Here is a 144,179-nt window from a genome sequence, read left to right as displayed (position 1 = left end):
ATTTAATAACAAAGAAACTTTCACGTTGTAATGTCTCTTTAAGATCATCTCTTCCAATTTGTAAAAATACACCACAACATTAATCAAAAATATTCTTGACCAAACATTTGTTTCTTTATGGTGTACAATGTGCACATATCTATTAACAGGCAGGGTATTATAATAATACACCTCAATATTGTTCTTGGAATAAGGCTAGAATTTCTGCTGTCATCTGAGTACAAGATTCGCTTTAGCCAAAGCTTTTCGTTGTGAAGGCAAAGTGTTCATATCTTCATTATACTGCCACATACAGTGTTACACAAAGTATAGTTTTCCTTTTAATAATTTATCAAAGAACATGCATGTGGCAGGAAGAAAAAGAGCTGAAAGGAATCAACCAACCTTACAGCTGGAATCCTAAATCCAAGGAGAAATTTCCTAGTGCTGAAGTCTTGTTGTACTCTTATTAATGTTCTTGTAGTTTGATGAAGTTTGTAGGTAACCTTTCCCACATTACCTTCTTGTCCATGATGTCCATATCTCCTAAGGTCAGACTTTTTATTAAATTTTCTGTGTGTTAAGACGGGGGGAGAGTAAAACTGGAAAATTAGATGCCTTATCTTCTGCATACCTCGTGTGAGTGGCATATTGAAATGTAGAACAAAATTACCTTTAATCTGCCCCAACAATGTGCTTCAGGTCTAACACCGAGGGCGGAATTTTCTGCTCCCACCAGCAGCAGGAATTGTGGTGGGCACGAAATTTGGCGTGATAGGAAAAGTCAATTTCCTGCCAGCAGGAAATTAGGTTGTAATTTTATTCTCTCAATTTTGATGGGAGGCAGCTCGAGTTTCCCACCGCTCTATGTTGGGACCACACTTGCATTCATTGGCATCTCATGAGTGCTCATTGAAAGGCCAACTCGACGGAATTACGCTCCCCCTCCAAATTAAGTGCCCGGCCAGTGGATTATTACAGTTCTCAACTGTACATAAGTAGCAAGCACCTGGTCAGCTTCACTTCATCAATGACTTTGAGGTACTTAGATGCTGCTTTCACCTAGCTTTCAGAGTGTTTCTGTGAGATTTCAGGCACATGTATGAGAAGAAGTGCCAAGGCTGGACAGGGGAGGCAGGTTTACAGGGGAAGGATGGGGAGAGTGTCTGGGGTAGGTGGAGGCATGTCCAGGGAAGGTGGGGGGGATGTCTGGGGAAAGAGGAGACTCTCTTAGAGGGTAGGATTAGTGGTGTCGATGGTGGGGTCCTGAGGGGAGAACTCAGGTTACTGGCGGTAGGAGAAAACAGTCACAGGCAGAGGGAGAAGTGGGATGAGTTAGGGTGGCAAGGTCAGAGTGAGAATCTGGTAGGTCAAGGTCTCATAGGGTGAATCATGGAGGGAGACAAGATAACAGGAGGGGGCAGAGCTGGCATCGGAACAGAGAATAACACTGGTCCAGATTCAGAGAAGGTTTTTTTTTATTACTTATTTGTTCATGGGAGGTGGGTGTTGCTGTCTAGGTCAGCGCTTATTGCCCATCCCTAATTGCCCTTGAGAAGGTGCTGGTGAGCCGCCTTCTCGAACCGCAGCAGCCCGTTTGGTGTAGGGACACCCAAAGTGCTGTTACGAAGAGAGATCCAGGACCTTGACCCAGCAACGGTGAAAGAACAGCGATATATTTCCAAGTCAGGATGGTATGTGACTTGGAGGGGAACTTGCAGGCGGTTGTGTTCCCATGTATCCGCTGCGCTTGTCCTTCTAAGCGGTAGAGGTCATAGATTTGGAAGGTGCTGTCAAAGGGACCTTGGTGAGTTGCTTGTACATGGTACACATTGTTGCCACTGTGCATCGATGGTGAATGTTTAAGGTGGTGGATGGGGTGCCGATGAAGTGAGTTACTTTATCCTAGAGAGTGTTGAGCTTCTTGAGTGTAGTGGAGCTTCACTCATCCAGGCTAATGGAGAGTATTCCATTATACTTCTGATTTGAGCCTTGTAGTTGGTGGACAGGCTTTGGGGAGTCAGGAGGTGAGTTACTCTCCGCAGAATTCCCTGCCTCTGGCCTGTTCTTGTAACCACAGTATTTATATGGCTGGTCAATGTTCAGTTACTGACCATTGGTAACCACCAGGATGTTGATAGTGAGGGATTCAGCAATGGTAATGCCTTTGAATATCAGGGGATGATGGTTGGATTCTCTCCTGTTTGGAGATGGTCATTGCCTGGCACTTGTGTAGCATGAATGTTATTTGCCATTTGTCAGCCCGAGCCTGGATATTGCCCAGGTCTTGCTGCATTTGGACATGGCCTGCTTCGGTATCTGAGGAGTTGCAAATGATGCTGAATATTGTGCAATCATCAGCGAATATCCCCACTTCTGACCTTATGATGAAAGGAAGATCATCGATGAAGCAACTGAAAATGGTTGGGCCGAGGACACTCCCCTGAGGAACTCCTGCAGTGATGTCCTGAGACTGAGATGATTGACAACCATCTACCTTTGTGCTAGGTATGACTTCAACCATTGGAGAGTCCCATTGACTCCAGTTTTGCCAGGGCTCCTTGATGCCACACTCAGTCAAATGCTGTCTTAATGTCCGGGGCAGCCACCTCACCTTACCACTTTTGTCCAAGGCCGTAATGAGGTCAGGAACAGAGCGGCCTTGGTATAACCAAACTGAACATCAGTCTTTTTTTAATTAATTCATGGAATGTGGGTGTTGCTGGCTCAGCCAGCATTTATTGCCCATCCCTAGAGGGGATTTAAGAGTCAACCACATTGCTGTGGGTCTGAAGTCACATGTAGGCCAGACCAGGTAAGGACAGCAGATTTCCTTTCCCTCATGGACATTAGTGAACCAAATGGGTTTTTATGACAATCGGCAATGGTTTCACAGTCATCATTAGACTTTTAATTCCAGATTTTTATTGGATTCAAATTCTACCATCTGCTGTGTTGGCATTTGAACCCAGGTCCCTGGGACTCCAGATTAATGATAATACCACTACGCCACGACCTCCACCTAAGGTTGGAGTTATTGCTGAGAGCCACTTGAGAGCACTGCTGACACTTTCCATTATACTGTTGATGACTGGGATCAGACAGATGGGGCAGTAATTGGCTGGGCTGGATTTGTACTGACTTTTGTGGACAGGACATACCTGGGCAGTTTTCCGCATAGCCAGGTAGATGCCAGTGTTGTAGCTGTACTAGAACAGGCTAAGGGCACAGTTAGTTCTGGAGCACAAATCTTCAGTACTATTGCCGGAATATTGTCAGGGCCTTTGCAGTATCCAATGCCTTCAGCCGTTTCTTGAAATCACATGGAGTGAATCAAATTGGCATCTGTGATGCCGGGGACCACAGGATGAGGCCGAGATGGATCATCCACCCAGCACTTCTGGCTGAGAATGATTGCAAATGCTTCAGCCCTTGTTTTTTGCACTGATGTGCTGAGGGATATTTTTGGAGCTTCCTCTTTCTGTTGGCTGTTTAATTTTCCACAATCATTCATGATTGGATGTGGCAGGACTACAGAGCTTAGATCTGATCCATTAGTCGTGGAATCGCTTAGCTCTGTCTGCCACATGCTACTTACTATGTTTGGCAGGCAAGTAGTCCAGTGTTTTAGCTTCATCGGGTTGGCACCTTATTTTTAGATATGCCTGGTGCTGCTCCTGGCATGTCCTGCTGCATTCTTCATCGAACAAGGGCTGATCCCCTAGCTTGATGGTAATGGTAGAATGGAGGATATGCCAAGCCACGAGGTTATAGTTTGTGGTTGAGTACAATTCTGCTGCTGCTGATGGCCCACAGCACCTTATGAATACCCAGTTTTGAGCTGCTATATCAGTTCAAAATTCAACCCATTTTGTGCATTGATGCAACACAGCTCTTCATTTCCACATGGACTATGTGGTGGTCGCTCCTACCACTACTGTCATGGACAGATGCATCTGCAAATGATAGATTGGTGAGGACGAGATCAAGTAGGCTTTTCCCTCTTGTTGCTTCCCCCATCACCTGTCGCAGACCCAGTCTAGCAGTTATGTCCTTTAGGACTCAGTCAGCTCGGTCAGTAGTTGTGCTACCAAGCCACTCTTGGAGATGGACATTGAAGTCTCCCACCCAGAGTACATTGCCACATTCAGTACTTCTTCAACCTGTTGTTAAATGTGGTGGAGCACTGATTCATCGGCTGAGTGGAGGAGGTATGTGGTAACCAGCAGGAGGTTCCTTGCCCATGTTGACCTGATGCTATGTCTTGGGATCCAGAGTCAATATAGACAACTCCCAGGTCAACTCCCTCCTGACTGTATACCACTTCTGCTGTGTCTATCCTGTCTGACCAGAGATAATGATGGTGGTGTCAGGGACAATGTCTGTAAGGCATGATTCATTGAGTATGACTATATCAGGTTATTGCTTGACTAGCCTGTGGGTCAGCTCCCCCAAATTTTGCACAAGCCCCCAGGTGTCAGTAAGGAAAACTTTGCAAGTCAACCCAGCTGGCTTGGCCATTTTCATTTCCAGTGCCTTGATCGATGCTGGGTCATTCATCCAGTTTCCTTCCTTTTAGGCTTCATAACTGTTTAATACAACTGAGTGGCTTGCTAGGACATTTAAGAGTCAAGGACGTTGCTGTGGGTCTGGAGTCACTTGTAGGCCAGGCCAGGTAAGGATGGCAGATTTCCCTCCATAAGGTACATTAGTGGACCAAATGGGTCTTTACAACAATCAATGACAGATTCATGGTCACCATTACTGAGGCTAACTTCCAGATTTTATTAATTCAATTTAAATTCCACCAACTGCAATGGTGGGATTTGAACCCATGTACTAATCCATGAACCCATGTACTAATCCAGTGACATTACTATTACACCACCATGTCCCCCCCCATGAAGTGGAGAAATGGAGTGAACAAATTGGAACAGTATCAGAGAAGGATGCAGGGGTAAGGCAGAGAGCAGGAGATACTTCAGTTTAAAAAGGGCAGGGAGTTCAGTTTGGGTATCTTGCTGGGAGTCAGGGTGGAGTGAAGCAGATCTGCAGGAGACAGTCGGGAGCTGAGGAGCGCGCTGTTTCAGCTCCTAGGAAGCTAAAGCCCAGGAAAAAGAAGAAAAGCAACTGTGCTGTCACAGGAAGGTAGTAAGTTGATTGGCTGGTAAGTGCTCAGACTAAGGGACAGTGTGTAAGAAACCATCTTAGGACAAGTGAGTTAAAGTAGATCCTTAAATAAAAATAATTAAAACTTTAAAATAATAAACCAAAATTTGAAAACTTTAAAATTAAAATCAAACAATAAAGGTGAAAAAAGCAATAAAAATAAAGTAATTTAAACAAACATCTAAAACACATACCTTGTAGTTAAGCATACAACCTTTAGTTGTCAGGGGTATTAGCATTCAATAAACACAGTAAATTGCAGCATACATAGGAAGAAAGTAATTAAAGTAAATTAACTAAATAACATAAGTTAGAATGGCGGGACTGGTGTTATGTTGCAGCTGTGAGATATGGGAGTTTTTGGACACCAAGATGATCCATGACAAACACATCTGCAGGAAGTGTAAGCAACTTGAGGAATTCCGGATCAGGATTATTGATTTGGAAGCTGAAATGCAGACACTGCGCAACATAAGGGAGGGAGAGAAATACCTGGATTGTTCCAGAAGACAATCACACCTCTTAGAAAAGGGTCATCTGTTTTGGTCAGCAGTGATGGACAGGAGGATGTGTCTGTGAGTGAGGCAGGTGATGGGACCAAGCAGACAGTAGGGGAGGAGCCTCATACTTTGCAATTGTCAAACAGGTTTGAGGTGCTCACAACCTGTATAGATGAAAGCGAAGTCTGCAAGGTGGATGAGCTGGCTGGCCATGGCACTGTGGTACAGGAAGCCGTTCAAGTGGGGGGCGCAAAAAGGAATGTAGTGGTACTAGGGGACAGTATAGTGAGGGGGATTGATACTGTTCTCTGCAGCAAAGAGCGAGAGTCCGGATGATTCTGTTGCCTGCCTGGTGCCAGGGTTCGGGACATCTGATCAGAGCTGGAGAGGAACTTGTTGTGGGAGTGGGAGGATCCAGTTGTCATGGTCCATGTAGGTACCAATGACATGGGTAGAACTAGGAAAGAGGTTCTGACAAAGTTTGCGTCCTTAATATTGAAGGGTACATGACATCCAAGAAGAATAGCAAGCTAGGTAAAGGTGGAGGGGGTGGCACTGTTAATTAAAAACGGCATTGGTGCAATAGTTAGAGATGACCTTGGTTCAGAAGATCAGGATGTAGAATCGGTTTGGATGGAGATGAGGAATAGTAGGGGGAAAAAGTCATTAGTGGGAGTGGTCTACAGGCCGCCTAACAATAGCCACAGTGTGGGACAAAGCATTCAAGAGAAAATATTGTGTACCCATGTTAAAGGGGCGGCAATACTCATGGGTGATTTTAATCTACACATAAACTGGAAAAATCAGATTGGTGGTAGTAGCCTGGATGAGGAGTTCTTAGAATGCTTTTAAGATAGTTTCTTAAAGCAGTTCTGGAACCAACCAGAGAGCAAGTTATATTCAATTTGGTGTTGTGGAAATAGGATTAATTAATGACCTCAGAGTAATGGCACCCCTAGGTAGCATTGACCACAATATGATTTAATTTTACATCCAGTTTGTAAGGGAGAAGAGTGGGTCTAAGACTAGTATCTTAAACTTACGTAAGGGCAACCATGTGGGGATGAAAGCTGAGCTAGCTGAAGTGAACTGGGAAACTAGGCTAGAGGACAGATCAATAGAGAAGCAGTGGCAGACATTTAAGGGGATATTTCAGAGTATTCAGAATAAGTACATTCCTACTATAAAGAAAAATTCTAAGGGAATGACCCATCATCCGTGGTTAACTAGAGATGTTAAGGAAAACACCAAACTTAAAGGAAAAGCATACAACTCTGCGAAGATGAGTGGCAGGACAGATAATTGGACAGAATATAAAGAACGACAGAGAATAACCAAAAGATTAATCAGGAGAAAGAAATTAGGGTATGAGAGGAAGCTAGCTAGAAATGTAAAAACGGATAGCAAAAGCTTCCACAGGTACCTAAAAAGGAAAAGAATAAGTAAAGTGAGTGTTGGTCCTCTAGAGAGTGAAAGTGGGGAGTTAATAGTAGGTAATAAGGAAATGTAGGAAGAAATGAAAAATATTTTGCTTCTGTGTTCACTATAGAGGATACAAAAGATATTCCAGTAATAGCTGCAAATCAGGAGGTGAAAGGGAGAGAGGAACTTGGTGAAATTGAAATCACTAGGGAAATGGAGCTTCAGACTGGCAAGTCTCCGGGTCCCGATGGACTACATCCTAGGGTCTTAAAAGAGATGGCTAATTTGATGCACTGGTGTTAATTTTCCAAAATTCGCTAGATTCTAGGAAGGTTCCATCAGATTGGAAAGTAGCAAATATAATCCCTATATTCAAGAAGGGAGGGAGGCAGAAAACAGGAAACTTCAGGCCAGTTAGTTTGATGTCTGTCATGGGGAAGTTATTAGAATCGATCATTAAGGAGCTTATAGCTGGGCACTTAGAAGAGCTCAAGGCAAAAGGCAAGAGTCAGCATGGTTTTGTGAAAGGAAAATCATGTTTAACCAATTTATTGGAGTTTTTTGAAGGAGTAATATGCGCATTGGATAAAGGGGAGCCTGTAGGCTTACTGTACTTGGATTTCCAGAAGGCATTTGATAAGGTGCCACATCAAAGATTATTACGGAAAATAGAATTGCACATATTAGCACAATAAGCATGATAACATATTAGCATGGATAGAAGATTGGCTGGCTGGCAGAAAGCAGGGTGTATACATAAATGGGTCTTTTTCTGATCAGCAGGATGTGACGGGTGGCGTCCCACAGGGGTCTGTACTGGGGCCTCAACTTTACACGATTTACATCAATGACTTAGATGAGGGGAGTGAAGACATGGTAGCTAAATTTGCAGATGACACAAATATGCGTAGGAAAATATGTTGTGAAGAGGACATGAGGAAGTTGCAGATGGATATAGATAGGTTGAGTGAGTGGGCAAAGATCTGGCAAATGGGGTTTAATGTGGGAAAAGGTGAAGTTATTCACTTTGGCAGGTAGAATAAAAAAGCAGAGTTTTACTTAGATGGAGAACAGCTGCATAATTCTGAGGTGCAGGGGGGTCTACGTGTTCTAGTATGAGTCACAAAAAGTTAGTATGCACGTACAGCAAGTAATTACGAAGGCTAATGGAATGCTATCCTTTATTACAAGAGGGATTGAACATAAAAGTAAGGATAAAAAACAAAAACAGAATTACCTGGAAAAACTCAGCAGGTCTGGCAGCATCGGCGGAGAAGAAAAGAGGTGACGTTTTGAGTCCTCATGACCCTTCAACAGAATGAGGTGAATCCAAGGAAGTAAGGATGTTAGGCTTCAGTTAAACAGGGCATTGGTGAGACCGCACCTCGAATACTGTGTGCAGTTTTGGTCTCCTTATTTAAGGAAGGATGTAAATACATTGGAGATGGTTCAAAAGAGGTTTACTAGATTGACACCTGGAATGAGTGTGTTGTCTTGTGAGGAAAGGTTGGACAGACTGGGCTTGTTTCCACTGGAGTTTAGAAGAGAGAGGGGTGATTTGATTGAAGTATACAAGAACCTGAACAGCCTTGACAAGGGGGATGTTGAAAGAATGTTTCCTCTTGTGGGTGAGTCCAGAACTAGGGGGCACTGTTTTAAAATTAGGGGTCACCCTCTTAGGACAGAAGTGAGGACAATTTTTTTCCCTCAGAGAGTTGTACGACTTTGGAATTCTCTGTCTCAGAAGATTGTGGAGGCGGGGTCATTGAATATTTTTAAGGCAGAGGTAGATATATTCTGGTGAGGCAAGGGAATCAAATTTGGGTTTGTGGAAATGTGGAAATCGAAACACAAGAAGTTCAGCCATGATCTTATTGAATGACAGAGCAGGATCGAGGGGCCAAATGGTCTACTCCTGTTCCTATTTCTTATGTTCTTAGAAGCCTCATTGATGCAGTTGTGAATGAGGACTTAATTATTTTTTTGAATCAACCTAAGAAAAATACCTCTTATGCGTTGTTCCATTTTAAGCCTGTTGGCCATCTTGTGAACTTTGTGAATTAAATTGCCACATCTGTGGACCCACCACTGCATTGAGATGACAGTTTTTCTAAACATTTCTGCTTGTATATAGAAGACATATTCATGACAATAAATCATTTTCTGCAAAGAAGCTATCGTATGTGGCCTTTTTGGAAGTGCATCTTTGTGACATTTTCAGATTTTGTTGCCATGTCTGTATTTCAGACACTCGATAACCACCATTAGTTGCTACCTCAAATAATTGATTTATAGAATATGTGCAATGAATGCAGCAGTGGGACCAGGCTAGCCTACAGAGCCAGCCTACGTTGAAAGTGGGAACCCTGGCAGGGTGACCAAAGTGCAGCCCAGTTTAAAATTATATATTGTTTTTCAATTAAGACATTTTTTAAATTGAAATACCGTATTAGCAATCCCACTACCAAAAATGGTAACTAAAAAGCACGAATCTTATAAGTTTTCTACAGCTGCAGGTTTGATTGCTAACGGAGGATTTTTTTTTTGTAGTTTTTGTTGGATTAGAGCTTTTCCCAATGTACTTTCAGGGAGAACCAACACTATCAAAGTGTTGGGATGAATATGGGTAATAAAAAAAACATATTGGTATCGCAGAATCACAGAACTTTAATGGCACAGAAGGAGGCCATTCGGCCCATCATGTCTGCACCGGCTCTCCAAATGAGCATTATTGCCCTGCACATTGTTTCTATTCAAATAATCATCTAATGCTCTCCCGACTGCTTTGTTTGAGCCTGCCTCCACCACACACCCAGGCAGTGCATTCCAGACCTGAACCACTCGTTTTGTGAAAAAGTTTTTTCTCGTCACATTTGCTTCTTTTCAAATCACTTCAAATCTGTGCCCTCTCATTCTTGATCCTTTTACAGCTTCTCCCTATCTACTCTGTCCAGCCTCCTCATGATTTTAAACATCTCTATCAAATCTCCTCTTAACCTTCTTCCCTCCAAGGAGAACAGTCCCAACCTCTCCAATCTATCTTCGTAACTGAAGTTTCTCATCTCTGAAATCATTCTGGTAAACCTCTTCTGCACTCTTTCCAATGTGTTCACATCCTTCCTATAATGTGGGTGCCCAGGACTGTGCACAATACTCCAGCTTAGGTCTAACAAGTGTCTTATATAAGTTCATCATAATCTCCTTGCTATTGTACTCTATACCCCTATTAATAAAGCCCAGGATTCTATATGCTTTATTTACTGCTCTCTCCATCTGTCCTGCCACCTTCAATGATCCATGCACATATATACACAGGTCTTTCTATGCCTGCATCCCCTTCAAAATTTCATCCCTTATTTTATATTCTCCATGTTCTTCCTACCAAAATGCATCACCTCACGCTTCTCTGCATTGAACTTCATCTGCCACCTATCTGCCCACTCCACCAACTTGTCTAGGTCCTTTTGAAATTCTACACTGCCCTCCTTGCAGTTTACAACACTCCCAAGCTTCGTGTCATCTGCAAACTTTGAAATTGTGCCATGCACACCAAGATCTCAATCATTAATATATATCAGAAAAAGCAAGAGTCCCAAAACCAGCCCCTGGGGAACTCCATTACAAACCTTCCTCCTGTCTGAAAAATATCCATTGACCATTACTCTCTGCTTCCTATTTTTCAGCCAATTTTGTATCCATGTTGCTACTGTCCCTTTTATTCCATGAGCAATAACTTTTCTCACAAGTTTGTTGTGTGACACTGTGTCAAATGCCTTTTGAAAGTCCTTGTAAACCACATCAACAGCATTACCCTCATTGACCTTTTCCGTTACCTCTTCGTAAAGCTCCAGCAAATTAATTAAACAGGAGTGAACATTTAGAAATCCATGCTGGCTCTTCTTTATCAACCCATATTAAAGAAAAAATACTGTGGATGCGGAAAATCTGAAATAAAAAAAGAAAGTGCTGGAAAATCTCAGCAAGTCTAGCAGTATCTGTGGAGAGAGAAACAAGAGTTAATGTTTTGAGTCAAATATGACTTTTCTTTGGAACTGAAGAAGTAATGCATATTGGAATTGAATGACAAATAACTGAAAGAAGGTCATTTGGAGTAAAGTACTTTTGAACTTTTCCCTCTATTTTTCTTAACTTTTTAGGGGAATATTGGACAGTGTTGATAACATTGTGGGCATCAACATAAAGAAACCATTGGTTTACCTGTAATATAAATGAGTATTCATGGTTCTCAGGAACAGAAGTCTCCACCTCCAGAGGGGGCTTGATTCCCTAGCTCTTAGAGGCAGTACATTGCCAATGGCATTTTCCATCTGAGTCAGTACCTTATTCTGCTCGTCAATGTTTCCTCTAAGCTGTGCAGCCATGCAGCAACCTGAAAGTCCCTGCACAGACCACGCACATGTTGGCCCCTTTAGGTTAACATGTGTTGCACAAAAAGAATCAAAGACTTAAATAAATCACCCACGCGTGCCAAGAAAAAGTTCAAGGGTATGTTACTGTCTACTAAGCCCGAATCCCAGCCATGCGAGTCAGCGATGTAATGTTTAAGTTTCCAGCCTTTATGGACTGCCCCTCGCATTGCAGCAGGTCCATGGCTAGAATGGTAACATCATGTATGTAGCTGTTCTGATGTTTCCAATATTCAACCTCCAGTAAGAGCAGTAAATTCAGATTGATGCATACTGAAGAACCATTTCCATTTGAAAGATGTGAGAAAAATATACTAGCATAATGATATGTAAGTAGCTTTTCTCCATGCTTACCTTAACAATATTGCATTGTGTGACTTCACATACACTGGTGTGGAATGCTTAAATTATGGTTGACTTTGGAACTCTCTGCTTCCAAATGTGGTGGAAGCGGGGTCATTGAATTTTTTACAGCAGAGGTAGATAGATTCTTGTTAGGCAAGGGAATCAAAGGTTATCAGGTGTAGTTGGGAATGTGGAATTTAAAACACAAATAGATCAGCCAAGATCTTATTGAATGGCGAACCAGGCTCGAGGGCCAAATGGCATACTTATGCTCCTACTTTGTATGTTTGTATATTGCAAATTCTGCTAAAACTAACATCAAGCCTATTGCCTTAAATCTGTTGGCATGTGCAGATCCTCATCTACATGTGACAGCACACACCATTTTATTATTTTTCAGATGCAGAATGGCTTAAATTAATTAGGTCTGGTCCGCCTCCTTATATTTAGTATGCTTGTGGTGTTTTAATTCCTGTGCAGCTATATATTAACTTTGTGTTAAACCTATGCCAGCATTTGCAGGGTGGCATTAATATCTTGTCACCTGCACTGATATATTTCAGTCTCTGGTAGGTGGATGATAAAATTGCTAAACCTAATTAGCAGCCACTAAAACTTTAGTCACTTCATACACAGATTCTATCTGACATTTTTTTTGGTCTATGTCTTTTTTTGTACTTAAACTAACACTTTTTTCCAGCATTGTCACTGTTGTGATGTGTAAAACCCAGCAGCAAGAAACAAATGACCAATTTATCTGGGTATTTTTAGGTGCTGTTGAGGATTAATATTTGCCAGGAAACTGGGAGAACTCCCTTGTTCTTCCTCAAATTAGGAAACATTTCTTTATTCAGTGAGTGGTTAGGATCTGGAATGCACTGCCTGAGAGTCTGTTGGAGGAGATTCAAATGTGGCTTTTGAAAGGGAATTAGATAATTATTTGAAGAAAAGAGATTTTCAGGACTACTGGAAAAGAACAGGGGAGTGCGTCTAGCTGAGTTGCTCTTACAGGGAGCCAGCACCAATATGAAGGGCCAAATGTGCTCTAACCATTCAATTTATAACTACTGTTATAGAGTTTTTACATCCCCCTAAGGGGCTAACAGAGGCCTCAGTTTAATGCCTCATCTGAAAGACAGTACCTCTGATGTAGCACTACCCTAGTACTGCACTAAAGTTTCAGCCTAGATTATGTGCTCAAGTATCTTGTAGGATTTGATGCATGCACTTCAAAGTCAGAGGTGAGAGCGCTACTAGTCAGACAAGACTGACATCTTATGTGACTGTGTTCGCCAATGCAGTACCAGAAATTAGAGCCTTGAGGTCTAAAATTCTAATGAACTTGCATTGCTGACTCATGCAATTTAGTGGAAGCCATCATCATTCAAAGCGTATGCTGTGATCCCACCCCTAATTTCATGTCATTAGCAAAGCATATCACAGCTGTAAGTGGCTTCCTCATTCTGCCTGCCAGAAGGTGGTGAGCCATTCTGGGCCCAAATGAAACTCATGTGATGTATCACCTGGCCTGAGTTTTGCTGAGGTCCTTTTAAGGTGTGAAGGAGGTATCTTACTGGGTAACTTGGGAACTGCCAATAACTCACTGGTATCCTGGGAACTCCCACAGAAGCAGTCCAAATGCAGCAAGACCTGGTTACAGCACAGAAGGAAACCATGTGGCCCTTCATACCTGTGCCAGCTCTCTGCAAGAGCAACTCAGCTAGGCCCACTCCTCCTGCTCTTTTCTAGGTACTCTCTACACAATTTTTGTGATGGAATACTCTCCACTTGCCTGGATGAGTGCAGCTCCAACAACACTCAAGAAGCTCGACACCATCCAGGACAAAGCAGACTGTTTGATTGACATCCCATCCATAACATTCACTCCCTCCACCACCGATGCACAGTGTATCACCTACAAGATGCACTGCAGGAACTCACCGAGGCTCCTTAGACAGCACCTTTCAAATCCATGACCACTACCATCTAGAAGCACAAGGGCAGCAGACACATGGGAACACCACCTGCAAGTTCCCCTCCAAGCCACTCACCATTCTGACTTGGAAATATATCACCATTCCTTAACTGTCGCTGGGTCAAAATCCTGGAACTCCCTCCCTAACTCCCATATACCTACACCACATGGACTGCAGCGGTTCAAGAAGGCAGCTCACCATCACCTTCTCAAGAACAATTAGGAATGGGTAATAAATGCTGGCCCAGCCAGCAATACCCACATCCCTTGAATGAATTTTAAAAACTGCCAGTTTAACATAGGAAGAGGACAGAGATCCAAATATTACATTCCCTCGCCCATTTGAAAATGGCAAAAGGAAAATCATGGGGTAAAATATCAACAGAAGCAGGTTCTGTCCAATTTTCATGTTATCCTTCATCTAATTCATCTAGTTCCACTCAGGGTCCAATGTGAGCTAGGACTCCTCATCTCTAACAATGAGATGATCAATCATTGCGGAATCAGGATTCCAAATTAGACAAGTTGGACTATCTCAGCATTTATTTGATATAGTACTGTCCCATGCATTATCCATTAGCAGTATGTGGATCATGAATAATCCAGATGTGTCTAATTGCATTTCTGATTTGTAAATAAAAATTGAGTAATAGTCATTGGGACAGGTGGTTTCAATAATTATTTGCATAGCATATGAGAGTGTATTTTAATTTTTTGCACGTTTATTGGTAAAATGGTAAGATGATATGCAAATTATGTGAGCATTTTTTGACTATGAGTGTTTTACTTTGCTGATGATTCAATGGTGATTAGAATTAAAAACAAAAAAACTGCGGATGCTGGAAATCCAAAACAAAAACAGAATTACCTGGAAAAACTCAGCAGGTCTGGCAGCATCGGCGGAGAAGAAAAGAGTTGACGTTTCGAGTCCCCACGACCCTTCGACAGAACTTGAGTTCGAGTCCAGGAAAGAGCTGAAATATAAGCTGGTTTAAGGTGTGTGTGTGGGGAGCAGAGAGATAGAGAGACAGAGAGGTGGAGGGGGGTGGTGTGGTTGTAGGGACAAACAAGCAGTGATAGAAGCAGATCATCAAAAGATGTCAACGACAATAGTACAATAGAACACATAGGTGTTAAAGTTAAAGTTGGTGATATTATCTAAACGAATGTGCTAATTAAGAATGGATGGTAGGGCACTCAAGGTATAGCTCTAGTGGGGTTGTTTTTAATAATGGAAATAGGTGGGAAAAGGAAAATCTTTATAATTTATTGGAAAAAAAAAGGAAGGGGGAAACAGAAAGGGGGTGGGGATGGGGGAGGGAGCTCACGACCTAAAGTTGTTGAATTCAATATTCAGTCCGGAAGGCTGTAAAGTCCCTAGTCGGAAGATGAGGTGTTGTTCCTCCAGTTTGCGTTGGGCTTCACTGGAACAATGCAGCAAGCCAAGGACAGACATGTGGGCAAGAGAGCAGGGTGGAGTGTTAAAATGGCAAGCGACAGGGAGGTTTGGGTCATTCTTGCGGACAGACCGCAGGTGTTCTGCAAAGCGGTCGCCCAGTTTACGTTTGGTCTCTCCAATGTAGACCACATTGGGAGCAACGAATGCAGTAGACTAAGTTGGGGGAAATGCAAGTGAAATGCTGCTTCACTTGAAAGGAGTGTTTGGGTCCTTGGACGGTGAGGAGAGAGGAAGTGAAGGGGCAGGTGTTGCATCTTTTGCGTGGGCATGGTGTTGTGCCATAGGAGGGGGTTGAGGAGTAGGGGGTGATGGAGGAGTGGACCAGGGTGTCCCGGAAGGAGCGATCCCTATGGAATGCCGATAAGGGGGGGTGAAGGGAAGATGTGTTTGGTGGTGGCATCATGCTGGAGTTGGCGGAAATGGCGGAGGATGATCCTTTGAATGCAGAGGCTGGTGGGGTGATAAGTGAGGACAAGGGGGACCCTATCATGTTTCTGGGAGGGAGGAGAAGGCGTGAGGGCGGATGCGCGGGAGATGGGCCGGACACGGTTGAGGGCCCTGTCAACGACCATGGGTGGAAAACCTCGGTTAAGGAAGAAGGAGGACATGTCAGAGGAACTGTTTTTGAATGTAGCATCATCGGAACAGATGCGACGGAGGCGAAGGAACTGAGAGAATGGGATGGAGTCCTTACAGGAAGCGGGGTGTGAGGAGCTGTAGTCGAGATAGCTGTGTGAGGCCCTTAGCTTCTTCCTCGAACAGAGGCCCGAACAATCCCCATCCACCACTACTCTCCTCCGTCTGGCTGAACTTGTTCTCACGCTGAACAATTTCTCCTTCAACTCCTCTCACTTCCTCCAAATAAAAGGTGTGGCTATGGGTACCCGCATGGGCCCCAGCTATGCCTGTCTCTTTATGGGGTATGTGGAACATTCCTTGTTGCAGTCCTACTCCAGCCCCCTTCCACAACTCTTTCTCCGGTACATCGATGATTACTTCGGTGCCACTTCATGCTCTCGTCAGGACTTGGAAAAATTTATTAATTTTGCTTCCAATCTCCACCCCTCCATCATTTTCACGTGGTCCATCTCTGACACTTCCCTTCCCTTCCTTGACCTCTCTGTCTCAATCTCTGGTGATAGACTGTCCACCAATATCCATTACAAACCCACCGACTCCCACAGCTATCTCGATTACAGCTCCTCACACCCCGCTTCCTGTAAGGACTCCATCCCATTCTCTCAGTTCCTTCGCCTCCGTCGCATCTGTTCCAATGATGCTACATTCAAAAACAGTTCCTCTGACATGTCCTCCTTCTTCCTTAACCAAGGTTTTCCACCCATGGTCGTTGACAGGGCCCTCAACCGTGTCCGGCCCATCTCCCGCGCATCCGCCCTCACGCCTTCTCCTCCCTCCCAGAAACATGATAGGGTCCCCCTTGTCCTCACTTATCACCCCACCAGCCTCCGCATTCAAAGGATCATCCTCCGCCATTTCCGCCAACTCCAGCATGATGCCACCACCAAACACATCTTCCCTTCACCCCCCTTATCGGCATTCCGTAGGGATCGCTCCTTCCGGGACACCCTGGTCCACTCCTCCATCACCCCCTACTCCTCAACCCCCTCCTATGGCACAACACCATGCCCACGCAAAAGATGCAACACCTGCCCCTTCACTTCCTCTCTCCTCACCGTCCAAGGACCCAAACACTCCTTTCAAGTGAAGCAGCATTTCACTTGCATTTCCCCCAACTTAGTCTACTGCATTCGTTGCTCCCAATGTGGTCTCCTCTACATTGGAGAGACCAAACGTAAACTGGGCGACCACTTTGCAGAACACCTGCGGTCTGTCCGCAAGAATGACCCAAACCTCCCTGTCGCTTGCCATTTTAACACTCCACCCTGCTCTCTTGCCCACATGTCTGTCCTTGGCTTGCTGCATTGTTCCAGTGAAGCCCAACGCAAACTGAGGAACAACACCTCATCTTCCGACTAGGGACTTTACAGCCTTCCGGACTGAATATTGAATTCAACAACTTTAGGTCGTGAGCTCCCTCCCCCATCCCCACCCCCTTTCTGTTTCCCCCTTCCTTTTTTTTTCCAATAAATTATAAAGATTTTCCTTTTCCCACCTATTTCCATTATTAAAAAAAACCCCACTAGAGCTATACCTTGAGTGCCCTACCATCCATTCTTAATTAGCACATTCGTTTAGATAATATCACCAACTTTAACTTTAACACCTATGTGTTCTATTGTACTATTGTCGTTGACATCTTTTGATGATCTGCTTCTATCACTGCTTGTTTGTCCCTACAACCACACCACCCCCCTCCACCTCTCTGTCTCTCTATCTCTCTGCCCCCCACACACACACCTTAAACCAGCTTATATTTCAGCTCTTTCCTGGACTCGAACTCAAGTTCTGTCGAAGGGTCGTGGGGACTCGAAACGTCAACTCTTTTCTTCTCCGCCGATGCTGCCAGACCTGCTGAGTTTTTCCAGGTAATTCTGTGATTAGAATTTGTTAAGTAAATATGAATGTTAAGTAAATGTGAAGTATCTTTACCTGTGTTGGGTTAGTGGGTACGAGGCATTTTCTACTAAAATCAGTGCATGTGCTATATCAGTGATTTCTATTAGACAAGCCTGTTATAGCACCTTAGAAACCTTTAACTAATGGGGACCATAGTTTTTTAATTACTTAATTTTAATTTTTGACAGCTATTTTAGGTCATTATTACAATCATGTTGATGTTTTTTGCAGCTTTGACAACTGCATATGCCATACTGGTCCAAAGCTTTGGATACTCTATGCAATTTTTTTGTTGTGATTCAGTATTTTGTGTGAAAAGACATTTGATAAACTATTTAAACAACACAAAAGTTTAATTTTGGAAAAAACATGACCACCATTGTGCTTTCATTTTATTTGCCATCTTCTGTCCTGTACCACCAATAACATACAAAGTCCCATTTATTATCATTAATCCAGTTTCTCATTGTGGTTCCCTACCCTCAACTTAAATTAAGTTATAGTATGCAATATGAAGGTTGACAGTTTGGTATAAATATATACACATAATTACTACAAAAACTGTCCAAGGGTGCAGAGGTACAATATCTACTGATGACAGGGTACATTTACATTGCATGTGATTTCTACTTTGCACAACTTTAAATGGACAGTGCAAATCCAGATTTAACTCTTGACTCCAGAGTCCCTGGAGGGGAAGTTTCACCCCATGTTGGTTTGACACCTCATTGAGGGTAAATCCAGTGTCATGTTTCACCAAATGCTCTGGACATTTTTAAAACCACCTAAACTCAGTTCAAATGTTTACAGGTTGAGTATTCTCACCTCCCTGCTCACCGAACAATTATATGTTTTAACTTCTGAGCTCTGACCACATTTGTATCAAGGCATTTGCACAATGTCCTCCTGGGAAAACATTAACATGCCCTCTACCTAAACAAAAGTCATTCAATCCATTGATTTTTATGAAGGCTATGGACCTGTAGAATTAACCTAAACTTTTTTTTCTTTCTCCACAGATGCTGCCTAACCTATTGAGTGTTAAAGGAATTTTCGGTTTTATGAAGATGTCACTGTCTCGTTGGAACCCAAACTGCAGCTATTGGTTTCACCCCTGTGCATATGCATCCTCAGATGAATAGCTACAATTTCTTTGTCAACCAGTGGTACACTGCTCATTAAAACCTGGTTGCAATGCAGACTGACAGGTCCACAAGGAGCTGTGCACATGCTGTTTACTTGCCTATGTGGAGCTCAATTCCCAGCTGTTAAAAGTTAATACCATTGGAAGTGGTAGTGGGAGATTCCACATTCTTAGTGCATTTATAAAGTGCCCGGAAGTTCCAATAGATGCTCTAATCATTTAGCAAATGTGGTTTTGTACTACACTAGAGCTCTAACCCATGCCTGGTCAAATTTACGACTGTCTCACCCAAGGGAGCTCTGCTCTAGGCAGTTCAAGGTTAATGCTGGTGTTACACTGAATCTGGGCAATCCCAACAACAACTTACATTCATATAGTGCCTTTAGCATATAACTAATCCAAAGGTGCTTCAGAGGAGAATTATTAAACAAAATTTGATATCTAACCACATACAGGAGATATCAGTGACCAAATGTTTGTTCAAGAGCATCTTAAATGAGGAGAAAGAGATAGAGAAACAGAGAGATTAAAGGCCAGAATTCCGCAGCATAGGGCCTAGAGTTTCTGGAGTTATAGGGCTTCTGGAGTTATGGTCACCAGTGTGGAGTGATTAATATTGGGGATGGGGAGGAGGGAGGATGCAGAATGCATGAGGGGCCAGATTTGGAGGACCCCAGAGGGTTGTGGGGGCTGGAGGAGTTTACAGAGATAGGCAGGGGCAAGGCTACAGAGGCTTTTGAAAACAAAGGTAAAAATGTTAAAATCAAGGCTTTGCTGGACTGGAAGCCAATGTAGGTCAGTGAGCACATGGGTGATGGATAAGCAAGACTTGATACCAGTTAAGATATAAGCAGCAGAGCTTTGGATGAGCTAAAGTTTACAGACAGCGGTACCAGCGAGGGAAGTCCTGCCCAAAGTAACAAGGGCATGGGTGAGGCTTTCAGCAGCAGATGAGCTAAGTCCCAAATGAGGCCAAAGGTGCAATACAAACACCACGTACAACGCATCTGTTCCAATAGCCTGAAAATAAGCCTTCTTCCCAAAGTGCTTTTAACCAATGAAGTGGGTAAAAGTACCACCGTTGTAATGTAGGAATCAGAACGCCTTGAACAATAACCCTAACTAAGGCTCCTTGTATTTGCAAATCTCAACTGCGCTTGTGAGCTTCCCATCCAATAATTGGCGATCTCTGAACCTGGTAGACTTTCCTTGGCGAAGCTCCTGCGCATGTTAATGTGAGGAAAGGCCTTTGTCCCATCTATATTTCATTCTTGACAAAACACGTCGAATAGGCCTATACATGACTGGGAAATAATGTAAAAGCGGATTATGCCCAGCAAATCCTCCCATTGCTGACCCACCTTTCTTCTCCGGTTCCCATTGAAGTTGTAATATTGTAACAACAGTGCGTGTGAATCGCTGGGCGGTGAGGATCAATGAGCGTGAAAGCTTCATTAGCAGCCGAAAGGATCAGTGGCAGCATAAATAATTGGAAGAAGTGTGGGGGGGGGGGCGGGGTATAGAGAAAATTGTTCATTTTGTTTCATGAATGCGTGAAAAAAAGAATTGACAATGCAGGGTTTGGCAAATCAAGAAAGTGCAGCGTCTGAGAGGGCCAGTGATTCTGCTCTCGGGACAGGAGGTCTATGGGACTCTCGCAGTGTGGACGTAAGACAAGATGAACCATGATGACAAGATTGACCTAACGCTGATTAAGATGCTGCCAAATAAGTTGACGGGCCTTCCCGTCCCGATTTAAATGGGGTGCGATGGAGCAGATTCACTGGCACGGTTAAGATAACACAAATCCGGCAGTATAGTGGAAATGCTGTCTTGTAATTTTTTTTCACATTTCAACATCTTGTTGTCATTTCCAATGTTTGGCCAGTTTGACGGCAATACAGGTAAGGGCGTTAATGGATATGAAGGAAAGGCAGATGGGTTAAGACACAGATCAGCCGTGATCTAGATGAATGGTGGAACAGGTTGGGGGAGCTCCGAGATTCTTGTCCCAATCTAATCATTGTGATAGATGTCAGAAGAAAGTTAAGTTAATTATTTTATTGGAGCCCTGAATCCCTAATCCAATCGCTTTCTATTTTTAGGCGTGATTGTAATATCACTGCCAGTGCTTTGTAATGTCATTGCCAGTGATTGTAATATCGCTGCCAGTGATTGTAACGTCAAATTATAATATCACTGCCAGCGATTGTAATATCAATGCCAGTGCTTTGTAATATCAGTGCCAGTGCTTTGTGATATCAGTGCCAGTGCTTTTAATGTCACTGCCAGTGATTATGATATCAGATTGTAATGGTGGCATGGTGGCATTATCATTATACCAGAGACCCAGCGTAATTCTCTGGGGACCTGGGTTTGTATCCCACCATGTGGGATGGTGGAAATTGAATGCAATCTCCTGATGATGACCACGAAACCATTGCTGATTGTTATAAAAACCCTCAGATTAAAGTACTGTGGATGCTAGAAATCTGAAACAAAAGCAGAAAATGTTGGAAAAACTCAGCAGGCCTAACAGCAATTGTGGGGAGGGAAAACAACAGAGCTGAAGAAGGGTCATATAGACTCGAAATGTTAACTGTTTTTTTTTCTCTCCACAGATGCTGTCAGACCTGTTGAGTTTTTCCAGCATTTTCTGTTTTTGCGTCATAAAAGCCCATCTGGCTCACTAATGCCCTTTAGGTGAGGAAATCTGCCATCCTTACCTGGTCTGGCCTACACGGGTCTCTAAACTCACAGCAATGTGGTTGACCCTTAAAAGACTTCTGAACAAGGGCAATCCCATGAACGGATAAAAAAATGTTACTGTCAGTGATTGTAATATCACTACCAGTGCTTTGGACTTTGCGTTTTTGCGTTAGTCCTGTTCAGTGCAAAAGCTTCGGCCCACATGCCTCTCTTTTCAGCTATGTTCAGGTTCTGGACTAAATACTTGGAAATTATTTTTTTTTTGTAAAGTGATGTGGGCAGAGTGGTGATTTGAACTGCCTAGAATCCGCTGCTGAATGAACTGATAACTTGCAGAAATCACACAGAATGATCTCACAAACATTGTCAGGTATGGCACTCACCCCTCGGCCCTTGTAGAAATAACTGCTGACACAGATCCCATTGATGTAGACTTGTTTTTTTTATTATTATTGTAGCCAAACTGTACAGAAGTGTCAAATAGTCCAGCTGTTAGCTAGTAAATGAAGATGAACCAGTTTAAAATGACCATATATGTAACAATAAAGGAAATGCATGATGAAGTCAGAATGGGACAGGTTGATACTGCGGATATATGCCATGTATAGCATGTGCTAGTTTGTGATTAAATTGCACCGGTTATTGAGAAATGGAATCCATATGATATGAAGCTGACAAAATACTCACCTTCCTTGCTAACCACCCACTCTTTAACACTAAATGTCTCAATGGCCCTGCCGCCCAATGACATTTACAGAACACTAAATACTTGACCTCTTTGGTTCCGTTATTTAATCCATTGATATGTATAATACATTTCGATATTCCCCCCAGAATTCTTCTTTCTATAAAAATAACATTTTCACTTATTTTTTTAAAAAATGGCAGTTTTTTTAAAACTAATCAACGCAACTTCTCAGTGCAAATAGAAAACGCGACAAAAAAAACTATAAAACAATCATTCGCCGTATACCGGAAGCGAAAGATTTATAGCTTCAAGTAATTGGAGAGATTTTAAAATCCGACAAATTTACCTGTTTACTGCCAATCGTTTACATTGCATAGCTCCCAACCGGCACTTAGTTAGTAAGAAACAAATGGAGTTGGGTAATTGGTGACGAGTGCACCGTTTAAGTACCACTACAGTTTTGATTTCTCAAGGCGTCCAGAGCAAGTGCTTAATGTGCGTTCGGTACTTTGTAAGTGCTATGCGACTCCAAGGTCTTAACGCAATATGACCATTAATGCTCATTTGTATTCATTCATCATTGAGTGATTTTAAACTGTGCTATCACTAAAGGACCGTCTTAATACAATTGTCCATTCGGCCCATTTTGAACTCATTTACTATCTGAAAACAGTTTATATATATAATATATTAATATATATATATTAATAGAGAGAGAGAGAAAAAAAACGATAGGTAAAGGGTTTAAAGATAGGTTAAAACACAGTGTGGGAAGGTGAAGAAAAAAACGGGATAAGGCAGGAGAGACGGGAAAGGGGCGTTAATAGTTGCATTCCACAGATGAAGTATAATTGCATTAAAATGAGTCGAATCGATATCTCGAAGTTGGTCGAAACGTGTGAAATCATCGCCAAGTTTCTATTCAAACCGCCCCGTCCCTATACGAGGCACAGTCGGGTTTCGAGTTTGTGAAGAACAGAGAGCCAGTGTTCGGAGCTGCCTGTATTGTGGGGACACATGAGCAGACATTGCTGGGGAGGGGAGGGGAGGGGAGAGGAGGGGAGTGCAGGGGTTGGTGGGGGGGGGGGGGGGGGTGGGTGCTGTTAGGGGTTGCAGTTCCTTCGCTGGAAAGTAAAGATCAGTATCTCAAGTTTCTCCACTGTTACTCATTTTCACTGATGTGCGTCCAGGGTTCAAATAGAAGTGTGTGTGTGTGTGTGTGTGTGTGTAATCGTACTGAATGAGAAGGCAGATTCCTTAAGGTCCGACCATTTACACGCAGCTTACTACCGTGTAAAACAAAAGTCTTTGCGGTATAAATAATTAAGTGTTCAATTTCTCATCGAAGCAGAGTGCTGGGAAGGAGCACTCCAACTTAAAGCTGACGCTCGCACCATTTAAATACATAGCGATGTGCTTTTGAGATTCGCAGTGTTTCAAAAGGGAGCCTCGACCGGGCTTTGCATTGAATCACATTGAGAGAGAGAGAGAGAGAGAGACAAAAATGAAATGGTATCATTGTGCTTGATGCTGGGGAGCCATTCGCACTATGTACAGGATTTTTCCCCCTTTCTCCGGAATGGTTGCAAGTAGATGCTGTTATAACCACACCCCCACACCCCCTCCCCACCCCCCCCCCACCCCCCACCATTGACAAAACTGGGTCGGTTCATTTAAGTCAACGACTTGGTCGACTGAGTGTCGTTAAAAGTGTGCAGCAAACCACCCGAAAGTGTCCTTTTTTTAAAAAAAAATAGAAAAAAAATAACACACCACATGGAAAGTCCCCTCACGCACAGCCGCACTCCTCCACAATCATATTGGGCACATCCCTCTTCACAATGTTGTACTCGTCGTCGAAGTACAGCATTGACATGGTGCTGAGTTTAGTGGGGATGCAGCAGGAGTTCATGGAGCCGGGGTTCATGCCCCTCATTCTGTACTGATTCACCACGGCCGTGTGAAAGGACGAGGCGGAACCTGGCGCCCCGGCCATGTAAGGCGGGCAGCTCCCCTCGCAGTAGTTGCCGTAGTAACCGGTCGGGGCGATGATCCAGTCGTTCCAGCCAATCAGTCGGAAATCGATGTAAAACTGCTGCCGGCAGCACAGGCTGGTCCTGCCGTCGCACTCCAGCCCCCGCTTGCGGATCCGGTGCTTGGGGTCCAGCGCCCGGGCTTGCACCACCAGGAAGGGCCGATGGGACTCGTCCGAGCTCTCCACCAGGATGGGGGCCACGGCCAAGCCCCCGCAGCCCTGGCACTCCACTTCCAGGTCGTGCCTCCTCTCCCCCCTCTCGAAGTGAGCCTGGATGGTCTCCGTCATGGGGATTGTGTGCCAGCTGCTCCGCTTCAACTCGACCCTCTTTTCCACCGATGCCCACTTGCTGGCGCTCCCGGCCTCTCGGTAATGGATTCTCACCGTCACTTTGCGCCGGCTGCCCTTCTCCGCCTTGGACGGCAGCAGTTTCAAATAGAGCCACAGATTGGCCTGCTGGACGAAGAGGTTTTGGTTCCCCTCATTCGAAATCAGAAAGTACAGGCGTGATTTGGATGAAGCCAGCTCATCTGCATCGAGAGAATAGAAAATGTTAATTCTTTGCAATGACTCGCAGGAAATTGGCCTCTGAATCAGGAACGCATTCACCACAACTCGCCAGCAACTTGCGAGAAACCTGTGCTGAGAGGCGATTACGCTGACAGCTGGTCACAGTTTAGGGGTTGGTGTTATGGGGTGGGGTGGGGGGGTAGGGGTAGAGGGGCTGATTATAACATTGTTTAGATGCTCCCGCTGTGTTGGAGAACTGAACACGCAGCTCTCAAAAACCACTTCCTGAAACCTAAACAGATACGACCTAACAAAAATAAAAGAATCATGAACAGACAGGCTTAATAAATTGCAAGTTATGTCGTATGGGTTATTACACACTATCGGAGATGGGAATCACTAGCCAGCCTGATATTGGGAACGCCATTCTCACAGTCCATGGTGGTGAAAGATGCCTCTCGGGCATTAGTAGAGTTCATGGGTTTTGTTTTTATGCAATGCAGAGCAGAGAAGCGTCATGTTAATAGCAGATCAGTTGTGGAATATTTTAGTAAGTTTCTGTCGCCCCCCCCCCCCCCCCCCGATTGAAACGTTAGAACAGGGGACAACTTTATTATTCCTCTACACTGGGACATTGGGACGCATTTCGAGATGTGCACTCATATAAATTCACAAACTCCCTCACAACTATAGGCCAGGAATATAGAAGGTTTCATTACACTGCAACAAGTGACTCATTCAAACACGCCATTACGGGTTTAACCCCTAATAATCTTGGCAAACATCTACATTGGCAAAAAAAAACTGAAACAGGCTAGTCGCCAGCTGCAAAGGAATCCAATGATATGCAATGGATGGGCTGAATAAAAAGTTATTTTTAATAAAGTAATCCTGTCCGAATTACTCACAAAATGTGACTAAATTAGAGCGTGCACTCTGTACACAGACTTAGCTGGAATGATAATTAAATATTTCGATCACTATTTTTCTGGGAAGACTGTGTATGTTCCTGCTTCACAGATGCATGAGGCGTTTTAGATTTAAATACCCAGGTGCACCATTGAGCAGAAGTGACAATCGCGAATGCAAACTCGATTTAGGCCCAGATGTATTTTGCTCACATTTCAAAGTGTTCTATATTTTGTGTTGCCCCCTACAATTAAAAAAAAACTAGAATTTTGCATAGCAGCTGCATGGACACCTTCATAATATAGGGAGGGGGCTAATGCGCGTGTCTTCAGCCCTACTTTAAGCTTTACAAGGCCGTAAATACCGTGTTTGCGCCGCTATGGTGAAGCTGACTGCAGCCTGCGATGTAGTATTTTTCAAAGCTCAACTCACTGCCCAGTAAATGGTTGGGGGCGGGGGGGGGGGGGGGTTCTCCCGTCTAACTTGCAAGGGAGTAATGAGGAAAATGTGCGCAGGTTCCACGCTATGAAACCGTGCAAAGACTTTCTTTTTCAATCTGACCATCACTCTCCCCAACGATTGCGCCAACCAGCGGGTATTATTTTACAAGTTATACCCAGTTACACATTGTTAACATGGCAGCGAAACATGATTTTAGGTTTAACCCCTAAAGATAGTTTCTCGCGAAATCAGACAAAAGTTTTCCTCTCGCATTTACAGGGAAAGGGCCATTTATTGTTCCTTCAGAGTGGACATTGCATCCTTAATATTCTATTCTATTAAGTACTGTCCCCGAATAGATCTAATGGTTTTTCTTCCACTGTGGTGAAATTATTACCCTGTGTGGCGTTATAAATAAAGAAGCGTCTTTCCAATTTGGCGCACTTTTACCTCAACCGCAAAAGTGCACAGCCAAAATCATGAAACCTTCTTGAGGCAACGTTGGGTTTTGTTTTCTGTACAAAATCTGCATTCCAGCTCTCCTGTGATGATACGCCGCTGTGAAATTGCTGCACTGTACAAAATGTGGTTGCATTTTGTACAGCAAGCATCTCAGTAGGGCTAAGAATCTGTTGAATCGTAGTTCACGTCGTCTTTGCTCATGCTTCGCGTGTACGGTTTGATTCCAAATTCCAGTACACAGCTGTAAGAGAGCACGGGGTGTGCCTGATGTATTTTGCCAGCTATTTTTGTTATAAATGCTTGTAGAACATGACATCAAACCACTTTTTCCTCATGTAATGGTTATAAATTAGGGCTTCACACACACACACGCTACCAATTAATTTGTCATTGGTCGGCAAATCCTGAGCCCCGTTTAATTATCTCGGACGTCCTTTTTGACCGTAACCCTTTCAGTGCTACCTCTTCAATGGACCTTTTTTTGTTGTTGTTGTTGAAAATGTACACACCTTACGGTTGTGCAGCCGCTCCAGTGACAATCTGTATGATGGCGGTCGAACGTGTCAAACGGTCAAACCAGTAAACGGCTGCAGTGAAAGGGGTCACATTAAACGTGACTGAATGCTCTTCAGTCATTGGAATAAAATCTAGAATATGGTCCCAAATCTACTGCTGTCACATGTCTGCAATTGGTACTGAGTATCGGCTCTAGTGGCGGTGAAGATATGTTACAGTTAACCTAGCTCCGTCAGTTTGACTGTGCAGGCTGAATAGGGATATTCTAACCACTGCGAACTGTATTATTCCCGTCTTTAGAATCAAAACTCGCAATCACCGTCTGTTCCGATTCTTCATTCAAACCCTAAGTTTGGGCAGACCGAATCCCAGTGACACTGTAAAAGTTACTGTCGGCATTATTAAAGCGGGAGGGCTCACACTTTCCTTTATCCCAATGATTTTTTTTTTAAGTTCACTCTTGGGTACTTTTCCATCCATGAAAAAAAAGAATAGCTTACCGACCTGTCTCAGCGAAACTGATGATCTCCGAGGTCTGTTCCTGCAGTTCCTTCTTGGAGTTTGAGGTGGCATGCCCGTCCAGGTTCGGGATCTCCAGCCGGCCATCCTCCCTCATCTTCCCGGAGTGCAACTTCCTCAGAGCCGTGACCATCGCCGCTTTGGGGACGGGGTGCGTTATGTTGGGCCTCTCCCGCAGCTGCAGCCGGTTCAGGATGTGCCTCTTGACGGCTTCCAGGAAGAGCGGGTCCGCCTTGCCGGGCTCGTCCTGCGGGCCGAGCCCGCACGTCGTGCAGGAGCTGGGGGTGAAGGGGGGCGAGGCTGCGGCTGCAGGAGCCGGAGTGGAGCCTGCGCTCACCAGGGTCACCAGCAAACAGGCTCCGCTCAGACAAAACAGGCTCATCTTCCCAACGAAGTAGCTCATTTGAACGGCGCCGCTGACCCACTCGCCCCCCTCAACTATATATATATATATATATATATATGCAAAAAAAAGAATCCCTATCAAATATGGCTTAAAAGTGGTTTGGTGTTCGTGCTGGGTTCGCCACCGTATTTTGGATGAGTCTCTATAAGCATTATATAATCAGAGAGTGAGAGACGGGGACCTGCTCTCCACTGTAGATCTTTCCAGGTCGCATCGGGTTTCCTTGCGATAAATAACTTTAAAAAAAAAACAAAACTAAGGGGCCGCTGGGATACAAAAAAAAATTAGCATCCACACTCAATGCACTAACTCTTTTATTGCACTTTTGAACGCAGCCAACGCCGTTTCAGGGTTGCTTGAAGTTAATCTGCACCGTTTAAGAGCCAAGGAAATGATTGCTCTGCAAGTCCAAACTTTAAAGTCATCTTAATGGCCCAGTATATATACATTTATGTAGACATGGGGAGGGGGGTTGGGGGGGGGCGGGAGATCCAGTTGGGGGGGGGGGAAAAACTGTGGTTCGCCAGGGTAGGAGCTCTCTTGACTTTAAAAGCAATAATCCAGCATTTGTCATTTGCGACAGATCATTGTGTTGATCGTCCACAGGCGCCCGTGTTAAAACAGTGACTTGATCCCCTAACTGCGCTAGAAAGCAGCATGAACGATCCGCTCTCCCAGACGGCCCTGCCAGCGATCACGACATTGTGTCATTCGCCGCAAACTTTTTATATGGTGGGGAGCACCACGTGGAAAGTTCCACCTATGAACTGGCTCGGTCCGGAGATAGGCGAGATTAACCGTGTACTCCTGAGGACAGCCACTTCCTGGAGGGATATTTACAATCACCGCTTTTTTTTTAGGAAAAAAAGGATTCGGGTTTTTTTTTAAAAGGAACTTACAGAATAAAGGAGCAATCACTTCAGCTCTGACAGTGACAGACTAAAGTTCAGATGATGCACGGAACATGGTTAGAAACTCCACCAGAAAGGGTTTCATTTTGTCTCCATGTGTGTGTGTGTATATACATTTTCTAACTTCATTTGAAGGCTGCAGATGATACTTCCAATTTGAACGCTGATAATCAAAATTGCGTTCGAGTTGAGGGAGGTTGGGCTATTTCAGGTCGTGTTGCTGGAAGGCGAAGTCAGATTTTCCCTAATGTTCCTGTCCTGTAATGATACCGGTTTTCCAACACATACGGTATTGCTCATATCCAGTCTTCATCACTCATTTAAAACGTCAATTAAACATTTGGCTGTAGTTCTGTATGTGTAGCAGAACCACATGTACATATGTCCAGTGTCCGGAACAGGCATTCCGCTAGTTGACATTTTCCATGATTTACTTGTTAAGTTGCAGTATTTTGTGTAGTGATCTTTCGGAAATAAAGTTAATCGTTCTGTGCTATACCGAAGAAGCCGTTTCTGTTGAAAAATCAGCGAGGTTATTTCGTCCAGATTTGAATTTGAGGAACCCCTGGGTTCTCAGTGTAGTTTCGAACAATCACACTGAGCAACATTGATATTGATCCGAGCCATTATCTCTTTAAACAGTTGGTGGCCAGAAAGGGTCAAGTGCGGTTATCCAAATGACAAGGGGTCTTTAGCCTCCGGCATGACCCCTTGCCTTGGATGGCCTGTACAGAGGCAATTGGGCACCTAACTAAATCCAAATAAGATGCACTTAATCGAGGCACTTTTCAGGGATGGGAAATACATTACTGTACAAGTGGGCCAACATTGAGATTATTACAACCAGGACGCCTTGGCCAGTACTGTATTTTCCCGTTCAGGTAAATTTGGGAGTGATTGACTGGGGCAGCTCTGAACGCCACTGTTCCAGCTCCTTCTGCTTCGCCTAATTAAGGCTGACAAAGAGAACGTGTGCTCAGGCTAAGGAACCCGTTCAATGTGTGCCAATAATGGACAGATTGTCCCCGATAATGAATATTGTGTAGCTAGGTCTGGATGGCACCCACTCAAAAATACAGCTTGCTCTCTTTCATCACTGCTATCGGCTTGTCTGTACTTTAAGAATAAAAACGCTTTCTTTTACCTATTTTAATCAAGCCCTTTCCGACTTCCCCACATCGTTTCTGAGGAAAGTGGGATTGAATGGGGGGGGGTGGTGGGGGTGCACTGCCAAACAACTAGGCCGGCTCTTTTTCTTGGCTTCGGGAACAGTGCTTATTGCTACACGATGGAAAGAGAAACACTCCATTCAAAGCCATGTCAAGTCAATAGAGCGCCACCCACCTTTAAAAGTGTGCGAGCGGCCAGTAAGAAACGCTAATCTGTCCTCCCGGTACATTGAGGCTGGTAAATGTACATACGCAGTAGAATTCAGTGCCTCCTCACCCTACATTGGTTTTGGGAAGGGATAAAACCGTAAATATTTCGGTTGGAAATAGTTGGTCTTATTGTATTGCTTTTTCTTGTAACTCTTTTGAATCAAACAATTAAACTATGGTAAAAACAAAAAAACTGCGGAGGCTGGAAATCCAAAACAGAAACAGAATTACCTGGAAAAACTCAGCAGGTCTGGCAGCATCGGCGGAGAAGAAAAGAGTTGACGTTTCGAGTCCTCATGACCCTTCGACAGAACTTGAGTTCGAGTCCAAGAAAGAGTTGAAATATAACTCTTTCTCCGGTACATCGATGATTACTTCGGTGCCGCTTCATGCTCTCGTCGGGACTTGGAAAAATTTATTAATTTTGCTTCCAATCTCCACCCCTCCATCATTTTCACGTGGTCCATCTCTGACATTTCCCTTCCCTTCCTTGACCTCTCTGTCTCAATCTCTGGTGATAGACTGTCCACCAATATCCATTACAAACCCACCGACTCCCACAGCTATCTCGACTACAGCTCCTCACACCAGGCTTCCTGTAAGGACTCCATCCCATTCTCTCAGTTCCTTTGCCTCCGTCGCATCTGTTCCGATGATGCTACATTCAAAAACAGTTCCTCTGACATGTCCTCCTTCTTCCTTAACCAAGGTTTTCCACCCACGGTCGTTGACAGGGCCCTCAACCGTGTCCGGCCCATCTCCCGCGCATCCGCCCTCACGCCTTCTCCTCCCTCCCAGAAACATGATAGGGTCCCCCTTGTCCTCACTTATCACCCCACCAGCCTCCGCATTCAAAGGATCATCCTCCGCCATTTCCGCCAACTCCAGCATGATGCCACCACCAAACACATTTTCCCTTCACCCCCCTTATCGGCATTCCATAGGGATCGCTCCCTCCGGGACACCCTGGTCCACTCCTCCATCACCCCCTACTCCTCAACCCCCTCCTATGGCGCCACCCCATGCCCACGCAAAAGATGCAACACCTGCCCCTTCACTTCCTCTCTCCTCACCGTCCAAGGACCCAAACACTCCTTTCAAGTGAAGCAGCATTTCACTTGCATTTCCCCCAACTTAGTCTATTGCATTCGTTGCTCCCAATGTGGTCTCCTCTACATTGGAGAGACCAAACGTAAACTGGGCGACCGCTTTGCAGAACACCTGCGGTCTGTCCGCAAGAATGACCCAAACCTCCCTGTCGCTTGCCATTTTAACACTCCACCCTGCTCTCTTGCCCACATGTCTGTCCTTGGCTTGCTGCATTGTTCCAGTGAAGCCCAACGTAAACTGAAGGAACAACACCTCATCTTCCGACTAGGGACTTTACAGCCTTCCGGACTGAATATTGAATTCAACAACTTTAGGTCGTGAGCTCCCTCCCCCATCCCCACCCCCTTTCTGTTTCCCCCTTCCTTTTTTTTCCAATAAATTATAAAGATTTTCCTTTTCCCACCTATTTCCATTATATATATAAAAAAAACCCACTAGAGCTATACCTTGAGTGCCCTACCATCCATTCTTAATTAGCACATTCGTTTAGATAATATCACCAACTTTAACTTTAACACCTATGTGTTCTATTGTACTATTGTTGTTGACATCTTTTGATGATCTGCTTCTATCACTGCTTGTTTGTCCCTACAACCACACCACCCCCCCCACCTCTCTCTCTCTCTATCTCTCCGCCCCCCACACACACACCTTAAACCAGCTTATATTTCTTTTTATAAAACAATTAAACTATGGCCATGGTAAACTATTGACAAGCATGGCTCAGCGACAGGTGTAAGATGGGATGAATTTGTGAACGGTATTACTCTTTAATCAGTTTCCTTAAGCTGCGACCTGCCGCTACTGTAGAAGTAACTGACAAAATTGATAATCACTTGGGCAAATGCATGTAATTAAGGAGACCCAGTATGGGTTTGTTAAGGGCAAATCGTGTTACCTAATTTTCTTGGGTTCCTTAGTGAGGTAAGAGAGACAGTTGTTGAGGGCAGTGTTGTTGATGTGGTGTACATGGACTTGCAAAAGATTTTTGACAAAGTGCTGCACAACTGGGCATGAACAAATTTAGAGCTCATAGAATGAAGGAGGCAGTAGCAACATGGATACGAAATTGGCTGAGTGAACTGTTTTTTGGATTGGAGGAAAGTTTTCCAGCGGCCAGGGGTTGGTATTAGGCCTCCAACTCTTACTCATATATATTGTATACATCAATGACCAAGACCTTGGTGTACAGGACACGATTGCAAAATTTGTGGATGGTACAAAACTTGCAAGTGTTGTGAACTGTGAGGAGGATAGTGCAGAACCTCAAAAGGACATAGACACGTTGGTGGGATGGGAAGACACGCAACAGATGAAATTTAATGCAGACAAATATGAAGGGGAAGTTGATTGGAAGAATGCAGAGAGACAATATGAAATAAAAAGGTACAATTCCACAGTGGGTGCAGGTGCAGAGGGACCTGGATGTGTGTGGGTTTAAATCATTGAAGCTGGCAGGACAGGTTAAGAGTATGGTTAATAAAGCATATGGCTTCCTGGGCTTTATTAATAGGGTCATAGAGTGCACAAGTAATAAAGTTATGTGAAATGTGACCTCAAATGGAGTATTGTATCCGGTTCTGGAACCACACTTTCGGAAGGATGTGGAGGCATTAGAGAGAGTGGAGAAAAGATTCACAAGAATGGTTCAAGGGGTGAGGAACTTCAGTCATGTGGATAGATTGGAGAATCAGGGGTTGTTTTCCCAAGGGAAGAGAAAGTTGAGAGGAGATTTAGTAGAAACACTCAAAATCATGAGGGGTCTGGACAAAGTAGATATTCCAATGCTGTGCTCCAGACTCCAACATCTGAGAATTGCTTATATTCCTTCACTGGCAGAGAGTGGACAGGACCGTTTTATTTTCTGTTAATGTTAAAAGGCTTCAAAAGTTTCCAGGTGTTCCAATAAACATTAAACTTTGCTGAGAACGGCTGCTGTTTGTGAAACCTTGTGACAGTGATGAATTTGGATAGAATTTGCATTCTAATTACACATCACAATTGTGTTGCTACAGAACCAATTGGTGGAAGGATTGAGACCTAGATTTAAGGTAATTGGCATAAAGAAGCAATGGTGACATGAGGAAAAACTTTTCACACAGTGAATGGTTAGAATTTGGAATGCATTGCCTGAGAGTGTGATGGAGGCAGGATCAATTGAGGCATCAAAAAGGAATTAAATTATCTGAAATGTGCAGGGCTATTGGAAAAAGGTAGGGGAGTGGCACTCTGTGAATTGCTTCTACATGGGACCAGCACAGACACATCAGGCCAAATGGCCTTCTTCTGTGCTGTAACTATTCTGTGATTAGTACCCTCACCAAATTACCTGATTCACATTGACACATTTGCCACCAGGATCATACAATTTACTTTGTTTGGTGATTAATTAAGACAATTTTTGTTCTCTGTTTTTCTGTGAAATAGGTAATATTAGAAAAGCTTTATTTGCAATCAGAGCTTGGCCTTCTACTTTAGTGCTGTCCAGTTATAGTCCTATTTAAATTTGAATTCAAACCCCAAGCCCAAGTATACCTAATTTTATGGACTAATGGCCATAGACAAAAATACATCATTGCATTGGTTTATGTTACAAAGTATATCACAGTATCTGATAATACACTTCTGTGAACCATTTTTACCACTATGTGATATGAATGGAATTGAACCAAATTATTTTGAATGGATGAAAAACTCGATTCATTTTTTTTTTGGTTCTGTAGCAACACAATTGTGATGTGTGATTAGAATGCAAATTCACCCCAATCCAAATTCATCACTGTCACGAGGTTTCACAAACAGCACCCATTCTCAGCAAAGTTTAATGTTTATTGGAACACCTGGAAACTTTTGAAGCCTTTTAACATTAACAGAAAATAAAACTGTCCTGTCCACTCTCTGCCAGTGAAGGAGTATAAGCAATTCTCAGATGTTGGAGTCTGGAGCACAGCATCATGCACGCTTACAAGCATGCACTTGTCGAGCTCCATTTACACTGACCAGGGAATGACATCGAGTTGGCAGAATATCTGAGTAGGGTCCCTGGCCACTCAATTGAACTCTGACTCTGACTCTTTGAGTGTGTCACTCATTGACAGGGTATGTGTCGTTCAATAGTGCCCTAATTCTTTCCTTTGGCATTGTTGTATTGTACTGACAAAGCCAAATCTGAACATACTATTCTGACCCTACAAGGTGTCCAGTGTGCTTGAATTCCTATACTGTCAGGAAACTATGATGCTTCCTTTTGGCAGCTTTTGTGGTGTGGAAAATGTGACAGCCAGCTTGTGCGTGGCAGGATCCCATGCCCAAATAATTTGTTTTTGTGATGTTGATTGAGGGACATTGGATATAACTCCCCTGCTCTCTTATAAGATGTGCTGCAGGATCTTTTGCATCTGCTGGGATGCAGACAGAGCCTTGGTTTGGCATCTCATCTGGGGGACAATACTTCTGGCAATGCAGCACTCCCTTAGTGCGCTGTCGTGACAGTCTTGATTTTGTGCTTAAAAGTCCTTGTATAGGAATTGAACCCATAAACTTTTGATGCCAAAAATTCACTCCCTAGACCTATCATAGAGTCATAGAATGATTACAATACAGAAGTAGGCCATTTGGCCCATTTTATCTGTGACAGGTCTTTGTGAAAGCAACACAGCTAATTCCACTTCCCTGTCTTTTCCCTGAAGCCCTGCAAATATTGTCTCTTCAGATAATTATCCAAGTCCTTTTTGAAAACCATGATTGAACCTGCTTCCACCATACTCTCAGGCAGCATGTTCCTGATCCTAAACACTTGCTGCATAAAAATAGTTTTTCCTCATGTTGTCTCTGATTCTTTTACAAATTAATTTAAATTAGTGCCCTCTGGTTCTTGCCCCTTCCACCAGTGGGAGCAGCTTTTCCCTACCTACTCTGTCAAAAGCCCTCATGATTTTGAACACTTTCATCAAACCTCCTTTCAATCTTCTCTTTCCTAAGGAGAACAGTCCAAGCTTCCCCAATCTATCCCTGGAAATATCCTTATAAATCCCTCCCGCATCCTCTTCAAAGCCTTCACATCCTTCCTAAAATCTGATGCCCAGAGTTGGACAAAATACTTCAGTTGAGGCCTCTGATAATCCAGCTGGAATCTTTGAAGTGGTAGCCGGCGAAAGTCCAAGGACGAATATTCGGTGAGGCTGTGTTTCAATCTCACCATCCACCAATCTCACTCAGCCTGTAGTGAATCATATGAGTGTGTTGGAGCACCGCAGTAAAGATTTTAGAATCAGGATTATTGCTGCAAATTCCTCTTTTCACATTCTTCTACCATTGAATAACCTTACAGTTAGGTACAATTATCTTAATAGTCGCTATTAAATCTAATCGAGAATTGAGGAGACTCTTCTTTACCTAGAGAGTGGTGAGAATGTGGAACATGCTATCACATGGAGTGATTGAAGTGAATTGAATGGATGCATTTAAGGGGAAACTAGATGAACACATGAAGCAGAAAGGCTGATAGGGTAAGATGAAATAGGGTGGGATGAGGTTCTTGTGGAGCATGAACACCAACATAGACCAGTTATGCTGGATAACCTGTTTCTGTGCTGCACATTCCAGTAAAACATATAACTTCAATGTCAAGATTCTATGTTAAGCAAAAAAATACTCATCTCTTCATCATCAGAGGTTAGATTTGTACTCTCTACCTTAACCATTCATATGAGAATGACCTGGCAAAAGGACATGTGCACATGGGGGCAACATTTTTTTTTCTATTGCTTGATGCTCTTTTTCAAAACCATCAACTCAGGTCAAGATATTGGGCCCGTAGGCAACCATTAACCTTCAGTTCCAAGTAAGCATCATTCACATGGCAAGCATTCTGTGTTGGAGGACATCACAGATGAGATTGATCCAATATCAATCTGATGCCCCCATACATGCACTTCCGGCAGGGCCATTATGTAGTATGCAGACTCAACAAATGGGACTCATTTTTCTGTTTGGCTAGGATTGGCTAACTTCACAGATTTTGAAACTGGCATTTGTACAGCTCAGTGATGGCGATTTTATACACGATCCATTGTGAAACTTGGCAGATAATTTCTTAAATTCTGTGAGTTAAGCAAAGCTTGGATTTTTATGAAGAAACCAGAAAAGTCCATTTGTATTGGGGCACATTGTACAACATTTAAATAGTAGGGGGTAATTCATCTCTCTTCCTGTGTGCTTCAAAATTGACAGGATATTAATTTAAATTTGTTCTTACACAAGGGTATTCATACATATAACCCAAATTAATATATGTTATCAAGGTTTCAACATTTTATTTATCGACAAGGTTCTCTTCCAAGTATTCTGAACCCTAGGCCACTCTGTTGTTGATGGATATACCTTGAAGTTTGCATTTGTCTCACCAGGAATTGATATTGCTACTATATTCTTTGTAAGGTGTCTAAATGTGTTGTATCATACTATGTAAAGCTAAGGTTGCCAGACTGCTAGAATTGGTTGGGAGGCCCCAGGAATTAAATACGAATCTTTAGAACACTGCTGCACATAACCCATGAGAAAATGCATAATGGAAATAAAATAAATGCTTTTTTTAACTTCCTTGAAACACATTTGTTCATTAGTTATAAAAATTTCTGAAGCTCTGAATAAGCATCATATGGACTCGAAACGTTAACTCTGTTTCTCTCTCCATGCTGTCGTACCTGCTGAGTTTTTCCAGCATTTTCTGGTTTTCTTTCAGATTTCCAGCATCCGCAGTATTTTGCTTTTATAATCCTTTTGGAGATGGGAATAAAGGCTGTTTGACTGACAGTCAAGAGTCATCCAACTGGGTAATGAAGAGTTTATCCCCTTTCCAATTGGTGTGGAATGAGCGTATGGTGTGAGGATGGGCATACCAAGCAACCAATCATGGGGAGGCCGGAAGTGGGAGATCATATGATGAAACCATCTGGAATACATCCAACCAGAATAGGTAACTTGATGTAAGGCAGATAAACATAATGAGCTGTCTTTTATGGAATTAACAGCATTTTTCCCTGTTAATATTCACCATGTGCTTCAACATATAGACAAGTAAAACCACTGTAGTCAATTGATCTGTACAATAGCCTTTCATAATATCTCATAATATTTGATTCAAGCCCATGACCTATAATTTGGTCCAAACTGAATTGAAGTGCTTTCATAAATTCTATCCATTTTACAGAAGAATACAAGTAGAAATGTGTTTTGAGGTAATAATATTTCAGACTTAACTATCATTGAATGTCACCAATGACATTTATGACACCAACCTGTCACATTATGTAAAGCCTCAACTGAAATCTTGATGATAGTCAATGTACTCCAAGCCTTTGGGATTATCTAAAAAAGAGCACAAATATCCTACAAAGATAAAATTACTAAACAACCTATGCCTGAGGTGGTCTTGCTCTGACAAGCAATGATAAGCAGTTTGCTCCATCTGTCTTAGTAGCTAAACTGAGATTATACAGCACCTTTACTGTCATTTTGCTATCATGCTGAAACTGTAGGGTATCTCCAGAGTTCAGGCCTATTCCGATTCCAGAGAAGCAGTTTGAGACTCCTTGGAGAATTGATTGCACCAGTTTGTCACCATACAAACTGAGACTCCAGTGTGAGGTCAAACTGGGTTTAAAATCTTTCAGACTTGTGTAACATTAGTTTAAATTGTTACCATTGTGGCTTCACTCTGCAAAGGTTTATGTTTTAACCTCTGGAAGAGCTCCATGTAGACTGCTAGCTGCAGTATAAATGCACCCTTGGAGATATAAATTATAACCTTTAGTCACTATTGATATGGAAAGTGTAACTCTGTTCCCTATGGAAAATAAAGTATTTCTACCATCGCAGTCACCTTTCTTTCCCGTAGTGTCTCACCTGCTCCTTAGTTATTGAGTCAGCATCAACAAGATGATTACTGAATTACTTCAAACTCGTAAACTCAGCACAATGTTTCAATTATTTCTGACTCCATACCAGTATGAAGCTTATTGAAATATCCATTATAACCATATTAATAATTAAGAATGAGAAAAAGACCATTCAGTTTATCCAGTTCATTTTGTCTTCATTGTCAACCCTGGCTCAATAAGTAGCACCTTCGCCTCTGAGCCATAAGAACATAAGAAATGAGAACATATGGCCCCTTGAGCTGTTCTGCCATTCGGTATGGTCACGGCTGCCTCAACTTCGCTTTTCCACCCACACTCCCCACATCCCTCAACTCCCCAAGAGACCAAAACTTTGTATAACTCAGCATTGAATATATTTGACGATGGAACAGCCACAATCCTCTGGGGTAGAGAATTCCAAAGATTTGCAATCCTTTGAGTGAAGAAACTTCTCCTCATCTCAGTCCTGAATGATCAACTCCTTATCCTAAGATGGTGCCTCCACATGTATATTCCTCAGCCAAGGGAAGCAATATTTCAGTTTCTAACTGGTCAAGTCCATTTAGCATTTCCTATGTTTCAATGAGATCACCTCTTATCCTTCTAAATTCCAGAGAACATTGGTAAAATTTAATCAGCCTCTCAGTATAGGATGAACCTGTCAGCCCAGGGATCAATCTAGCGACATTTTGCTGGACTGCCTCAGAATTAATATTCCCATGGTTACCCTCGATTTCCTTATATCATGAAGACAAATGCAAAATATCTGTTCAATTTCCCTGCCATTTCTGCATTCCCTAGGATAATTTCCCTGCTCTCTGGAACCAACTTACTTGAGTTAATACAAAAGCAAAATACTGTGGATGCTGGAAATATAAAATAAAAAAGAAAATACTTGAAATACTCAGCATTGTCAGGCAGCATCTATGGAGAGGAACAGCATTAGTATTTCAGATCGATGAAGGGTCATTATTAACTCTGTTTCTCTCCACAGGTGCTGCCTGACCTGCTGAGTGTTTCCAGCATTTCTTTTTTAATTTTATTTTAGCTTCTCTCCTCCTTTTTATATTTACTTGTAAAGACTCTTACAATCTGTTTTTATATTTCTGGCTAGTTTACTCTGATATTCTATTCCTTTTTTTCCATTTTTTATCAACTTTGTGGTCACCTTTCACAGGCTTCTAAAGCTCTTACCAACCCTCTTTGCAACGTCATAAGCCTCTTTTTTCAATTTAATACTATCCTTAACTTCTCCACATTCTTCCTACTAAAACAAATCGCTTCACAGTTCTCTGCATTAGCTTCATCTGCCGCTTGTCCACCCATTCCAGCAACCTGTCTATGTCCTTCTGATGTTCTACACTATCCTCTTCACAGTTTACAACTGGCGGAATTTTCCCAGAATTGCGCTAAGTGCGGTAGCAGGTGGGTAAAATGGAGTCCTACATGCCGACGAAAATAGTGGGTTGTCAGACTGTATCATCCCGAACCTACCTCATTAATTATTCGCTCCCACAAAACACGCCATTTCCATGGCGAGCGGGCTGTCATTCGCCCGCCTGCCATCACCCCGCTGTTGCATCACACCCATTGCCATCGTTAAAAGGCAGCCGCCAGCAAAGTGCCCATTGCCACCAGCTCATCACCACTGCCCAGGAGACATGGTCTGCAAAGGAAAAAAAGACTGCGCCACCCCCCCCCCCCCCCCCCGCCCCGTTTCAATGACGGGCCCCTTAAGCGACTGCTGGATGCCATGGTAGCCTGCCGGGATGTGCTCTACCCTGGCTCTGGCCACAGGACGGGCAGCAAAGTCACCAACTTGGCCTGGGAGGTGATGGCAGTGGTAGTCAGCACAAACACCCTGCAGAGGAGGACAGCTACCCAGTGCCGCAAAAGGATGAATGATCTCCTCTGTTCCGCCAGAGTAAGTCACTCTTCCCGTGACCTCCACAGCTCCAGCTTCACAGGCCAAGCAGGCCGGGGCCCACCAAGCCTCAGTCCTCCAGAGGATGCTCACCAAAGTCATCACAAACAGGGCATCGCAGTCAGCAGGCTGCCTCCACCTCTGCTGTGGATGTCCAGGGAGCACCGTGAAGCAGTGGCAGGGTTAGGAAAGTTAGGCAAAAGTAGTTGCACAGCTTGGGCATGGGTGTTGATCACTTGGACACACTGTTCACTATTGTCAATAAACTCCTAAGGGTGTCTCCCTGCCTGTGGCTCCTTGTTCTGATGAGCAGTGCTCTTGTCACTCAGAAGTGAAACCTTCCTGCACAAGATAAAAGGCAGGTGTCTCAGTCCAGGGCCTCTTCCCTGTGCTCTGTGCAGCCTTCAGATCACAGTGATGGCCCAGCCTCTCACTCTCTGGAAACATTAATGATGCCTGCACCTCGGCAGTGCTGGTCATTGCTGCCAGAATGGAGTGGGCAGGCGCCACAGAGTTCTTTCATTCTCTCTGTGTGCTCTCAGTACCTTTAAGATGGGGCTGGCCCCAATCACATCAGCATATGTGACCAATGATGCTGTGCACCAGCTCCTGAAGGGCTGAGGTGCTGAAGGTGGACACAGCATCAGATGCATCTAAAGTTTCATGGCTGCGTCTCTGAGTTGGCCCTGATCATGGAGGGCAAGCGAGCTGCTCTCGGCCAGACAGGAGTCAGATATTCTCTGAGGCTATGTGAAGGCCTATGGAGTGTCCTCACTGCATGTTGTCATCATCTTCCTGCAATCGAGCAACTATTAGGGTCTCCACTGCATCTCCATGACAGGAGCATTCTCACAGAGGGTATTGGCGCTGCCATAAGCCAGACTGGAGTCAAACATTCACAACTGCAATGTGAGGGTCTACAGGGACACCTCACTGCATGTTGTCATCATCCTGCACAAATCTGGCAGCTACGAGGGCCTCCTGAGCGTGCCTGCCTCATCTAGCCAGGATGAGAGCCTCATCCCCATCATCGTCACCACCGAGGACCCTCTCATCCTCATCCCTGTCAGCATGCTCCTCATCAGAGGAGATGTGTAGCTCCTCCACCTCCTCCTCAGCCAGCTCCTCTCTCCATTGCAGCACTAGGTTATAAAGAGCGCAGCAGATGATGGCGATGCATGACATCCTCTGCAGGCTATATTGCAGGGCTCCACCAGACCAGTCCAGGCACCGGAGCTGCAACTTCAGCATCCCAATGGTCTGCTCCACCAAGTTGTGAGCTGCTGCACGAGCCTCATTATCACATCATTCTACAGCAGCCTGAGGCCGCCGCATGGGTGTCATTAGCCACGGCCTCTGTGGGTAACCCTTGTTCCTGAGGAGCCATCACTGCAGCTTTTGTGGACCCTGGAAGACTGCAGGAATCTGCGAGCGACTCAGGGTGTAGGGTCGTGCACACTTCCTGGAAACCGTGCTCATACCTGCAGGATTCATTTCTGGTGGTGGCATACCAACTGCACATTCAGTGAGCGGAAGCCCTTGTGGTTGATGAAGTCCACCGAGTGTAGCGATGGAGACCTGAGTGCCACATGAGTGCAGCCAATAGTACCCTGCACCTGCGGGAATCCCGAGATCTGGGCGAATCCAATGGCCCTTACATCCTGGCTCTCCCGGTCCTGGGCAAAATGCACAAAGTTGTGTGCCATGGAGAAGATGGCATCCGTGACCTCATGGATGCATTTGTGGGTGGTGGATTGTGAAATCCCACAGAGATTACCTGTAGAGCCCTGAAAGTAGCCACTGGCATAGAAATTGAGCGCCGTGGTCACTTTCACAGCCACTGGCAGTGGATGCCCTCCATGTTCCTTTGGTGCCAAACCCTGGATTAATTGGCAGATGTGAGCAATAGGTCCCTCGGTATGCATAGTCGTCAGCGACACTGGTTCTCAGTCATCTGCAGGAATGACAGGGAGCGTCTATAGACCCTGGGTGTCACTAGGCACTGACCAGCCATGGCTCACTGTCCTCCTGGGCAGCTGAAGCCCCTGCTGCCCCTTGATGAGGCTCCTGCTCCTGCCTTTGCGCACTCTCTTCTCTGTCTTCTATGGTCTCTGTAGGCCATCAGGCATACAGCTAGGTCACCAGGGTCCATGATCCTGACGTGGTCCTCCTGCAGCATGAAAGAGAGAGAGACGTGGTTATCATGGCTGTAATTAGCACCTTTCCTGGCCCTGTGTGACTGCCCTTTAATGCTTCCCGGAGAGTGCTGGTCACCCCTCGGATGGCCAGAGATGAGTGCGCTGCATGGCTGCCCTGTCAACCTACGACATGGAGAACACTGATCCCGACCAGGATGCTGAGATTGCAAGGAGCTGTGAGCACCTCCAGCAGTGACTGCTACATGGCCAGTGTTGGCGAGGAGGTTGTACAACGTGTGCAGTCCAACTGCTCCGCAGTCCAATAAAGTGATGGCGGACAGGAAGACCGTGCCAGGGAGGGTGAGGCGGGCGGCAGAGTAAGATATGGAGCACTTGGTGGCCCTTTGGTGCCTCCGGGTTGCTTGCATGGGTGGGCAGGCTAGGAGCCCAACCCCAGTCATGTCACTGTGGCTGTGCTTGGGCTGTCTCAGTTGCAGAGGCATGGTCAGTTTATACAGCTGTCCCTAATGAGTGGCCACACCCTTCGCTTACCCTGCCCCCCCACCTCAATTGCCTGTGTGTGGGATGCAGGGCCAGGGCAGCACTTCACCTCACACCCCCCCTCCATCAACAACAGTTACCTCCGAGGCTGGCCAGTACTTGCCCCTGGACCCCCACCCCCATCTCAGCAGTCACCTTCAGGGCCAGGCATCAGTTAGGCCCTGCTTCCCCCAGCGCCCCTGAGGTTTTTAACAACAGGGGAGCTGTGGAAAACACTGCTGCTCACTCACCTCAGTTCCCCCAAAATGAAGGCCTGTCAAGTGCAGATCGCTTGCATGCTTTCCCGCCAACATGGACAGACAGTATGGTGGGGTTCCAAGAGCCAGGCAGGATGGACTTTTAATTATATGCTGATATATTACAATTAGCTCCCCGGTGACCAATGGCGAGAAATATGACCCGCCCTTGGCGGGCTGAGTGGACAATCGCAACCCGCCTTCACACCATATTTTCCACGTATGCCACCTATCATGCCCGCTGCCAGCGGGCTCGGAAAATTCCGCCCAATACTTCTAATTTTTGTATCGTCTGCAATTTTTGAAATTTTTCCCTTTACGTCTAGACCTGGGTCATTTATCGCTGAGTTTTTGCTTTTAATTGGATATATTTTTATTGAACAATTGATGGTTTCTTTACATGTTTCCCACTATTTATGTACGACCATACATTTTCATCTATTTACCCAATCAACTTTAGAAAATGCTCCCCTCATACTTTTGTAATTGACTCTTTTAAAGCCAAGGTTTTTTTTGGGTTCCGGTATATCCTTTTGAATTCAATTGTATTATGATCACTATTTCCCGGATGATATTTTGCTATGAGATTATTAATTAACCCTGCCTCATTACACAATACTAGATCAAAAATAGCTTCATCCCTGCTATGGTTCCAGGGAGCTGTCACAAAAACATTCTACAAACTCCAGACTACCTTTGGCAATTTGACTCTATGTTGATTCAAGTCCCAGAGTCTTGAACACAAAATGCAGGCTAAAACTTCAGTGCAATTGTGAGGGAGTGTTGCATAGTTGGAGGCGCTGTCTGTCAGATGACACATTAAATGGAGGCCTCCATCTACCCTCTCGGTTAGGTTCAAAAGATGTTCTGAGACTATTCAAGGGAAAGCAAGGAGCTCTTCTTGGTGTCTTGGCCAATAGATTTGATAAAGGTATTCAAAATCACGAGGTGTCTGGACAGAGTAGATAGGGGAAAAAATGCTCCCACTGGTGGAAGGATTGAGAAAAGGAGGGCACCGATTTAAGCTAATTGGCAAAATAAGTAACAGCAACATGAGGAAACACTTTTTTACACAGCAGGTGGTTAGGAACGGAGTGCACTGCCTGAGAGTGTAGGTAGAGGCAGGTTCAAGTGAGGCACTCAAGAGAGAATTTGATTGTTATTTGAAAAGAAAGAATGGGCAGGGCTACAGGGAGAAGGTGGGGGAGAGCCAATAGGTAGATTGCTCCTTCGGATGCAATACTATATTTGAGGCCGAACTATTGTTCTATACAAGTTTAATATAACTTCCTTGCTTTTATACTCTATGTCCCTATTAATAAAGCACACAAGGCTATATGCTTTATTAATCGTGTTCTCAATCTAACCTGCCACCTTCAAGGATTTATGCACAAATACAGTCAGGTCCCTTTGCTCCTGCACCCCTTTTCATCCTGTACCCTTTACTTTATATTGTCTCTCTTCCGACTAAAGCAAATCACTTCACACTTCTCTACATTAAACTTCATCTGCCATTTGTCCGCCATTTCACCAACCTGTCTGTGTCCTTCTGATGTTCTACGCTATCCTCTTCACAATTTACAATACTTCCAACTTTTGTATTGTCTGCAATTTTTGATATTTTCCCCTGTAAACCAAGATCTAGGTCATTAGTAAATATCAGAAAGTTCTAGGGTCCTAACACCGACCCCTGTGGAACTCCACTACAAGCCTTCCTCCAGACTGGAAACATTCATTCACCACTACTCCCTGTTTCCTGTCACTCAGCTTACTACTATCCAGGTTATCTACTATTCCTTTTATTCCATGAGCTCTAACTTTGCTCGCAAGTCTGTTGTGCAGCACTTTATTAATGTTTTTTTGGAATTCCATGTGCACTACATCAACAACTTTACCCTCATTAATATTCTCTATTACCTGATTGAAAAATCCAGCAAGTTAGAAACTTAGAAACTAGGAGCAGGAGTAGGCCATTCGGCCCTTCAAGCCTGCTCCATCATTCATTATGATCATGGCTGATCAACCAACTCAATAGCCTGCTCTCGCTGTCTCCCCATAAACTTTGATCCCTTTCACCTCAAAAGCTAGAAACTAGGAGCAAGAGTTAGTTAAATATGATTTTCCCTTAACAAATCCATGCTGACTTTCCTTAATGAACCCACATTTGCCCAGGTGACTATTAATCTTGTCCCGAATTATTGCTTCTAGACACTTCTCCACCACCAAGGTTGAACTGACTGGCCTGTAGTTGCTAAGCTTATCTTCACACCCTTTTTTGAACAAGGCCATAACATTTTCAATTCTCCAGTCTTCTGGCACCACCTCTGAGTCTAAGGAAGACTGGAAAATTATGGACAGTGCCTGCATAATTTCCATCATTACTTCCCTCAGTATCTATGATTACATCCTATCTGGTCCTGGTGCCTTATCAATTTCAAGTACAGACATCCTATTTGATACCTTCTCCTTATCAATTTTAAACCCTTCAAATGTCTGAATTACCTCCTCGTTCACCATGACCTGCACAGCATCCCCTTCTTTGGTAAAGACAGATGTAAAGTTTTTAATACCTGCATCTGTAAATCCCTTTTTGGCCACTAATCTGCCCCACTCCTCCTTTTACCACCCTTTTACTATTTATATGCCTGTAGAAGATGTTTGGAATCACTTTTATGTTAGCTGCCACTCTCTTCTCATACTCTCCCTTTGTTTCTCATAGTCGTTTTTTTAATTCCCCTCTGGACCCTCTGTAATCAGCCTGGTTTTGAGTTATATTATCCAACTGACATCTGTCATAAGCACACTTTTTCTGCCTCATTTTAAACTCTACCTCTTTCATCATCCATTGAAATGGATTCATTTACATTTTTGATGTATCAATACCCTAAGGCCTGAAATTTTCAGTCGGCGGGCAGGCTCGGCGGAGGCGGACAAGGGTGGTCGTGGAGCTGTCCACCGCCCCCGATCGGCTCCGCGCTGCCATTTTATGCGGGCTGGCCAATTAAGGCCCACCCACCGTAAGACGGGAGCCGTAGTTCTCAGCGCTACCTGTGTGGGCGGGGGGAGGAGGGAGAGTCGGGGTCAGCGGTCTTTCGCGCAAGCGCATGAAAGAGCGCTTCAATCTCCCTGAGGCATGGTGCTGCCTCAGGGAGATTGTATATTTCAGAAAAAAATTTTATTTAAGTGATAGAAGCTTTAGGGAGCTTCATTCCACTAGTAGATGAAGCTTCCTAAAAAAAAATCATGAAGGCCGCTTGGTCTTTTCGCCTGCCCGCCAATCTTAAGGTTGGACGGGCAGCTTAAGCAGTAACATTAATTAATTCGTTAATGCCCTTAATAGGCCTATTAGTTACCGGTGGGTACGCAGCCGACTCCGGTGCACGCCCGCCGAACGAAACATCGCGAGACAGCGTGATGATGTCGGGACGCACGCCCGACATCATCGCGTGTCATTTTACGTGTCGGACCCGCACCCCCGCACGCCAACTGAAAAGTTCAGGCCGAAGAATTTTCAAACTTTTGTTGTGCTGTTTCTTGTGTGCCAGCGTAACCTTTGCTTGTTTAAAATGAAAACTCATATATTTAAGGCGGGTTACAAAGTGGTAGATAATAATTTAATTAATACTTTTAGTCCAGCCTAATAAATGTATGGAAAAAATGAATAAAATCAGCCGTTTCCTTTAATTACACCCTTCATGTATCATTTAGAAGTGTAGCTTTGAAAAAAATATTAGTGTGGTTGAAATATATGTTGTTAGCTGATAATCTTGTGGTTGGACATGCACTTTAGAATCTTGTCTAAAACATTTTGAAATCTGTTTCAAGATCAAAGTGCAACACAGGTAATGTACATGAAAAGCATATTTTAAATCCTGTGTTGGTTTACTTTATGAAAGCTCAGAGGACACCGCTCCTTCTGTATTTTTCAAAGAAAGTCAACACTGTTACCATAGTACCACTTTAGCCCTAAATTCTCTAAACCACTAGAGGCCTGGACTTGTGTTGTCATTTAAATCATTTAATACTTAATAGCATAAAAGGGTAAGCTTGAGGAAACCTTATCCAGCCGAGCCAGCTCATTTCATCATGCAATTTCTTTTTTGCGGCCCAATTTAATCCAAGGGAATTGTTTGTTGTCCTCAACATATGTCTTCCATTTGATAGTGAAATGGTTACGGTACAAGATTTTGTATTATTATCCTTTAATGGGATGCAGGCATCACTGGCAAGGCCAGCATTGTTGCCTATCCCTAACTGCCCTTGAACTGAGTGGCTTGCTAAGCCATTTCAGTTAAGAGTCAACCACATTTCTGTGGGTCTGGAGTCATATGTAGACCAGACCAGGTAAGGTTAGTAGATTTCCTTCCCTTAAGGGACATTGAACCAGATTGAAGTTTTTAACAACAATCAGTGGTAGTTTCATGGTTATTGACTAGCTTTATGTTCCAGATTTATTAATTGAGTTTGAAGCTCACCATGTGATTTGAACCTATGTCCCCAGAGCATTAGTTTGGGCCTCCAAATTACTAATCCAGTGATATTACCACCACACCATCATCGCTCCATAGCAGATTAACAAATTATAGCAAGGCAAATTGAGAAATTTACAGCACAGAAACAAGCCATCTTGTCCATTGGGTTATGCTCCACGTGAGCATCCTCCCACCCTTCTTCACCTATCCCACAAAACATTTTAATCTCTTTCTCTCGCATGTGTACATCTAGTTTACCCTCAAATGTATCTATGCTATTCACCTCAACTGCACTTTATGGTAGCAAATTTCACCATTCTACCCACTCTCTAGGTGTAGAACCTAATTTTGTAAGCTGGCACCAGAAAAGTTACTATTAAAGCTGCTGTGAGACAGGTTCACTAATGTCTTTCAGGGAAATGGCCTGTTGTTGCTACCCAATCTGACCTACATGTGACTCCAGTCCTATAGCGTATGGCTAACTCTTAATGTCCTTGGGGAAACTAGGTGATGGGTGATAAATGCTGGCTCATCAATCTATGTCCCAAGCACAAAGAAAAATGCAAATCAATATCTTTCTCACAACTACCATAGAGTTTGTGACTGTGATATGCTATTAAATTATGTCCCCAGGCATTCTTCAATGTTCACATTAACAAACTTGGATTGTACTTCTTTCCAAAAGTTTCTTCATAATTCCAAAAACTAGAGTTAAGCACACATCTTGCATCTCTGTTCTGGCTATTGGAGTGTCAGAAATGCTGAAGTAAGCGATGGGAGGAGACCGATACTCAGATACCTCTGGCAGATAATAAGTAGAGATTATACATGGGATATTGCTCACAGTCTCATCTTGGCATTATCAATCGTCAGCGGCCTATAATTTGGTTAAGTATTGTAATGCTATATTAGCACTGAGAATGCTAAGTATAGTGAGCTCTTAGACATACAAGGGTAGATCTTAAATAAAAGCAGAAAATGATAGAAATACTCCTGCGGGTTGAACAGCATGTGAAGAGAGAAGCAGAGTTAACATTTCAGATTGAAGACTTTCCATCAGAACATTTCTAACAAAAGGTTGTTGACCTGAAATTTTAACCCTGTTTCTCCCTCCACAGATGCTGCCTGACCTGCTCAGTATTCCCAGCAGTTTCTGTGGGTTTTTTTTCAGATTTCCATCATTTTCTGTATTTTGCTTTTGAGTAAGGGTCAGTCTCGACTGTGTGATAGTGTAAAATGGGTAACAGTGAGTCAGACCATTTTTTTATTTGCACTGACTTCATTAAATAATAATAGTTAGGATCAAGAATAAATAAACATTAAAATATGGTGTAATTATATGTGGAAAGTATGCTGATGAAGGCTTAGATTAATAATGCATTGGCCTGAAAATCCACATAGCGCCAGTAAAGTTCTTTGGAATTCCCACAGAAAATGGCAGAGACCCGGTTACATCACATTTATGTCATGTCTGCAAGGGTTCCCACTATCCTGGCTTATGTGGGATCTGAAATATTTCTGGAGCCTAGTAACAAGTTGTGGTATACCCACTTAAAGATGGATGAAAGTGGGTCACAGCAGTGGCCAAGAAAGTGGCCAGGACAGCCATCACCACCCTCATTATACCACCCACCACCCCCACACCCCTGCAACTACCCCTCCCACCCCCACTCACCTTCCCCAATCTCTCTCAAATAAAATGTTTTTTAAAATAAAAAAAAGTAATCTCCTTACACAGGGAGGACGGGTGCTGGATTTTACAACTACATGGACCGGGCAGCCACTGAGAATGCACCCAGAGAGCTTGCATCCGCTTGTCCAGTGTACCCTCCTGGAATCTCCAGTGAGGATTTTAGGAGCTATTATTTTCATTCCCTTTTCATACCTCACGGACAACAATAAAAATAGGTATCACAGGAATAAAGGAGCAAGCCATTGAGCCTGTTCTGCCATTCAATGAGATCATGGCTGATCTATATCTTAACTCCATGTTCTTGCAGGGTTCTGTAACCCTCAACACCCTTTCCCAACAAAAATCTATCAATCTCAGTCTTGAAGTTTTCAACTGACTCCCAGCTCAACAGTTTTTCTTGGGAGTTGGGGAGGGGGCGGGGTGGGGGGTGTGTTGTGGGAGGTGGTGGTGGGGGTTTCATATTTCCATTACCACTTTTGTGAAGGACTTCTTGACATCATCCCTGAATGGCCTGGCTTTAACTTGAAGGTTATGCTCTTTGTTCTGGACTCCCCAACCAGAGGAAGCAGTTTCTCTCTATCTACCCTATCAAATCCTTTAATCATCTTAAACATCTCAATTAGATCACCCTTTAATCTTCTATGCACAAAGGGATACAAACCCAGTCTATGCAACCAGTTCTTACAATTTAACTCTTCTAGCCCTGATATAATTCAAGTGAATTTACATTGCACCCCCTCCAAGGAAAATAAATCCTTCTTGAGATGCGATGTCCACAAATAAATACTTACATCCGAGAGGGTCTAACCAGTGCTTTATATGTCCTAATACACTCCCCATTTCGCCCTGAAGGCAGAAATGGCCATCAATCTGAGGGAAATTGTAGACTTCTGCACAGAGTGAGTGCAAGCTTGGTGCAGTGACCATGTAACCCACCTAAAGCTGAGAGGTTCATGCCACTTTCTAGTTCAGGCATTCTTTTAATGCTGTGAGCATCACACTGCAGCTCACTGTTTGTGCGAGGACAGGATATCCTCTGGCTCCCACATTGAGCTGGCTGGCAGGTCAGGCTGGGGACACAGAGAGGAACTGCTCACTGAGGAGAGGAGCTGATCACAGAGCGGTTCAGGCACAGGTAATTACTGAGCTGCAGCTTTTATGTGGAGCCAGGAGGAGAACTGCTGCACACTCAATGGTAGAATTATTGTATCCGATAACATGAACTATTGCTGAAAAGACAGACCTGTTGCAGAAGTTTTCAAGACATCTCTTGCTGAGAAGTTGCCATTCTTGTGTTTGTCCTGATGATTGCAAGATGAAAATCTTCCGCAACATGTCTCTCTTTTCAGCAATATTAAAGTTCTGCACTACCAAGCAACTGGTTAACATATGAAATGCTAAAACATCTATTTACCAATTTTACTTTCAATAATTATATGAAATGACCATGATATCAAATGCTTAATGGTCCAACAGAGGGAATAATTAAAGAAAAAAGAAAAACCTTGTATTTATATAGCACCTTTTACAACCTCAGGACATCCCAAAGCACTTTACAGCTCATGAAGTACTTTTCAAAGTAGTGTAACGTAGGACATACCATAGCACATAACCAAAATACAATGCATATAACCTTTTTTCTGGAACACACCACTGAGATTTATAGTGAGGTTAACATTTCAGGATTAATCAGTAAGTGATGATGCCGCCAAGTGATGATGAAATGAAAAGGTGAGTACATGCTTTACAATTTACAAAACACTTACTTTAGTTCATTCATAAATAAACTGATTAAATTTTAACTGAAACTATCGCCTGAAATCAGCATTAAAAATAAATTTAGAAATAATGCCAATGGAGATGTGATGTGTTCAGTGGTAATGCATAGCAAGGGGAACAAGTGAAACCCCTCCCATGATTTATGGCATAGCAGAGGTGTTCCTGTTACTTTGCCACTGCAACTTGTCAAACTATAAGTAGACTGCAGCAGCATGTTCCTTATCCTCTGCAACTCAACCCTGAATACCAGGATGTGGGTGGTACAATGACAGCTTGGGCACATTCGCTTGCGTATATGTCACGCCACCTAGCCTGAGGTCAGGTTGGAGAAGATGAAACTCTAAAATCTTTTGCTCTTTCAAAATTTATTTTTATTCATTGGGTGTGGGCATCACTGGCTAGGCCAGCATGTATTGCCCATCCCTAATTGCCCTTGTTCATTTAAGAGTAAACCACATTGCTGTGGGTCTGGGTTCACATGTAGGCCAGACCAGGTAAGGGCAACAGATTTCCATTCCTAAAGGACATTAGTGAACCAGATGGATTTTTACAATAATCAGCAATGGTTCCATGGTCGCCATCATCAGACTTTGAACTCCAGATTTTTGTTGCATTCAAATTTCACCATCTGCATGGGATTCAAGCCTGGGTCCCCAGACCCTTATTCTGGGTTGCCTGGAGTGCTAGTCCAGTGACAATACCACCATGCTACTGCCTCCTCCTGCATAATTTTTACTAAAAGGTCAGAAGCAATGAGAATTAAGTTAAATTTAATTTGAATTCAGTAATCCAGATCCTTTAAAGGCTAAGAAAAACTTGCATATATGTACCACCTATTATATCTCCAGTGATAATGAATTATTTTCAAATGCAGTGACCTACACATATAGGTAGATAGAAGCCACTTTGCTTACAACAAGGTTCCTCAGCAACAATGGTTTAAATCGAATTAAGCTTTGTGGGTAGAGATTCGGAATAAAAAAGGGGCAGCAACATTGTTAGGTGTTTATTATAGACTCCCAGATAGTCAGCAGGAAATTGAGGAGCAAATGTGTGCACAATTTGTGGAGGTGTGTAAAAACAATAACAGTAGGGTAATTATATTAGGTGATTTCAACTTTCCCAACATTAATTGGGATAGACATAGTGTTAAGGGCTTGGATGGAATGGATTTCTTAAAATGTGTACAGGAGAACTTTTTAGGTCAATATGTAGAGGGTCCAACAAGGGATGGCGCAGTGCTGGACCTAATTCTGGGGATTGAAGCCGGACAGGTGGCTGAGGTGGTGGTGGGTGAGCATTTTAGTGATAACGACCACAACATAGTACAGTTTAAGTTTATTATGGCTAAAGAAATAGACAAGTTGCAAAAAATGTTTTGGATTGGGGGAGAGTGGATTTTAGTAAAATAAGGCAGGATCTGACCAAGGTAGACTGGGAACAGCTACTTGTGGGGAAATCTACAGAGGAGCAGTGGGGAGCGTTCAAAAAGGAAATGGGGAGGGTACAGGCTCAACATGTCCCCTCTAGGGTGATAGGAAAGAGTAACAAGCCCAGAGAAGCATGGATGACCAGGGATATTCAGGTTATGATGAGAAGGAAAAGAGCTTTTAGCAGGTACATGGGAAGCAAATCAGCGGAGGCATTATTGAAGTACAGAAAATGTAGGGTGGAGCTTAAGCAGACTCGATGGGCCGAAGGGCCTCTTCTGCACTGTGTGATTCTGTGATTCTGTGAAATTATTGGTTAATCAGTTTTGGTGGTGTGAGTTGCAGAAGGTATTTTGACCAATACACCAGGAGGACTCCCTGCTCTTCCTTAAATATTGGTATGGGTTCAAAACAGGCAGGTGGGCTCTCAGTCTACTATCTCACCTGAAGGATGACAGCTTCCAAAATGCAATGCTCAGTACTGCACTAAAATGTCAGTCTAGATTACATACACACATCCTGCAGTGGGTCTTGAACTCACAACTTTCTATCTCAGAGGTGAGACCATTGCTCTCCTTGCTGGGCTAGGCACTAAGTCATAATATTCTATTGTTAGCCTCTGGTTTCAAGACATTTTTTGTCATTTTGATTCCTCTCCACCAGAGATCTCTTCTTCCTTCTTCTTTTGTGTTCCAGTTTGAGTTTTTGCATGAAATTGTGGGTGAATTGTTATGTAGTGGTATAGCATAATGTAACCTCCCTTAAATATAAAACTAGGACATAATGATATACTTAGAAATAGGAGCAGAGTAGGCCAAACTGCCATTCAAGCCTGCTCCAGCATTCAATAAAATCATGGATAATCTTCTATTTCAACCCCACCTTCTTGCACTATCCCCATTGATTCCCTTAGTATCCTAAAATCTATTCATCTCTCTCTTGAATACACTCAATGTCTAAGCCTCCACAGCTCTCTGGGGCAGAGAATTACAAAGATTCACAACTGTTTAAATGGAGACATTTCTCCTCATCCCATAAACACTGGTCCCTTTATTCTGAGAGTGTGACCCCCTCGTTCTAGACTTCCCATCTGCCCAGCACCTATCTGGTAAGCTGCTTAAGAATTTTATATGTTTCAATGAGATCACTTTTCATTCTTTTAAACTTGAGAGAATATAGGCCTAGCATACTCAATCTCTCCTTATAAGACAAAGACTTTGTTCCAGGAATCAGCCTAGTAAATTTACATTGCACTACCTCTAAGGCAATTATAGCTTTCTTTAGGTAAGGAGACAAAAACTGTACACAGTACTCCAGGTGTGGTCTCACCAGGTCTTATATAATTGTAGTAAGGCTTCCTTACTCTTCAACTCTAATCCCTTTATAATAAAGACCAACATATAATTTGCTTTCCTAATTGCTTGCTGTAACTGCATGTTAACTTTCTATGATTTGCGTACAAGCACAGCCAGGTCCCTCTGAATGTCAACGTCACAATTCTCCACATTATATTCCATCTGCCATGTTCATGCCTAATCACTTAACCTGTCTAAATCCTTTTGTAACCTCTTTGCATCCTCCTCACAGCTTACTTTCCCATTTAACTTAGTATCATAAGTGAATTTGGCTGCATTACACTCAGTCCTCTCACCCAAGTCATTGATGTAGATTTCAAACCTCAGACCCAAGCACTTATTCTTGCAGTATCCCCCTAGTTACAGCCTGTCAACAATTTGTGCAATGTTCAGGCTACCAATAACCCCATATAAAAGATGTAAAAGATATAAATGCACCCCTTCAGGTTTCTGTATTCCACGACTACAGGTAAGAACATTAATCCCATTTCACCCTAAACCTTAGGCTCTTCAGGAAATGTTCAGACATAACCTGACTGTGGTTAAACTGTCTAAGATAAAACGTCACAAGTTTTCAAACTGATGTAGAACAAACCACAAAACAAGATTGATGAAAAGCATAGGCACCTTTGAGGGGAAGCTAGATAAATACACGAGGAATAATGGAATAGAAGACTCTGCAGGGTTAGATGAATTAGGGTGAGAAGGGGCTCATGTGGAGTATAAACAGCAAACGTATACCAGTCAAATGACTTAATCTGTATTGTACATTCCATGTAATTCTATCTTAAAAAAAGTTGACTGGATTCTCCACTGTCTGTGTATAAATTTGTCTGTGATGCTGTTTATAAATTCGACATTAAAGGGATAGTTTGAAAATGCAAATTAAAAATCTACATTTAATTTTCTAGTTGCCATTCAATTCTTAATCTATCTAAGTGAAGTTCCAATTGGTACGCAGCTTTGGTGGGAGAGGTGGGGTGATAACTAGCCACAGACCCCTAGGCTAGAAAGGGGAAAAATCCGACTGGGCTTTTACTGCTGCTCATTATCCAAGGCTCCTTGCTGGATGGTAGGTGAGTACAGAATCAGGCATGGCTGTGATTCCATCACTCGCACAACAGTTAAACCTCTTGCTAACACCCAGGCCTAGACAATCTGTCTGTACTCCGCCAGTTTGCTTGGGGGATGCATCCCTTCCTGTCCCCTACCATTAGTAGATGTGCTTTCAACTCCCGATGTCCCATCCTTTGGAATTCCTTCTCTAAACCCCTCCAGCTTTTCATCTCACTCAAGGCTCTCCTTAAAATAAACCTCTCTGACCACGCTTTTGATCATCGGTCCTTATGTCTGCTTTCTTGGCATTCTTTTCTACATTTCTGTGAAGTCCCTTTGCTGTTTTCCTACATTGAAGGCCATATATAAATACAAGTTATTGTTGAGCACCTAACTCCTTTATAAATTCTTTTGTTGTAATTTTAAGACTGTTTCTTTCAAATGCCTCTGTTATGTCCTACAGTAATGCCTTTCTTAAAATAAGGATCAAATTAATTTCAAATAAGTATGTTAAGCACATTCTCAGCCTATAAACATTCTATAATTTGACCAAAGCTGACTCTTAGTGGAAAAAAAGTGACCAGATGTTGTGCATGCACCATTGTGAAGTATGCTGAATGAAGTAGCCTCTTTAGGGTGCCAATGAGTGACATATCATTTTCCTGGAAGCCTGTCAGGTATTGCAGCATATATCAATCTTTTCATTCAAAGCCTCAATATTGAATTTTTGCAATGTCAACCTTGGGTTTGCAACCTCTGCCAGGAGAATCTTGAATGGGTCCCTTCAAAGGCTCTTCAGGCCAGAGGCACTGGTAAAACCCCAGTAATGCAGGATTGCACCTTTGTTTAAAGAAGAAGTGTTCAGTAAAAATGTAGGGTTCATCAAAAATTCTTCAAGATGTCGTTCTGCACTTAAGGCATCTGCAGCCCCAACAGGATTAAATAATATTTAACAACTCTGCCTAAATTAAGGACCTTTCCCAGGATCTGACACATATCTGTAAATATATTGGTCAGACACATGAGTCCACTGAAACACTTAGCACTAGGATTAATTCAGTTGTCGGATCTCTGGCTTCACAGGAGTTCCCCGGCATCATTATGCCTTAAATTGAGCTCTGCAGCAAAATTCTACTCAAAGGTTATTTGCACTGAACATTACCATGATACCTGCACTCGCCACTGTGTTCCATTACTTCATGGACCGCTACACACTAAGTGCCAAAATAATTGCTTGGTGTCAATTAATTTACCTAAGTCAGCAATAATGCCTGACAAGAAAATTCCTTGGTTCAGGATCAGAATTTTTTATTCATTATATAGGTGACCCAAACTTAGTTTGAGAAAAAAAATCCCCTTTGGATACACTACATCCTCGAGGTGGTTGAAATTTGTTGTCACTTGGAGACAATTCACACTTATTCCTCATTTCCAGGGCTCTAGACATCGATCATAACAAATCATGCTGTTGAATAGCTGTCGCCTCTCTTAAGAATGATAATTAAATTAAAAAGGGCTATCCTATTTAATTATTGTCTCCTAACCGCTACTGAAAAGGATGGAGTTTAAATTTTAATGTGCCTGCCAAGGGTTCCAACATAATCAGCTAAACCAGCAGTCAAACCCTTTATGATTAATTCTATGTGTTACTGTTCTGCCTATCTACAACTTTGAGATTATGAAGCCAGGTGTGTTGGGCTTATCTCTGGAGTTCTGCAGATGAGGATTGTAAATTAGGTTTATGTGGCTAAATACCACTACCATATATATGGGAGGTGGTCAAAGCTTCCAAGCCAACCAAGAGCTAGGAGACCAGGCCCACCACATATGTAGAGACATTCTGGAATTCTAGAGGTAACAGCTATGGGTAGCTGCTAATAAAACAAATTTTTAGATGGCAACATCCACTGTAAATGATTACATTCGATAAAACACTAGCTGGCATGAAGCATGGCACCTGTTTGCTTTGAAATTGGTTGAAACACTTTCCTTCACTCTAGAGGAGTTGGAAGACTTTTAGATTTCTGTGGATAGTGGTCAATTGCTTAAGAGGTGAATGTTTATTTCAAGGTAAAGTAAATTTCAGATGAATTAGTACATTCCTCCTTTTCATGCTTAATAAAGCCCATTTTTCAGAACCAATGATGTCACATCAGGTCCAGACCTTACTTGAGCAATCATATGGTAAAAGGCAACTGTACTGATTGACTGTAAATCACAGAATCACAGAATCACAATGCAGAAGAGGCCCTTCGGCCCATCGAGTCTGCACCGACACGTGAGAAACACCTGACCTGCCTAATCCCATTTACCAGCGCTTGGCCCATAGCCTTGAATGTTATGATGTGCCAAGTGCTCATCCAGGTACTTTATAAAGGATGTGAGGCAACCCGCCTCCACCACCCTCCCAAGCAGCGCATTCCAGACCGTCACCATCCTCTGGGTAAAAAAGTTTTTCCTCACATCCCCCCTAAACCTCCTACCAATCACCTTGAACTTATGTCCCCTTGTGACTGACCCTTCAACTAAGGGGAACAGCTGCTCCCTATCCACCTTGTCCATGCCCCTCATAATCTTGCATAATCTCGATCAGGTCACCCCTCAGTCTTCTCTGCTCCAACGAAAACAACCCAAGTCTATCCAACCTCTCTTCATAACTTAAATGTTTCATCCCAGGCAACATGCTGGTGAATCTCCTCTGCACCCCCTCCACTGCAATCACATCCCTCCTATAATGTGGCAACCAGAACTGCACACAGTACTCCAGCTGTGGCCTCACCAAGGTTCTACACAACTCCAACATGATCTCCCTACTTTTACAATCTATGCCTCGATTGATAAAGGCAAGTGGCCCATATTCCTTTTTTCACCGCCCCACTAACGTGTCCCTCTGCCTTCAGAGATCTAAAGGTCCCTTTGTTCCTCAGAACTTCCTAGTGCCATGCCGTTCATTGAATACTTCCTTGTCAAATTACTCCTTCCAAAGTGTATCACCTCACACTTTTCAGAGTTAAATTCCATCTGCCACTTAGTTGTCCATTTGACCATCTTCCTGTAGCCCAAGATACTCAACCTCACTGTTAACCACCCGGCCAATCTTTGTGTCATCCACAAACATACTAATCCTCCCCCCCACATAGTCATCTATGTCATTTATATAAATGACAAATAATAGGGGACCCTGCACAGATCTCTGCAGTACACCACTGACACTGACTTTCAGTCACTAAAGCATCCTTCTGTCATCACCCTCTGTCTCCTACAACTAAGCCAATTTTGAATCCACCTCATCAAATTACCCTGTGACCCATGTGCATTTGCCTGCTTTACAAATCTCCCATGTGGGACCTTGTCAAAGGCTTTGCCGAAATCTATATAAACTACATCAACTGGTCACCTCTTCAAAAAATTCAATCAAATTTGTTAGGCATGACCTCCCTCTGACAAAGCCGTGCTGACTATCCCTGATCAAACCTTGCCTCTCCAAGTGGAGATAGATTCTCTCCTTCAGAATTTTCTCCAGTAGTTTCCCTATCACTGACGTGAGAATCACTGGCCTGTAGTTCCCTGGCTTCTCTCTGCAACCCTTCTTAAATAGCGGAACCACATTAGCTGTTCTCCAGTCCTCTGGCATCTCCCCCGTGGCCAGAGAGGAATTAAAAATTAGGGTCAGATCTCCTGCGATCTCCTCTCCTGCCTCCCTCAGCAGTGTGGGACCTGAAGATTTGTCCACTTTTAAGCTGGCCAACCCCTCCAATACCTTGTTACTCTCTACATCAATTTGTTCAAGAACCTCGCAGTCTCTATCCCCGAGTTCGATGCCTTCATCCTCATTCTCTTGGATGAAGACGGATGTGAAGTATTCGTTCAAACAGTATTTATGTAAACATGAGTATAATTTGATGTGTTTATCCTATTTAATCAAAGATCAGGAGGAAGTTGCTGCTTTATTAATTTGTGGTATCACTTTAGGTATTTGGGTCCTGGAAGTGACGAAAATAAGTTGGTCCAATCTTTCAATAAGTTCTGAATCAGAAAGACATTCTGTAGAAGCCCAACATCCAGGAGTTTGCACTGCATTTTGTAGAGTAAAGTCTCAGGGACAGCTGCCTTGATGGTAGAATTAACAAAGGTACTGCATGGTGTTGTACTAAGATGACTGTTCTGCTTAGCTTGAGACCATAAAAACCAAAGGTACTTAAGTTTCCGAGTTTTCAATGTGATCCAGATCCCATTGTTTCAGATGTAAACATAATATAATAGCATTAAATTAATTCCCCATGGTGCCCTAAGGTTTTGGCCCATCATGATACTCATAATAAACACATGTTTGCATTATTACCCAGGAGCATAGAAAAGAGACTCTCCCCGTGTTTGCTTGTGAATTTATCTTTTCATGCTAAGCATTGATACATATTTTCAGTCTTATGAAGGGTAGAGAGAGATAATGTTGTGAGCTGCATTGGAATCAAATGGGCTTTAGGGTATTAGTGGCTCACATTTCTGGGTATAATATAACAGGATAAAACAGCATCAGATCAGATCAAATCAGAAAGAGATCCTATGCGTGTCAGAGATCACAAAACTGCTGCTGAGTTATTATAGGCCATCATGCAAAGAAGACAGCTGCTGTAATTAACATATTTTGTGTGGGTTTTTTTGCACACCATTTAAATTATTTTGATTTGTTTTAATTAAAAGGTAGCAGAAAGCGATACTACCCTCTTATGTGTCCTGCACTGTCAGCTTTTAATGATCTCCTTACCTTACAGAGTATTTATATATTGAAGGTTACATCCATCAGACAACATTGTAATCCACGTGAAAGTGAATAAGATAGATGTCAGTAACATCAAATAGGGGTTTTTGCAGGTCATATACTTTACCTCTGTGCACTTGCTTGTTGATCAAGGTATAACATTACCTTCTTGGATTGTCTTCAAAATTGACTTTGACTTGCTATCTAGCCCTTACTTTCAGATGTCACCCAAAATTCTGCTTTCACACTGCTTTCAAACTCCCTCCAGTTCCCCACACCTATCCCCCGCTGCCAACATCCACCCTCGCCCTCCCTCACCAACCCTTGTTCCTTCTTAGTGTTCATCCTTATTCCCTTGTGATGTGCCAAGAAATGGTTTTTCCACAGGAAGACTTTACACATTGGTCAGGTATAACCACTTCCTTGCCCCCTACAAACCTCTGGGGGTCTCTGAGATGGATGAAAAATTATTTTCTACCAACACCTCAGCATTTTAGAACTCAAAACTTTAAGCAAAGCTTATAGGGTGGCATAATGGTAATGTAACTGGACAAGTAACACAGAGACCCAGCCTAATGCTCTGGGTTCATGGGTTCAAATCCCACTATAGCAGGTGGTGGAATTTAATTCGATTAACAAATCTGGAATTGAAAACTAGATTCAGTGATGGTGGCCATGAAACTATGACTACCATTGATTATCATATTAAACCCCTCTTCCTCCAACCAGTTTGATTCACTAATGCCCTTTAGGGAAGGAAGTCTGCCATCCTCAGCTGGTCTGACCCTCAGTAATGTAGTTGACCCTTAACTGCCCTCTGAAATGGTGTGGCAAACTACTCAGCTTAAGGAAAATTAGGGATGGGCAACAAATGCTGGCCTGGTCAGTGACGCCCATATCTCATGAAAGAATTTTTAAAATACACTTGTGTCTTTGCATTTAAAAAAAATTCTCATCAATTTTTCCCTTTAAAGAAAGTTCATATTCTCTCCTCTTCCACTCCATTATCACTTCAACTTTATTTCTTTTGACTTTTACTCCAAGACAAATCTAGATTTTATTCAAGTTAAAATAATAAATGATTTGTCATCTCCAGATCATAACCCATTTCTGGTTACGAGCTGGGTAATTGATCCAAAAAAAAGACCTGATGCTACAATGAAAAGCAATTAATATATCAATTGATTTATTATATATTTCTCCTCCAGTTCAGGATATTTGATGTTACCATGACTATGCTTATCATCGCCTTGTAGCCTTCTTATTTACTCAATTCATTGTACATCAATCCTAATGCTCTCCCTCCTTTCAAACCATTAGAGTCAACAATTACTTTTGGAACAACTATTATACACTGGTTGTCACAAATCACTGTAGTTTTATGTTGGTTAAATACATTGTTTATACAGGTCCAGAATTTATTTCTGTCGCTTTCATCATAGAACAACAATTAGTGAAGAACAGCTACAAGCCAATAATCCCATTTGATTGTTCAGATGACAAGCATGACCATTTTGCTCATACCTGTAGAATAAAGGAAGAGAAAAGTATAGGCACAATTAAATGAAGGATAAATGGAGGTAAAGGCAATAGCACTTGGTGCCCTCTGATTTTAGTCTTTACTTGTTTGCTTTTGTATTATTTATTCTCATCTCCCTTAGCTGATTTTCTTTCTCTCCATTTGCTTCTTTCTGTCTTTAGTTTTTAATTGCCTTATCTTGATCTAAAAGGCTAGCCATTTCAAAAAATGGAGGCCTAATGAAGGGGCTTGCCATGTTAGAATTATCGATGGCTACTGAACAGAGCAGAATTTGGAAAAGCTTTTTACTTATTTAAAGATGGCTCTAAGAGTCTTCAAAAATTACCAAATAATATGTCATCTGCTGTGAATTTTCACAGAAATACTTTATTAGCTTTATTAAGATGTCAGTGCTAAATGTCAAAGGCATTTCCCATTTTCCTGTCCTATTTTTGTTCTCTGTTAAGGAGTAAATTCTACATTTTTCATAACTTTGAAGAAATGTATCATATCCCTTCAAGTCTTTTCTTCAATTTTATCAAGAGACTGTCATCCGCTAAGACTGGGAATCATCCTGGTAAGTTTTCTACAAATCCTTTTTACCCTATACATCTATATTTGGAAGTTGGGTGACAAAAAAACTGCATCTATGCTCTAGCATAGGTCCCACCATTGATCTGTACTATGTCAGTATAACTTTTCCTGACCTCCTGATGCACCACAGTACACCCAATTACCTTTTTAATAACTGCCTGACACCAACCAGATGCTTTCAGTGCATGATCACTCCCAAATTCTTTTTCTTCTATTTCAAAGGCGTCTATCATGCCAATGGAAATCCTTTCAAGTTGTACACGTTTGCTGTTATTTGATCCTGAATGCATTATCCTACATTTATCCATATTAAATTCTATCTGTCATATCTCACTCCCATCTAATTAATTGGACCAAGTCTCTCTGAAGATAGTCAGTCTCCTCTCAACTTGCCCACAAATCTCTATGTCATCAGTAAATTTAATACCACAGATGCCCTGGTCCAAGTACTTCACAAATTCTTTATAAAGCTTGGGGTCCCAGAATAGCTTCCCATTGAAATCCATGTTACTTTTCCTTAGGTAGGGTATTATCCGCTGTCATTGTCCTGCATTTTGTTGTGGTGCTAGTCCTCAATCTATCTAAATAGTGTGTCAGTTATGTCATGAGCCTTATGCCTCCTTACCAGCCCCATATGCGGAACTTCTACACAACAGCCAAGTGAACATTATGTACTGGATGATCATCATCCACCAGTTTAGTTACCATTCAGAGAATTCTAGTAAGTTCATAAGTTATGAACTGTTACCAGTAAAGCTTTGCTGAATCCTTTGTATGATATATAGATAAATATATATATAATGTATATATAATTATATATATAAAAAGCTGTGGAATGCTTCATGCTTTTCCCAATATGGATCACATAGAATTACAACACAAAAACAAATCATTTTGCTCAATCAGCCCATGTTGGTGTTTATTCTCTAGAAAGCAGTAGTCTAATCCCATGAGCTTCAAATCTCTTTATCACCCATTTCTTTCAATGTACTATCTAGTCTATTCATAAATGTTGACATGTACTCTGCAACAATCATTAACTCTGGTGTTGCATTCCACCAAGTTTCTGCAATAGAATTGTTTCTTCTGCTCGCTATCCTAAATCTTTTATGTTTAACTTTATAGCTATAGCCCCTTATTTTAGATCACTCAATGGTTGGAAACTGTCTGTTTCTAAGTACCTTGTCCCATGCCATCTTAATTTTAACCACCACCATAAACCATCCCATAATCTCCTTTGTTCTAATGAAGCCAGCCTCAGTTTTTCAAGCCTTTCAAGTGAATATAATTTCAATATTCAAAAAAAAAATGTGAACAACACAAATTACAGGACAGTTGGGTATGCCCTGTAATTAGTAGTTTTGTGCTTTACTAATCTTTAAAAAATATTGAACCTACACTTGCCTTTGTCCAGTCCTCACATACTTTTCCAGTATTGGAGTTCTGGAGAATATTAGCCACTGTACTTTTATTTTCCTCCTTGTATTCCCTGAAGCTTCTTGGGTGTATTCCATTTTGGCCAGAAATTTTGTGGACATTTAATCCTCACAGTTTCCACCTATAACATTCTTTACTAGCTTTTATGTGTGCTGTAAGTCACCTAACCCTGTTTACTATGACTAGAATTTGTCTGCAGTCCTTTGTGAAAACTGATGTGAAAAATCCATTTTTATCGCTGCCTTATCCTGCTCAGCTGCAATCATTTTATCCAAGTTACCCTATATTAAACCACCTGCTTCTTTGGCTTTCAGTCTACTTCTAATGTAGTTGTACACGCAGTCTGAAGTCAACTAACTCACATATGTCTACATTAGTGCCTTCGGCGTTAAAAAGACAGCTCATCTCTGTAAATATCGCCCCATAACTTAGAGCAGTATCCCAAAATCACTACCTTCATTCTGCTCTGCAATCTCTCCAAGGTGTCAATGTGCTTTGTTGAGGGGTTCTGATGAAGGGTTACAGACTGTTTTCTCTCCACAGACGCTGCCAGATCTGCTGAGTGTTTGCAGCATTTTCTGTTTTTATTTCAGATTTCCAGCATCTGCAGTAGTTTGCTTTTGCTTTGAAGATAGGTTGCCCAGAATTACATACCATATTCCAAAAGGGACCTCCACAGTGACTTATGAAAGGTTGGAATTACTTGTTTTGACTAATGTTCTGGTGTCTTGTTTATAATTACAGTACCTTTCAAAATGATAACTGGAATCTTTATCTATAGTCATACCCACATCTTTTTCCTTTCCCAACTTTGCTAATGATGCACTTTCATTATTTAATGTTTGATGTGTTCCATTCCAGTAGATATTAGGTGGGATTTTCCTCCACCCCTCTGACTCTGCCCTGAACCATTTCCCTGAGTCAGTCATTTAAGAAACATTACAGGTTTCTAGTGGGACTCTGGTAGCCAAGAGTAAGGCCTTCTGCTGCCAAGTACTTAAAGGAGCAGAAAAGCCCCAAAGAGGGTGGGAGTTCTCAGCAGAGATTGAGGCTTACACAGGTAAATATGTGGGAGTTAAGATTTGCCCTCTTTCTATTCAGCAACAACTTGTCTAATGCCTTTAACATAGTAAAGCGTCTCAAGGTGCTTCACAGGAGGCAAAATTTGAACACTGAGCCACTTCAGGATTCATTAAGATGGGGGGCCAGAACTTTGGTCAAAGCGATAGGTGTGAAGGAGCAACGTAAAGGAGGAGAGGTAGAGATGCAGCAAGGCTTAGGGAATGAATTCCAAAGCTGAAGACCTTGGCAACTGAAGGCACAGCTGTCAGTCATGGAGCCATGAAAATCACAATCATTACTGGTATTACACCATTAACTTCCACATAGTGCCAGTAACTCGGGCAGGTAAAAGGAAATTAACCCCAGGATTTCAGGGTTCTACCTCCCTTTAGGCTTTTGCAAGCAGTGGGCAGGGCAAGGACAGCCAGCGCAGTCTCAGAAGGGAAAGAAGGTTTAGGCAGGGAGGCAATAGTAGGCCTCACTACCAGATTTTGCCCCATTCCCCATCCTGCTCTATTTTGGCCAGAGAAGCATTCAGCCTATTATCTTACATTTAACTACATTAAAATCGATCTGCTCTTCATTAACTGGTTCAAATCATATTAAATGCGAATTCTCTCCCTTATATTTTTCACCTGGTTGATAGCTTGCTATCATCAGCAAATGTTATAGAATTACAATGCAAGGAACTACCCTACCCAATTAATTTACTAAAGGAATGAATGGAAGGGGAGCAAAACTCCTCCAGTCACAGTCCCCAGATAGCTTTCTCCATTTATTGCTCCAAGTTATCCGTTTCATACTGTTAGTCTAGTTTTCAATCTATGCAGCTAATTTGGGGGTTTTGATATAATGAGTCTTTAAAAGCCTGACACTAGGAATTTCATTCAGTGCTTTCTAAATATCTTTTTTTAAAATTCATTCGTTGGATGTGGGCTTCGTTGGCCGGGCCAACATTTATTACCCATCCCTAATTGCCCTTGAGAAGGTGGTAGTGAGCTGCCTTCTTGAACCGCTGCAGTCAACGTGGTGTAGGTATACCCACAGTGCTGTTAAGAAAGGAGTTCCAGGATTTTGACCCAGTGACAGTGAAGGAACGGCGATATATTTCCAAGGCAGAATGATGAGTGACTTGGACGGAACTTCCAGTTAGTGATGTTCCCATCTATCTGCTGCCCTTGTCCTTCTAGATGGTAGTGGTCATGGGCTTGGAAGGTGCTGTCGAAGGAGCCTTCGTAAATGCCAAGTAAATTCTATCCATTAGTTTTGTTACCTCACCAACAAAATAGTGAGATTTGAACTATTGCTTCTAAACTCTTGCTAATTACTCAAAACGCTTTAAGTTCTTTTGATGGACATTCATAGTTCCTCAGAAATACACCTCAGCATTTTACCCAATGTCCATGCCAAACCAATTGACAGATGATTTCCTGGTCCATTTTTTTCCTGGATATCATACTAACTCTTGCTCTGCTCTAGTCCTCAAGTTCAACTCCAGTGTTTATTCTCTGCAGTTAGTAAACTCACCCCTTCTCAGGCACTGATGGATAGAACACTGTAGTGGTCATGATACTGGACTAGTAATCTAAAGGCTGGCAGTACTAGAGCAGCCAAACATAAGTTTAAACCCCTCCATAGCGGTTTGACAATATGAACTGAGCATTTTAATTTCCATGTTTTTTAAAACTAGTATCAGTAAGCATTATCATTGGGTTGATTTTAAAATCCCAACTGGTCTGCCTTACCCTTTAGTGAGGGGAATTTTCTGTCTACTTGGTATGACCTATACATGACTCCATTTCCACACAAACATGGTTCACTTCGGACTAGCCTCTGACTTGGCTTAGTGAACCACTGAAGTTGTATCAAACCATTACAATACAATGGCTCAAGAAGGTGGCCCACCAACCCCCACCCTGGGGTGGCTAACGGTGTGAAATAAATTGCCATCGATGCCCAAATAGAGAAGAATGTAAAAAAAAAATAATGTGCTCTTCATTTTACACAATATAGTAAAATATTCTTAACTTCAGCCAGAGGAATTTGACTGACAAGAGGATATGATTTAAAAAAAACGACCGGTTCACTAAGTTGTTGGACTCAACATGTTCAAAGATAAAGTACCATCCAAGAGGGTTTAGCATGTCAATGACCTTTGCTTGTTGCATCCTTCGACACAACTCAAATTGTTGGGAGAAAGATTTTAGGGCTCCTGACATCTCTTCAGTGATTAATCCGGATGAGAATCCAAAGCCAAATAAAAAATTCTGCCTTACAGCAGTGAGAATTTACATTTAAGTGGAAGGTTACTGTGTCTGGCAGATGTGCATAAAAGGATTATTTTTATATCAATGCATCTTATTTCATTTTTTGTTACTGATTGGTTTCACATTAAGCCTATCAGTTATCAGAATACTCAGTTTGAGCTGTGTGAATGACTTTTATGTAGAAGTACAAAGTGAACAGCCTTAGGAACAACTGTCACATGAAACCTACATTATCAAGATGACAAAGACAATTTGTAACAATTTGCTTCTTCCCACATGGGTACAATTTATTCAAAGTAGTCGTTTTCATTTCCAGTCACATAATATACTCCTGGTGACACTGGGTGAGCAGAGATTCTCCACCTGTTCAATGAGTGCAAAATTCATTACTGAAATAAAAGTATACTGCTTGACAGGTACTTACACCCATTAGGATATTTAGTTTCATCTCACTGGCAATCAGCCACCACCATACAACAGGTGTGGATAACTGCAGTAACAGTAACTGTTATCTTTCTTCTGAAACATTAAAGGGGAGATTTTCCTGGCTTTTAAGAGCCTGAAGATTGGAGGAAGACTGAAGCAAGTGAGAATTTCAGAGTTTTCCCTCGGGAAAGGAAAAATTAGAAATTAAAAAGAAAGGTTGCAATAGGCACGGAATAAAAAGTGAAGGGATATACCAAGAGTACAATAGCATAGGTGCTATAAGGTGCCTATTTTTTTTATGTATTAGCACATCTCTATTTTAATTTTTTGTTACTGATAGGCTTAATGCAAAACCAGTTATCAAAATATACAAAAAATGTATCCTTAAATCCTAAAATAAAACATGATATAATCATAATATTCTATAATATCATTGTAGAATAAATGTATTATGTCCTCTTCACCACACAACCCTCACCAAGAGTTTTTGTACATTAAGTGGCATATTCGTGTTTCTAGACAAGGTTAGCACAACCAATCTAGTGCCTTGTGATATTTTAAGATTGCTTTTGAGCCCTTTTTGTCTAGCACAGAACTTACCCATTCATTCCCATCCCGATCTAGCTAACTGTGATTTTAAACTGCAGCCGATAACGGCATCTGCCTAAAATCAATAGGGCTGTTCTTCAAGTATGCTACGCAGAGTGAGATTGTCCCAAAAGTCAGCAAAGTCGATGTCGGGTGGGAAAGATCAGTGGGTGACCCGCTGACAGCAATGGCAGCTTTTCCCACCGTATTGTGCATCATGTTATTAAAAAAATTGAGAAGCACGTGTTTTACATCAGATCGCTGATGGGGTGGCCTCTGATTCGCCCACCCCGCTGTCACCTCAGGCCTTCAGTAAACTGGATGCCATATTCAAAGGCCGTGCCTGCACGGAGCTAGCACTTTTCAAGGGATAGGGTGCTGATGGGAACTGATGGCTGCCAAAGGGAGGAAACATGGTGCCCCCAAAATTAGTGATGCCTCCCTCAAGCGCCTACTGGATGGAGTGGAGGCCAACGTGATGTCCTCTACCCCTGGTCTGGGTGAAGAACCTCACCCAAGGTGATAAAGCCAGCATGGGAGGGAGTGGCAGCGGTGATCAGCTCCAAGTCCCTGCTAAAGAGGACAGCCACCCACTGCCGAAAGAGAATGTATGGTCTCCTCTGTTATGCTATGGTAAGTTACTCTTCTCATCACTCAACTCTCTCTCTCACACGCACACACATGCACACACACACACACAATCACAAACCCATCAAGGGACATCACCATTCACTCTCAAACACACCTTCCTCTGCTCTGTGGATCGTGTCCTCATCCCGTCGATGGCACCATTCAACACTCACACACACATGCCAGTCATCCTTCTCATTTGGCCTGGCAGGCACCCTGCTTACATTCTCTCCCTCTGTATTCATGCGGGACAAGCTGGCATACAACAAAAGGGAGGTTAGTGGAGGAATGGCCGACATCAAGGTCCTCACGGACTTTGCAAATAGAGTCATCCAGCTGGCTGGCGAGGATCTGGACTGTTCCTGTGCTGACGGTCAGGTCTGCAGATCTCAACCAATTGAGGATCCGGCAGTGCAACATCCATCAGACAACCGTGCTGAGAGTCAGTTCCCTTGTTCCGCAGTCCCTGCCATGCACTAAATATCTATCCTCACTTTCACAGGCAATTCTGGGAGGCAGCCAAAGGGGGACCATGAGCCAGGTCCTTGACTCCAGCCCCGAGGACACCACAGAAGAGGAATCCACAGACACTGATATTGAAGATCAGTCACAGCGCTCACCCACACCCTTCACTAGCACAGAGACACACACCTCGGTGGGACCTAGTTCTAAAGTAGGCTCAGGGTCACAGTCTGGTGAGCACATCCCACTCTGATCCACAGCAGGGACTTCCCAGGTCCCCGGCACTCGGAGTATTGCTGGAGGCCAGAAATTTGCTTAGTGCAAGTCAGATGACAAGCCCTTAGACTCTGTCATGTCTCAGTTGCTGGAGCTACAAAGGCAAGCTCGGGAACATCACAAAGGGATGTCCACTGCACTCCTCAGATTGTAAGGCATGATGGAGGGGTCTGTCCACCTTCAGTCTGAGGTGATAGCGCCGGCATACCAACACACCAAGATCAACACCGGTACAATGGCAGCTGCCATGGAGGCCTCAGTCTAGGACATTTGGTCCTGCACTGCTGCAGGAGCTGCACTCTATCGGAGGCACTTGCAGGCATCCATAAGTGTCAATGTGAGAGGGGAGGGGGGGCGGTGCGCACGGGACATCGAGCTCAATCCAGCTGCCCCTTCCTCTCAAGGAATCAGCTAGCAGCCATCAGGCACCCATAGGGAGGAGGATCAGCAGGTACACGCCCAAGGCCATCCACCCAGATATCTCTGGTCCATCTGAATCCCCTTTCCCTGTGACCCCAGCAACTCAAGGAGGGTGCCACTGCCACACAGCAGGATCCCGAAAGCAGGCAAGGGCCCTCCAGGTCTTGGCCCTCCAGAGGACGTCCGCCAAGGTCATCATAAAAAAAGTGGTAGTAGTCAGCAGGCCACCTCCACCTCTGCTGTGGATGTCGGGGGAACATCAAAACATAGCAGCAGGGTTAGAAAAGTCAAGAAGATGTAACTCTTTTGAGTCAACCAATTCAACTAAATCAACAAAATAAGGGATAAAGCAAACACAGCCCCTAAGTCAGGTCAGCTGTAAAACTAAGGACAAAGTTTAAAGGAAACTTACAAACATTAAACCAAAATGTGATTAAAGGGGTCAATAAAACACCCCAGTCCCCGCGGTGCCCACCGAGCACGGAAGGCCTCGAGTGTGCCGGCAGACACCGCGTGCTCCCTCTCCAGGGACATCCGGCCGCGAACATAGCCGTGGAAGAGGGACAAACAATCGGGCGGGACTCCCCCGTCGATCGCCCGCTGCCTGGACCTATTAATGGCCAACTTGGCCAGGCCCAGGAGCAGGTTCACGAGGAGGTCCTCCTCCTTCCCACCCCCTTCCACACCAGGTGTCCATAGATCAGGAGCGTGGGGCTGAAGTGCAAACGAAACAGTGATAAAAGGTTTTTTAAATAACTGAAAAGGGAGTGCAGCCTACCACACCCTATATAAGCATGGTCCACCGACTCCACAAGACCACAAAAAGGGTAGGTGTCCCGGGAGTCCGTGAACCTACACATCCTTCGGTTATAGGGGACTGCTGCGTGCAACACCCTCCACCCTAGGTCCCCGATGGAAAGCGGGAGGACACCTCCGTAGAGGGCCTCCCAATGGGGGCCTCCACCGCCGGGTGGCAACAAGGCACGCCAGGGCCTGTCCAAAGAAGATATAGTTGCACAGCATGGGCACAGGTGTTAATCACTTGTACTTAATATTGACCATTGTAAATACACTCCCAAGAATGTCTCCTTGTCCATGGCTGCTTGTTATGATGAGCAGTGTTCCTGTCGATCAGATGTGAAACCTTTCTCCTGCACAAATTGAAGGGTAGTGTCACAATCCAGGCACTCTTCCCTATGCAGCGTGTAACCTTTTAAGCACAGTGATTGTCCGGCTTCAAAGTCACTCTCCAGATTAGTGATGCGTACACCTCCACATAGCTTTGTTTGCTGCAAGAATCTCGTACCCAAGCAGCACTGGGCTCCATGATGTTCTCTGTATGCTCTTAGCAACAACGCCACCGCACCCCCACCCCCCCCCCCACCCACCAAAATCTCATCACCATTCCTGACAGGTGAAGGCGTGATGCTAAAGGGACCAGGTGATGAAGCCTGCGCATCAAGTGTGTGAAAGTCCTTGTGGCCGTTGTTTCTCAGCAGCATCTCCATGATATGACCCACTTCAGAGAGCACATGTTTGCTGCCCTCAGCCAGACAGGTGTCAGACATCTCCAGGTGCAACGTGAAGATCTTGGGAGTGTCCTCACTGCATCTCGCCATCATCCTCCTGGAATTATGTGGTAATGAGGGTCTCACAACTATCCCCCGCCTCATCAGGCCATGGCAATGGCCTCAATGCCTGCGCCCTCAACTTCCAGAACCTCATCACCCTCATCCCCCTTGACCTCATCATCGGAGGAGACATGCAGCTCTCACATTTCCTCATCATCCAGGTGTTCCCCTCTTTGCATCGCCATGTTGTGTAGCACACAGCAAGCCACTATGATAAAAACAAAAAAACTGCGGATGCTGGAAATCCAAAACAAAAACAAAAACATAATTACCTGGAAAAACTCAGCAGGTCTGGCAGCATCGGCGGCCACTATGATATGTGACACCCTCTGGAGAGTGTACTGGTGCGCTCCATCAGATCTGTCTGGGCACCGGCATCTCATTTTCAGGATGTCAATGGTGTACTCAACCAAAATCCAGGTTGTGGTGCGAGCCTCGTTCTAACCTCTCTCACCAGGAGTCTGAGACCTCCACATGGGCATCATCAGCCACATCCTTTGTGGATAGCCCTTCTCCCCCCACAAGAAGCCAATGCTGCATCCTGTGCGGTCCCCGGGAGATGTCAGGGATCTAAGACCTGCTGAGGACGTACTAGTCGTGGACGCTTCCTGGGTATCTTGCAAAAACCTGCATTATCCATATGTTATGGTTGCAGGCCAGTTGAACATTGAGAAAGTGGAAGCCTTTGTGGTTCACGTACTGGGCTGCTTGTTGCCAGGGAGATTTAGAAGACACGTGAGTGCAGTTGATGCCACCCTGCACCAGTGTGAATAAGGAAATCTCAGCAATTCCCAGCACTCTTACTTCCTGGTTTGTCTTATCTCTGCTGAAGTTGACAAAGTTGTGTGCCTTGGCAAAAATGCCACCCATGACCGTCTGGATACATTTGTGGGTGGAGGCTTGTGAGATCCTGCAAGGATCCCCAGCAGAACCCTGGAAGGATCCACTATCATAGAAATTGAATGCGGTAGTAAATTTAACTGCCACTGGCAGTGGATGTCCCAAGTCTCCCATGGTGCCAAATCCTGCATAAGGCGGCATATATGCGTGACCAGTTCCCTTGACATATACAGACATCGGCGACACTGGTTCTCACTCATCTTCAGGCAGCACGTGCCACATATAGATCCTGGGTCGAGCAATGCGCTTACAATTGATGGCTCTGTGGGGTTAATCTTGTGTGTGTGGAGCAGGCTGTGCCATCCCTCGGTCATCAGGGTTCTGCACCTCTCTTTGGTGAGCCAGGCACCTCTGTCGCATTCTCCTCCTCCTTCTCTCCTGCCTATAAGCAGTGAGGCAGACAGTGAGATCACCAGGCTCCATATTCCTCACTGCAGTATCAAAGAGACACACAAGAGTCAACAATTGTCTTCTAAGGACCACTCTTGGTCAAGTCGTTGCCTACAGCTGCCTCTCAAGGCTCCTTTATGCATGCCAGAGTCCAGGCCACCACATGAAAGCCCAGTGTTTATTGTGCATAGTGGCTGACCAAAAACCCACCCAGTACCACCCCATACTACATGACCGAGTAGCGACAGCTTCGGCCACTTGACTGCATCATGATCTCTCATTGCATACACAGGCATTGTCCTAACCTGCAGTCCAAGGCTTTGCAGTTTGCTTGAACTATGAATTTTCAAAGTCACTTAAACATAATGCAAGGGACAAGGAGCGCACCCCTCCATCAGTGGTCGATGGCCACCTTTCCCAAGAGGATCGGCAAGCTTGCCTAGTCGCCTAATTGTTCTGCAGCATCATTACACTCATTCGAGTTTGAAGTGTGCGTATGCACCATCAGGGGCTAGTGCTGCTTAAGTGACACAATTGCTCAACTAGCCTGACTCCAAGCATGTCAATTGAGCTCAAGCTAAATGCTCTCAGCTAAGGATGAGTGCTCATCTTTGACACGTTTTGGCATTTTCTCCGCACGGTGCCCCATCCCTACTGCCCCGGCACGTGTACACTCGAACTTCAGTCCGTGCTGCCATTACCACCCTCACCGCCCACCCCCCCCCCGGCCCCCATTTCGAGGTTCCCATCTCCCCTTCACCCCCCTTACACTGTCGCCCTTACCCTGGCACCACGAGACAGCCACGATGCCGCCACTGAGACGACTTGCCTGTGGACCCCTCCCCGAATCTGTAGAGCCGCTTCCTTGCATTGGGATCATCGCGAGCACTGTGCAAAGTTGTGCGCACCCACCTCAGAGTTCCCCTCAAAGTTCAGGTGACGAGGTGCACGCCTTTTAAAGGCGACTGTAAATCAGAGTCACAAAAATCATGCTGCCGTGGGCTTTAAATTTGACGTGGCTGGGGTGGGGTGGGGGGGAGAATTCCAGCGTGTGGCCACAATAATGAGATGCAAATGCATTCAAATTAAGTTCCTGACATTCGATGGCAAGAAATCTGGCCTGCCATTGACTGGTGAGGGAGATAATGGGTTCTTGGATTTATGTCACCGGGAAACACACCTACAGCCTTCTCGTGATCTCACCAACGCACACGCCCATCATGATCAGGGGTGGAAAATCCCAGCCTCAGGCTTATAATGCTGATGTAATTGGGACCCAAATACTAATTTTACCCAAGGTAAGCAGTGATGCCTAAAGCTGTTCAGATCTGGATCCAGGACCAGAAGAGGCCCAAGTAAATGTAAAAGTTGTCACAGTTTCCTTTCTGGGCCAGAAGGAGCAAGCTTCCTCCTCAGGCACCACAAAGTTTGGGCCTCTTCTAGACCAGGCATTCACTACCCATCCCACTCCCCAGATAACTGCAATTTCCCCTACCTGAACCCTCTGACAGACTTGCCTCAAGACAGGGACCATTTCCCCCTTCAGATTTGAATGGTTGAGCTGCCGGCTTCTACTGACTTTTTTTGTTGAGATGTAAACAAGTAGCACGAAAATAAAGTCAGACCTTGTAACATTGGTCCAGCCTCACTGCAACCCCTTGTTCAGCTGTATTTCCTCCCAGGGCTAAAAATAAATTGACCCCTTTGTGCGACAGATCCGTGTCACACAAAACATTTTCATGTTTCTTTCACAATCAGTCTCTCTTGGACTGGATAATGACTGAACAGTTTCCACAAATTCCTATAATCATCCAAGGAATCCATTTCCCCTGCAAGATTGGTAGAGCATGGGCTAGATTTCACCAGTCCTCTGGAGACTGGTGAGAATTTAGTCAATACAGATTCCAGAATTTTCAAAAGGGAATTAAATATTTATAGGAAAAAAAATCCCACAGGGTTGCAGGTAAAGAGCATGAGATTGGTTCTAATAAGATTGGTCTTCAAATGAGCCTCCTGATTTGATAAGCCAAATGATCATCCTCTGTGCTGTAGAATTCTATGACTTGTACTCTACCTACAAGCTCAAATTGGCCAACATGGACCAGAAAGCAAAGACTAGGCCACTTAAGTACTTTGTCACTCACTGTATAGATACTTGGGGAAAAGAATTACTGCTCGGGTGCTTGCTAGACTTTACAGCATTAGCTATGCCTAAACATGAATCAATGCCAGGAATGGATGATAGATGTGTGGCCAAGAATGGGGAAAAAGAACATAAAGAATAGTTCCAGCCCAAGACAATGGTTAAAACCATTTTTTTTAAAAAAAAAGGTTAATATCTAGTCACACACTTTACCACTTTATAAGCCACATGACTGGGGGGGTAAAAAACACTTGTAAAATACAACTAGCGTCTTGGATAGGGATGAGTGAACAGGTGGTTTTCAAACTGAACTGTAGTTTGCAAGCCAGAATCTAATAGCATCCCACTTCACCATGATAAATGAAAATTTCCATTACATTAAAAGTCCAAAGAAAAATCAATTTATTGCATTTACTATTTATAGTTTATTATACATGTTGAGTTGTAACATTAGAAAATTAACTAAAATTAACCAAAACATGCCTTTAAGAAAAAAAACTACATGAGTATTGATTGTGCATTGCAATACAGGTGAGCAAATATTCCAACTCATGTAATGAAGTTATAAATGAGTTGCACAGTTTTAACATAATATAACATCAGCACCCACTGAAAGTTGGCTGTATCACAAGGGTAGTTAACATTTAATATGTACATTTAATAGCTCATAAAATCGGAATAGGTTTGGCAAGTAACCGATGGTGAGATCATGGTTAACAATTATGTAATTAGATGTATCAAAGAATTTGAAAAATGCAAAAACATATAGTATTAAAAAAAATCTCATTGACATACTACCAGAGTATAAATGTGCAAATATTCCTTGAAGAGTGTAATAAGGTGGGAAAAATCAGGATGCAACTTGTTAAAGGGCAAATCATGTAATAGTTTTTACTTGGCAGTATTTCACTGTTTTAAAAAAAGTAAAATTTCACATTACAAATGAGGCATATCCATGGTCAAAAGTTACAGCTATTGAATAAAATTTCCTATTAAACAAAATGCTGGTTTTTCCACAATCTTCAAACAATGCTTTACAGTTGGTCCCTTGAATTGAAATACTTACGATTTTGCCTACATACTTAGGAGCTGCAAGCATTCAAATTCAAATCAGGGCTATTTTAATATTAATGAATGGTCCAGTTACCAGTTTAAAATGTGTAAAACAAAAATACTGATCAGAATAATCGTTAAATTTTAGGCCTACAAAGCTAGATGGACTTATAATAAACCTGCTTTAGGCAACTTTCACTTACAATGTTATTGCGTCAGTTGCCTTTGAGCTTTGTTATTTCTGAACAATCATCATTTTGCTAGATTTTTGACCAACACAGATCATTCAGAAAGCAACACCTGTTGGACTTTTCAGGTATAAAGTGTCAATTTTCTAATTCTTCCACATGCATGGACCTAGAATGCCTGGTGGATACACACTAAACCTGACCAACTATGATGAAATCACCAAAATTCATTTTTTTTTTATTCGTTCATGGGATATAGGCATCGCTGGCTAGGCCAGCATTTATTGTCCATCCTTAACTGCCCTTGTTCAGAAGGCATTTATGAGTCAACCACATTGCTGTGGGTCTGGAGTCTAATGTAGGCCAGACCAGGTGCGGGCAGCAGATTTCCTTCCCTAAAAAGGACATTAGTGAACCAGATGGGTTTTTACACCAATTGACAATGGTTTTGTAGTCATTAGACTTTTAACACTAGATTTTTAATTGAATTCCACATGGTGGTATTCGAACCTGGGCGCCCAGAGCATTACCCTGGGTCTCTGGAATATGAGTCCAGTGACAATGCCATTCTGGCTCCCCATTTCATGTGCGTTCATTAAGGCACCCTCTTAAGAAAGAAGCTTCATCTCTGTTCATTAGGCAAAGATTTAGGCCAAGGTACGCAAAAAAAGAGGAAAGGTTTTGATGGCTAGTTCATTGAGCAAAAGGTCCTAACTTGCTATTTTATTTCAGCACAAGCTTTGAGTTAGGCAACTGATTAAGCTGGATGTGGTGGCGAAGCAAAAGATGAAAGCATGCATGCCAATGCCTCAAGGAACAGTACACGGGGCGAATAGTTTTTGGCTAAAAGTAGGATTACCCTAAATTCAGAGGGAAAGTACACATTCAAATTCATTTCAACTAAAAACAGATGGCAAGACAGTTGTCTTTTACCCAAAATAAGATATTTCAGAAGATTTTCCTCATGGTCACAGGTCAGAGTAGTTTTGCTTTTATTATAAGTCATATCAATAGGACAGAAAACACTAATAGTCTTACTTCATCGGCTAATCAAGACCCAAGCTGCAGGTGCTGATACAATGCTCTGTGATCATCCACAAAGTGAATTGCCAAAATACACCTGATTACCTTGAGATGCAAGAGGCTTACTGAGACTGCAAGGGAAAGTCTAACAGTACTGGTTGAGCCTTAAGAGAAGTCATCAGGCTGGCTTTGTCAGCAGCTTTCCTCCCCAAGGCAAGAAGAGGAGCAGCAGCAAGAAAAATGCAAAAGAGGAATGCGTGGGGAAGAAAAATCAGCATGAATCTTGCTGATAATTTTAGTGATTGAAGTGTTCCAGAATCAAACATTTTTTCACTCCTTTTGCACCCCATGTTAAATACTTCTAGTTCACATTAAACACATATGACACAGAGTGCAGTTACTCAGTCCTGCAATGTAGCTGGAGATAACTAATTCAGACCAGCATTCCACCAGAGCGATATTTCTACTGCTCACTCCAGCCATCCTTCTGACCAGCGATTTTAAATGAGCACCGAATTGTACACTGCACACTCATATTTACAAAATTGGCCAGACTCCCTTTTCTTAGGATCCTTCCATCTACTGGGGCAAAGGATGGCAAGAAAAGAAAATCTTTCTGACAGGTCAGTCTGCATCAATTTTAATTCAGATCCCAAGATGTGAAAACAGTGTTTTAACACACTATGATAGATATCGAAAAAAAAAATCCTAAAATTTGTTTCAAGGAATGCTGGAGACAAGAGATTAATCAAGTTATGCTACTGGTTTTATTCATAATTCATGTTGAAATATTTCACATTTTCGTGATGACATTAGGTTTTTTCTCAATCAGGAGGAAACTTCCATCTTGAAATTATTAGTTTTGTTAAACAATGTAAACAATCTGGGTAACTATTAGTTTTTGGCAAATACAATACCACTGTTCATTACTGGCATAGAACCCTAACCCCTTCAACTCAACAACAACGTTGCATTAAATCACAAAGATTCAGTTAGTCATGTTATCTACAATCAAAAAAAGAGGGTGAAGTTCATATCACATGCAATTTATGTTAAAGCAAATGTAGAAAAATCAATTGCTGTACTGTCCCAATAATCTAGTGTTTTAATACATGAACTACACTAACAATCTACCTCCATTCAGGAATCATTCTTAAAAAAAGGCAAATCAGCCCAAGGCTTGTACAAAGCATTGACATGATACCACATAAAAACTAACACCATCCAAATCTCATTTCCTTACAAATGTCTAAAAATCAGTGCGAGATATTGGTCCATTTCACACAGATCAACTTTGTGTTCTTAAAAACATCTGAAAGAATTGGATTTTTTTCCCCATTATTTTCTTCTACCACAAGACCATAAAGGACCATGTACTTTTAAAAAAAAACTCTGAACTCTAAATATATGATTGCTACTGTGTTTCAAGTGTGCTCAGTCATTCGCAGCATTTGCTCCAACAAATATTCAAACTTATTTTCTTCATGCCAAAACGATAGACAAGCACACAATCCAGCTTCTTACGAATGCACGTGCTGGTTTGCTGAGTAGACATGGAATACTCTTCAGTGCCGGTGATGTGTCTGTGTATCAGATCTTGAATTCCAGCACTTTTACTACATCACATGGAGGTAGAGAATGCAACATGATGCAGTTACAAAACAGTGAAATAAGTCCTTTCACTGACAGAGCGACTTACAATATTGGGTGCAAGATACCAAAACCACAGTTAGGTGGCTAGGGGGTGGTATGGAAGGAGGTGGTTGTTGCACTAGTGAAAGGATTAGGTCTAAAATAACCCACAGAGATGATTTTCTTTTAGCTAGGCAATTACACTATATGTTTCATTTTGGGGAGAATGTACCTCCAATCTGTTACAACCTAATGAGTAAGAATAGCAGAAAATAATCATACTGTACATGGTACATGGGAAATTATTTCTCTGGACTTCGTTACCACCAGTAGTTTCTTTAACAAATCTGACTTATTACAGTTGGACACACAGCAATCAGAAGGCTAGGTTTTTAATCGTTCGCCTCTCCCTCCAACAAATGGCACAAGTTGAGAATTTAGCTATACTGCAAGACCACATATGATGCTATATAAAAGAGGATCAGAGTGTTCAAACTACATTATCAAATGTCATTTTAAACACAAGGTCTTCAAATTAAAAGACAAATTAAACTTTGAACACGCTGATTTATAACAGTTTCAACAAGCTGCCTTTTATAAATCTGCAGTTTGCTTTTGATGCATTAGAAATCTGCCCTTTAATTACTTCCCAAATTGATTTTGAAAGGAGAGGTTATGAATAATTAGCAGTTAACTGGACAAGGGAATCCAGAGATCTACATGGAAGGTGGAAGCATGTTACTGCTTGATAGGAACAGTTGCTCAAAACTAAATGCGTCTGTAAAAAAAAAGGCAAAAAAATACAATCCTACAAGTAGGTCCAAAGGATATAACTCACTTGATAGTTCAAAGAGCATTGTATTGGCAACGAACCCAACAATACTCAATACTTTGAATAAACACCATTTTACTATAAAATAAACAGTGATTGATTATAAACACATTGAGTGGCTAAATGAATGTTAAGTGCCCAAGTTCAAATTGCTGCCAATCGATCCCAAAAAAAATTAATCACAGTATACAGCATCGTTCTCGGAGGCTCTTTTTGTTCCGGCTGCTTTTCTTCCCATTTTTGTCCTTGTTTTCTGACATTTTCTTTGCTCGTACTTCTCTCATCAGGTCAAAAAATACCTAAGAAAATTAGAAATATCATGCTTTTATACAAAACTAACAGCAATTAAAAATATATGAATTTGTGTTAACAGTTGGGTTCTATTCCAAATTGTCCAATGCAGTTCAATATCTCTCAACTTTGAGAAGCAAAATCTTCAGTGGACCCAAACAGTTTGTACTGTTAGTCCTGAAATAAAAAAAACAATGTTGGAAATAGATAGGTTACAATATTTCATAATGTGTAATCATCCCTCAGCAGAATAGGTGAAGGTTCAGTTGGAATTCCTGTGGAATTATTATATCACGAGTAGGTTAACATATTTCTCTCAGTCAGATGTTGATTGAGCATTTCACTATTCTTGATATTTATCTTTATGGAGAAATTATACATGAGAAATTATACAAACAAAATGAATTCTTACCTTATCTACATTGGCTCTCGTTTTAGCTGAAGTCTCAACATACTGAACGCCCCACTCTTCTGCTTTGCTCCTTGCTTCTTCAACAGACACTTGCCTCCGATCTTCCAAATCAGACTTGTTACCCACTAAAAGTAAGGGGATCTTATCTTCCTCTGCTTTCACACGGAGGATTTGTTCCCTAAAAAACAAAGAATCATTCATTACCTACCAGGCTGGAGAATTGTATTTTTGTTTACAAATTAGCTGGCACAACAGTACACAGCGGGAACAAGTGTAACAAAAGGCAATTTCTCATAAAATGGCCCTGGTGAATAGCTACAACACTGAACAATGCCATCAAGGCAAGTCACAGATCTCTTATGAAAGAAATCATGAACAACAATTCTCAACAACTGGGTTAACTGGACCTAATTGTAAATTTTATTACCCGTGTGCAGAAATAATTAACCTGACAACAAAAGCCTTGACATCCAGTCAACCAGTGCAAGCACTGTTCAGGAGGGCTCCCACAACCTTTCATAGCAATCTGGAAAAGCACCGACACACCATGATGTCAGAGAACAAGGAACCTGCAAAAGAGCCCAGAAGAGCACCTTATGTCATCAGGAGCTACAGTACTTAGGAATAACAGTAACCACAAACTTTTATTTTCAGTAAAACGCACTACTTCATTGCCAGAGCCCTCGAAGTAATGTGAAACAGCAACACAGGACAGCTAACTTAAAAGGGAAGAAAAGTTAAATGGGGAGGGTGCTGGGATGAGTGAAACTTAAAAAGTGAGTACTGCAGGAAAATTATTTAAAAATAGCAGCAACTGAGATGCATTAATAAGAAGCAACTGGGAAAAAAAATAAACAGACACCAGAGAGAAGCTATTTTAAAAGCACTCGAGAGGAATAAAACAAAGGAGGCACGACAGAGAAGAAATAGTTACATGGATACAGAAAAGAAGTAACTTAAGAAAATGAACACCGTAAGGGATCATCTGAGGAGGAAAACTAGGATAGAGGTCAAGAAAAAAAGAACACTGTTGATGCTGGAAATCAAATAGGCAACTAATTTCAGAGGTGTATCATTCGGGTATGGGGGCATCTGATAAAGGGTCCATACTTGCAACATCTTTTCTGTTCTCTTCACAGCCGCTGCCTGACCTACTGAGCGGTTGCAGTACTGTCAGTTTTCGTTCTGGAAGTGAAGGTGTTTTCTGGTGAGAGGTTTGCGTGCAGGAAAGCTGGATATAAATAGATAGGACAGAAAGATGCAAAAAATTGTCTATTGATTAAAAAAAAAAGCAAGCTCAAGGTCTTGACAAAAGAGTGGACAAATTTACTATGACAGACAGGGGAAGAGATCTGTAAGTCCTGGAGAGATACCAGTGAGCTAGAAACAGACAAAACGGTGCCCTTTTCCAAAAAAATAAGCTGATAATTAGAAGGCAACTACAATCCCATTCGGTCTACTTTGGTAACATGTAAAGTAATGGAAGCGATCAGGAGTAAATGCGATGATATGTACAATAATTTTGCAAACAGCGGTCAATATGGATTCAGACGAGACCTGAATGATTAACTTTTATATATTTATTACTAAAGTATTGTACCTAATTAGCACTTCACTGGTCATTCTACATTGCATACTTACCTTATATTTACACACAGCAAAACATATAGTTGAATCTACAGCACAGAAACAAAACTTGGCCCATGTGTTTCGCCTCATAAAACCATTTAATCCCATTACTTTGCTGTACAATCCCTTACTAGCACAGTTCCAAAATCAGAAACCCTGAATTGTTCACATTCCTGATGCCATAAGAATTTCAGCATGTATTTCTTGAGAGGTTGTGTTTGTTTTCCAGCAATGGATGTCAAATCTGAATCATGGTAAACATATGTGACAAGATAAAATATAATTCTAAATTTGCTTCACAGCTCCCAAAGAAGGTCCATTTCATCTGTAAGCAAAGAACAGGCAGACAGCCCATTCTGAATCCTTTGCTACACTACCACAAGATGTGCACCCTATTGTTCTGTGGCACAGTGAGTCAGTCCACAAATACACATTAGTTCTTAAACATTTAGTCTATTGTAAACAGAGGTTCACAACATGGTAAACCACTTGTCGAACAACTGGCAATTCATTCCATAACCATGGGTGTGGTTCATTTTCCACTTGCTGACTTTTGAGATCAGAGCCTTGGGTTACAATTAAACACCACAGGATGCTGCACTGCAAAGTACACAGGTCATACATCTTTACAGGGTCAGACTATAGCTGCTGAACAAGAAAATGAAATTAAATGAAATCTGGATCCACATAAAAAACACAAAGTGAGTGTCCAAGTAAAATAAAAGTCTGTTGCAATATTCTGCATCGTGATGCAGTACAGCACTGAGAGGAGTACATGGACTTTGTCTGCAAAATGCACAAGACCCAGTTTGATACAAGTTATACACCGCTGATTCAAACAGTAAAACATCTGCTACAAACATTACAGATCGATCTCAGAAATTCTTATGCCAATAAAAAAATTTCCAAAAAATTTTCGCATCCCTCACTATCTCTAATGTGGTCCAGCCCCACAACTCATATCATTTTAGCTTCTTGAATGTTTCCAATTTTAATTGCTCCACCACTGGAGACTGTGCTTTCAATTTCCTACGCCCTAAACTCGAGCTCCCTTTTGATTCTCTCCGCCACTCTACCTCTGTTTCCTCCTTTAAGACACTCCTTAAAAAGCTCTCTTTGGCCAAGCTTTTGTCATCTGACCCAATATCTCCTTATCAGCTTGGTGTCGTATTTGTTTTATAATGCGCCTGTGAAGAAGCTTGGGACGTTTTATACATTTAAGTTATATAGTTTTATTGGAGGAGATAGCAAAGAGCACTGGGGAGAGTGCAGAAGAAGTTTCCAGGGATAAAAAACTTCAATTATGATGATAGATTGGAGAAGCTGGGATTGTTCTCCTTGGACAGTAGAAGGCTAAGAAGTAATTTGATAGAGGTGTTTAAAATCATCAGGGGGCTGGACATATAAGGGGGTATTTCATAGTATTCAGGATAAGTGCATTCCTACTATAAAGAAAAATTCTAAAGGGAGGATCCACCATCCGTGGTTAACTAGAGATGTTAAGGAAAACATCAAATTTAAGGGAAAAGCATACAACTCTGCAAAGATGAGTGGCAGGACAAATGATTGGATAGAATATAAAGAACAGCAGAGAAGACTAAAATGTTAATCAGGAGAAAGAATTTAGAGTATGAGAGGAAGCTAGCTAAAAATGTAAAAACTAATAGCAAGAGCTTCTACAGGTACTTAAAAAAAAGTAAAATGTGCTGGTCCTTTAATGAGTGACAGTGGGGAGTTAATAGTAGATAATAAGGAAATGGTGGAAGAAACAAACAAATATTTTCTTTCTGTGTTCACTATAGAGGATACAAAAAACATTCCAGTAATAACTGCCAATCAGAAGGTGAACAGAAGAAGAACTTGGTGAAATTGAAGTCACTAGGGAAATGGTACTGAGCAAATTGATGGAGCTTCAGGCTAGCAAGTCTCCGGGTCCAGATGGACTACATCCTAGGGTCTTAAAAGGGGTGGCTAATGAGGTAATCAATGTGCTGGTGTTAATTTTCCAAAATTCGCTAGATTCTGGAAAGGTTCCATCAGATTGGAAAGTAGCAAATATAATCCCTTTATTCAAGAAGGGAGGGAGGCAAAAAACAGGAAACTATAGGCCAGTTAGCTTGACTTCTTTCGTGGGGGAGTTATTAGAATTGATTATTAAGGAGCTTATAGCTGGGCACTCAGAAGAGCTCAAGGCAATAGGGAAGAATCAGCATGGTTTTGTGAAAGGAAAACCATGTTTAACCAATTTATTGGAGTTTTTTGAAGGAGCTAACATGTGCAGTGGATAAAGGGGAGCCTGTAGGCATACTATACTTGGATTTCCAGAAGGCATTTGATAAAGTGCCACATCAAAGATTATTATGGAAAATAAAAGCACATAGCTCAGTGGGTAACATATTACCACGAATAGAAGACTGGCTGGCAGAAAGCAGACAGTATGCATGAATGTTTTTTTTTCTGATTGGCAGGATATGACGAGTGGCATCCAATAGGGATCTGTACTGGGGCCTCAACTTATTACGCTTTACATCAATGACTTAGATGAGGGGAGTGAAGATATGGTAGCTAAATTTGCAGATGACACAAAGATAGGTACGAAAGTATGTTGTGAAGAGGGCATGAGGAGGTTGCAGATGGATATGGAGAGGTTGAGTGAGTGGGCAAAGATCTGATAAATAGAGTTTAATTTGGGAAAATCTGAAGTCGTTCACTTTGGCAGGAAGAACAACAAAGCAACGTACTATATAAATGGAGAACGGCTGCCTAATTCTGAGGTGCAGAGGGATCTAGGTGTTCTAGTACATGAGTCACACAAAGTTAGTATGCAGGTACAGTAAGTAATTACGAAGGCTAATGGAATGCTATTCTTTATTACAAGAGGGATTGAACATAAAAGTAAGGATGTTATGCTTCAGTTATACAGGGCATTGGTGAGACCGCACCTCGAATACCATGTGCAGTTTTGGTCTCCTTACTTACGGAAGGATGTAAATGCATTAGAGGCGGTTCAAAGGAGGATTACTAGATTGATACCTAGAATGAGAGAGTTGTTTTATGAGGAAAGGTTGGACAGACAAGGCTTGTTTCCACTGGAGTTTAGGAGAGTGATGGGGAATTTGATTGAAGTATACAAGATCCTGAACGGCCTCGACAAGGCGGACATCGAAAGGACGTTTCCTCTTATGGGTGAGTCCAGAACTAGGTGGCACTGTTTTAAAATTAAGGGTCGCCCTTTTAGGACAGAGATGAGGAGAATTTTTTTCTTTCAGGGGGTTGTACAACTTTGGAATTCTCTGCATCAGAAGGTGGTGGAGGCGGGGCCATTGAATTTTTAAGGCAGAGATAGATCTAAGGTCATCAGGGCTAGATGGGAATGTGGAAATCGAAACACAAGCAGATCAGCCGTGATCTTTTTGAATGGCAGAGCAGGCTAGAGGGGCTGAATGGTCTACTCCTGTTCCTATTTATGTTCCTGCTCTTAAAAGGATCAGGAATGAGAGGGCACAGATTTAATATGACTTGCAAAAGAGGCCAATTCGATGTGAGAAAAAAACTTATTCACACAGCGATTGGTTCAGGTCCGGATGCACTGCCTGTAAGCATGGTGGAGGCTGGTTCAATCGAGGCATTCAAGAGAGCATTAGACGAATATTTAAATAAAAACAATGTGCAGGGTTACTGGGAAAAGGCAAGAGAATGGCACTGAATCATAATGCTCATTCGGAGGCCTGGTGCAGACAAAATCAGCCGAATGGCCTCCTTCTGAACCGTAACAATTCTGTGGCAAGATCATGAAGGAATTTAAACATGAAGATGTTTAGATAAAAGCAAAAAAGTCCCAAAACAGGGCTTAAAGAGAATGTCGCCCCATGTCCTCTAAATCAACACCACCAAAAGCAGGTTAACTTGTCACTCCTCATTTGTTTCTAAGAAGACTTGGCTGTGTACAAGTTAACTGCCATGTTTGCCTCTATAATTAATGGCGTCTGCACTTTAAATTTAATCCACTGGTTACAAAGCACTATGAAGTGTCTTTAGGACATAAAGCACGATATAAATGCAGGTTAAATTTTTTTTTTAAATTTTCAGTTTGGAGACAAACTCAAATGTATTACTACAATGCACAGTTAAAATACAGTAATTCTAACTGCCAAACATGCTGCTAGCAGCTGATATCAGTGGTCAGAAAGAGTGACAAAAGCTGTATTTGAAATCAGAATGAAAGGATAGCTCACAAAGGCACAAATCAGCAGTGGAAAGTGAAAGGATGGTTTGAGAAAATGTGAACAAAAGCTCATTCTTTATAGCAGCTCACGGTAGGTTTACTCTTCAATAGTTGAGTAAACTCTTCAGCTGTTGGAATTGCAAGTCAGATTCAAGCATCTAAGAACCTTCATTTCAATGATATTAGAGATATACTCAAACACCTTGCATCCTGCAACCAGATTGTTAGAAAAATGGCAATCCAGCAGTTTATAACTTGAAACTCATACTTAGGCAGAACCTCCTGAAAGAAAAACCAACAGCAGGTTTGTATTTTTTTTGGATATAACACTTTACTCATTGTCAAAAAAGCATGAGGGAGAAGCACTTTTAGAAAACATTAACTTTTAGAAATTATACACTCTTGATTTGGTTCTTTATTCCTGCTCTCAGAGGCCACTATTATGGACCTCAACTTCCCTCTAGAGATGCCAGAATGTCCATAAGGGGATGTTACTCATCCCAGACAGCCTGATTTACCTCATCAGACATAGGCAATTAGGACTGGACTTACTAATGGCGTACTGCTGTGCATTAACCAGCAGAGGGCTTGCCAGTGTCAGGCAACTCTGGGTCAGAGTAAAAGCCTGGGCTCCAATTAAAAAATGCTGCTCCAATTCACATGCAAACAATTCTTCTAACAAATGTCACTGAAGAAGTTGTACAGGGAAACACATGTGAAATGCCTGCCTCTACAAGGTAAAAACTTAAATGCTTTTGGCTATTATAATAAAAGACACAAGTTTTCAAAGTAACAGGTTGGGGGGGGTGGTGCTGGATAAAAAGTGTTTCATTCAAAAAAAGTGAGCTTTCCCAATCTGTTAAATTTCCCTTCCCCTTTCAGCACATCAAAAAAATGCAATCATGTTGTTGTTTCTTAACCATTCCATTACTGACCAATGTGTGAGACTGACTCAAGATGTGATTCAGCACCTTCCCTCCTCTCCTGCTGCCTTCATAGTAAACCGCTGTGTTGTTCAGGCTTAAACCTTAATTGTAAAAAAATTGAATTTGCTTAGTTCCAGACTAAGTGAATATCTGTATTGTGTATACTCAGCTTGATTATATCGGCAGCTAAAAGGTCACAATGAAAGGAAGTTAATCACTCAGCCCAAAGTACTAAAGATTAGTGACTTGATCAGTAACATTTGGTAACTTTAACAGAATTTTTAAAAGCTGCTTTAGTGCGTAAAGCAGAACCTTTTTTTAAAAAAAGGAGTTGCTAAACAATCCAGCTTTTAAAAGAGAAAGATAGGATGCCTTATAGTTACCATGGGAACAAAGAAAATGCAAACAGGGAGTTCCCAAATCCTCCTGAGTTATCTTATCCATTTCTGCAGCTGACACCTTGAAGTAGCTAAAATCTAGTGTATGAACAAGTCATTACCAGTCACCAGGATTACAAGACTTGGATAATTTGTTTAAAAGTGGCTCACAAGTAAACTAAGTACTCATAAGTACTAGCTATAACTTTGTTTAGTAGGCAACATCTGTGCAGAGTGGACATCAGACAAAAATCTGCATCAACAGATTTGCGGTTGCAATGTTGATGATCCTTCAGTGAGTATCTTATTTTAGCCCCTCAGTACAAAAAATTATCAAAGCTGTTAACAAGCGCTTCGCCTCAATACAAATCAATTCGCTAATGAGATCAAAGTAATTGCAAATCTTACCACTGCACAAAACTGCTCAATGCATATATTCCCCAGCAATGGGTTCAAAAACTCAGAGTAGTTTTAACTGACTAAATTTGTACCCGTATGTTTTGGGGATGTGGGCGAAAACAAAAGGAAGAAAAATCACAAAAGAATATTGCAAGTTGTTAATTTGTTCTTAGGCAGTGTTCTAAACACAGAAAAGGCTGAATGCACACAAGATTAAAAAAAGACATTAAAAATACATAAATAAACTCACATGCCTAAGGGTGCAACTTTCAGAAAATGCAGAACAGATGACAAATATTTACTCGTTAAAAAAAAATTCAACAATGAATACTAAGTTGAACTTCAATACAATAAACCATGATATTATCATCTACAAAAATAATTCAAACTTGCAAACACATTTCAGTCTGGAGGGGGACAGAGAAAAGGAAAACTGTTGCACGAACAGATGATGATTATGTGGCAATGCTATAAAGCTGGCTCTCATTTAGTTTGCATGAAAAACTACTGCATTTATATTAAAAGGAGGAAATTCAATAAGTTATGATTAAGGTACACAGCTCAAATACACATCCCCAGCCAATATCAAAGCAATCCTGTTCTCAGAAATAACTTTCCAAGGATACTGTGGGAGTTGAAAAACATTATACTGATGGAAATTTAAACACAATGATCCATTTTTTTTTTCATTGGAAACATTGTGCGACCAGGAACAAATATAGGTCACGGAGGACAGGGTAACTGTTGAGCAGGACTTGGTGCAAGCCAGGATATGGCATTACAGTTTTGGATGAGCTAAGTTTAGAGTACTCAGGGTGAGGGGCTGGGCAGGAGAACACAGGAACACACCCAGGGGTGGTGGGGGTTGTGACAAAGGATGAAGGTTTCAGCAGCAGATAAGCAAAGATAGGAGAAGAAACAGGCAATGCCACAAAGGTAGAAGCCGGCAGCCTTCATGATGTAGAAAATATGGGTTCAAAGGCTCAACTTGGTGTCAAAAAGTCAGGTTTAGCCTGAAATATGAACAGGGAAGGGAATGAAATCAGTAGCAATGGTATGGAATCAACAAATGACTCTCAAATCTCTCAAAATTTGTATTATACTTAATTATTTAGAATAGATAGCTGGAGCAAAGATCAAAACTGAAGTCTATTATCCACACCCTTGGGCCATCTGTTCATAACCCAATCCAGCTGAAACAAGTCTATTTAAATTCATGGCACCAACACATACTGTATGTCTGTTTATATTATGGGTACTGTAAAGTCACACACAAACGTGTTTGCAATAATTATTTCTCACCTACCTGCTAATGACACATTTGATTTGTATCAATTCCAAGGAGGAAGTTTCAGATATTAAAAATAGCAAAAGCTGTAGTATATGGAACAGCACTGTCTTCTCAATTTTTAATGTTCCCCATGGAATAATTTAGAACTTCAAATTTATAGCTCGAGTATCCTACTTAAAAGAAGCATTGTAAGCAAGTGGAGACACTCATACACTGTTGCAATCATCTGGTTATGGAACACATACCTAGACAGTAATAAATTCAGATCAAAACCAGAAGATGCTGGAAAAACTCAGCAGGTTTAGTAGCATCTGTGGAGAGAGAAACAGAATTAACCTTTAGAGTCCACATCACCGTTCTTGCTCTGAAGAAGGGTCATATGGACTCAAAACGTTAACTGTTTCTCTCTCCACAAATGCTGCTAGACCTGCTGAGTTTTTCCAGCAGTTTCTATTTTTGTTTCAGACTTCCAGCATCCGCAGTATTTTGCTTTTAGTTTACATTAGTTCAGACCAAGTATTTTCCCTGTGCACTTATGATTCTGCTCTGGAGTTTGTTAACAGGATGAATAACTCAAGGTTTTTTTTGTGCAATGCTGAAACACTGTTACAAGATTCAGTTTCACTCATTAGTAGTATTCCTGCTTCTGAGTCAGAAGCTTGTGGGGTCAAGTCACACTCTAGAGACTTGAACACAATCTAGGCTGAAGCTTCAGGACGTACTGAGGAGTACTACATCATGAAGTGCTAACTTTCTGATGTTTAGGTGGATGTGAAAGATTCTATGACATTCAAAAAAAAGCAGGGAGTTCTTCTGGTCAATACTTATCTCTTAACCATCCAACACAAAAAGATATAACAAATAAATACAGCTAACTTCATATTTTAGACTACAAGGTTATACAAATCCAGTATGGTTACTTTGCAATTGTCACAAGCTACCCAAGGCTGGCTCGTTGGGAACTGGTGACATTTTTAGGGTATAAACCCAATATAAAAGTAGCTCTACTCTGTAAAGATCCATCCAAGGTGCAAACTGGTACACAAATAAATGGCTATAAAATAGAGCTGCTAGGAAACACAGGCAGCAACAAGTGTTGCAGCTTGAAATGGACTGGTGGGAAAGACAATATTTGATCTTAAAGTCTACATAAATTTTTTCCACACATCTGCCACCTTTAGCCTGGGGTCTGATCTTAAAAAACTTTTTGAACTTCAATTGAGAGGACACAGTAAATCAAAAGGGAGTAATTGCAGCTCTTGGAAAACCTGAATCAATTCAGTTTATTTTCATTCAGTGTGTTTGCAGTAGGCAATTTGTCAAGCTTGGCTTCCTGGACAGAAGAAGTGTGTTGTACCATTCAAACTCATGCTAGTAAGTAAGAGAGTACCGGCAATGTTGCCTGTTGAAGGGGCAGAGAACTGGATAGTTCTGACAGCAGAACATGTGAAAGCGTCATGGAAAAAAGGAAACAAAAAATAAGGGCTTAAGTAGAGAAATAAAGACAGGACTGTAAAAACAAAAAAGCCAGACACAGGCATCTTTCCATGTGCAAATCACCTTTCAGATGTGGTTTTGAGAAGAACCTGCCTGATTTTTCCTCCAAAATATACTAATTCTTTACATCAGCTATACATTCTATTAGATAATCTCGCACTTATCCATAAATATGACACCTCCCCTCCAAATAAAGAATTTACAGACAGGTTACTTTGCAGTTCTGGTCTGATAGGATAACACCAGCGTTGCATCGCATTGTTATCGGAGTACCAGTGTTGCATCGTAACCTTACATCTAGTAAGATAAAGAACATGCAGCAAATCAAATCTGCTGGGGATGGGATAGCTTCATATGATGCACTTCTGCTTATGGCTGAACAGCTGCCTTCTACTACCAGTGCCACATATGAAGTGGTTATCAGGTGTTGTTTTCTGTTTTGCTGCCTGTTGCCAAGCCACTGTTAGTCATGGTGCTCCATGCTAGTCCACAGGCGATATCACCATTTTCTTGTCGTCAGCTCAGGTCTCCCAGGTGTGAGGGCTGATGTTCAGGGCCTACATGTCACATTTGCAAGCAATCTAGAAATGGAGCTTTGGACATCCTACTGGCTGCCTGGTTTGGCTACCTTGCCATGCAAAACACTCTCAGATATCCAACTGCCTTCCATCTGCAAATGCGCCCAAGCCAGCACAGTCATCTCTGCTTGATGACTGCCAACATTCTTGGGAGCTTTACCTTGGAGGGGACTGCCACATGTGTGATTTTGTCCTTCCATGAGATGTCCAGAACACACTGCAAACAGCAAAGATGAAAGTTGTTGAGCTTCCTTCTTGATAGCTGTAAATCATCCATGTTTTACTGCCAAACAACAAGGTGCTATGAACACAGGCCTCAAACGCACATCTTGGTTCTCAGAGTCAGTTTGCTGTTATTCCTTGCACATTCTGAGAGTCGGCCAAATATTTGATTCCCTAAGCATGTATTGAGTTCTGCATCAAGAGACAGATCGACTGTCACTGTGGATCCAAAGTAGCAGAATTTGCTAACCACTTCCAGTGCGGTGTTGTTTTGCGTGATCAGAGGCAGAGATATGATATCTTTCTCCATGACCTTGGTTTCCTTGACACTTAGTCAGGGAAAACAAGTCACAGGCATGGGAGAGATAATCCATGAGTTTCTGTAGCTTCCGTGTGAACAATCAGCACAGCATCATGAACGTAGAGGAGCTCTCTGATCAGAATGTGCTGCATTAGTTTCAGTTTGGAGAGATTGTAGAACTTATCATCTGACCTAGTAGGCAAGCAAACTCCTTCCATGTCTACAGGGAAAGAAATGGTCAGGAACATGTGGAAGGGATAAACCAGGGAACTACAGGCCAGTCAGTCCAACCTCAGTGGTGGAGAAACTATTAGAAGCAATTCTGAGGGACAGAATTAATTTACACTTGGAGAGGCAGGGATTAATTAAGGACAGTCAGCATGGTTTTGTTAAGGGGAGGTCATGTCTGACCAATTTGATTGAATTTTTCCCAAGAGGTGACCAGGTGGGTAGGTGAGGGCAATGCATTTGACATAGTCTGCTTGGATTTCAGCAAGGCTTTTGATAAGGTCCCACATGGGAAACTGATAATGAAGGTAACAGCCCATGGGATCCAATGCAATTTGTAAATTGGATCCAGAATTGGCTGAGTGGCAGGAAGTAGAGGGTGATGGTCGAGGGACATTTTTGTGACTGGATGCCTGTGTCCAGTGGGGTTCCACAGGGATCAGTGTTGAGTCCCTTGCTGTTTGCGGTATATATAAACGATTTAGATTTGAATGTAGGAGGGTTGATCAGTAAGTTCGCAGATGACACGAACATTGGTGCCGTGGTAAATAGTGAGGAGGATAGCCTTAGATTACAGGAGGACATAGTCAGATGGGCTGATCAGTGGTAAATGGAATTTAATCCGGACAAGTGTGAGGTGATGCACTTGGGCAGGGTAAACAAGGCACGGGGATACACGATGAATGTTAGGACCCTGGGAAGTACCGAGGATCAGAGGGGCCTTGGTGTGCATGTCCCACGGTCCCTTAAGGTAGCAGGACAGGTAGATAAGGTGGCTAAGAAAGCATATGGGATATTTGCCTTTAGTAGCTGAAGCATAGAATATAAGAGCAGGTAGGTTATGCTGGATTGTATAAAACGCTGGTTAGGCCACAGCTAGAGTATTGCGTGCAGTTCTGGAATCCACATTATAGGAAGGATATGATTGCACTAGAGAGAGTGCAGAGGAGACTTACCAGGATGTTGCCTGGGCTGTAGAGTTTTAGTTATGAGGAGAGACTAGATAGACTGGGGTTATTTTCCCTGGAGCAGAGGAAATTGAGGGGGTACATAATTGAGGTGTATAAAATTATGAGGGGCATAGGTAGGGTAGACAGGAAGAAACTTTTCCCCTTGGTGGAGGATCAATAACCAGGGAGCGTAGATTTAAGGTAAGGGGCAGGAGGTTTAGAGGGGATGAGGGGAAGTATTTTTTCACCCAGAACTCTCAGCCTGAAAGGTTGGTAGAGGCAGATACCCTCATAATATTTAAGAAGTATTTGGATGTTCACATGCGATGCCATGGCATACAAGGCTATGGGCCTAGTGCTGGAAAATGGGATTAGAATAGTTAGGTACTTGTTCCACCAGCACAGACTCGATGGACCGAAGGGCCTTTTTCTGTGCTGTGGACCTCTATGACTATGAATCTATAAGATGATGCTACCATAGCATGGGATAGGACACAGCGCTGTTTCACTCCATTCTTCACCCTGAAACTGCTGGAAGTGGTGCCATCAAACTGTACAGTACAGTGCATGTTGTCATGGAAGGAGCAGATGAGTCCCGTAAGCTTTTGTGGACAGCTAGTTTGCCTCAAAATCTTGAAGAGTCCTGCCCTGCTTACAGTGTTTAATGCTTTAGTGAGATTTATGAAACTAAGGCAAAGAGGTAAATCCTATTCCCAACACTTCTCGTGATTGATATATGGAGAAAATAATGGCCACTGTGCAGGTGCCAGCATGGAAACCGCACTGTGCTTTTGGATACACTAATACTGCATGGGCAGCAAAAAATCATTGCCTAGCTCTCTTGGGGCACAGGTATAGCTACACCGATAGCATGGAGGGTTACAACAGTGCAAGGCTAATCATGTCCTGACTTCCAAATGAATCGTGCACATGCAAATCATGCACAGGTAAACTGAGTAGAGCAAAATTCTGTGAGGTAGCAGCTCTTAAAAGGAGTCCTGCTGCCAAAGAAGGATGACAATTTAGTACATCTACGTCCACGTTAAAGAGTTATTGGTGCAAGAAGGTGTCAAGCTTTTGAATCGAAAAATTGTGCAATAAAGGATAGTGGGGAAGGAAACTAGGCTGTTTCAGAGCTGTCACTACAGCTCTTATAGGAGCTACAAAGGAGGCGCATCTTTCAAGCAAGCCATCACCCTCGTGTTAAAGTACAAGTGGCATACAAGGAGCTTGCAGAGCAAATCAACAATCTCCCAAATAAATCAGAATCGGGAGAAGATGCTAAAATAGTAAAGCTGAAGTATCACATACTTAATTTCCATTGGAAAAAGTATGGCAGAAATGGAAAAGTTATGGCAGCCAGAGAGATAGAACACAAAGCATAGAGATAACATTTTCCCTCAAATTCTGACAGTGGTGCTGTGGCAATTTCACTGGACGAGTAATCCAGAAACCCAGGCCAATGTTCAGGGAACACAGGTTCGAATCCCACCACTGCAGCTGGTGGAATTTAAATTCAATTAATAAAATCTGGAATTGAAGCTAGTGTCAGAAATGATGACCATGAAACTACTGTTGTAAAAACCTACCTGGTTCACTAATACTCTTTAGGGAAGGAAATCTGCTGTACGTATCTGGTCTGGCCTACATGTGATTCCAGAACCATAGCAATGTGGTGACTTTTAACTACCCTCTGAAATGGCCTAGCAAGCCACTCAGTTCAAGGGCAATTAAGAATGGCCAACAAATGCTGGCCTTGCCAGCAATGCCCACATCCCAAGAAAGAATTAATTTAAAAACATACAAAAGCTGTAACTTTGGGATGTACCACTTGCATTTACATCTCATCTTTAGTGTAAAATAAAAGTCCCACAGTGATTCACATGAGTGTCATCAGATAAAATTTTACACTCAGCCACATAAAAATATTAGTACAGGTGATTAAAAGGTAGGTTTTAAAAAGAGAGAGAGATAGAGAAATGGAGAAGCTTGGAGGGAATATCAGTGCTTATGATCTAGAAAGTCGAAAGCAATGTCACCATTGGTGGAGTAATGAAAATTGTAGAAGCACAAGGGACCAGAATTGGAGCACTGTAGAAATCCTAGAGGGAGAGGATCATAGAATGATTAGCACAGGCGATACCTCAGCCCATCATGTCTGTGTCAGCCTCTTTCAAACAGCTATCCAATTAGTCCCACTCCACTGCTCTTTCTCCATAGTGCTATATTTTTTGTCTCATGTACTTATCTAATTTCCTATTGAATCTGTTTCCACCATCCTTTCAGCCAGTTGATTTTATATTTAAACAACCCATTGTGCATACTTTTCCCCCTCATGTCATCTGTGGCTCTTTTATCAATTAGCTTAATTCTATGTCCTCTGGTTACTGATCCTTTTGTCACTAGAAACAGTTCTCCCTTTACTCTAACAAAACCTTTCATGTGTTTGAACACCTCTGTCAAATCTCATAATAACCTTCACTGCCCTAAGCATCCCTAGTCTTGACATGTAACGGAAGTCTTTCACACCTGATCCCATATGGGAAATGTCCTCTGCGCCATTTCAAAGGCCTCAACATCCTTCCTAAAGAGTATTGCCCAGAATTAGCCATAATACTCCTATAGCCTAAACAGATTAGCGATTATAAAGGATTAACATACATTTCTTGCTTTTGTATTCGATGCCTGTTTATAAAACCAAAGGATCCCATATGCCTTGACAGCCTTCTGAACTTGTCCTTCCACCTTCAAAGACCTCTGTTCCTGCACCCAGTTCAAAACTGTGCCATTTAGCTTACACTGCTCTCATTCCTCCTGCCAAAATGAGTCATTTCACATTTTCCTGCATTAAACTGCATCTGCCTTCTCTTCCCATTGGGCCAGCTTATGTCCCCCTGAAGTCTGTTACTAACTCCTCAAATTTTGTGTCATGTGCAAAATTTGAAATTATGTTCCTCTTTTACCGAAGTCCAGGTAAATAATATAATCAAAAAGAGCAGAGTTCGCAATACTGGTCCCTGGGGAAACACCATTGCCCACATCCTCCAAAATCAGAAAAAACAGCCATTCAGTATAGCTCTTTGCTTTCTTTCCCTTAGCCAATTTCATATTCAAACAGATGCTGCACCTTTAATCCCATTAGCTTCAACTTTGCTAACATGCCTATCATGTGGTACTTTATCAAATGCTTTTTGAAAGTCCAGATACACAACATCAACTGCACATCCACTCTCTCGTTACTTTAAGAATTTAATTAAGTTAGTCAAACACTTATTAGCCTTTGACAAAATCGATACTGGCTTTCATTTACTAACCCACATTTTTCCAAGCGTCAATTCATTTAATCCTGGATTAACATCTCAAAAGTTTCCACACCATTGGCATTAGACTCACAGGTCTATAATTGTCAGGTTTAATCCAGTTCCCTTTTTGAACAGGGGTGTTACATTTGCAAATCCTCCAGTACTCTGGTCACTCTCCCATATCTAAGGATTGGAAGATTGTCACCATAGGAACCACAGTTTCCACTTTTACTTCCCTCATTAATCTAGGAGGGGCCCCATTCAGATCAGTCATATTGGTATAGAAGTTGGTCATTTAGGCATCGAATCCATGCCGTCTCTCTCTGAAGAGCAATCCAATCAGTCCCATTCCCCCACTCTATCCCTGTAGTCCCTCTGTTTTTGTATACACTTAATGGCACAATTCTGAAGAGTATGTTAGCTCTTCCTATCCCTTCTGCCAAAATGTGTCATTTCATTCTGTATTAGTCATTCTTCTGTATTAAATTGCATCGGCCACTACTCTGCCCATTCTGCTAGCCTATGTGTCCTGTCTACTTGAGTGCAGTTAGCCCTTTAAGTAGCTTCTCTTTATTTTTATCCTATCCAATTTGTCGACTAATCCTCTTCCCTACTGTGATATTCAAAGCATCATCACCGCCCTTTAGGGAAGGCAGAAGCAAAGTATTTATTTAGTATTACAGCCATGTCCTTTGCCTTGAAAAAGAAAATCTACTCCTTGACCCCAAATCAGCCCTACCATTCCATTGACTCCCATTTACTAGTGACTTTTACTATTAAGACTTTTAGGATTCCTTTTCGGTTATCCACTAATCTGTTCCCATACATACAGCCTGCCAGTCTTATTTCCTTTATCAGTCTCCTCTGTAGTTCTTGTACACAGCTTGGTTCAGTACTGAATTATGAACCTGACATTTATCATTATCCTTTTTTGTCTATTTCATTTTAATCTCTGTATCTTTAGTCAACCTGAGAGCTCTAGCTTTGAATGCCCTTCCAAAATGCACAAAGTAAACAGTACTCTGAAAAGTACTCCCATAACAAGCAGTATGTATGCTGCTTTACAAAGCCTTTACACTGGATAGCAATTGACATTCTCCAGTAATTTCCAATATCTTTATAAATTATATATGCTACCAGATCATACCAATGCACAACTAGAGAGATTAGGGCAAGCCATGTTAAAGGAGCTGTAATCCTGAGAAATGATCGCTCTTTTCAGAAATCTATCGAGGAAACAGGCCAATATGAAGTTGGTAGTATGATACCACAAGCCAATGCTCCCTCTAACTTTTGTCTGCCGCTTATGGCCCGCTTGTTGTACTGCGTGATCCCTTGATGCATAGCTGCTCTAAAGAGAACACGGCTTGTGCTCAGCATGCTTGTTCCCTGCACAACACACTCCCAATTCCTGCGCAGACACAGATCTTGAGAAAACACTGCCGATCATCAAGGATTCTCCATTTATTGTGCTTTCAAGATCAATCACATTCTCAGATCATCTCAAATGGGCCAAATTTGCAATGCAGGAGCATGACATAAAACATTGTCATTTTACTTCCCATTGAAGACATTATACCAGAAAACCATTATAACTCTTTTTCCTTTCTATAGGAAGTTTAGCAATGATCTGTATTGTAAGTTGCTTGGTTTTAGCTGGTTAAACTCTTAACACAGTGCAAACTTGGAACATCCTATGCCATCTGAACTGAGGTTAAGCAATATGTGATCCTGAATAGGAAAGTGCCCTTCATATAAGGCTAACAAATTCTACGTGTAGATTTCTCAGAAGTACTAGTATCCTCCACCAACACCCACCAGAGGCTGAGATGTGACAATGAGATTCAACATTCCAAACAAAACAACGACCAATTATTCATTAGGAAGGATATCAATGCCAGAGAAATTCGCACCAAGAAAAAACAATGGGGAGCTAACTTTCAACCAAAAGTGCAGTAAGGTTATGATATAAATTACCAAAAGGCAAAGAAAAAGAAAGCACAGATAGGTTCAAGAGACAATTGACTGAGCTCCTGGAGAAAGAAGTGATCAAGGAACGTGATGAGAAGGTAGTACGTAGGATTTATAAAAATGGATTACATATGATTGTACCTTCGGTCCTTTCAATCAGGAGTTGCAAAAGACTGGCATAGGTTGACTCCACTTCAATTTTAATTCATCTTGGAGGACAGGCAGTTATTTTCTTGCCTCAACCCTCATAACGCAAGGAAGCGGGAGCATCATACTGAACACGTTAGCATACAATGTACAACACTCACAATTCATTAAAACTCCATGGCTCAAAATAATGCTTCAAATGGCACAATTGCGCTAAATAAAGTGCTGCTAAAATCGAATAAAGTCAGTCACCAACCACTTACCTAAATTCTACAGTGGCTGTAAACGATTCTTGCTCAGTTATTGAAAAGACACAGAGAAAACCCTCCCCACTGCGGAAGTAATTGTCCCGAATGGCTGCATAGTCCTCCTGCCCAGCAGTATCCAAGATGTCTATCTGGACCTCCTCACCATCCAGAACAACTTTTTTCCTATAACTGTCAGCTTTAGTAGGCTCGTAGTCTTCAACAAACTGCATGGAAAGATTACAAGAGTACAAAAATAGTAAATCTGAGGCATCTGAAAGATTTACCCTTCTCAGGTTTAATATCATTTCTATCCCTTTTTAGTTGAAGGAGTTAGTTTGTTGCTGGAGTACAGTTTCATGGGTACCTTTTAATACCTCATTGCAGTGGCTATCTTCTCATGGGAACTTCAGCAGTAGATCCAATTTGTTTTCACCCTAGTACTCCCAGCTCAAATCTTTAATATCAGGAATGGTATTTCTCAATTGCCTTACTAGATGTACCAAGTTCATTATTATTTCCATTTTGCTCCCATAGATGAGTCTGCTTATTTGTTTTTGGGAATGGGGGGGGGGGGGGGGGGGGGGGCGGTGTGGTGAAAAACAAACAATCTTAGTAGCTTCCTGGACTGTATTTCTTAACTAATTGCTGCTTTAATTTAACCATAAATAGGGGAGGAGAGCATTTAATACAGTTTAATTGCATGTTTGCAAGTTTCTTTTTGCAATGCATGTTGCAGTGCATACCAACCAGCACATTAATAATAGGGTTGAAAATACTTTGATACTTGAAGACAGTGGTACTACTTCAAAAGTAAAGCTTTCATTTAACAACATGGATTTATATAGCACCTTTCATGTTGAAAATTGTCCCAAGGCCTTACACAAGAAAAGCAGTAAGTTCTAAGCCTTTGCAGGACAGCAGGGAAAGCTAGGTAATAGCTTTGAAGATGTTTTTTCATAAGGTTAAAAGATGGTGAGGAAGCTGCTAAGAGGCAGATATGATTTGGTATGGAGTTATAAAGCAGTAGAGAATGAGGTAGCTGGAAGGCTCTACCAACAAAAGGTGGAATAGCAAGTGAGTGGGCAAAAGTTTGGCAAATAGAGTATAGTGTGGGAACATGTAAGTTTGTTCACTTTGGCAGGAAGAAAAGAAAAGCGGATTTTTAAATGAAGAGAGAATGCAGAATGCTCGGTACAAAGGATCCTGGGTGTCCTGATACATGAAGCACATAAAGTCATCATTCAGACACAGCAAGTAATTAGGAACAAAAAGAATGGTGGCCTTTATTGCAAGGAGGATGAAGTATAAAAGTAGGTTAGTCTTGCTAAAGCTGTACAGGGCATTGGTAAGACCTAGAGTACTGCATTCAATTTTGGCCTCTTTACTTGAGAAGGATGTATTTGCATTGGAACCAGTTCAGCGGGGTTCACTAGGCTGATTCCTGGGATGAAGGGGTTGTCTTTTAAGGAAAGTTCAGCAGGTTGGACCTATATTCATTGAAGTTTAGAACAATAAGCTGGTGTTCTTCTTGCGACACAAGATTCTGAGGGGGGCTTAACAGGATAGATGCCAAGAGGATGTTCCCCCCAGTGGCGGATCTAGAACTAAGGGACACATTTATAAATAAGGGCTCTCCCGTTTATGACAGGGTTCCAGAGGAATTTTTTCTTTAAGAGGGTCGTTAGTGTTTGGAATTCTCCTCCATAGAAAGTAGTGAGAGGCTGAGTCATTAGATAGAATTTTGATGGTCAAGGGAGTCAAGGGTCATGGGGGACAGGCAGGCAAATGGGGTTAAGGCCACAATCAGATCAGCCATGTTCTTACAGAATGGTGCAGCAGGCTCGAGGGGCCAAAAGGCTTATACCTGCTCCAATTTCTTATACTCCTATGAATTCACAGGGATCTAAATTTAAGGAATGCAAAGGAAAAGAGCACAGATTCTGAAGGATTTAACGAGGTGGTTTTTAAAATTTAATTTGCTTTGGGACAGGAGCCAATATAGGTCAGTGATCATAGGAATGATGGGTAAACAGAGACTTGGGATACAGGCAGCATCAGGAATTCGGAGTTTATGCAAGGTAGATGTCAAAAGGCTAGCAAGAGTTGGACATTATTCTTTTGGGTGACTTTAAAAAATGCTGATTTCTTACCTGTATTATTCTTTTTGGATAAGATGATAATTCCTTATCCATAACACAAATTAAAATCCATATTAGCCAAGGTTAATGGAATATTAGCATTTATCTCAGGCATTGGGATACAGAGGGGAAGAAGTTATGCTTCAGATGTATATTGCTTTGGTCAGAGTCATCTAGAGCATTCTGTTCAGTTCTTAGCACCAAAGGAAGTATACAGTGGTTTTGTAGTGGGTGCAAAGTAAATACACCAGTGTGATACTGGAGGTTAAATTAAACATGGCATTTGGTCCTATCTTAAGATACACAAGTAAATTTAAATACATCAGGTAACGCTTTGAGAATGACAAACACTTGAAATAATCTGCTGGATGGGGAAGAAAAAGAATAGAGGGTAGGATAGTAAAGAAATTTTAAGTAAATGCTATAGTGGAAGTATTAAAAAGGTACCAGCAGGATGACTTTAGATGGGGCGAATGACCTTTCCTTGTCATCATTTTTTGAGAAATTCTAGACTTTAAAAAACACTAAATTGATTGCTGCAGAGTTGTTGATATCAGAGAAACAACTGCAAAAAAACCTATAAGTTGTACAGATTGTCATGATATGCCAATATCATTCACTAGAATTGTAAATGAAATAAATTATGTAAAGAATTGTCAGTATATGCTGTCAAACCCCAAAGGGTCCCATACGAATCAGACAGGACTGTCTCAATCCAGATGTTTGTGGATGCATACAAAATTGTCTCCTTAATTTCACATGAGTGATTAGGCAGGCCATAACTTAGGAAAAGGCACATAAAAATTGTTACGCTAGTACAGCAGAGGGTGCTCTTCTGAAGCTGAAGCAAGGCAAAGACAGCTTTACTCTACATTTATCTGCTATACATCACTTGGGAGTGCCTAATGCTGACACTTGTGAACCCGTTCCATATGCCAACACTAGTGCCCTCCAAAGGCAGAAAATTCACAAAAATGAGGATTCCTCTCAGAAGTCAACCAGAATGCTTAAGTGACAGTATAAAGCTGTTACCAAACCTTCCAATATGGATTTTCCTGCAGGAACAACACTGTTTATTACAATGTTATATTCAAATTTGAAAAAATAAAGAAAAAGGTCAGGCTGTGTTAACTCCAAGTAGGAATATATTAAAAAAAATCAAAATTTAAGACAGAAGTTGATGACATTTAGGTACTTGTGTAAAAAACAAGTATGATCAAATGAGACAGCAGGAGAACATTTTAAAAGGACAGGTGTAAGAAGGAAATAACGATGATCAGTTTGTATAGAGGAAACAACACATCCGAACAGTATTTCAAACAGGTTAGACCCATTGTGACTGTGTTCCTCAAGGTTTGTGGTAGGGTACAATTCACGGGAGCAGTCTTCACCTTCAAAGCATGATGTACAGTGAGGTATGAAGGAAAATAATTTTCAGTCTCAATTATATTCACTGTACAACAGCAAGTCAACTTCTTTTGAATTACAGCAGCATTTCACATACATGCCAGTGTGTTTAGCTATGTTGTAGGCATAAGGCAGGATTTGAACTCAAAAAAGAATAAAGAATTACTTAATCTATTATGCCACTAGCTCCCTTTATAACTTAAAATTGTAAAATTATCCTCAATAGTTTGAAGGGCGAAATGATATACATACACACACAGAATATTTCATTTTCTTGCCTCCTTTGAGTTTCCTAACTTGTAAATTGAAACCAAAAAAAAGGACACTATCCCTTTATAAAGGGTTTAATATGTAATGATTGGGTCTACACAATACTTGACACTTCTATCTACAATAACCACTGAATTGTTCCACTATAAGCCCTCTGCTTTTGCCTCATCCCCAACAGAACGCAATAGACCTTTAAAATATTTATAAACTCATAAATAAGATAATCTCTTACCTCGTCATACATGAACTGCAATGTTAGTGCTGACTTGCCCACACCTCCACTGCCCACCATAATCACTTTGTGCAGTGCCAAAGAGCTCTGATTCTTGTTCTTGTTAGCTGCCATTTTAGACTGGATTGTCAAATGGATTAGTAGTTCTTGATTGGCAAGTTCTGCTGTGAATGAAACAAATATTTAGATTAGTTTTTAAACTATAGAACTCCAACTACATAAGGTCAGCTACTTCTTGAACAACAAACAGGAAGGGTGGCAGCATGGTGGATCTGTGAATATTCAAGTTATTGCAGCAGCACAAATTAGATTTTCTTTCATAAAATTAAACTCACTCTCTCAGGACATTTTTTTTTAAATGTAGTTAAATATTATGTTGCTAGAGAATATAAATGTGCTGGCATGTTATTTGTCCAATTAACTTGGGACTAATCATCCAAGTGATGCAGTTCAGGAAACAGAAGGAATCAGCTTACCCTGCTTTTCACAGTCACTTGATTATATAAGTGTAGGGGGGAAAAAATCCGATGAGTTACATTTTAGAAAAACTTGATTTTTTTCAACATAAAAGTTATGAAGAAAGTTGAAGCAAGGGCTGCAAATTTAACTTCTTCCGACATGCACCAAAGAACTGATCCAGAATTTCCCACTTGATTCAGCTGTGACAGTACTCAAGATTTAGCAAGCTCTTAGGATTCCAGTGAAATTAATCTAAAGATTGGCTTTAGGGCTGTGTACATTCTGATCATTTATCAAACAGACACTATAAACACTTCCACTATTCAAGCAAGCAAGCTTTGAACTATGGCTTGACACTATATAATACAACATTTGTGTTTTTTGTTTTACAATTAGTCAACACCAACTGGGTATAGTACATAATGACATGCAGCAGTAACATATAGTACAAAATATACTATTTGAAATGTAAGTTATTCAGAATAGTTAATTAATTGACTGAAATACTTATGCTAATCACAATATAATTAACATTCTTACTGCAAAAGTTAACTTAATATTGTGCTATAGTGTCAACGTGCATAAAACTCCATGGGGAGTAAAGGTAGAAAGGTAGACAGTGCTTAAATCTAGATAATTTCTGTTGATAAAAACATCATGGGCCGCCCATCCAGAAAAACTTTGATATTCAAGTGGAGAGGAAAGTATATACTGGAAGAAACAGCAAGTTAGATTCACTTTTGGAACTCAGGTTATTTCCTCTACATTGTGAATTGTTGGATGTCTTTCACGAGAGGAATGCTAGATCATAGATTAGTACAGCACAAGAGGGGGCCATTCAACCCACCAAGTCTGCACTGCTCTTTTGAAGAGCAATCTGGTTTGTCCCACAGCCTTGTATTTTTTTTTGCTCCAAACAAGTATTTATCCAATTCCCTTTTGAAGACTACCATAAAATCTATATCCAACATCCTATTGGGCAACACGTTTCAAATCCTAATCACTCGTTGCATAAAAAGATTTTCCTCACGTCACCTCTGTTTTTTTGGCCAATCACCTTAAATCTGGTTACTAACCCTTCAGCCATTGGCAACAGTTTCGCCTTACTCTGAACTTGTCATGATTTCAAACATCTTTATCAAACCTCCTCCGCTTTTGAGAACAAATCCAACTTCTTCAATCTATCCACATACTGTAGGCCCTCACTAGGGCCATCTCTTCTGTACCATCTCTAAAGCCATCAAATTCTTCCGAAGTGTAGTGCCCAGAAATGGACACAAAACACCACGTGGGGCCAAACTTTTATAAATGCAAGTTTTGTAGTAGACAGATTCCAAGTGAAAATTAATTGCCAGATTCACTTTTGACAGAGGTCTATAGTATTAGGCAAAAAACTCGTACAAATAAACATTAGTTGGGCAAAAAAAAACACTTGGGGGTTGGGGTGGTAAGGACAATGCAGAAGAACTGAAAGGAAATAAGCATTGTCAATAGTTAAATAACTTTTCCAGAAGAGTCATTGCCATAGTCTGAGCAAAAACTATTTTGTAAGTTAAAAAAAAACTGAAATTCTAAACACAGGTCTGAACTAATCTGATCTGAGATTTGCTAGTACTGTTGGGGAGAGTTTAAGCTAGATTGGCAGGAGGATAAGAACCAGAGATCAGATTCAGATAGGATAAATTCAGAGCAGGGAGTGGGAGACAGAAAATTAGCAGGTGACTCAAAGACAGAAGGAGCAAGGGTTAAAAGGTTTACAGCACAGGAATTTGGCAATGTTAAAAAGGTATTTATTTAAATGCAAGGAGGAGTATAGCAAAGCCGATAAGCTGAGGGTACAGAGACACATAGCAGCATGATATCATTGCTTTAACGGAAGCTTGGCTTAAAGAGGAGCAAAAATGGCAGCTCAACATCCCTGGACACAGGGTTTTTAGGCAGAATAGGGAGGGAGCTAAAAAAAGGTGGGGGTGTAGCATTATTGGTTAAAGAATCAATTACAGCTGTGAGGAGGGACGATATACAAAATGAATCAATAAATGATGCCATATGGGTTGCGCCACACTACTACTATAGACCCCCAAATAGTGAGAGAGAGAGAGCTAGAAGAGCATGTGCATGTAAGCAAATTTGAGTGCAAAAGCAATAGGGCAATAATAGTTGGGGACTTAAACTACTCTAATTTCAACTGCAATACAGTGTAATAGCCATAGAGGGTGCAAAATTCTTGAACTGCATTCAAAAGATCTTTTTTAGCCAGCACTTAACAAGCCCAGCAAGAGGGAGTACAATTCTAGATTTAGTCTTAGGAAATGAAGCTGAGCAAGTGAAGTAGCAGTGGGTGACCATTTTGGAGACAGTGACCACAATAGTTAGATTTAACATAATTATGGAAAAGGATAGAAGAGGAGTAAAAGTTCTAAATCGAGGAAAGACAAATTTTATGAAGCTGAGAGCTGATGTGGAGAAAGTGGACTGATTACAGTTATTTGAAAGGAAATCAAGTGACAGACCAGTGGGAGGCATTCAAAAGCGAGATTCTACGGACACAGTGTAGACATGTCCTCACTAAGAAAAAGGGCAGTACTGCCAAATCTAAAGCCTCCTGGTTACCTAGAAGCATACAAGGCAATATAAAGCAGAAAAAAAAATTATAGTCAGAAAAAGCTTTTAGAGCAAGGGGATAACTAAGGAAAGGATAGATCCGATCAGAGGTATACATAGTAACTTGTGCTCTGATGTCAAAGATGTGGGCAGGGTTCTCAGTGAGTACTTTGTCTTCACCAAGAAGAAGGATGAAGCAGGACAGTTGAGTTAAAGAGGAGTATGAAATATTAGATACAATAAGCATAGTGAAAGAGAAAGTACTGGAGAGACTAAGATCCTTGAAGGTGGATAAGTCACCAGGGCCAGATGGATTGTATTCCAGGATGCTAAAGGAAGCCAGGGAGGAAATAGCGGATGCTCTGAGGGTCATCCCTTCTGTGATGGGCAAATTATTAGAATCAATTCTGAAATACAGGATAAATTGTCACTTAGAAAGGAACAGATTAATCAGGGATGAATTAATTAATGAATTAATCAGGATGAAGTTTAGAAGGATGAGGGGGGATCTGATTGAAACTTACAGAATACTGAAAGGCATGGATAGAGTAGACGTGGGGAAGATGTTTCCATTAGGAGGCGAGACTAGGACCCGAGGGCACAGCCTCAGAGTAAAGGGAAGACCTTTTAGAACAGAGATGAGGAGAAACTTCTTTAGCCAGAGAGTGGTGAATCTATGGAATTCATTGCCACAGAAGGCTGTGGAGGCCAGGTCATTGAGTGTATTTAAGACCGAGATAAATAGGTTCTTGACTGGTAAGGGGATCAAAGGTTACAGGGAGAAGGGGGAGAATAGGGTTGAGAAACTTATCAGCCATGACTGAATGGCGGAGCAGACTCGATGGGCCGAATGGCTTAATTTCTGCTCCTATGTCTTACGGTCTTATGGATAGACAGCATGGTTTTGTTAGGGGAAGGTTGTGTCTTACTAATTTAATCAAATTTTTTTGAGGAAGTAACAAGGAGGATTGATGAGGGTAGTGCAGTGGATGTTTTCTACATGGATTTCAGTAAGGCATCTGACAAGGTCCCACATGGCAGACTGGTTAGAAAAGTAAAAGCCCATGGGAGACAGGGGAATATAGCAAGTTGAATTCGCAATTGGCTCAGTGACAGAAAACAAAAGGTAGTGGTTGACTGATAATTTTGCAAATGGAAAACGGTTTCCAGTAGCATTCCACAGTGCTCAGTGTTGGGTCCTCTGCTGTTTGTTGTATTTATTAATGATCTGGATTTAAATGTGGGTGACATGATTGGGAAATTTGCAGATGACACAAAAACTGGCCATGTAGCTGATAGTGAAAAGGATAGCTGTTGTCCTCAGGATGATATCTATGGTTTAGTTGAGTGGGCAGAAAAGTGATCGATGGAATTCAAACCAGAGAAACGTGAGGTAATGCATTTGGGGAGGGCAAACAAAGCTAGGGAATGCGTAATAAATGGGAGGATATTGGAAGAGGTAGAGGAAGTGAGGGACCTTGGTATGCTTGCCATCTTCAAGGACCATGGGCAAGACAGGCGGTAAAGAAAGCATATGAAATGCTTTCCTTTATTGGATGAGGTATAGAACACAAAAGCAGGAAAATAATGATGGAACTGTATAAAACGTTGCTTAGGCCATAGCTGGAATTTTGTGTACATTCTGGTAGTCACATTACAGGAAGGGCATACTTGCTCTGAAGAGGGTACAGAGGAGATTGACAAGAATGTTGCCAGGTTTTGAAAATTGCAGCTATGAGGAAAGATTGGATAGGCTGGGGTTGTTTTCCTTGGAACTGAAGCAGCTGAGGAGTGACCTGATCGAGGTGCACAAGAGGGGCCTAGACAGGGATGCCTGTTTCCCTTAGCAGAGGGGTCAATTACCAGGGAGCACAGATTTAAGATGATTGGTAGAAGGATTAGAGGGGACATTAGAAAAAATTTCTTCATCCAGAGGGTGGTGGGTGTTTGGAATTCACTGTCTCGTTCGGTGGTGGAAGGCAAAACCCTCAACTCATTTAAAAAGACACCTGGATCTACAACTAAAGTGCTGTATCCTGTAAGGCTAGGGACCAGGTGCTGGAAGGTGGGATTAAAATGGGCAACTGTTTTTGTTTTTTTCTTTTTCAGCTGCTGCAGGCATGATGGGCTGAATGGCCTCTCTATACTGTAACTTTTCTGTGATTCACTATTCCCAGCATTTTTTTTTTAATTTATTCATGGGATTTGGGTGTCGCTGGCTAGGCCAGAATTTATTGCCCATCCCTAATTGCCCTCAAAAAGGCAGTGGTGAGCTGCCTTCTTGAACTGCTGCAGTCCCTGTGGTGTAGATACACCTACAGTGCTGTTAGGGAGTTCCAGGATTTTGAACCAGCGATAATGAAGGAAGGGCAATATATTTCAAAGTCAGCATGGTGAGTGGCTTGGAGGGGAACTTCCAGGCGGTGGAGTTCCCATGTGTCTGCTGCCCTTGTCTTTCTAGATGATAGCAGTCGTGGGTTTGGAAGGTGCTGTCTAAGGAGCCTCAGTGAGTTTCTGTAATGCATCTTGTAGATGGTACACACTGCTATCACTGTTCGTCCTGGATGGTGTCAGGCTTCTTGTGTTGCTGGAGCTGCACTAATCCAGGAAAGTGGGGAGTATTTCATTACACTCCTGACTTGTGCTTTGCAGATGGTAGAAAGACTTTTGGAAGTCAGATCGTGAGTTACTTGCCACAGGATTCCTAGCCTTTGACCTGTTCTTATAACCACAGTATTTATATGACTGGTCCCTTTCAGTTTCTGGTCAATGGCAACCCCCAAGATGTTGACACTGGGGGAATTCAATGATGGTATTACCCAACTTCCTCAACACCTCATTTTAAACATCTATTCCTTGAGTTCTTTGCCATTGAATGCCAAGGAATGATTATTAGAATCTCTAATGAGGCAAATGTTACTTGCCACTTACCAGGCCAAGTCTGAACACTATCTAGGGCTTTTGCATATAATGTTGTCCAGGCCATAGTGCACATTCAATATGTGAGGAGTTGTAAGTTGCAAGGGGGAGGGATGAGGCCATGAGAGGATTTGAACTCAAAGAGCAGACATTTAAAATGAGGTTGAAGAACAAGGGGATAATGTAGGTCAGCAAGCACAGGCGGACAGGCATCTGACGGAGTGCTGGATAGGATACAAGTAACAGAGGACTGGATGAGCTGAACTTCTTGGAGGGTGGAGAATGTAAGGCTGACCACATGAGCTTCAGAATAGTCAAGTCCATGACAGCATGGCTGAGAGATTTGACAGCAGTTGTGATTGAGCCAGGGGCAGAAAAGAGCTACATTGTGGCTTTCATGACAAAAACAATATAGAGTTGGAAACTTGGTTCAGTATCAAATAGGACAACAAGGTTGCCAGCAATCTGGCTTAACCAGAGAGACTAGCCAGAGAGGGGATGAAATCAGTGGCAAGGTTATGAAGCTTGCAGAGGGGGCCAAAGATGGCAGCTTCGATCTTCCCAATGTTTGACTGGAGGAAACCGCAGGTCTGTGTGAAATTTATTCCATGACTGTTAGAAGGTAATCGAGCAAAACTCAAGATATTAATCTATTACCTTATTCAATCCTGATCATCTATATTCCTTGAATGATATTGCCACAGCCTCAGCAGCATAAAAATTAGAACAGTGCTTGACCACCAGAACCTGGATTTATCCACATAATCTTCAATCCAGCTTCCAGAAAAGTATTTCCTTTTTTACCCCTGTCCGGGAGTTTACATAATCTTAGCTAGTTTAATGGATCTACTTTGCATATCTATCAGCTGAGGAGAAAACTCCTTCAAGATCCTGTTCCCCCTCAAACACCTATTCTCCAGCAAAAGTTTAATTTTGTAGGTCTCAACATAGAGCTTAAATCCTAAAAGGAGTATTACATTTTTGCCGAACCATTTCCGTTAACCATTTACACAATCAATTCTGTTTTATCAAAAGCCAAAGACAATTGAACAAATTAATTGTACTCAAATGGCCAAGAGCTGCATTTAATACATTTCAGAGTAGCATTCCACTACCAGTCTTCCCCACATACGTTTGCATCTAATATTTTAGCAGGCAAAAATAGTCAAACTCATAAGGGAAACCAGCCTCCATTGTCAGCAGGATATTTAGATTTTAAAGACAGCTGGCAGCATATGAACCGCACGCTTGCCGCTTGCTTTAACTTTTATAACGTAAAAGCATCTCAGGGTAAAAGTTGGTACTTCCAGTACAACACGGCAACAATCAACCAAACCAGCACAAAAGATTGTGGAATTTTAAACACAGGTTATCTTAATGCTCATTTAAAAAGCATTGCACTAGAAGCCCACTCCACTTCCCCCTCTCTCCCCTACTCCTAAAAAAACTGAACACACTCCCAGATCAAAATTAATTACTGGTGCACGTTTCTGCTATTATGCCCATTCGTGGGTCTTCGAAGGAGGTTTTTTAAAATTAAGCTGTTATATCACAGGCACCTTTTAAAGTGACTAGTGTACACTAATGAAAATAGTAAATGGGTCTGAAGTGACATCTTGAAGATGTGACAAAAGTTTGTTTCAAATGCAAATTTGTCATCTCCAGCATGACTTTTCAGATGCTCCCATGGGCAACCTCCCTTCCTCTGAACTTTATCTCATCAAAATTCAGCTCATACTGCATCCCATTCCAACTTCTGCTCGCCCAATATTTCTGTCTTTGCTAAACTACATTGGCTTCCAGTTTCAGAACACCGCAAATTCAAAATTCTCCGTTTTAGTCCTCTCATAGCCTCACACACATACCCTCCCAAACTTTTCTAGAATCCCCTAGAACACTATTAAAGCCTCCTCTTTTGCTGTGGCCTTGTGTATCCTCCCCCTTCATCTCTCCACCGGGAAAAATTTGAAAGCTGACAATATTGTGCTTTTAGAGCAGAGTGCATTGTGTTTAATGCTCAGAACCGTAAAAAGTTACAGCCATTCAGCCCATCACTGATAAGTGCCTGTACTGGCAAGTACCTTCAGAGTGCAGTCACTGTTTTGGTGTAAGAACACATCAACTAATTAATGTACAGCAAGATCCTACAAACAGCAGTGAAATTTAGACATGCACACACTGATTTATGGAGTTTCTAAGAGGCAAGTTAAAATACTAATCCATCTAAAAGGTTCTCAGTGAGAACAAACTCCATACAAAATTGGAAATGGAAATAAATTTCCTGACACTTAGTTGGCTGAGAAAAATTATAAATTAGTTCACAATCTCAGAATAATCTCCAATATAGTTCCAAAACCATGATAGGTCCCAGTAAACTCAGGTGGACGGGGATGGGTTATTGAAATGCAAGACATGTTTTAATCTCAATTTAGGAATTAGGCATAACGCCGGTTTTAAAAAATACACTAGTTAAAAACTACGTAAAAACTGAAATGCCATAGGGGAGAAAAGATTGTGAAGGAGAATTTGAAGTCTTTGCATAAACATGTATTTTAGTTCCATAACCTCATCACAGAAAAGCTACTTCTGACATTTTAATAGCTTCAGACCAAATGTTTCAGCATTAGTGTGAGCCAATCCAAGGAGACTGGAATTTCCCTATGCCTGTTGGCAGTCTGTTAAAAAGTAATGACATTCTATTTATAGATTGCCTTTCATATCCTCAGGTGTATTAAAGTGCTTCATATCCAATGAATTACTTCTGAAGTGTAATCACTGCAGTGCAAGCAAATGCAAGTGAGATAAATTACTAAATCTTTGGGGCTTTGCATTTCTAGGATATGGGCAATTCTGGCAAAGCCACACTTATTGCCCATCCAGAGTTAACTTGAGAAGCTGGTGGCGGGTTCTCACAATGAACCACTGCAGTTCTGGTGATGCTGCTTACACAATGATGCAACCTCCTCCAGCCCTCCAACACACCTGCACTCCTCCAATTCTGGCCACTTGTGCATCCCTGATTTTAATTGCTCCACCCACAGGAAACCTTTGTTTCCCTACCTTTCTTTCCTCCCTTAAGATGCTTCCTAAATCCCACTTCTTACCAAGTGTTTGGTCTTCAGCCCTAATATCTCCTTACATGGCTCAGCATCACGTTTTGTTTGATAATGTCCCTGTGAAGCACTTTTGGACCTATTACTACATTAAAGGTAGTATGATAAATACCAGTTGCTGTTGGGCAGCAAATTCCAGAATATTTAATAATGAAGAAACAGCAGCATATATCTATTTCAGACTGATGTGCGACTTTGAAGTGATAAGAATTAACTACATTACTGTCCTCCATTCGCATAGTGGGATCGGTTGTATGAGTGAGTTGATGTCTAAGTAGCCATAATGGATTACTATAATACTTCCTGCGTTGATATACCCTGAACTATAGTGCTTCATTGGTAGAGGGGGAATAACGAATCAAGTGACAGATCAAGCAAACCACTCGTCCTAGATGGTGTCAGAATTTGAGTGGCTGTACTCAGCCAGATGAGATACAAATATTCCATCCCTGACTCTATATGCTTGTAGCTGGTCCTACTAGGAGATCTGTTGTCATGGTATGCAACATTCCAGACTATTGATTGGCCCTCTAAATCTGCTGCATTAAGAATATTCCATGCGAGAAAGCGAGAGAAAGCGAGGGCAAATTTCAGGGCCACTTCCAGTCTTAGGAATTAGTTTAACTGGTTCACTCTTTGGGATCTGTGGATTTCTCCTTCAACACAAAAGCAAAATTTTAAATTAAACTATTTATAGCAGTCTAAGGAACTTGAAATAAGTCTTGACAGAGACAAAATAAAAGCAGAAAATGTTAGATATACCTAGGTCAGAAATAGATAGTGTAAGAGATGTAACAGGTTTTAAGCAACTGCAGAGGTACGAGGAAAAAAGGAAAGGTCTGTGATAAGGTGAAAGGTAGAAGAAATTAAATGACAAGGTATAACTGTGCAAGGCAAAAGGAGATGTTAATGAGACAAGTCAAAAGAACAAAAGATGTGACTAGAGGAAATGTAACTGCAAAAATCATTCATCACCAACAGCTGCAGTGAGAAAAAAAACGGGAGTGATGGTTATTATCCAAAACTGCTGAACTCTTGTGTTGAGTCTGAAATTTGCAAAGTGCCATTTTTTTTTTCCTTCATTCAGGTGATGTGGGCTTCGCTGGCTGGACCAGCATTTATTGCCCATCCCTAGCTGCCCTTGAGAAGGTGGTGGTGAGCTGCCTTCTTGAACCGCTGCAATCCATGTGGAGTAGGTACACCCACAGTGCTATTAGGGAGTTCCAGGATTTAGACCCAGTGACAGTGAAGGAACGGTGATATATTTCCAAGTCAGGATGGTGAGTTACTTGGAGGGGAACCTCCAGTTGGTGGTGTTCCTATGTGTCCACTGCCCTTGTTCTTCTAGGTGGTAGTGGTCATAGGTTTGAAAGATGCTAAGGAGCAAATCCTTAAATCTGCCGCATTGCATCATGTAGAAGGTACACACTGCTGCTACTGCGCGTCAGTGGTGGAGGGAGTGAATGGTTGTGGATCTGGTGCCAATCAGGCAGGCTGCTTTGTCCTGGACGGTGTCCAGTTTTTTCAGTATTATGGGAGCTGCACTCTTCCAGGCAAGTAGGGAGTATTCCATTACACAACAAAAACAAAAACACCTGGAAAAACTCAGCAGGTCTGGCAGCATCTGCGGAGAGGAGCACAGTTAACGTTTCGAGTCTGTATGACTCTTCAACAGAACTAAGGAAAAATAGAAAAAGAGGTGAAATATAAGCTGGTTTAAGGGGGGGGGGGGTGGTGGTGGGACAAGAAGAGCTGGATAGAGGGTCAGAGATAGGTGGAGATAACCAAAAGATGACACAGACAAAAGGACAAAAAAGAGGTGTTGAAGGTGGTGATATTATCTAAAGGAATGTGCTAATTAAGGGTAGAAAGCAGGACGAGGAAGGTACAGATAGCCCTAGTGGGGGTGGGGTGAAGGAATCTAAAAAGGCTAAAAGGTAGAGATAAAACAATGGATGGAAATACATTTAAAAATAATGGAAATAGGTGGGAAAAGAAAAATTAATATAAATTATTGGAAAAAACAAAAAGGAGGGGAGAAATCGGAAAGGGGGTGGGGATGGAGGAGAGAGTTCATGATCTAAAATTGTTGAACTCAATATTCAGTCCGGAAGGCTGTAAGGTGCCTAGTCGGAAGATGAGGTGCTGTTCCTCCAGTTTGCGGTGAGCTTCACTGGAACAATATAGCAAGCCAAGGACAGACACGTGGGCAAGAGAGCAGGGTGGAGTGTTAAAATGGCAAGCAACAGGGAGGTTTGGGTAATGCTGGCACTCAGACCGAAGGTGCTCTGCAAAGTGGTCACCCAGTCTGCGTTTGGTCTCTCCAATGTAGAGGAAACCGCATTGGGAGCAATGAATGTAGTAGATTAAGTTGAGGGAAGTGCAAGTGAAATGCTGCTTCACTTGAAAGGAGTGTTTGGGCCCTTGGACGGTGAGGAGAGGGGAAGTAAAGGAGCAGGTGTTGCACCTTCTGCGTTTGCATGGGAAGGTGCCGTGGGAGGGGGTTGAGGTGTAGGGGGTGATGGAGGAGTAGACCAGGGTGTCCCGGAGGGAACGATACCTGCAGAGTGCTGCCGGGGATGTGAAGGGAAGATGTGTTTGGTGGTGGCATCATACTGGAGTTGATGGAAATGGCGGAGGATGATCCTTTGAATGTGGAGGCTGGTGGGGTGATAAGTGAGGACAAGGGGGACCCTATCATGTTTCTGGGAGGGAGAAGAAGGTATGAGGGCAGATGCGCGGGAGATGGGCCGGACACGGTTGAGGGCCCTGTCAACCACCATGGGTGGAAAACCTCAGTTAAGGAAGAAGGAAGACATGTCAGAGGAACTGTTTTTGAAAGTGGCATCATCAGAACAGATGTGTCGGAGGTGAAGGAACTGAGAGAATGGGATGGAGTCCTTACACGAAGCAGGGTGTGAGGAGCTGTAGTTGAGGTAGCTGTGGGAGTCGGTAGGTTTGTAATGGATATTGGTGGACAGTCTATCACCAGAAATTGAGACAGAGAGGTCAAGGAAGGGAAGGGAAGTGTCAGAGATGGACCATGTGAAAATGATGGATGAGTGGAAATTGGAAACAAAATTAATAAATTTTTCCAGGTCCAGACGAGAGCATGAAGCACACCGAAGTAATCATTGATGTACCGGAGAAAGTTGTGGGAGAGGGCCAGAGTAGGACTGGAACAAGGAATGTTCCACATACCCCATAAAGAGACAGGCATAGCTGGGACCCATGCAGGTACCCATAGCCACACCTTTTATTTGGAGGAAGTGAGAGGAGTTTAAGGAGAAATTGTTCAGTGTGAGCACCCATTCAGCCAGACGGAGGAGAGTAGTGGTGGATGGGGATTGTTCAGGCCTCTGTTCAAGGAAGAAGCAGAGAGCCATCAGACCATCCCGGTGGGGGATGGAGGTGTATTCACATGGTCCATCCCTGACACTTCCCTTCCCTTCCTTGACCTCTCTGTCTCAATTCCTGGTGAGGACTGTCCACCAATATCCATTACAAGCCGACTCCCACAGCTACCTCAACTACAGCTCCTCACACCCTGCTTCCTGTAAGGACTCCATCCCATTCTCTCAGTGCCTTCGCCTCTGTCGCATCTGTTCTGATGATGCCATTTTCAAAAACAGTTCCTCTGACATGTTTTCCTTCTTCCTTAACCAATGTTTTCCACCCATGGTGTTGTGAATAGTGCTGAACATTGTGCAATCATCAGCGAACATCCCCACTTCTGACCTCACGATGCAAGGAAGGTCATTGATGAAGCAGCTGAAGATGGTTGAGCTGAGGACACTAACCTGAGGAACTCCTGCAGTGATGTCCTGGAGCTGAGATGACTGATCTCAAACAACCACAACCATCTTCCTTTTTGCTAGGTATGACTCCAACCGGCGGAGAGTTTTCCCCCCGGATTCCCACTGACTCCAGTTTTGCTAGGGCTCCTTGACACCAAACTCAGTCAAATGTTGGCTTGATGTCAAGGGCAGTCACTCTCACCTCACCTTGGGAGTTCACCTCTTTTGTCCATGTTGGAACCAAGGCTGAAATGAGGTCAGGAGTTGAGTGGTCCTAATGGAACCCAAGCTGGGAATTAGTGAGCAGGTTATTGCTAAGCAAGTGCCACATGATAGCACTGTTGATGACCCCTTCCATCACTTCACTGATGATCAAGTGTAGACTAATGGAGTGGTAATTGGCCAGGTTGGATCTGTCCTGCTTTTTGGGTACAGGACATACCTAGGCAATTTTCCACATAGCCAGGTAGATGCCAGTGTTATAGCTGTATTGAAACAGCTTGGCTAGGGGCACAGCAAGTTTGCAGCACAAGTCTTCAGTACTATTGCCGGAATATTGTCAGGGCCCATAGCCTTTGCAGTACCCAGTGCCTTCAGCCATTTCTTGATATCACGTGGAGTGAATCAAATTGGCTGAAGACTGGCAACTGTGATGCTGGGGATCTCCGGAGGAGCAGAGATGGATCATCTGCTTGGCACTTCTGGCTGAAGATTGTTGCGAATGCTTCAGCCGTATCTTTTGCACTGCTCTGCTGGGCTCTATCATTGAGGATGGGGATATTTGTGGAGCCTCTTCCTCCAGTGAGTTGTTTAATTGTCCACCACCAGTCATGACTGGATGTAGCAGGACTGCAGAGTTTAGTTCTGATCTGTAGGTTGTGGGATTGCTTAGCTTTGTCTATCACTTGCTGCTTATGCTGTCTGGCACGCAAGTAGTCCTGTGTTATAGCTTCCCCAGGTTGACACCTCAATTTTAGGTATGCCTGGTGCTGCTCCTGGTTCATTGAACCAGGGTTGATCCCCTGGCTTGATGGCAATGCTGGATTGGGGGATATGCTGGGCCATGAGGTTACAGATTGTGCTCAAGTACAATTCTTCTGCTGCTGATGGCCCACAGCGCCTCATAGATGCCCAGTCTGGAGTTGCTAGATCTGTTCAAAATCCCATTTAGCACAGTGGTAGTGCCACACAACACGGTGGAGGGTATCCTCAATGTGAAGGCAGGATTTCGTCTCCATTATGACTGTGCGGTGGTCACTCCTACTGATACTGTCATGGACAGATGTATCTGCAGCCGGCAGGTTGGTGAGGATGAGGTCAAGTCTGTTTTTCCCTCTTCTTGGTTCCTCACGACCTGCCACAGACCCAGTCTAGCAGCTACGCCCTTTAGGACTCAGCCAGCTCAGTCAGTAGTGGTACAACTGAGCCATTCTTGGTGATGGACATTGAAGTCCCCCAACCAGAGTACATTCTGTACCCTTGCCATCGTCAGTGCTTCCTCCAAGTGATGTTCAACGTGGAGGAGCACTGATTCATCAGCTGAGGGTGAGCAGTGTGTGGTAATTAGCAGGAGGTTTTCGTGCCCACATTTGACCTGATGGCATGAGACTTCATGGCTCCTGAGTCGATGTTGAGGACTCCCAGGGGCAACTGCCTCCCAACTGTATACCACCATACCGCCAACTCTGCGGGGTCTGTCCTGCCGGTAGCTTATGTTGAGCTTCACTGTAAGATTGTAGGAAGCCAGTGTGGGAGCAGGGCAAAGAGTTAAAATGATAGGCAACCGGAAGCTGAGTCATGCTTGCAGAGCGAGCAGAGGTGTCTTGCAAAGTTATCACCCAATCTGCATTAGTGTCCCAAAGTATAGGGCACCAAATTGTAGCAGTATATAATGTATACACTAAACTGAAATAATTTACTGTTTCACCTGGGAGCAATGTTTGGAGCCCTGGATGGTAGATACAAAGATGGTAAAAGGGCAGGTGTTGCATCTCCTGCGAGCTAGCATGGAAAGGGACCTTGGAAAAGGGGTTGGAGTGGCTGAAGGGTGTAATAGGAAGCCGCAGTGGGGGTACTGTACAAGAAGGCAAGGAAAAGGGAAACTCTAAAATGGTCTGGGAGAGTGAGAGTAAGAGTGTAGGAAAATGAGCTGGATACTGTCGAGGTCCCTGCCAACCACAAAAGGAGGGAAAGCCCAGTTGAGGAAAAAGGAAGACATATCAGAAGCACTGGTATTGAAGGTAGCCTCATCAGAACAGAAGCAATGGAGATGGCCAAACTGGGGGAATGGAATAGAATCCTTACGGGAGATAGGGTGGGATGAAGTGTAGTAGCTGTAGGAGTCAGTGATTATTGTAGATATTAGTTTACAGCTGATCCCCAAAAAGTGGAGAAAGAGGTTGAGGAAGGGAAGACTCAGAGATGGACTACGTGGAGGTGAGAGAGCGGTAAAATTTGGAAACAAAGTTGGTGAAATTTTCAAGAAAAGACTTGCATTTATATAGTGCCTTTCATGATCTCAAGATATCCTAAAGCACTTAAGTCAATTTAAGTGTTTTTGAAGTGCAGTCATTGCAGTAATATAGGAAACATGGTAGCCAATTTGCACACAGCAAGCTCCACAAACAGCAACATGATAATGATCAGGTAATCTGCATTTTTTTTTAAATGATGATGATGGGTGATAAATGTTGGCCAAGATACCAGGAAGAACTTGCCTGCTCTACTTCAAAGCAGTGCCATGGAATCTTTTATGTTAACCTACTCTCATCCAAAAGATGGCACTTTTGACACGACTGTACTGAAGTATCAGCCTAAATTTTGTCATCAAGTCTCCATACTGGGACTCGCACTCACAATCATCTGCATCAGAAGTGAGAGTGGCACCCAGTAAGCTATGGCTGACCCTCCATCTAATGCATATCCTAGATATTCTAAATATTTTATAGCACAAGTCCAATATCACTCAGGGGTTATAAACATAAATACTTGGTGGCATCATATTTGGGTGCATAAGTGATCTCAATGCAGCTGAGGGGCTCCAATTAACAAAAAAAAAACACTAGGCAACAGGCCATGGTCCTTAAGAAAAGCAAACAACCAAAAAAGTTGACAAACATTTCCACTACAATTTGGCCTCAGAACATACCTTGTAAGACATGCAAATCATATCGTACCAACTTACCACAAACACCGCTGTTAAAGCAGTTTTATTTGTAAGCAATTCTCCCTTCAGAGCTAACCACTGCATGCCAGGAATGCACAGGAGCAAATTTAGCTAGTGAATTTATTAGAAAGACTAATTTTATTGCAGTATTAAAACATTTTTTCTTAGAACTTGCAATGTAAATTTGCTTTAGTGTAAAAACAGCTTGTCAGCTATGGATGCTAGAACATTGAAAATGCACTGTTTAACTGGCGCTACAGTGAATTTCGGGGCACAGGCAACGAATATTTATTTACTGCAGCAAAACTTGAACTTTCCCAATCTTTAGACTAAATAGCCACAAGATACTCCTTTACTGGTATATAAGAACAGAGGAACAGGAGTAGGCCATTTGGCCCTATTGAGCCTGCTCCGCCATTCAACCAGATCATGGCTGATCATCTACCTCAAAGAGCACAAAAGTGCCAATCTATATATCCATACTGATTTCTGTCTTGAACGTGCTCAATGATTGGGCTTCCACAGCCCTCTGGGCTAGAGAATTCCAAAGATTCACCACTTGAGTGAAAAAAGTCTCCTCATCTCAGTCTTAAGTGGCCTATCCCCTTATCCTGAGATAATATCCCGTGGTTTTAGACTCATCAGCCAGGGCAAACATCCTATCTACATCCACCCTGTCACGTCCTGTAAGAATTTAGTAAGTTTCAATGTGGTCAACCCTCATTCTTCAAAACTCTAGGGAATGCAGACCCAGTCTCCTCAATCTCTCCTTATATGACAATCCAGCTATCCCAGGGATTAATCTGGTGAACCTCCATTGTACTCCCTCTATTTCAAATATATTCTTCCTTTGATAAGGGGACCAAAAAACTGTGCCGCAAGACATCCTTATTCCTGCACTCGAATCCCCTGTGATGAAGGCCAACATACCATTTACCTTCACAATTGCTTGCTGCACCTGGATGCTAGCTTTTAGTGACTCATAAACAAGGACACCCAGGTCCCTTTGGACACCCACATTTCCCAACCTTTCATCATTAAATAAATATTCTGCCTTTGTCTTTTCTGCCAAAGTGAATAACTTCATATTTATTCACATTATATTCTATCTGCCATGTTCTAGCCCATTCACTTAGCCTGTCCAAATCCTCCTTGCATCCTCCTCAACTCATGTTCCCACTCAATTTCGTGTCATGCACTGTCGGCCACACCCTCTAAACTGACAGTTTATCAAATCAGAAGTCAGGTCTAATGACTGAATATGGAAAATGCTTTGTATGCTGCACTATACACGGCCACTGATGGAAGTTTGCCAAGTGAGCACAACAAAAGCTGATCATCTACACGGTGTAATTTTGTAAACAGCTGTTTACACCATCATAGCCACAGCACTTTCAAAATGATACCATACTTCCACTTACTTAGTACTTTCAATGTAGAGAAATGTCCCAGGGTGAGCTTTATAGCCACTGAAACACTTTTGAATTGCAATCATGTAATGTAGAAAACACAGCAGCCAATTTGTTCACAGCAAGCTCCCACAAACATCACTGATAATGACTAGGTGGTTTTGTTTAGTGATGTTGATTTTTCCCTCAATGTTGGTCAGAAGACCAAGGAGAACTCCCCTACTCTGTGAAATAGTGTCATATGATCTTTTACACCCGGTTTAACATTTCATCTGAAAGGAGGATATTAACCAACACAAGCTTGGCCAGTGATCTTAAGGGATGAGACAAACAGGCTGATTTAGACAATGAATTCCAGAATGTGAGGTCTGTTCAGAGGTTATACCCTCATTACTGATCTGCCACTTCAGTGCATTACTAAATAGGCACTGCATTGTCAGACACCATCTTTCAGATGAGGTTTTAAAACAAGGCTCTGGCTTCCTATTCAGGTGGACGTAAAAGATCCCATGGCACTATCTGAGCAGGAAATTTTCCGTGTCCTTCATCTAGTACCCCAAAAGGCTGACATTTCTCATTCCCACTCTTACCTTTTTAGCAGGATTTTGCTGTTTAAAGTAGCTGCCACACTTGCCTAAGAAAAAGTGTCCTCACTTCAAAAAGTAATTGAGTGGTTCAAAGTACTTAGGATGCCCTGAAAATGTGATTAGACACAATATAAATGCAAGTTCATTCGCTCTTTAAAAGGTGATGAAAGTGTGGCTAAGGCCCTGCCTGAATTCAATGAGGAGAGTAAGTTGTGCAAATGAGCTATAAAAGGGTGAAGTAAACAACCATAATTGGGTGTGAAACCTCTTTGCTGGGGTCAAACAAAACTACCAAAACAAAAGTCAGTCCCATTCCCTCAAATTTCCAACTGGCTGAAGCGCTCACCATAAATTAGCAACTTAGCAGTCCTCCTACAATGCCACTTGCAATGTCACATCTAGCACACCATTAGCCAAATAATCTGCACATTTTTTTTTAAATTAGTTTGTGATTTCTTCTGTAGATTTTCCCAAGTAAATATTACACAATTTTGTGCAGCGATTTGCATTTATCTAATGCTTTTAATGTGGTAAGAAATTCCAAGTCACAGGAGCAAATAAACAAAACTCGACACCAAGCCATTTTGAGTCAAAGGGCTGGTCAAAAAGTTAAGTTTTAAGGAGGGTCATTGAGGAGGAGAGGGTGTCATGAAACCATAATAATTTTCATAATATTGTGATTTATTGTAAAAGTGGGTTAATAGTGAGGTTTGGATTAGTTTCTCTGTTGGGGCAGGGGGGGATTTAATTGAATTGGAGACAACTGGTCTGAAGGTTTTGAGTTGAGTTATCAACAAGAAGCTAGGTTGGAAATGCTAAATACATAAACTTGGCTGAAATTTTCAAATGTGATGTGTACGGAAAATTTGCATTTTTAGATAAATTAGAGTAGTTGAATTTCAAAGAGATGGTAAGATGTTACACCTAGCCAGAAGAATCTAAATCGTGTTTATTTTTCCCAAAGGTTACTGATAAAATTAGTGCTATGAAAGTTTTATGTTATGAGAAAAGTTGCAAAGACATATAGGAACAATGGAATTTGTATTAAAAAGGGAGAAACATGTATAAAAGGAGATGAGGCTGTGTAAGAGGAGAAGGCTTTCTAAGACCTAACACAAGTGTGAAAAGCTTCCAACTTCTGTGCATCAAGTTGCTGTCTAAAGGAACCGAAGCCAAGAAAACTCTATTTTAATGCGACTATCCAGGGTATTATGTTGCTTTCCCTGGGTCTGTTTAAATCTATTTGTTTTTACTGTTGCCTTAACGGAGGTGTAACTGGGAGCCAGATTAATTCGGGGTTTTAGGAGTTATTATAATAGTAATTTGTAAACTTATGTATGAGCTTGAAATCTTTTCTTTTGTTACTAAATGTCCAATTTAGTTTTCTAAAAAAAAACCTCTGGAGTTGCAGTTGTTTTATTACTTCTGAATTCAAGGCACACATCTCGAAATAAAATATAAATTGCAAAACGGTTGTGACCTCATGATTAAGTTTCCCTCGTGGATTTGATCTGCCTGGCACACATCATCTGCCACGTCATAACAAGGGGTGCGAGGGGGAAATTCCAGGGCTAAGGGCCTAAGCAGCTGAAAGGCAGAGTCAATAATTTCATGATGAAAATCAGGGCCGCAAAAGAACCAAGAAAAGGAGGGCACAAGTTGAGAGATTGCAGAGCAGGAAAAGATTACAAAGATAGGGAAGGGTGAGGTCATAAAGGGCTTCTGAAGCAAGGATGAAAATTGAAACAATGTAGGTCAACAAGCACAGGGGTGATGGATGAACAGGACTTGGTGCGCCAAAAGCAAAACATCGCAGTTGCAGGAAATCTGAAACAAAAACAGAAAATGCTGGAAATACTCAGCAGGTCAGGCAGTATCTGTGGAGAGAAACAGAGTTAACGTTTCAGGTCAATTATACTTCATCAGAACTTGTTGTGATTTTGGGTACAGACAGCAGAGTTTTGGGTGAGCTCAGGTTTATAGAAGGTGCAAGATAAGAGGAAAGTCAGACAGCATGGGAACAGTCAAGTCTAGAGATAACAATGGCATGATGAGCATTTCAGATGAACTGAGGCAGGAGCAGAGATGGGTGAAGTTATGGAAATAGAAATAGGTGATCTTGGTGATGGAGGGGATCGTCGGGGTCAGAGGCTCTTATGGTTATTCAGTAGAAATAAAATAGGTGGGGGAAAGAGAACCAGAATTCAGCTGCACAGCATCTTTTAGACTAAACCCTTGTGGACAGAGCTGCTCTTTATAAATCTGCCAAACTAATACTCTACTTTTGACAGAAATATGAACTTAACTTTGTACATTTGCTGTAATTTTCCTGGTTTACAATGGCACCCTAGCATAAAAATATATTACAGATTTTGATACATTGCCTCTGGAAAACAAGCATTAAATGTAGGCATCACAGATATGTGTTCTTTGCCATCTCTGTGCACAGTCATGGTGTTTAAATCCAATCACATTTTTTTTGGCTAGAATCTCAAAATAGTCAAACTTATCACATCCACCATACAATTTACAGGTTTAAAGACCATTTTAGAGTCATCAGTAGAGATGGAGGCCATTCAGTACATCTAGTCTGTGTTGGCTCTTTGAAAGAGCTAAGAGTCCCACTCCTCTGTTCTTCTCCCACAGCCTTCCAAATTCAAGTAATAGACAATTCCCTTGTGAAAGTTACTACTGAATCTCCTTCCAATACCCTTTTAGTCAGTGCATTCCAGATCATAACTTGGTGTTGAAACTTTTTTCACCACCTCACTCCCCCACCACCCAGTTCTTAAATCAATTATCTTCAATCTTGTGTCCTCTGGTTACAAACCTTGCTATCAGAGGATTTTTTGATTAACCTTAGCATCTCTCCAACTGTTTTCAGACCTAGGCCCAAACAAAATTTAAGTCAATTAAAGAACAGAAAATGCTGCAAATATTCTTCAGGTCAGGCAGAATCTGTGGAGATAGAAACAGAGTTAACATTTCAGATCAATGGCCTGTTGTCAGAACTGGAAGGAGTTAAAGATGGAACAGATTGTAAGCAAATACAGAGTTAGGTAAGGCAGTGGGTGGAAGGCAGAAGAGGTTGGCTGCATCTGCAGCATTTTGCTTCCTAAAAACAATTATAAGCAAGATATCAACTATACAAACACAGATCAGCAATTATGAAAAATTATTCATAAAGTTTCATTTTAAATTAAATTTAAACTTCAAATGTTACATACACTATGATAATGGAGCCCAAGGATCCCAAGCATCTGCGAAAGCAGCACTCAAAATTTACAAATGCAGGCACTAATTTACTGCATTATAATCACCTGCTCACTTAAAAATGAATCAAAATTTAGCTATTAAATGACGTGAAGTTTATTAGCACTAATCTCTAGTAACTAGTGAGAATTTCAGATCATTAAAGCAGAAAAAAGGAATCATTTTTTCTTTAATTAGCTGTGGAGATGCTGCAAAAAAAAGGGCAGCTACCATCTGTTGATACAATGAAATCATATCCGTAACTACAAGTATGGAAAATAATATCCTGGCACATATCATAAAATTCAATGTACGCTTTGGGCCTCTCTGTAGATCTTTATAACCTTCAAGCCTAAGGTTCTGATCCATACCCATTTACAACCATGATTTTGCCTGGGTACACTGGTACAATCAGCTACAGTATCTTGTAACATTCTACTTCTACAGCTTTGTTAATCTTAACTTAACTTCCTATGGGGTTTCCATTGGCAGCATCTTATTTTGAAGCTTACTTTCTTCTCCACACTCTTGTTCCAAATTAAAATAGTTTGTTGAGATTTAAATTCCATCACTTAGTAATATTTACTGACGGACTCAACAACTCACCCCTAGTTAAAAACCTCCAAGTTACATTCCAGATGCTATGGGACAAAAATACTGCTCGCAGGATGTGGGTAATTTAAATAACAATGTGAACAGTGATAACATGACAAATAACAATCATTTCATTTTAGACAAAACCATAAGCACAATTTAGTTTTTGAAAAGTGCCAGAAAGAAAAAGTTACTTCTCAATTCATGCACGGTTTACCATGAGCTGCCTTGTATGACTGCGTATGGCCAGGATTTCCTCTATTAGGAGTCAGTTAGCATCTAAAAAAAAGTTTTTTTTAAAAAAAGCAGGTTGACCTTTCGGGCAGAACCCTCCTCCACACTCCCTCCCCTTCTCGTTCAAGAGAAAGAAATGAGGGGAAATCATCAGTGAGGTTGATTTAGAGGGAGTTTCAACCCCACTTTTGACCATAGCAGCTTTATTTTTCACTTCTGCTATGGAATTATTGGGAAAGTCTGAGTTACCATCTAGAAGTGCATAATATGTCCCATGAGACCATTTGTTTCAGGTACCATTCGGGCATTTCCAGTCTTCAGTTGTACTATGGACAAGAGAGTTTTTATTTCTCTTTTTTTTAAGTGCGTTTAATATGGTAGAGCAATCGTTTTGATTCAGGAGTTTTAAAGTTGCAATTAATGGGGAAGCTAAGAGGTTGGAGCTAGCTATTTTCACCCCAAGAGTTTTTTCTATTTCCCTGAACTAGCATAGAATACTTTCAAAATGTGGCTGGAGATAGGATGTCTAACTTCCTCCAAATCAGCCTCACCTAACAACTTCCTCACATTTCTCTTTCTTCCTTCAGAAACATTAGATTTTATGCTAGGCACTTCTCTTCAGCGACACGGCCATGACCATGATTCAATGCTATGGGGAATCAGTTCTGAGCCCATGTGCCACAGCTTGGTGCTCCACCCTCAAACTAGGAGCTCTATATTGACATGCTAGGCTTTGGCAACAATGTTGTAGACAGGTTTGTCATTCCAGTGACAATTTATTTTTTTTAAAAACGCTCATGGTTCAAGGCCCATCAAAACAAAAGTCCAAGCCTTCACTTTTTTTTAAAACAAAAAGATTGCTGGTACTGTTTTATAATATAGTTTTATAAATAAAGCTGTTAGCGATGCTATGAATATTAGGTCTGAAGCTCATCTCAGGATTAAACATGACACCAAAGTTGTGAACAAACTGGCTTAATTTCTGACTCACTCTAGTGCATCTATGACTAACAAAGTACACAGTTTTCAGGGAAGTGGTAATGGTCTTGGGGGGGTGCGGGGGCAATGGGTGTTACTTATTTCATCCTCCAACAAAAGCAACACATCAGACTTGTTCCAAAGATCATTAACTGCACAAGGTTGGACTTGGGTCTACAAGCTGAAGGCTAACAATTTGCATGATCTGCTTCATAGGACTCATCTCCACAACTTTACTAAGACTATTGTCACTTTAAGTGAATCTTGCAAAATACATAAAATGTAAATTGTCTCAAAAGATACTTTAATTAAGAGGATAGTAAACCCAATAGATGCATTATGGACACAAAGCTCAGAAATATGAACACTACATTCCACTTCAGAATCAGACGATGATTTTCAATAGCTTAATTTTTAATTCCCATTGCACTGTTAATTCAACAAGAAACATTTTGAAAATTGAAACAAAATAGATCTATATACAGAAAAGCCAATGGGGTCAGTCAGCTCAGTTGGCCAAACGGCTAAAGTATGTTGCAGAGTAATGCCAACAACATGGGTTCAATCCCCATATTGGCTGAGGCAGTTCTTGGAACAAGCCAAGCAGGCAGGCCCCACAGAAATATCTTGGCATAAGCCATGATCAGACAATGAGGAACTACATGAAGAAAGGGAAAACTGCAACAATATATATGTGCCAGCATAGTAAAAATAAACAGAAGTGACTGAAGTGGGTCATGAAAGACTGAGTTGGTGTATCTTAACAAAAACTAGGCAATACTACACAGTTACACTATAGAATTTCAGATCCAACAACATCCCTGTTTAAAAGTCTGAAGTAAAAATAGAAAATGTTGGAAATCCTCAGGTCAGGCAGCATCCATGGAAAGAAAAACAGTTAACATTTCAGGTCGATAACCTTTCAACAAAACTGGGAGTGTTGGAGATGTAATGGGTTTTGCTCAAGGGGTGGGTGGGGCAAGGACAAAGTTAGTCTTACAGGGCCAAAGGGAATGGGGAGTTTGCACCCCCCTGCACACCAGCCCAACCAACATATTGTTTCCGTTTCTTTGCAAGTTTTGGTTTCTCCTCTTATTTTTGCTTTCAGTCAGCAGCGCACCTGCTCTAGGTACATCGTTTTTGTTTTTTTTCCTGCCCTATCAGCATTCCCTCTGGTTCTGTAAGAGTAACTCTTCTGTCATTCAGAATGCTGCTGACCTGCTGCATATTTCCAGCATTTTCTGCTTTTAGATCATTCCTGTCTATAATCATCCAGAAGATTCATCACCCAACAACTGAAAAATGTAAGCAGCTGGCATTACTGATATTAAAAACCACCAGTAGAATTACAGGACAATAATCTAATTGAACTTAATTAACAGATAAATGCTGTAACATGCGACAAATGGCAGGACATGCACTACAGACTGGTAAAATGCAGGTATGGCTTGAAATCTCCTGCACTGAAAGCTTCCAGTCACAACTGAACCACTGGATGGCACAATCAAGGAAAAGGCAAGCAGGAGAAGGGGAAAGAGAAATCAAACTGAGTCACAGAGCACCCCAACGATGAGATCAGGTTGAACTGTGGGATGTAGAAAATTTAAGTGCAAAGTAATGCAAATTTAGTTAGCCAAATTCATGGGTGATGTACCTAATATTTAAACCATAGTCCTCACATGGAGGATGTTTCACGGGTTCTAATAGTGCTTTCACTGGGTATCTTAAAATGCACCAGCAATCTGTGGGGATGGTGGAAAGGATAAAGAATGGAAGAAAGCAGGAAGCAAAAGTGCCACATACATGGTATGTAGTACATCTTGGTTGGAGCAACCATGATGAGAGAATCATAGGAATTTATGATACAGAAAGAAAGCAAATCAGAAGCCATCATGGTTGTTGCGGCCAAAAAAAAAGTTATCCAGTTTAATACCACTTTCCAGTTCTTGGCCTGTAGCCTTGTAGTGCTTCCAAGTATTTTCTTTTTTTAAAAAAAAATACAATTTAGGGTTTTTCCTTCTACCACTCAGGCGGTGAGTTCCAACAATGATTTGACCAAAAGACTTGGCTTAGGTCCACAAAGCCCACCTATAAAGCAGATTTTAAATTTAAAATAAAAAACAACTCTCAGAAACATTAATGTCTGCTCCACTGTTGAGTAGTCAGCATGATAATTTAGCAGCAAAAGCAGATAAACTTTAAAAAGACACAAACATCATTAAATGATGAAACATTCATTCCTGGGTTAACGTCACTGCAGTAGTTATACAGGCACACGTGATAAAGGAACAAGGTAGATTCAGCTACAGTCTCACGAACAAGCACCATGAATGGTTAAAACTCCTAAAGGCATTGGGTAAAGTAGCGGAAAGATTTCTAGGCAAAAAGCTTACCATTAAAAAATTTAACAGTCAGAATACTGAATAAGCTCTTGGTCCATGAACCCCATACAAGTTAAAAAGACAACTGTCTTATCACATTAAAGACACATTCAGATGTTTTGCTTTCATTATTGTACTGTGTCACACTAATTGTCTTTGCCAAATCTCTATGCATACCAAATATAGATTAGCAAAAGTTTATTTTTATTACACAGCTGTTCATACATAAACAAAGCAATAATGCTGAATCAGAATTCAGAGACTGGCTGTTGTAAAGAACCAACAACAACTGTGCGTGTAAAAAGTACGAACCACAAAAGCCTGTCAATTCAGCTCCCAAACGAAGTAGTGCAGCCACTTTCAAACTTAATCTAGCCCAAGCTGATGTGATAAAATGTGGTAAGAAACTTAGTAAAATGACTTTGGGTCATTTCAATTCAGTTCCTTTCGGGTACGAGTTTACAAAACAAACTGCCCACAGTTTCGAACTAAGGCCTCATTGTGTCCCTCGAAGAGGAGGGTGTTATTGCAAGGAACAACGGTCAACATGGCGCAATAAGAGTACTCAAAAGTGGAGATTAAAAGCTCACTGCGGCACAATACCTTGTTCTGAATTTAACCCAATCCCTGCGTTTATCCTACAGTTTGTGCTGATAGGTATGGAAAATGCTCTAACCTCAGGGGACACATCTCTCCTTGATCATAACATTAAAAAAAAAGCAGCTCACAGCAATTTGTGTCACTTTTTAATTCATTCATTCACTGGTTGGGGGTGGCACTGCAAGGCCTGCATTTATTGTCCACCTTTTATTGTCCTTGAGCAGACTGTGGTGAGCCACTTTCTTGTCATGATAGTTAAGAATCAACCACAATATTGTGGGTCTAGATTCATATATAAGGGAAGGTCAACAGATTTCCATCCCTCAAGGACATAAGTGAACCAGATCAGGTAGTTTCATGATAACCATTAATTGAATTCAAATCCCCAGCTGCCATGATGGGATTTGAACTGGTGTCTCTGGATCATTTGTCCATTCTCTGGATTTCCAGTCCAGCAGCATAACCACTATGACAACATACCCCATTAGGAGTGTGCTGATAGCCAGCAAAAGTGGTGCACTGGCACCTAACTCCACAATGTGGCAAAAAAATCAATCTTCAATGAATTTTTAGAAGTGTTGTGAAATGATTACTGTGAAAGCAGCATGACTGTTTCAGGAACAACGTTGTTATTGAGAGAACAGCCAAGTCCTAAAATAATGCAAACAACAATCAAATGAATCAGAAAGAACACACCTCAGTGAGCTATACAAGCACTCCAGCACCAAAATCAACATAAAATGTATCAGGGGAAATACTAATCAAAACTGTTTTCATTATGTGCATGTCTAATATTTGCCATTGAAAAATAAATACAAAATTGAAAAATATAAAAAAAAACTTTTCTAAAGAATTACACCAATACAAGGGGCATTTTCCTACATAAAGACATTAATGCAAGCTCATGGTGTAGAATTTCACCAAAGGAAGATCTTCAAAATAAACATTACACTTCATTTTCTTAGAACATTTAGGCGTATTCCAAGGCATCCTGCATGCTGACAGAAACCCAAAAGAAAAGATGTGCACATTTTGGAAGCTTCAATAGCATAATAAGCTTTTTCTTCAAGAAAATAGGGCCTCAAGTAAGGTTGGTTAAAGCCATCGGAGACAAACTCGACAAAATCAGAGTCTTGTAGCCAGAAGGTCCAGTTTTGATGGAGTGGCAATGGGGATCCTACAATTGGTCTCATGATCACCAGGGCAGATGCGATTGAGAAAAAAGCAATTCCTGATCCTGACTGTCATCCACCAACACTGCACAAACACTGCTAAAACTGTGTGGACTTTCCTGTGGGCCTGCAAGAGATTCGTTTCCATTGCTTTCAAATAAAAACTAGGTAAGTTGTCTAAATAGCTGGTGATCCACTCCTCTGGTTTACCACCCAGGTGAAGGTGTAAATGAGCCCTCATGACACCTGGAAGCCAGTCTCAGAGCTGCTCTGCTCTCACACAAGGGGCCTGCAGGCCAGTCACAGCTACACTGTTCCCATACAATTCCTAAAAGCTAGTTATTATGCTGCACCTATGAAGCTCTACAACCAAGTCACTTGGTCACATCCTGTGGATAGAGAGGGGCCAGGACTAAAACATTTTTATTTCTTACAAACCCTAAAAATGTTAGGTAAATTCAGTCAGAGTCTGATCTGCCTGTAGGAAAAGATGGGAGTCTTGTAGTTTGCAAATCTACTTTTGTCCATAATTTGATACCAAATTGATTTATAATCCAGAATCTGAACATTTTAAAATAGAGGATTCAACACTCAGTTCAAAAGTGACCTTTCCAATTTACAAACAGGTTCATACCTGTTCAGTAATACCAGACTCTTACAGGTGAAATAACATATTGACCAACACGAAACAATGAGAAGTCATTGACCTAAAACATCAACTGTTTCTCTCTTTGTAGATATTGCCAGACCTACTGAGTATTTCCAGCATTTTCAGTTATTATTTGAGATTTCCCACATCTGCAGAACTTATATTACAATGCAGTTATGGAAAAATCAGAAGAGTGAAAGAGACACCACCACTTCAAAATCTCCCTACATCCCATTTTCTTCTTCCACAAAGCCAGTTCAAATAAAAAGGTCTCATTTTTCAAAAGTATTAACCCCATCATTATAGCATCAATCTTTCCTTAATGGTTGCCAGGGTTCTTGCCTCAACTCCCCTCTCTGGCAGCCCAGATCACATGCTGACTAAACGCACATCTTCTGAACATTGCCTTCGCAAATCTGGTCTTCCATCCTCTCTATCTTGCTACTTTGGCATAACTGAAGTGATCATTTTGGGTTTATCTCCACTATCCTAATTAATACCTGTATTTCTTTGATAAGATCCTCTCGCATGAATTTATGGTTGATGAACCCTCGCAGTTAGTTGCTCAATGTATATTTCCAACTTCAGCTGCACTGCTCTGCTCTGCCTGCCTACCGTCTGAAAAACTCTGATGCACCAGGCCCAAGCACTATAAAACTGCCAGGATTTTGAGGGATTTGAAATCAAATAATTAAGTGATATAATCCAGCATCCGGTTCTGACAGAGACCTGCAACATTAACTTTTACCTTCCTTTCTCTACAGATGCTGAGTGTTACCAGCCTCTCTTTTATTTCAGACATCTGTTGTATTTTGAATTTTTTGTAAGTCAGTATATCCTGTTTATTTTAACCCAACTGAACATGAGCAACCAGTCAAACAACATTCCCAGTTCTCTTTCAATTTCACCTTAAATCTCTGCAGGAAATTTACTTCCATCCCGACAATGTTTTTGCTGAAGTGCATCCCTAGTTTAACCAAGCATCCTGAGGGGTTACTATCCAGTGAATATTTGCAAGCTAATGAACTACAGAGAGTATCACATCTAAGTACGATTCTCACTTCATTGTTTGCATGCACACATGCATTGCCCGAGTTAAGGAATAGGAAATCAAGAGTGGGAGTCATGTTTGATTTGCCACACTCTCATCCCACAAGCAGAGACACCAAATGCAGATTCTGTACCAACACCCTAATCAAGATCAATCAGTTCACGTACTGTCACAAAGAAATTTTAAATAAAATTACTGTAAAGGACAAGAATAACTCATGGGCCAGAAAGCAATATTACATCCACATGGCAATCACTGTATCGGATACATTTCATGTCAGTATTACAGATGGTGTTAAACAGACATTATCTTCAGATTGTTTGGCTTAGATTGGTCAGTGACATTAAAAAAAAATCATGACTTGCCCCCACACTTCTCATGAACTAAGATAGCCCAAAAGCATTAAAGCAGCAGTTAAATTCAGGCATCTGATATTGTAAATCTCTGGAGGGTTTGTGAATTTTGACATAATCGCTAAGCATGTTAGGGGGCCATTTTCCAATTACTTATATATTTGAAGTGACAAAATGCTGGAAATATTCAGGTCAGGCAGCATCTGTGGAAAGACACTAGAGTTAACATTTCAAGTTGAGATGACCTTTCATCAGAACAGTTCTGACGAAAGGGTCATCTCAACCCAAACATTAATTGTGTCTTTCCACAGATGCTGCTTGACCTAAGTATATTCAGCATTTTTGTTTTTGTTTCAGATTTCCAACAGCCACACAATTTTATTTTTGTAGTTGTATATTTGGTTCACTTTACAAAGTATTTTTTAGGAACAATGACTTTCAATTGCTAGACTAGAAAAATTTAAACGTAAGATGCCAGAATGTTGTTTAAAATATACATTCAAAATGGTTGTTTGAGGTCCACACTCTAAACATGCCTTCTTTCAGCCAAATAAACCTTAGCATCACATCACGTATTGTATACCTCAGCCAGAAACTCCCAAAACATAAACAGGAAACTGATAAGCGCATTAACTGCAACAATAATAAGTTCGACACCAGAGTAAAGCAGTTCACTCAATCAGAAGCCCATTCAACACTTTAAGGATCCATGCCCTCTACCACCGGCACACTGTGGCTGCAATATGTTTTGCCTACAGGATGCACTGCAGCAACTCTAAGGTTTCTTCGACAGTACCTAGCAAATCAACAACGTGCAACATTAAGGACAAGGTCAAGAAACATGTGGGAATACCACCACTACCAGGTCGTACCATCCTGACTTGGACATATATTGCCATTCCTTTAAGGTAACAGAGTCAAATTTCTCAAGCTCTCTACATAACAAACTGCAGCAGCTCACTACCACCTTCTCAACAAAACCTAGGGACAGACAGTAAATGCCAGCCTTTCCAGCAACACCCATTTCTCGAGTTTTTTCTGATTTTAAAAGATCGCAGCATCAATACCAAAAGGTTTTCTAGCAAAATGTCATGGTTCCATAGATTTCTTAAACACAGTTTAATGTATTTTGCAAATATTCATCACTGATAGACAAGCAACAGATCCCAAACAATTGTTGGGCTCATCTAAAAATCAAACCCCTTTTAGAGTTGTCAGTGATGGTGGCAAATTGACAGGAATGATAAAGTGTTTTTATTTAAAAAAACAAAAAAATGTGAATGTGGCTTCCCAAGATTGGAAGTGAGGTGGATCTGAATGATGTGATAGGGATTAGTGACAAGAATACAACTTCCCAATTTCTTCAGCTCGTTTCACATGTTTTTTTGTGATATAATTACAACATAAAAATACGTACACAACTACTAATTGAAAAACGCGTGGTGCTGAGCTGCCAGTCAGCCTGTCCAGAGCTAGAGATTGAGCCTGGGCAGTAACCCTGCAAGAGAACAGCGCAACCAACCTTGCACAGCCGGCCAGCGTCCCGCCCTCCAGGAGCACCCATTGCTCAATTGCCGGCTTAAAGGAGATCCGATTGGTTAGCCCGACTGTCAATCAAAGCTCGAGCTACCGCGTTAGATTGAGCGGTCTCGATTTTTTTTTCCTCTCCCTCCTCCCTTCCTCACATTCACTCACTCTTCAAAGTAAATTTCTGAATTAACTCCTGGAGCGAGGGCGGCTTTAATGGACAAAACCGGAGGGAAGAACAAGGCGCGGCTACTTACAGAGCGCAAAGCTATCCGCGGGCGGGCATGAAAGCAGCCGAGGCGCTCGGTCACTCCATGGGCTGGAGCTGCGGCCAAAGCAGACAGGAAATGACGGCACGCATCCCGCCTCCAAAAAGCGTCCCCTCGCTCGTGGGAGGGAGGCTGAATGGGTGGTGGAGGAAAAAGGTTCCGCCCCCTCACACACCCCTTCCCCTCCACACACACACCCCTCCCCACTCCTCACACAGCCCCTCCCCTCTCCACACAACCCTACCCCCCCCTCCTCACACACCCCTCCCCCTCCTCAAACACCCTCTCCCCCTCCCCACACACCCCTCCCCTCTTCACACACACCCTTCCCCCTCCCCACACACCCTCCCCGCCTCCTCACACTCCCCTCCCCTCCTCACACACCCTTCCCCCTCCACACACACCCCTCCCCAAACACCCTCTCCCTCTCCCCACACACCCCTCCCCGCCTCCTCACACACACCCCTCCCCTCCTCACACACCCCTCCCCTTCCCCCTCCTCAAACACCCCCTCCCCCTCCACACACACACCCCTTCCCCTCCTCAAACACCCTCTCCCCCTCCCCCTCCACACACACCCCTCCCCGCCTCCTCACACACCCCTCCCCGCCTCTTCACACACCCCTCCCCACCTCCTCACACACCATTTCCCCCTCCACTCCTCCTCACACACCCCTTCCCCCTCCACCCCTCCACACATCCCTCCTCCCCCACACAGACACCCCTCCACCCTCCTCACACACCCTCCGCCCTCTCCTCACACACCCCTCCACCCCTCCTCAAACACCCCCTCCGCCCTCCTCACAGATCCCTTCCCCACACACACACCCCTCCTCCCCCTCCTAATACACCACCTCCCCACAGATCCCCTCCCCATACACTTCCTCCCCCTCCTCACACACCCTTCCCTCTCCCCTCCTCACACTCTGCTCGCTCCCTCCTCACACACCCCCTCTTCACACACCCCCTCCCACCTCCCCGCACACCCCCTGCTCCCCACACACACCCCCCTCCCCACATACGCCCCCGCTCCCCGCACACACCCCCTCCCCGCACATCCCCCTTCCCGCACACCCCTCCTCCCCGCACACACCTCCTCCCCACACACCCCCCCTCCCCGCACACCCCCCCTCCCCGCACATCCCCCTTCCCGCACACCCCTCCTCCCCGCACACACCTCCTCCCCACACAACCCACTCCCTGCACACCCCTCCTCCCCACACACCCCCCTCCCCGCACACCCCCCCTCCCCGCACATCCCCCTTCCCGCACACCCCTCCTCCCCGCACACACCTCCTCCCCACACAACCCACTCCCTGCACACCCCTCCTCCCCACACACCCCCCCTCCCCGCACACCCCTCCTCCCCGCACACCCCCCCTCCCCGCACACCCCTCCTCCCCACACACCCCCCTCCCCGCACCCCTCCTCCCCACACATCCCCCTCCCCGCACCCCTCCTCCCCACACACCCCCCCTCCCCGCACACCCCCCCTCCCCGCACACCCCCCCTCCCCGCACATCCCCCTCCCCGCACACCCCTCCTCCCCACACAACCCACTCCCTGCACACCCCCTCCCTGCGCACCCCCATCCCCACGCACCCCACCTCCCCGCACTACCCACTCCCTGCACACCCCTCCTCCCCACACACCCCCCCTCCCCGTACACCCCTCCTCCCCGCACAACCCACTCCCTGCACACCCCCTCCCCGCGCACCCCCATCCCCGGGCAACCCCAGTCCCCGCACAACCCACTCCCTGCACACCCCTCCTCCCCACACACCCCCCTCCCCGTGCACCCCCCCTCCCCGCACACCCCCCCTCCCCGCACACCCCCATCCCCACACACCCCCCTCCCCGCACACCCCCATCCCTGCACACCCCTATCCCTGCACACCCCCCTCCCCGCACACCCCCCTCCCCGTGCACCCCCCCTCCCCGCACACCCCCCCTCCCCGCACACCCCCTCCCCACACACCCCCCTCCCCGCACACTCCCCTCCCCGCACACCCCCATCCCCGCACACCCCCATCCCTGCACACCCCCCTCCCTGCACACCCCCCTCCCCGCACACCCCCCTCCCCGCACAACCCCCCTCCCCTCCGTGCACACCCCCCTCCTCCCCTCCGCGCACATCCCCCTCCTCCCCTCCCCGCACACACCCCTCCCCGCACACCCCCATCCCCCCTGCCTGCACACCGCTCACCCCTCCCCGTACACCCCACTCCCCCTCTGTACAACCTCCTCCCCACTCCCCGCACGCCCCCTCCCCCACACACCCCTTCTCCCCCTCCCCACATACCCCCTCCCTCTCCCCCTCCCCCCTCCCTCTCCCCCTCTCTCTCCCCCTCTCCCCTCCTCACACACCCCTCCCTCCCTCCTCACAGATCCCCTCGCCCTCTTCGCACACTCCCTCCCCTCTCCTTGCACTCCTTCCAACCCACACACCCCCCTCCCCGTACACCCACCTCCCCCCCTCCCTGTACAACACCCTCCCCATACACCCCCATCCCCGTATATCCCCCTCAGCTCTCACCCCTCCCCCCTCAGCCCTCCCCCCTTACCCCTCACCCCCCTCACCTGCCTCACCCCTCCCTGTACACCCCCTCACCCCTCCCCATATGCCCCCCTCACCCCTCCTCCACTCCTCCCACACCCCCCTCCTGACACACCCCTCCCCATCCTCACTACCCCCCCCACACACGCCCCTTTCCTCACACACCCCTCAGCCCTCCTCACACACCCCTCCGCCCTCCTCACACACCCCTCCCCCCCCTCCTCACCCACCTCACCCCAGCCGCTAGTCAGTGTTTGCAGTGAAATTAAGAAAGGGAGGGGAGGGAGTGGGAACATATACATTAGGTCAGCTGGCATCTGTTTAATAAAGAGACACAGGTTAAGTTTGAGTTACAAACCTTTCATCCGAACTGGAGATGAGGACACGTTACTAGTATAAAAGCCAAATACTTCGGATGCTGGAAATCTAGAGCAAAAACAAAAATACCTGGAAAAACTCAGCAGGTCTGACAGCATCTGCGGAGAGGGGTACAGCTGATGTTTCGAGTCACATTACCAGTTTTCAGCTCTGCTCAAGGGTATGCAATTTAGGCATGAGCTCTGGGCCAGTGCAGCCACGAGGCAAATTTAATGTGGCAAAACAGCAAGAAACTGAATGAACTATTCATGAAACCACATCAGTAAACAAACAGGCTTCAGCAGTGGAAATGGAAGGTCCAGGTGTACTGATGAACATCCACATATACTGACATACATGTGTTTACATTGCAGTCTTTCCCAAAATTTCACATTATTTTCGCCATTCTGTTTATGCAACAGATGTACAAATTTGTACATCTGCATGGCTGTTCCAAAACTGTGATCCAGTAAGTAATACCAAAGAAGGTAGTTTAATCTAGCCCATGCAATCATAATGATCATTGATTGTGTAAATTGCGTAAATCATCTGGTAAATGTTGTAGGAACACATCGTATTAAGTGAGCCATATTAAACATAGAAAATAGCAGGACTATCATTCAGCCCTTCGAGCCTGATCTGCTATTCAATATGATCATGGCTGATCCTCTATCTCAATGCCATACTCCCACTCTCTCCCCATATCCCTTGATGCCTTTAGAGTTAAGAAATCTATCTATTTCCTTTTTAAAATATATTCAGTGACTTGGCCTCCAAAGCCTTCAGTGGTAGAGAATTCCACAGGTTCACCATGCTCTGAGTAAAGAAGTTTCTCCTCGTCTCAGTCCTAAATGGCCTACCCTGTATCCTGAGACTGTGATCCCTTGTTCTAGACACCCCGCCTGCACCCCACCCTCCACAGCCAGAGGAAACATCATCCCTGCATCCAGTTAATCCAACCCTGCCTGAAATGTATACGTTTCAATGAGATCCTCTCTCATTCTTCTAAACTCCAGTGAATACAGGCCTAGTCGGCCCAATCTCTCCTCATACGACAAGCCTGCCATCCCAGGAATCAGTCTGGTAAACCTTCGCTGCAATCCTATTGTAATGTGCGTTTCTTCTAGTGCATATCCTGTGAAAAGTGTAGAACAATGAGACTGTACAATCAGTATCATGTTATTATCATTTTTCACGTAAATTAACTCATTATAGATGCAAACATTTTATTCATACAAATGCACAATATTCATTTTCAAAATATAATTGCGGGTGATGGACATGCAAGACTAAAGATTCGCCAAGGACGCTTAATACTGTTGCCCTGAGTGAGCTTGTCTAAAATGCAGACTAATTTACGTATAGCTGAGTTATTTGTTCTTATTTATTATTGTTGTTCTTTTGCAATGAACATCATTAGAAACTTCAGAGCAGTTAGTATTTTTTCGTTGTTGAAGATATGGCAAGAATAGAACCTGACGCAATGGACCTGAACTTCCATGATGTGGCAGCCAGAGTCGGATTGCCACTCCGCACCTATTTTTTTTACCTTCAAATCTTTCCGATCCTTACTCGCCCAACCTTCCAACTCAGGCCAGGCGAGACCTAACTAGGGCAGCACGCTCCCGGGGGCCTTCTGTCGAGGTGGTGGGGTGGTGCAAGCTGGGGCGGAAGACTCCACAAGAATTGAGGAGGCTGCCAGGTGCAAAGTCGGGCTGCACAGACCTGCCTCAGGAATCCAGCATTGTGTCCAAAGTTTAAAAGTAAAGAATAAACCAGGAAACATCCCTCACCCCTCAACTCTGCACATACTTCCCATGCTCCATCCATGCCAGCTCATGCCCTCCACCCAACCCCAATGGCCCATCATACCCCCATACTAGGCTGTATCCCCCAGCCACCCTCTAAGGCCCCCATGCCACCCATACCAAGGTATGCTCCCCAAACAGTCCCTATGGCCCTTCATGCTCCCCATGCCAGCTGATGCTCCTCCTGTACAGTGTAATCTTAAAGATTTGAAACATCATAGACATGCGTGGTTTGGCAAATAAAATTTGGTGTTATACACAATCTAATATAAAACCTGTAAATGGTTAACGAAGATACATAGAACTCTATTAAATATAGGCACGCCATTTGGTCCATCATCCCTGTGTTGGCTCTCTGAAATTCCCATTCCCCTACTCTTTCCCAGTACAGCTTTCTTAAGATTTTCTTTTTCAAATACTTATTTGCTTTCCTTTTAAAAGCTCCTCTATATTCTGCTTATACCACTGAATCTGCTAAGTATTCTCCATCCTACCAACACTCTGCGTAAACAATTCTCTTATCCTTTTCTTCCTTTTTTTTGGTAATGATCTCATCTTTATGCCCATTAGTTACTAATTCAGGGGCTGGTGGAAATAATATTTCCCTCTTTATATTTCAAAACTGCTCAAACTTTTGAATATCTGAATTACATCTCTTAGCCTGAAAAACAGATGCAGCAAGGTCCAGTTTCTAGGCCAATATTCTATCATTTACCTGAACAATGATTCGTACAGATCTGACATTATCACTTTGATTGTGTACTCATTACCCTTTTTTACAGAATATTGGACCTCGTATGCTTTTTTACAGGTTGCCACCTTTTGTTTTTAATAAGAAACTAGATTAATATTTTAAGGTGACCATAAATATAAAGGCTCAGTACATGCAGCTTTTCCACAAAGCTGAAATTATTGTCAGAGCAGACAGTCCAAACTGGCTGTAGTTTGATTAATAAGACAGACGTGCTCGAGGTTTGCAAATTCCCACTGGTTCCTTTGAGTATTCCTGTTACATAAGTGATTAATAAAATGGTCCATTTGGAAAGTCCACTTCAGAGAAAAAATTGGAACAGTCTGAATGCGAATTGATACGTTTAACAAAATCTATACTTTTAACAAAAGTAACAGCAAATACTCTGGGGTTTTTTTGGTGTTCGATGGGTATTTTAATTATGTATCTGAAAATGTTGATTAATTTTCATTATTATTTTGAAATTTTTGCTTCTGGGAGGACCAGGCATAAGTAACACTTTTGTTGCCTTGCAAAAGAAAATGACAATTATGTATGACCTCTAACAGGATGATATCAATTCTTAATTCGAAAAAGAAAATTTGTATAATTTTAACCTTTCTCTCTATCGTTTCTCTGCTTCCAACTCCATGGGCAGAATTTTTAGGTCAGCATGTGGGCGCATGCTCAACCCAATCGGACACAAAATCACGCGAGATAACACCAGGTGAGTGTCCCAACGTCATCCCGCGCTCGCGCAATATTTAATTCGATTGGCGGGCATGCGCCCGCCGACAGTTAAGAGGCCAATTAGTGCAATTAAAGTTGCGATTGTCTCCGATTTTTCGTGGTCCATCCAACCTTACGGTTGGCGGATGGGTGAATCGGCCAGGCGGACTTTGCATTTTTCATGAAACCTCATCCAAGGGCGGGATGAGGTTTCCGCTAATAAATAAAAAATATATAAAATTCTATGGACAGCATTTTTTATCTTGTATGAGTTCAGGCAACTGATCGTGATGCTTGGACATTTTTTTCCTGATTTTAAAAACTTTATTTAATTGTTTTCATGTCTTCAGCTCCCAGAGGCAGCTCTCGGCCTTCAGGGAGCTTTCATTCAGGGCTCACCCACGCCCGCGCTTACATCAGCGCCTGCCCTCCTCCCACCCCTACCCTGGCAACACTGAGCATTTCAGCACGCGCTTCACACTGGCTGGCCCTTAATTGGCCTGCCAGTGTGAATTCGGGCTCGGGGGGCCGATCGCTGGTGGCGGTCTATTCCCCAACTGATCCTGGGCCTGCCAATCGTGCGTCACCCCCCCAACCTAAAAATCCTGCCCTATGTCTGCGTACCTTCAAACCCACATCTGTATATTATCAAAACTGCTTATTCCCACCTCTGTAACATTGCCTTCCTTGTTGAACTCAATATTCAGTCCAGAAGGCTGTAAAGTGCCTAGTTGGAAGATGAGGTGCTGTTCCTCCAGTTTGCGTTGAGCTTCACTGGAGCAATGCAGCAGGCCAAGGACAGACATGTGGGCAAGAGAGCAGGGTGGAGTGTTGAAATGGCAAGGGACAGGGAAGTCTGGGTCATGCTTGCGGACAGACCGAAGGTGTTCTGCAAAGTGGTCACCCAGTCTGCGTTTGGTCTCTCCAATGTAGATGAGACCGCATTGGGAGCGAATGCAGGAGACTAATTGAGGGAAGTGCAAGTGAAATGCTGCTTTACTTGAAAGGAATGTTTTGGGCCCTTGGACGGTGAGGAGGGGGGATGTAAAGGGGCAGGCGTTGCACTTTCTGCGGTTGCATGGGAAGGTGCCGTGGGAGGGGTTTGAGATGTAGGGGGTGATGGAGGACTGGACCAGGGTGACCCGGAGGGAACAATCCCTGTGGAATACCACCGGGGGGTTGGAGGGGAGATGTGTTTGGTGGTGGCAACTCCAGCATGATGCCACCACCAAACACATCTTCCCTTCACCCCCCCGAAGGTGCAACACCTGCCCCTTTACTTCCCCTGCTGCATGGCTCCAGTGAAGCTCAACATAAACTGGAGGAACAGCACCTTATCTTCCGACTAGGCACTTTACAGCCTTCCAGACTGAATATTGAGTTCAAAAATTTTAGATCATGAACTCTCTCCTCTATCCCCACCCCCTTTTTTTTCCAATAATTTATACAGATTTTTCTTTTCCCACTTATTTCCATTATTTTTAAACGTATTTCCATCCATTGTTTTATCTCTACCTTTTAGCCTTTGTCGATACCTTCACCCCACCCCCACTAGGGCTATCTGTAACTCTTTCGAGTACAAACCCGTTTCCATCTGTTTCAGATGAAGTTACATTGTTTCATAGTTTGCTATTGTGAGATTTGAACTCTTGATCTTGGGGTTACAAACCCAGTACCATAACCACTTGGCTATTTAGGCCAAGCAAAATATGCATCACAAGTGATAACACAGGAGAGCTCGTCCGGAATTTGAATCCGGGACCTCTCGCACGATCATTTTACGAAAACGTCGAAGCGAGAATCATACCTCTAGACCAACGAGCCTTCCTAGGGCTATCTGTAACTTGCTTGTCCTGCTTTCTACCCTTAATTAGCACATTCCTTAGATAATATCACCACTTTCAACACCTCTTTGTCCTTTTGTCTATGACATCTTTTGGCTATCTCCATCTATCACTGGCCCTCTATCCAGCTCTACTTGTCCCACCCACCCTGCACCCCGCCCCCCCCCCCCCCCCCCCCCCCCGCCCCCCGCCCCCCCTTAAAGCAGCTTATATTTCACCTCTCTTCTATTTTTACTTAGTTCTGTTGAAGAGTCATCCGGACTCGAAACGTTAATTGTGTTCCTCTCTGCAGATGCTGCCAGACCTGCTGAGTTTTTCCAGGTATTTTTATTTTTATTTTTGTATCCTATATTGAGTCTTCAGATAGTTATCGTAATTGCTAGGAGACTCTTAATACAAGCAATGACATAACCTCTAAAATAATAACCACTAAGTAATGCAATTTTCAGACCTCAGTTATCATCTTTTCAATGGGAAAAACTCCACATGATGCCCTTAAATCATAAGACTTAAATCAAATAATATTTGGTAAATATCTCCTGAAAAATGTGTGAATGTTTCATGTTAACTATTATGTAGAGTTAAATAAGGTGAAATATTGTTTCATTATGACTTTGATTGATTGATTCATTCATTAGTATTGCACTACTCAGAGATCAAATAGAGCAGAATGTAAGTACAAATGCAACTCACCGACACTTACAATTCACGTTTTAGGAGTTTCCAAACACTGTTTAATTAACATTTGACAAGCCGTCATCAAGAATTGTGCAGATATGTATAACTAGCTTTTGTGAATGCTTTAATAACAGTAGATCAGGGCACCTCAGTTCACATCTAATATTTGCCATCATAAGGAAACCAGTTTAGGGTTCAGGAACACAAAAGATGCCGTTTGATGCCTATGGGCTTGCCAAAACACACATGAATTGTGGAAGCTGATTGAAATTAACCTTTTAAAATTTATCAATTCGTCACTGATATTCACAAGTGGGATATAGTGTCCTAGTGGTTTTGGCGCTGGATTCACAATCCAGAGTTTGTGAGTTCCGATCCCAGGATTGAGTTCATTATATCTGGTGCTTTGTAGGCTCCTGGATTCTTTATGCTTCATTAATGGAATCTGCAACATATACATTGTATGGCCTTCATGTAACTTTGGTCCTGCACTCCTAGGGAAACTAGGATGGCCACAATTTCTAAACTCTTCCTGATTTCTCTATGGTAACTTCTCGTATTGACCGCACTGAAGTTAAAAACTTATAGGTCAGAATTTTTCACTGATCAGGCAGGCGCACACTCAGCCCACTGGAGGAAGAGGATGTTGATGCAGCTGCACAGGCCACAGCTGATGAATCTAGTAATGATTCAGAAGAGGAACATCGTCAGGAGAATGCTGAGGGCACGGAGGCAGACCTCGGTAACCTCCAGGGACACCAGGGATGCTTTGATCCAACGCTCCTTCAGCTAGGGTACCAAAGATCTGCTTTCACCTCAAGCCAAGGCTGCCGCCTCCATCCCGAATGTCTGAGATGACCCTTTCATTTGAACCCAAAGCCCACTCAATGCCTGTGCAATAAGGTATCAGTCACAGTGAATGCATAATGACATTACCATTACTGGTGTTGATGTCCACACCAGCAGACATATAAACCAAACATAACTGAACAGAAAATCACTTTCCCTCTTGTGCTCATGGTGCTTATGTTTCTGAGTGCTATGACTTGGTGCCAACCACACCCCCCCACCGCTCCCCCCCCGCCACCCCCACCCCCCACCCCCACTCCCCTCACTTGTCAGGAAGACATAATAATTTTCATAATATTAGAGGAATTTATTGTAGAGTAATAGTGGGGTGTGTGTGTGTGTGTGTGTGTGTGTGTGTGTGTGTGTGTGTGTGTGTGTGTGTGTGTGTGTGTGTCTTAATTGAGTTAAAGGCAGCTGGTCTGAAGGCTTTGGCGTAACTGAAGATAAGCTAGGTTTGAAATATTAAGTAGGTAAAACAGATGTAAAGGGAATATTTGCGTTTTAAAATAAATCAGACCCGCTTGAATTCAAAAGAGAGGGGGGGTGAATTGTTTCATTTAGCCAGGGGAAGTTAAGAAAGCGTGGGCAGAATTTTCTGCTCAACGGATGGACGCCTGCCCAACCCAAACAAGCGTAAAATGATGCGCGATGACATCAGGCGAGCATCCCGATGTCATCACGCAATATTTCGATTGGCAAGCGTGCACGGGTATTGGCAGTGCGCCCACCTACAATTAAAAGGCCTATTAAGGCGACTAACAATCTAAATGAATTAAATATTTCGCTGCCCGTCCAACCTTGCGGTTGGCGAGCAGGCGAAAAGGCCAAGCGGCCTTTGCATTTTCTGCGAAACCTCAACCACGGGCGGGATGAGGTTTCGATCTGTCACTAAAAAGAAAAGTTTTCATGCTAATTTCTAGCATGTCCCTGCTCATGAGACAGAGGCACATGTTTTTTTTAACATCTTAAAATGCTTTATTTTTAATTTTATACATCTTCATCTCCCTGAGGCAGCTCTGTGCCTCGGGGAGCTTTTCCTGCGCGCATGCGCAACGTTCCTCGCTCACCCTCCTCCCCTCCCCCACCCAATCAGCGCTGAGCGCTGCAACACGTGTTTCACGCT

At 42.6% G+C, this 144,179-nt stretch overlaps 2 protein-coding genes across 4 annotated transcripts; both read right to left on the bottom strand.

Annotated features, from left to right (window-relative positions):
- Nucleotides 1-24,048: 24,048 nt before the first annotated feature.
- Nucleotides 24,049-28,157, bottom strand: LOC121284991 (inhibin beta B chain-like). Its single transcript, XM_041201046.1, has 2 exons — nt 27,733-28,157; nt 24,049-24,920 (listed from the first exon to the last, which is right to left on the bottom strand). Exons 1-2 carry the CDS (start codon nt 28,148-28,150, stop codon nt 24,145-24,147), a joined length of 1,194 nt encoding a protein of 397 aa, XP_041056980.1. The 5' UTR covers nt 28,151-28,157; the 3' UTR covers nt 24,049-24,144.
- Nucleotides 28,158-75,006: 46,849 nt separating this feature from the next.
- On the bottom strand, nt 75,007-133,605 carry ralba (v-ral simian leukemia viral oncogene homolog Ba (ras related)). 3 transcript variants are annotated; one of them, XM_041200576.1, is made up of 5 exons: nt 133,493-133,605; nt 102,391-102,554; nt 98,359-98,567; nt 80,053-80,230; nt 75,007-79,648 (listed from the first exon to the last, which is right to left on the bottom strand). In XM_041200576.1, the coding sequence occupies exons 2-5, from the start codon at nt 102,502-102,504 to the stop codon at nt 79,529-79,531; spliced, it is 621 nt and encodes a 206-aa protein (XP_041056510.1). In that variant the 5' UTR covers nt 102,505-102,554; nt 133,493-133,605; the 3' UTR covers nt 75,007-79,528. The 3 variants fall into 3 exon arrangements, with proteins under 3 accessions (XP_041056510.1, XP_041056509.1, XP_041056511.1); XM_041200575.1 differs by having other exon boundaries at nt 102,391-102,551; nt 133,493-133,575; XM_041200577.1 differs by lacking the exon at nt 133,493-133,605 and adding an exon at nt 133,231-133,246.
- Between the last annotated feature and the right edge of the window lie 10,574 nt (nt 133,606-144,179).

Source organism: Carcharodon carcharias, chromosome 12 (genome assembly GCF_017639515.1).
Source record: "Carcharodon carcharias isolate sCarCar2 chromosome 12, sCarCar2.pri, whole genome shotgun sequence".
In the NCBI taxonomy this organism is placed as follows: Eukaryota; Metazoa; Chordata; class Chondrichthyes; order Lamniformes; family Lamnidae; genus Carcharodon; species Carcharodon carcharias.
The sequence above is the reverse complement of the archived record's forward strand: the minus strand, read 5'-3'. Positions and strand labels throughout refer to the sequence as shown.

Bases quoted from the DNA above. Each gene is read 5' to 3' on its own strand.
- LOC121284991 (XM_041201046.1), bottom strand. From the start codon at position 28,150: ATGAGCTACTTCGTTGGGAAGATGAGCCTGTTTTGTCTGAGCGGAGCC. The intron at 24,921-27,732 runs GTCGGTAAGCTA...CTCTCGATGCAG, and splicing joins CATCAGTTTCGCTGAGACAG to ATGAGCTGGCTTCATCCAAA.
- ralba (XM_041200576.1), bottom strand. From the start codon at position 102,504: ATGGCAGCTAACAAGAACAAGAATCAGAGCTCTTTGGCACTGCACAAA. The intron at 98,568-102,390 runs GTAAGAGATTAT...CTTTCCATGCAG, and splicing joins TGCAGTTCATGTATGACGAG to TTTGTTGAAGACTACGAGCC. The intron at 80,231-98,358 runs GTAAGTGGTTGG...TTTGTTTTTTAG, and splicing joins ACAGCCACTGTAGAATTTAG to GGAACAAATCCTCCGTGTGA.